Source organism: Ochotona curzoniae, unplaced genomic scaffold (assembly GCF_017591425.1).
Source record: "Ochotona curzoniae isolate NIBS_2020 unplaced genomic scaffold, NIBS_Ocur_1.0 contig_1, whole genome shotgun sequence".
NCBI lineage: Eukaryota > Metazoa > Chordata > Mammalia > Lagomorpha > Ochotonidae > Ochotona > Ochotona curzoniae.
In genome coordinates, this window is record NW_024464918.1 from 44,052,449 (window position 1) to 44,195,436 (window position 142,988).

Sequence of the window (142,988 nt, forward strand, 5' to 3'; positions counted from 1 at the left end):
AGCCAGTCATTGCTCCTGTCATGTCAGGGCAGTCTGGCCAATCAGAATCAATTCTCCCTGCCGAATGGCAACTGCTCCATCTGCTGCACTGTGCAAACACAAGGTGACCCAAATGCATGGGACCCCAGGAAGAGCACAGTCACTTTGGGCACCAGGCCTTGTAACCACACGGAGCCACAGTCCCAGGGATGAGAATTCAACATCTCCCCGAGTCACTGGAAGCCACAGTTGGTGTAGTCACTCCTGTCCTCACGCGCCACTCCCCAGACCTACACATCCCTCCCAGTAAGGCAACAGTACCCCAAAGTTCTGGAGGGCAGCACCCCACCCTCTCAGAGCACTTTCTCCCCAGAGTATTTGAGCCATGACTTAGTGTCACGACTGGGAGGGGTGAACTCAGCAATGCCCACTGTGATGCTCTTACTCCACAAACCAGGAACCCAACTTTGGAATTACTCCATTTTCCAAAGACCTGGCTCCACATGTGCACTGGTAAGTTCTTGGAAAGATGTTAACTTGTAAATACCCGCCACAGCCAGACAGGGAGACTGACAAAGGAAAATGGTCAGTTTTAATGTGGATGTGAAACAGAAGGTTGGGGCATCTGCAAGCAGCTTGTTCCACCAACGACGCTCTGGAACAGGACAAACCTCACCTGGCAACTAAAGGACTTGGTCGAAGCCTCTCTGCTTCCGTGTAAAAGGCCTTCCTGTGGGTTGTTCCAGCACCTGCAGCCCAGAGGGGCAAGGCAGCCTGTGTGCTGCCAGCTTGCCCCAGCCGAGCTCCCAGATCAGGATCACTACGCACAGAGAGCGCCAGCTGGGAGGGGTGCACTGCCGCCTCGACCACCGCAGGACACACACATGACCATCTGGCTCCTGGCTGCACCGACTCTGCCTCTGGGACTCCCGCTGACTCACGTGGGAGCCCTAGGAGAGCCTGGGAAGCTGCTCTTTGTGGAGACTCCAGCAGGGAGCCCTGCTTGGCAGCAGTCCCACCAAATCTCAGCAAGACACAGGCAAGCACAGCAAGCATTCATGACAGGCTAGGGCCCCATGTCCAAGAGGGGTCCACAACACCACCATGTGTCCAGCCCCTCAAAATGCTTGGTCATCCCTTTCCCCTAGTTTATGGCTTCCCAAGTAAGCTTTGTGGAAGGACGGGAGGCAGCACTTGAGCAGACACTAGCCATGCTGCTGATTGGTCCTTGCTCTCAAGGTCAGTTGGTCAGCCCTTCTGTAAGTGACCAACAGGTCTGAGTGCTGGTGACAGCCTAAGAGCTGCACTGAGCTCAGCCAGCAACATCCTCCTGCTCCTCTATTCTTTTTTTAACCTTTATTTATTTTTTAATTGGGAAGTGAGATCTACAGAAAGAAGAGACAAAAGATCTGTCTGCTGATTCACTCCCCAAGTGGCCACAATGGCCAGAGCTGAGCTGAACTGAAGCCAGGAGCCAGGAGCTTCTTCTGGGTCTCCCACACAGTCGCAGGGGCCCAAATCTTTGGGCTGTCCTTGACTGCTTTCCCAGGCCACAGGCAGGGAGTTGGATGGGAAGTGGGACAGCCAGGATTATAACTGGCACCCATATGGGATCCCAGCGCGTGCTCCAATAACGCGTGGAGGACTGGTCCTTCCCGAGGAGGTGAGCTCATCTGCACCGGCAAAGCATCTTCCTCCTCAGGGAGACCCCTAGATGTCCCCGTCGCACGTGCCAGGATCGCCGTTTTTCCATCAGACAGACCTTCTGGGCATCCACCAGAACTCTCCATTTCCCAGAGTCAGTTCTCAGCCTCCTGTCTGGTTGTCTCTGTCCTTCCGTTAGATATACTAAAGGCAGGAGGTCTCGGGCCTCTGTGGAAGCTGCACAGTTGTTGGCTCAAGTCTTGTCTTTTCTAGTCAAGTCTTGAGATCACGAGGCAACTCGCCAGTGTTTCTGTAAGCACAGTTCTATCCGCATTCTCCAACCACAGGCCTCCTCACTCGCTTGTAATGTCTTCCTCTGGTTTGAGTGCCATGGTTCACACAGACTGAAGTTTGGTGATATTTAGATTATCTACTTCTTCAGGTAATAACTACCAGTTTATTTCTGTTAACAGAATTAGTAATTTGATATTTGTAAAATACTGAAATGCACACATATCCTTCCCTAATATAAGAAGATAGCAAAGCAAAACAGAAGAGATGAAAGCAGGATGAACAAAACCCCACTAAGCATGCCAGCAGCGCGACCCCTTCTGCAACTCCCACTTCACTATTTCTTCTGTTTTGGACCACTCTGCCCCGCCCCTCGCCCCTACCCCCGCCATGCTGGCTCCTCCACACCTGAGAGGGAAAACGCAGAGGCACAAAGCTGTATTTCTCTCAGGCCCGAGGAGAGCTAGGATTATATTTTAAAAAAAAAAGTTTAAAAGTCAGTTTGGGGCCCGGCGCGGTGGCGCAAGTGGTTAAGGTCCTCGCCTAGCACGCCCGGGATCCCATATGGGCGCCGGTTCTAATCCCGGCAGCCCCGCTTCCCTTCCAGCTCCCTGCCTGTGGCCTGGGAAAGCAGTCGAGGACGGCCCAAAGCTTTGGGAACCTGCACCCGCGTGGGAGACCCGGAAGAGGCTCCTGGCTTCGGATCGGCAAAGTATCGGCCCGTTGCGCTCACTTGGGGAGTGAATCATCGGACGGAAGATCTTCCTCTCTGTCTCTCCTCTCTGTATATCCGCCTTTCCAATCAAAAAATAATAAAAATAAATCTTTAAAAAAAAAAAAAAAAAAAAAGTCAGTTTGGCACTATCACAGTGCTGCAGCAGGCCCATCCCCGCCCTGCCATGCCAGCTTCCCATATGGGCCCCAGTTCATGTCCCAACTGCTCCACTTCTGACCCAGCTCCCGGCCTATGACCTGGGAAAGCAACAGAGCATGGCTCAGTTGGTGGGCCCCTGAATCCACGTGGGAGACCTGGAGGACGCTCCTGGCTTTGGATCAGCTCAGCTCCATCTGGGGAGGGAACCAGAAGCGCTCTAGCACTCTCTCTTCTGTCTGTATTTTTGCCTTTCAGATAAAAATAAAAGTCTTCTGAAACAGAAGTGCCTGAAGTCCGGGCTGCGTGGCCAACCCTCCACCTTACTGCACCCCATGCAGCTGACACGCGCAGCACAAATGCCAGGGCGGGTCACAACCCCTGCTGGGTCCCTGTGCTGACTGGGTGGTCTCCACAAGCCCCTCAGACCCCCCGTGGTGGGGAGCTGAGGCTCTGGCCAGCGCATGCTTGGTAACTGCTCCAAGATAACTGTGCAGTCTCCTGGCCTGCAGCGCGTCCCCGAGGCTGCGGCTGCCCACTGAGTGCGTCCCTCACCAAGCGCTAACAGGCCCTTCCGTCACATGGGGTCCACAGGGAGTCGCTGCCTTTGTTTCTTCAGTTAATTCCAGGAAGAAGAGAATGACTTTCCTTTAACAGCAGTTTGCTGGGTATGAGGTTGCAAGGTCTGCCTGCTTATGAAGAACTGATTTGTGGATGGCCTATTTTTTCTTCCACATTTTTTCCATATTAGAAATACACACACTACGGAAACTGAGAAAACCAGAAGACATCTCCACGCTAGCATGAATCTCTATGAGCACTTCTGGGCCTTTCTTCTCAACTACTGCTTCTATCTGTCTATCTAACAACTGCAGTCAGCCACAGATACAATCACAGAACACACAAAATACAGAATCTTCTACTTCTTCATTTGCAAGTTGGAGTGAAAGAGAGAGCTCTTCCACTGACCAGGTGGCTGCAGCAGCCAGGGCTGAGCCAGCCTGCAGCCAGGCACCTGGAGCTTCACCAGCAGAAAGCTAGACCTGGGACTGGGAGGCAGTGGCAGGGCCAGCACTGGCCCAGCTGCTGCTTTCCCAGGTGCATCAGCAGGGAGCTGGGTCTGAAGCGGAGCAGCTGGGATGTGAACCAGCACTGCAGGTTGCAGCTCCACTTGCCACGCCATGATGCCAGCCCCCTAAAATCCTTTATTAACTCATGTCATAAGCATTCTTTCACGTAACTCTCCGTTTTACATAATAATTGTTTTATCTTAATATGTGTATAAATAGATTCTTAGTTTACTTAGCCATATCCCTACTACTGTACATGTAGACTATTTATAAATATTTCATAAGAAAAGGTTAAAGGTGTTGAATTGAGTGTACTCCTTGTTTCACAATTATGTTACTCCCTTAAGAGCAGAATTACAGAATATTAGAACATGGCTTACATCTCTGCTTCTAAATAAATCTCAATGAGCTGTCTTCCCATTGGGGTGAAATTCAAACTTCAACACCATGTAAGGACCCAGGCCAGTGAGAACAGACAGGGTCACCTAACATCCCTAATAACAATGACAAGTGCCGCTGACAGGGTGCTCCCTGGGGCACCCACACTCCACATCACAGGAGTGTCAGGGTTTCCAAATGGTTCCATTGCCGATGCCAGCTTTCTGCTGATGCCCGCCCCGGCCCAGGGAAGCAGAAGGTGATGGGTCATGGGGGCCCTGTAGCCCACATGACAGGGCTGGGCTCCTGGCTTTTGCCTGATCAAGTCCCATCTGTTGCAAACATTTGGAGGGTGTATCAGGGATAAAAGACTTCTCTCTGTGTGTCCTACCTGTAAAATAAATATTTTAAAGTTAAATAAATTCAAGTACAATAAATCCCTCTAGTTGAGAGCAGAAGAAAGCTGTCATTACTATTTTCGACTTTTGCTATTTTCATGTTTAATGTCCAACATTCCTAGTGGAGATGGAAAATGTATTCACAAGCATGGGATTCTTTGAAATCTCAGCTCTTCATTCCTTTCTCTGCACATTTCCTCATGGGACTCTTCCGGCATTATTTCCACATCAGACAGTGCTTACTGCACAGCAGTTCAGAGGGACAGACTGTCAAGTTAGCCAGCTGGGGTTTCCTTCCTCAGATCCTCTCTGTGAGCTAGCAGAGCTCTGTCTTCAAAGTGAGGATACTGAGAGGACACACCCCAAAGCGTTTACAAAGAGGATTAAGTAAGACAATCTGGTAAAAGTCATACCGTGATGTCACAGAAAATGCTAGCAACACTTGGTACCTGCATCAACTAGAGTGTGAACGCTAAGTTCTCCTACAGAGAGTAGGAGAGAAGCTGCAGGCTCCACAGCACTGGCTGGTAGCTGGGCCAACAACCCAGACCTTGGCAGCCAGAGAGACCGTGACGCCCATGCCACTTTGCTGTGCCAAACTCTCCCCCTCAGGCTGCAGCTTTGCCACAAGGAGCAAAGAGCAAGCCAACATCCTTTTCCCCTCCAAACTGTGAAGCCACCCAGGCACAGCTGTCTCTCGTAGGAAGGCCAGTGGCGGCCAGTCCTGTATGGAAATGGAATGGCTGGAGGGCCTGTGGGAAGAGCGTGCTCCGGGCCCATCAGCTTAGGGACCCAGACGCCTGAGAAAGCCTGAGCAGCCAGCCACCTCCTCTGCTTTCACTGGTGTTAAAATAGAATATACAAACACCATCCAAATCAGCACTTTTCACTGCTAGATCCCTTCAAAATGCAAAGTATGATTTATATAATAAACACAAAGGATTTTTTAATTTATGAATTAACTGCACATTTTCAACTTACATGTGGACCAACTAAAAATGCTCTCGTCTCAACATAGATTTTATGATAATACTCTCTTCTGGAAAAGAAGAGCTGACTGTAAATTGAAGTTATAAATGTTCTTTTTGGAAGATTAAATCATTGTAGCAGGAACAGAGATTTAAATTTATTTTGGCAAACGGGTAAAACAAGCAATCTTCAGAGAAGCAAGGCATGGCTTCCAGACGTTCGTATCAACTGACGCACAAGCTAAATGACTAGATAATACAGGGAACCAGAAGTTGGGACCACCTGCACAGACGCAGCCTCAGTATAATCCAATCCACAAAGCACAAGGCCAGGAGGACAACCTGCCTTGTGTTATCCATCACTTACAGCCAAAGCCTGGGCACCACTCAGCCTCCCTCCACCAGGAGGAGACCCGCTTGTTGAACAACTCATTCATTCTCAGCAATTTACACAACAAGCACCTTTTTAACCAGGCCCTGCTGACCTCAAACTCTAAACTGTGAAGAGGACAGACTGGCATAGCCTCCGCCACCATGAGGCCATGTCCACGGCATAGCGCTCCCCTGCGCCTCCCCTCCCCAACACTTCATCCCCCACCCTAGTAAGTAAATGTCAAACCTAATTTCTGCTCAACACCGCCACTCTGTCATCTGCTGAAAGCCTCCCCCTGACCCCCGACCCCCGACCCCTGTCCCTGTCCCCAGGGTCAGCAGATGAGCCACCCCTGCTGCTCTCCAGATCCTAAGGTCCTCCAGGAGTCCGTCCTCAGCCCTCCTGTCGCAGAGGCTTTGCAAGCGAAAGTCGCATTCCCAGGCTGCTGCTTCCGAGGTGTCGCTGCACACCACACACCAGGGAGGCCTGCCAGCACCTGCAGGGCCCTGACCCGACCGGCCTCCTCTCTTCCTTTCCTTGCAGTTACCCTCCTGCTGAAATAGCCACAGCTGGCCACATCTTTAAAAACCCTGATTTATTTCTTAATTTGAAATGCAGCAGGCCCTCTCCCATCCCTCTCCTCCAAACCCTCCACTGGCAATACTGAGGCGTGTGCTAGAACGCGAGCAGAGCTAAGGATCGGTGAGCGTTCGAGAAAAATACACAAGAGGAAGAACCTGGATGGCAAAGACGAATTCAGAGGAAACAACGTGCAAGAGGCAGATGTCATTTTTCGTAGTTTGAAGTGAATACTGCCAGTCAGACAAGAATATGATTTTGTGAATGAAAGCAAAAAACAAGAAAAAAATAGATAAGATAGTTAATGCAAAGATGCAGACACTGAAATTGAAGCAATTTCCGAAAAGAAACAAAATGTTAAGAGCTGGAAAATTGGAGATAAGAATTAGAAAGTGAGAATTTAGAAAACAAAGCAGAAAATTATTAATGAATTGACATGAATGCAGCTTGGAAAGGCCTACTGTTAGACCATTGTCACCTACCAGGAAACAACAGGAACTCTCAGGGCTGACCCCAGGGCCTCTCGCTGTGGACTTCAGAGTATCCAAGCCAGACGTGTTCCACAGGCTTGCAGGGAGAACCAAGGCAACACGACCAAGATGACCCCAGACTGCCTTTTTAGCAAGGTACAGTGGACACTCGGAAACAGATGGATACAGGCAATGAACTAGGAAGGCGCTTACTAATTAGGAGGAAGGAGAACTTTCCCCAGGACGGAACCCCAATTAACCCAGAAAACCCACCCCGGCAGCTCTATATAACTTTCCTGTGTTCTCCCAACCCCAACAAGGAGAAACGCCTCAAGAGCAAAGGCACCCCCAAAACAGACAGCATGGGTAGTGCGGACTCGGGAGTTGGGGCACAGCACGCGACATCGCACGTGAGTTCCGGTTCTAGCCCCACTTCCCAGCTCCCTGCCTGTGGCCTGGGAAAGCAGTCGAGGACGGCCCAGGGACTGCACCGGCGGATGCGGCCAGGGAAGAGGGTGGAGGACGTGTGCATGGAGTGCAGGTGGACGGCGCAGGACGGGAAGTGGCCACCGGCGCCCTGCCACGTGCCCCACAGTCCAGGTGCCTGCAAGGACGCCGGCTGTGCGGGGCGGCCGAGACACCGCAGACTGTTTCAGCGATTTGCTTACTCCTGTACGTTTCTCTGTACTTTACTTTCACAATTACACCAACATCTGTGGCAAACACTTGTTACCTTCTCACCCAGCGGACTCGGGAAGCAGCGCCATCTGTTTATTAGCAGAATATCACGGTCGCGGAGGAGGTGTCGAAACGGGGTGGGGCCAACAAGTCACGTGAAGTGGAGCCTGAGTGGTATTGGCTGGTGTCCCACGCTGGCCCAATCAGAGGCAGGCAAAGGCGGTCCTTCAGGAAGAGGCGGGTCCTCACTGCCGGAAGAGGCTCTGTTCGCGGCGGATGACGGCGTCTTTTCGTGGTCTCGGTGCCAACTCTCGCGAGGGCTGCGTGGAGGGCAGGGCGACTGCCCTCTGGAGGCCAGGTCTCCAAAGAGGTTGCTTTCAGACGGCTTTGGCCCTGGGAGCATTTTAGCTTCTTTTAAAAGATGTACCTGTTTATTGGAGAGACAAAGTTAACAGAGAAGAGTCAGAGAAAGATCCTCCACCCGCTGGTTCACACCCCAAGCGGCCGCCATGGCCGGAGCCTCCTCCGGGTCTCGCGGGGGCAGCATCCCAAACGCGACACGAATTGGCGCCCATGTGGGATCCTGATGCTTGCCAATCAGGATTAGCCTGCTGAGCCACAGCACTGGCCCCAGACATCTGTTGTTTAAAACATGAGGTGGGGGATAACTGGCTTTGAACCAGGGACCTCTTGATCTGCAGTCAAAGACCCAGCGCTTTGCTTAATCCCACAGCCCACTGACTCCCCCATCTGCTCCTCTACTACCTCCTTACATCCGTACCTGCAGAGAAAGCTGGCCCTGGCCCCCTGGCCTCCAGGGCTGGGCCTTGAGCTCCAACTCCCCTCCAGCCAGCGAGCTCAGAGTTCCGTGCGTTTCTGCGTCCACATTGCCCCCTTCACTTTTCACACTGTCCCAGTTGAAATCGTGACCGAACTCCTTCACGACCCTGGCACTGAGCTGACCTCCTCCTGCCGCCAGCCTCTGCCTGCCTTCCTCACCTCCGATGACTCTTCTGGCCCACCGACAGCACATCCTGCTCCAACACTGACTATGGGAGCTCCCCAGGGAGTGGTCTCCCCTGACCCAAGGACACGTCTAGCCTAGGCTCCAGCCTCACACCGGCATGCGCTCCGGGCCCTGCCCTGAGTCTCGCCCTCACCCCGTGCGCACCTATTCCTTGGTGCCTGTGCTGGCCTGCTGGCACTTCCCTGGCAGAATGCACTCTTTTCTCCTCGCTCTGCACCCTGCTGCTCCAGTGTTCCCCACCTTCGGATATGGCATCCCACTCCAGCCCGCAGTGACTCAAGCCTGGGTGTTGGCCTCGTTTCCTCCTGCTCGTTCATTGCTTATACAGAATCAATTGCCAAATTTCTATCAGTGTTGCCTCCAAAAGTTGTAATGAGCCTCCACCCCATCCCACACCAAGCCAGACCCATCCTGTCCTGGACAGAGTTGCAGCAACCTGCTGACCCTTGATGCGTGCTCATCTGCCAAGCCAGATAACTGCTGGTCCGCTGCTGGGTGCAGCACAGACCTAATAAATTGTTCGTGAAACTAACAAAGGAATGTACGCTTCCTAAATTCCAATCAACTACAGCACACCACACCAGGAAAGCAGTGAGGAAGCCAAAGGGTGGTGCAGCCGTGTTGCTGTGTCCTGTGCCTAGGGACCCGGGAGCTTTCCAAGGGGGCGGTTTGCGGGCAGGAGTCCTGCTAACTGCTTGCTCTGGCTCCATTCTGGCCCTTCTTTTCTCATGGCAGACAGGACCTGCTAAAGCACGGGTGCACGTAATGCTAGCCCCACCGTGTTAATGAATCTGTTAGAAAGCCTGGAGTTGTTGGTCAGCACGTACAAGTGGTGGCAGTAGGGCAGACACTGACACACCGACACACACACTGACCCCAGAGGTTTGGGGCAGAGCAGGGCAGAGGGACACAGCCCCGTACTCTCCTCATTCGGCTCCCGGGAGGTGCTGCCCTGTGATGCTGGGAGCAGTGAATGACGCAGCTCTCGGATCCTCACCGGGAGACAGCAGCCTGTGGCACCTGCTGCGAGAGACTAAAGATCTCCCTGACACACGGGAAGCTGCACACGGGAAGCACCCATCAGGCAGCACTCTGGGGGAACAGTGCCCCAGGAAGAGGAACAGCACCACCCAGAGGCCAGTGTGTGCCAGCTGGGCCTGTGGAACACAAGGAGGTGACTGGGGGTTGCAGTGAGACACAGAGAAATGGCGCTCAGGGTGGGAGTCCAGGTCCAAGGCAGGGAAGTGACATGCTCTGTGATGGAAGGCTGCGAGCAGAGGTCAGGAATCCTCTGGGTTCTGTGAAACAATCCCACAATCCCTTCCTCCCTCCCCTTTGGTGGAGCTCTCTGTAGACTGGAGGCAGCAAGGTGGAGGGTCAGCCTACAGAAGACACAAGCAGGGGTGGAGGGGAGGAGCCGGGACTGACCGAAGGTGTCCACCTGAGAGACCATTTACTAACAGATGGGGCTAGGTGGATGAAGATCCGTGTTTGATTTCTATGTGCCTGTTAGATATCAAATGGTGATGGTGAGTGGATTGTTTGAGTTTTAGGGGTGATCTAAGGATTGTATGTGTCAATTGCAGATTACCAAAAGTCAGGATGGCTTTGTGTCTGTGGCCATAGAACTGAAGATGTAACCACGAAGGTGTGTAGGTGAAGGCGTAGACGTGGAGAAGATGAGGCCTATTCCACCAAGAAACCCGAGGAGGGCAGTCCAGGGCAGTAAGAGGAAAGCCAGGGAGCTGTGGGCCCTGGGCCCGCACACTGGCAGGCTCTGAGGGAGGAGCGTGGGGGGTTGTGCTCCCCGGTGCTGAAGGAAGACAAGCATGTGTGTGAAGCTGCGGCAGATGCTGCCACGGCCCAGTGAGATCCCAGAAGTATAGGATTCTAAAAGAGCCTTAGAAGCCAGTCTTCCAGGTTTAAAACTGAGGGTGGGGGTCTATGCCGTGGTTTAGTGGGTTAAGCCTCCACCTGCAGCACCAGCATCCCATATGGGTGCCAGTTCATATCCCAGTTGCTCTACCTCTGATTCACCTCCCTGCTAATGTGCCTGTGAAAGCAGCAGGAGGTGCCTTAGGAACTTGGGCCCCAGGTGTCTTTCTCCCTTCTGCTGCTGCCATTGTGGCAGGGGAAGGCAACGAGCACACACAACGTGGGGTTCAGTCACGTACCTGCTCCCCCCTCCCCCCGCCTCTCCACAGGCTTGTGTCACACCCGGTGTAACGCGGAGCTGTCACTTAACAAACGTTGACCTTCGGCTGCAGAGCATTCTGGAATGGATGGGAGCACGACCGAGCAACAAGATTATCTGTTTTGGGGATGGGGAGCAGGGGCGCACACGGAACATGTGGTCCCATGATGACACCACTGTGTGTCTGGATCACATGTGGAGCAGTGCAGGAAAGGAGAGCAGGGAGGCCATGCCGGTGAGTCCGCATCGTGTGTGGGGCTCGGGGTGCGTCCGCGTCACTGCCCTGCCCAGTGTGAACTCCAAAGTGAACCACAGTCCTCGCCCCACCATGAAGTGTCACGGGGGTGCACCTGGGCCTCATGGTGGGTGCTGGCCGTGGGGAGTGGGGACGCTGCGTTGGGGAGCGAGGAGGATGCTGTGCCTAGTGCTCGCCTCTGCTTTGGCCCCAAAGCTGCCAGAGGATGAAGGATGCTGGGAAGCGATGGTCCGGGCTGATCCAGCGCTGTGGGGCCGGGGCGGCGCGCCCCCGTGTGGTTGTGTCATCCATGACCCAGCCTAGTTCACATCTGCTGCCCTGTGTCTCTTGACCAGGGAAGGAGTGTCCAGCAGGGGGCTTAAGTTCCAATTGTAAACATTTCCACTGCTGAGAGTGCCATCTGGGCACCAGTGGGTCAAGGTGAAGACCGCAGGACAGCGAGGGTGGGCCTCGGGGACACCACGGGGAAGCCAGGCTGGGATTTCCCTGACTCTTGGTTTAGAAAGTGGTGAGTGTTGGCTTGGTTTGTAATGAGCGTCATGAGATGGGAATTAAATCTGCTTAGCTTGGAAGAAGCCAGGAGTCAATTCTGAATTGTTGAAAGGAAAATATTTTCTACTGTTAATTGGAAGCAGCAAAGACTCCGCATGTGTGAAATCTGACCAGGTTTTTATCCCAGAGAAAAATTAAAATTTCATAAGGTCCAGTTAAAGGGATCATGTTGACGGATGAGCTGCAGGAGAAGCAATGAAAAATACATGACAGGTCCCTGTGGGGCATCGTGGGCTGACACAGAGCCAGGCAATGAGAGAGAACACGGACTCACATTTGTCTCATGGCACTTGGTATGTCTCTAAATCTCATCTTACTGCCATATATGGGATTCCAAAAAGCATATGGAAAACAGCATTGAAATGTCAATATGTTTTGGAGTGAGCATTTTTTAAACCCACGAGTGTGTGAAAACATTTTGAAGATTACTCCTGTGACTTGATGCATCCCTTCAGCAAGGAAAGGTGGGCTCTGAGTGGGAGCAGGAGGGTCAGAAGAAGAGAAAACCCAGGGCTCCAGGAACCTGGGGGACAGGATGAGATGCCTGGAGCCCAGGGGCACAGGCTGTCCCCTGGCACTCCCCATCTCACTGTGTTCAGACACATTGGGAGGTGATGGAGGTGGCACAGCAGCCCACAGCAGCCTCAGGCAGGAGTGCCACCTGTGACCTCTGCTCCCGGTCTGTGGGTCACAGCTATTCACTCACACGAATGTATCAACTGGGGAATGTTGAGAAGTCCGTGGGCAGTCAGGGAACCCCATTTCCGCCATGAGCACCCACTTACCTCGGCTGGTGCTTGAGCACCCTTTGGGTCTGCTTAGCCCAATTTCGACCTAACTAACTGAACAGAGTTCAGTGTTTGAGCTGCTCCTGACACTGCAGAAAGAGACCAGTTGGGGAAGAACGTGGAGGAGTTTCTGGGCCTGTCAGGGTTGGAGCCACATGGGCCAGCAGGCGCTTCCTCTGTGTGTCTGGACAGCGTCTGCACTGTCACAGGCTCAGGTGACCTGGAGACAGAGGAGGCTGTTCCAGCAGGTGCTCCTTGGTCCTCAGCGGCCGTTCCACGTCCCTTGGAGGATGCTGTGCTTTGTGGGCTGTGAGGACAGCAGCGAGACTCGAGGGGCAACGCCGTGAAAGGAAGCATGCAGGGATGCAGGAGCACGTGGACTCATCCTGTATGGGTCTCCTTCGTGGAGGGGATGGGCTACAGTGCTGCACGGGCTACGAGCCCCATGAGGCCGCCCCTCACTGGCCCGAGTTGTGAGGCGAGACCAGCAGGAAAAGCATTCTACCTCTGTCTGTCCTCCACCACTGCTCTCAGGTAGGTACAGCCTGGAAGCAGAGGCTGGGCCGCAAAAAGGGATGGGGCTGGTTGCTTCCCATCCGGGCTAGGGCTAAGTAACCCAGCCAGCAAGTGAGGGCTCAGGCTTCTAGTAGCCCCAAATGCAGAGCATGGGGCAGTCCATGGCTGCACCCCCCCCACGTGGATCAGTCCGTGGCTGCGTCCCCCACACGTGGGTCAGTCTGTGGCTACAACATCTGCACTGCTGATGGGGTGAGGTGGAGATAAGAAGTTAAATGGAACAATCAGAAGCTAGAGTCTCTGACTGCAAGAACAAATCTCGCTCCGTCTTGGTGCATGGGGAAGACACTGGTATCAGACAAATGCAGACAGGGGAAACCTCATGACCTGGCTCAAGTACAGGAAGTCAGTGCCACAAACAAGATCACCTGCCAGGTGAGGCAGAGGGCCCAGGCTTGTTCCAAACTTCAGCCATTCATTCAGCAAGCAGGCATTTAAGAGCGTGTACTCAATGCTGGACTGAGCAGTGTTGTGAGTAGTCAAGGTCAAGGGCAGCAGTCTAGTGGGCTGGTGATCTGTGGAAGGCTGCTGGGTCACACAGCTTCCTCCCCCTTGGGATCAGCTTCCTTGCAAGCGGACTCCTGGATCCTGCCCAGTCAGCTGACCCAGCACTCCCATTCTGTCCAAGCTGATGCCACCCAAAACCTGACCCTGGAATTTGTAACTGGTCTTGAATTTTTTTGCAGAATGGCAAGTGCCACACGTCCAGCAGTGTGAGGAGGCAGTGAGCAGCCCTTAGTGCCCGCAAGTATGTATCCCAGAACAAGGCTGCGGTGAGGCAGCTGGACAGTTCATCTGTGACCTGCAGGCCAACAGCAGGCAAAACAGAGCCGGTCCACTTCTCCCAGAAGACCGCCCGTGGGCACTACTGCCTCCAGCAGGGGACTGATCATTCATCTTCACTGCGGACTGGCCTGGGCAACCCCCACCCGCCGCCTCGCTCTCTGGACTGCACCGAGGGGGCATTAGCTCCTGCCCCAGGCTCTGCTCTTTGAGAACCCAGACTAACATGGTTGGTTTGTCAGGCCTGGGTGAAATGGCTGGTCCAGGACCTTAAGACTTTTGTTTCAGGAGCTGGTAGCTATAGTGTAGCGCGTTAAGCTATTGTTTGATGCTGGCATCCTATGTGGCTGCTTGTTCCCTTCTCAGCTGCTCCACTCTCAATCCAGCTCCCTGCTAATGCACCTGGGAAAGTGGTGGAACTCGGCCCAAACGCTTGGGCCTCTGCATCCAGGTGGCTCCGGCTTTGGTCTAGTCCAGCTCTCACTACCGAGGCTATTTGGGAAGTGAACCAGCAGATGGAAGAGTCTCTTTGCTTTGTTTTTTTTTTTTTTTAAGATTTTAAAATTTTTATTGGAAAGGTGGATATACAGAGAGAGAGGAGAGACAGAGAAGAAGATTTTCCGTCCGATGGTTCACTCCTCAAGTGGTCGCAATGGCTGGAGCTGTGCCAATCTGAAGCCAGGAGTCAGGAGCTCTTCCGAGTCTCCCACGCAGGTGCAGGGTCCCAAGGCTTTGGGCCGTTCTCGACTGCTTTCCCAGGCCACAAGCAGGGAGCTGGATGGGAAGCTGGGCCGCCGGGATTAGAACCGGTGCCCATATGGGATCTCAGCGCTTTCAAGGTGAGGACTTTAACCACTACGCTATCGTGTTGGGCCCAAGAGTCTCTTCATAATTCTTTCAAATTTATGTAAAGACTTGTGCTTTATGGAAGAAACTCCCTGCCCCAAACCCCTGCTCATCAAAGGGAAAATCAAGATTCTGATCTTGCCCCTCCATCCTTGCTTTTCCCTCTCACCAACAAACTCAAAGTAGGCAGTGGTAGGCCTTGTGTCACCATGGGTTGCCCGTGCCCCATGTCTGAGTACTTTGGGTTGGGTCCCACTTCCCATCTCTGCTAATGCACATGGAGGCAGCACATGATGGCTTGAGTTCCGTGGCAGAGCCAGGAAAGCTCCTGGCTCCTGGCTGCACACCCAGCCCTGGCCTTGTGGACACTTTCAGAGTGAACCAGCAGAGCTTTCTCTTTTGCTTTTCAGTAAATAAATAAAGCCTTCTTCTTCTTCTTCTTCTTCTTCTTCTTCTTCTTCTTCTTCTTCTTTTTTAATAAAAGGAACAAGTTCTGGCTTTGCCCTTCAACTCAGAATGCTGGGATCAAAGGGCACTTGTTTCTGGTTTTGGGTAGGGGGCCCAGAAGGCAGAAAGCTGGAAATGCTTTCACATCCTTTTCATCTGGCATGTTGTGTTCCGTGTGGAAACACGTGACAAGGGTGAGTCTGAGCATGTGAGGAGCAGCTGTGGGCCGCCTGGACCTGCAGCCTGTCCTGCTAGGTGGGCCGGCCAGCAGCCCCGGCAGATTACTCCAGACCAGTGTGCTGCCGGTGAGCCCACAGCAGCACAGCCCATTTTGAAGTGACACTCACGGCACAGCCTTTGCCTCACACCTAAATGCTGCCCACAGCTGGGCCCCTGCCTGGGAGCATTCTTTTTCTTCTGCTCCTGGCTGCAAGGTGTGGCAAGTACTGCATCTGAAGTGAGTGCTGGGGCACACAGGACAGGGCCCTGTTGTCTAGAGTGGGACCACTCCCAGAATTCTCATACAGACCCCCACAGGAAGAATGCCACATGGACTGTGGGCACAGATAGAGGCCAGGCAGCTACAAGCCAAGTTACATAAAAGATGGCTCATGAACCACCAGCACCTGCAAGAGACCTGGGACAGAGCCTTCCCTAAGTATCTGCAGCGAGAGCAAAAGCCAGCCAGCATCTTGACCTCTGACCCCCTCGCAGTCTCTGGAATGGTGTGGACAGTAACGTGTGTTGTGGTAGCAGCCCAGTTTGTAGTATGCTGTCATGGGAGCCCAAGAAACCTGAGACGGATGCCGAGGCATCTGGGGGTGCTAGGGCATGGCCAGGGTACAGAGAGTGAGCCTCTGCAAAGACGGGGCAGTGTCTACCAACAAGCAGGAAGCGCGTTTGTGTTGCTTGGTGAAGGTATGACTGTCATTGCATCCAAGCTGGCCACCAGGCCCAACTGGAAGCTCACGGGAATTCTGTACTTCCAAGGGAAGTACAAATAGAAGAGAGGGAAATATCTCTTCCTGAGATTTAAAGAATCCAGCTGCTTTAACAGAAAGCTGGTGGACAAGTTTGCAGTTGGGGCTATTGGAGTTGTATGAGCAGCTCAGAAACAGGCGTGCTGTGCACTGGACACTGACAGAGCAAACATGTCTGAGGCTGCAGCTGGTCTCCTGGCAGACAAGGCAGGGCTGCTTGGGAGAAAAGCCATGGCTTCATTCACTAGGATTCATATGCAGCCCTGGACTTGGTGTAAATCACACAAGCTTATGTTATGCTGATGAGCATTATTGTGATTTAAAGAGCCAGTTCAGAAATGAAACTTAAGTCAGAAAACCCATGGGTGGGGTGCTCTGCTGTGAGACAGGCACCTGCCCTGCTGCTCCCCACCCTAAGCCTCAGTGCCTGGCCGTGGGTGGGGGTGCTCTGCTGTGAGACAGGCACCCGTGAATTGCTCCCCACCCTGTTGCTCCCCACCCTTAGCTCAGTGCCTGGCCGTCATTCAGGAGTTTGAACCCAAGCACCTATCAGCTGTGAGTTGATTCTCCCTAAAAACGTGGGAACAGCCCCCGTGCTCTCCACAGATGAAGGCAACGGTCCTTTCCCAGCTTTCTCTAAGCCCCATCTCGGACATTTTAATTCACTTTCCATTTGGCTTTTCTAAATCCTTCCTGCTAGGGTGGCCAGTTTGTGATTCATAGACTTCCCCTCAAGCCTGTGGAGACTTTAGCGTTCCCAGGGCATGTGATGTGGGGCCAGGTCCACAGCTGTCAGCTGTGGCCCACCCATTTCTAGCAAAAGCCTGGGGGAATCCTGTGTGTAGATGGGGGCAATTCTGAGCTGATGGAAAGAGGGAGGGAAGGGGCAAGGTTAAAACAGAACCAGCACAGACAACCTGGAAATGGCAGCGTTTTGGGGGGACTCTGAGGGATTTGTGTGCTTTTACCCATGCTGTAGGGAGCCCAGCCTCCACAGGCCACTGCTGATGGCATCACAAATGAAGGGGGTTAGGGAGCAGGGACAAGCTGGTCCTCTTCCAGGGTTCAGTGGGACTCCTCAGGGATGAAGTGCAACAGCTCCTTCCAGGGAGGAGCCCCAGCACTGCTGCGCTTGCTGGGATCCCAGGAAGCCAGCTGGCCGGAGGGCTGCTCCCCAGCCCGAAGCATGGCATCTAAGAACCCTAGAGCAACTTCACAGCCCTCCCCGCTCATGAGTTGCTTCTGTCTTTGGACATTATCTTCTAGCTGAATCGTCTTCCTAGTGGCGGCCTTGAACTGTGACCACACCTTCAGAAGTGAGAAGGCAGAACAGCAGATTCTGGCTTCTCGCTCCTGAAAGACAAGTAACTTCAGAGCGCAGTGAGAACTAGGGACCAGGAGCAGACATCTGAATATCCCCTCGTTACTTAGAAACCTCGATTGTCTAGGTCTGTCTTACGGACGCTTGGACTCCATCTCCGTCTCCGCGAAGCTGCTGTTGGACGGTCCCTGGCTCGTGGAGCACTGACATGTAGATATCCACTACAGCTAGAGCACTTCTGTCCTGATTCTCCTGACGAGTCATCACCTTGACTTTGACACAGCTGCTTTTCATGGGATTCCTAGCCCCGCATTGGCCAGCTGGTGTCCAGCTCAGCCACCGGCCTGGGCAGCCTGCGACTGACCTGGGTGATGGCCTCCAGGAGTGCTGACGAGGTGTAGGCAGGCGCTCAGGTTCCGCGGCGAATGAGGGCTTCTCTGCACAGCCAACAGGGGAGTCGAGTTTAATCCTTAAAATGACTTCTGGAGGAGACACACCAGTCATCTGGGCTAATTGCACTCATGTGCTTACCACACAGCAGGAATCCACAGAATTGGGCCCCCCCCAAACAGATGCCAAGGTCCCCACTCCTTGTCTGCAGCCTGAAGAGGCTGTTCAGAGATGTGGCTTCCTTTTCTGCCAGCAGCTGTAAGAGAAACAAACTTTTTCTTCAACCATCATGGGCTCTTAGTTGGAACAGATCCCTGGAACAAAAAGCAAATTAACAATAGAAAAGAAAAAAGCAGCTTTGTTAACATGTCTGCTTCACCATGTACTTGGGGGATGGGATGGGTGGTTCTCAGGTGGCTTTGAATTCCAGCTCAGGTACCATCTTCAACAAGGAACAGGAAGCGTTATTGGTGACAAGACAAAGGAGGTGGACTTGAAATCTCCAGGGATGGTGACTTGGGGTCAGGTACGCAAATGCCAGAGGAAGGCTGGTTACAGTGGAGCTAATGCAGCTAGCTGCCCATGGGTCCGCGGCTGGGCCCCAAGGTGTGTAACCTGTGCTCTCCCCAGAGCCCAGGGCCCCAGGCAGCTTGTCCCTGTAAACCGTGCCCTGCTTTCAGAGGGCAGTGAGCCTCTTGGAGCTGCTCTCTGCTGCCTGCCTTCATCCACCCCACCCTCCTGTTTTGGGGTGGCTGATTCTGGTCCCCCAGAGGTGCAGAGAGATGAAGGGCAGTGACTCACCTCAAGTTCTGTCTTCTCACGAGCCCCTAACCAATCCTCTCACCCGAAGCAGAGCCCTCCTCGCACTCAGCATGTCCTTTGCTCTGGACAGTTGAACTTGCAGTCTATGGACTAACAGCTCAGTTGGGCTGCACTTGTACATCCACTGTAGCGCCCGGCTGCAAATGACTTGAGTTTCAGAGTGGCAGTCACACAACCCAGACCCGTGTGTGTGCATGCACGTTTGCACAGGAAAACAGCCAGGAGGCATGCTTTTTGCTTTTTGATTACGTAAAATTATATTCAAATGCACTGGTGGCTTTGTCCTGCATTTCTTTATAAATCCAGTCAGTATGTCAGCTCCTATTGTGACTAGAGTATTAACAGGACAAAAAGTTCTGGATGATTGGCATCTGTCAATTAAAAAAAAACTCGGTGATTTTAATACTCTGAAATGCCTCAAGTCTCAGAAATAATTCGAGCAGTTCAGAAAATTGGGACAGATCCCACTATTCAGAGCCGGCCACTCTTATACAAGTACAGACTGATTGACTTGAAAGTTACAGAGAGAGACCGTCATCCTCTGGTTCACTCCCCCAGAAGGTTGTAACAGCCAGCGCTGGGCCAGGCCAAAGCCAGGAGCTTGTTCTGGTATCGGGGGCCCAACACTTCGACCATCTTGTGCTGTTTTTTCCAGGCACTGGATTGGAAGAGGAGCGACTAGGACACGAGCCAGCACCCGCATTAAATGCCAGTGTTGCAGGCGGCAGCTTTGCTATGTCACAATGCCAGCCCCAGGTGAGTAGTTATTAAAACGTAGTGGGCATTTCTCCACAAATGGAGAGCAATGGATGGTTGGAGAGGACTTCTGTCTGCACGAACGACTGGGTAGAAAGCAGAAGTCATGAGAGTCACAACGTATATGTTTACAGGATTTTAAAAAATCATTGCAAAATACTGTTCAACAGTAGTTTTAGATTTACAGAACAAAGGTGGTAGCCAGTAAGCAGTTTCTCCTGTTACTTTCTCACAATAGTATAAAGAATTTGTCATAACGAATGAGTCATTGGTCCACCATTATTGGGATTCCCTGCGTTTTTTACCTGGTGTCTTTTCTGATCCTGCCAGGTTCTCACACGTGTCTTGCTTTGGTGTTGTGGCAGCTGAGAGCAGCTCAGGTCGAATGTACACATGGGCCCTCGGCAGGACAACCCGGGATCAGTTCTCTGCACACCGTCTCGGGGGTGCAGGAAGTCAGCACGGCTCTTCAGCAGTCGGCTGGCTGCTCCCCTCTCCCGGCCCAGCTCTTGTGGTCTGGGTCCTGGCTCCCCTGCATGTCAGCACTGACGGGAGAAGGAGCTGCACTTCACCAGTGTCAGGAGACTGTGGAGACCTCCATAGTTTGTACACCCTGCCTCAGCTCTGGAATCAGCCATTTCCCCAAGCAAACGCTTCCCTTTATTGGAGGATGACACTTAAAATGCAGGCCTGAGAGTTGGGCGCCCCTGTTGCCCTATCAGTGTGGCACGTTTCTCTTTCTGCTTGGCCCAGACCCTCTCAGACAGAAGTGGGTGCGTGCTTGCCAGTGCCTCTCTGCATGCATCGCTGATGTGTGTGTGTGTTGCTGTATCTACACCAGGCCATGTGCGCTTTCACACTGAACTCTGCAGCCCTAGCCTACTGAGGATGTTCTGCAACCGCTGCCGAGGGCAGCGTGAAGCCACCTTAATTTCCCCCATCTTCCCTGCAACTCACTTTTCTATCAGTTTTGCTATCTTAGAAATTCAGAAGCTCACCAGTGCGTTGGGGTTACTGTGTTTGTGTGTACATGTTGTTGTTGTCTAGCAGCCGTTGTGCCTTTTCATCCCGAGGATCTGTCTTGGTTGCCTCCTCTGTCTCCGGGGGACATCCTATCTTTAATACTTTGGGGTTGTGTTCAATCATGTGCTCAGGGACGCCTATTCTGCTTCTACCTTCCAGATCTGCCGTACCCTCCGGGCCAGCTGTGCTGCCCCAGCCTGAGCTGCACTGGCTTCGCCCACTGCTCTTTCTCTTCTCGTCCCACCGTCTTCCTTCCTTCTCAGTTCTCTCATGAGGCTCGGTGATTTCCCCTCACACATGTGAACCCTGTGTCCGTCCTTTGAGTTTTCCTCATGGTAAGCTGGCGTCCACGTCTGCAAGTGTGCAGAGCCCATGTCCGGTCCTGCGGTGGATTCCAGCGCCCTTCAGCGTGCGTGCACCTTTCCTGTCCACCCCTCAGGTACCCACAGCCACGTGCACACGCCACATTATTCCTGCATAATCATCAGACAGTTGATTGTAGTAACAAAAAAAAAAAAAAGAGGTGGGGAGGCAGACAGAACCGGGCTGCCTCTTTTTTTCAGATTGTGAACTCCTCAGCAGCTTACAGCTGGCACCATCGGGTCTGACAGGGCAGACGATGCCAAGGGCCTCTGGAGCTCTGATTTTCTCAGGGGGTCATTTTGCAACCTCGGGGGCACTGGGAGTGTCTGGAAATACTGCTGTCACAGCTAGGAGAGGGGCTGCTGCTGATCACTCTACAGCACACAAACCGCCCCCAACGGATCTGCTAGCCTCAGATGGCACCGACTGCAGACCCCTGCTCTGGCTGCTCCCTGCAGACACTGCATTCACTGTCAGTCGAGTCTCTTCTGGGGAGCCTCCCCCAGGCATGTCCTCTCCTCTCTGCCGCGGCCAGGACACAGGCCAGCGACCCACACGGGGACACCCACACGGGGACACCCACACGGGGACAAACTGCGTCTTACAGCTCTAGTTGCAGAGCAGATCTTGCCGCTCATCTGAAGTGCTGCTTCAGGCTGTCACACTTTACCACAACTGGATTTGAAATGCACTTGCTGACCACCTGAACAGGACGTGCGGCACTGGTCTGCTGGGAATGGAAAGGATTATGGCTTCTATACTACAGAGCTATTCAGGGGCTTTTTTTTTTCCTGTCAAAGTAATTTTACCAGTGTTTATGTGTTCCACTGTAGAGTTCTAGAAAGCAGCTTAGGAAAGTCAGTAATCAGCTTGTTATTTTTACAAACAGCTGGTATGAAATGCACCACATTCAGGAAATGACATCTACTTGGAGTCCAGACTGGACAGCTTTTCCAGGGAGCCCAAGCCTGCTGGCAGGGCTGTGTGCCGGGGTGGGGTGCAGTGGCACACACTGGCTAGTGTCCAGGGGACATATGGAAATCATCTGCTTCAGCCTTCAAGCTGTGTGTGTGTGTGTGTGTGTGTGTGTGAGAGAGAGTGTATGTGCGTGTGTGCGTGTGCGTGTGTGTGTGTGTGTGTGTGTGCGTGTGTGTGTGTGTAGGAAGATGGGAGTCTGGAGAAAAAAAAACACCTCACACACATTGCCAGTCATTCCAGAATAAACCATTCTGAGGTTTGGGCACTGATGTCTCTTCTAATCTCATAGGGAAATGAAAGCGCCAATAAAAACAAACTCCAGGAAGTGAAAAATAAACTACAAAGAAGGTGCTGAACATAATTAGAATTTCTGCTTACTGAAATTCAAATAGCTTTATTGTGGAAAATACTCCTACTTCAATTTATGTTTCCAACCCTGGGTAAGGTGGGAATGACAAGTGAGGAAAACCCAACCTCCTGAACAGGCACCTGAGAGGGAAGGTTCTAGAAGCACATGTTCCAAGCGCAAGAAGCCCTTGAAAGTCAAATACATCCTTTGCTGACCAGTCAGGCTTTGTCCATATCCACATTTCAGCGGATGCTGACACTAGGCAATCACAGGACTCCTAGCAGGGAGTCAGCATCGGCACGCCCCCCTGCGGTGAGAAAGCGGTGGGGCAGCACACGCAGCGGGGCAGGGAGCCCTGCCCTCTCTCCCCCTGGATGGGCTCCGGGGTGGGAAGCCCTGCCCTCTCTCCCCCTGGGTGGGCTCCGGGGTGGGGAGCCCTGCCCCCTCTCCCCCTGGATGGGCTCCGAGGCTGCTCTGGGCAGCGCTGTGGCATTGTTGGTTCAGCCCACGGGTCTGTCTACACCATGGCACCTACTCCACAGTGAGGTAGACTCATTGTTCCTTTGAGATGTTATGTGAGATACATGGAGGTTGACCAAACCCTTTCTAAATTCTGTTTAAATCCTTGAGCAAGGCAGAGGCCATGAAGTTGGAAAATACAAGGTCAGGGAGGACATTTATCTGTCCAAGGGGCTGCTTGTCCTCCTCACAGGAGCTGCTGCACTGGGGCCAGGCCGCGGTCTCCGTGGGGAGTAGATGGGTATCTGACAGAAGCAGGGGGCCTGGCCTAAGTGAGCCTGCCTCCCTGCTCCCACGGCTTGTGCTCAGGGTCCACTGTGTCAACAGCGGGGCAACCGACTCTTCGCCAAACTGCAGTCTGCTCCAGGAATGCCGGAGCTTGCTCTATGACGCTCTCTGTGGAGTCACAGACAGTGCAAACTTTGCCTGACTCCTCAGCCAAGCCATCTGCCACTGCCCAGGATTCCATATATTTAGAAATATTATTTGAAAGGCAAACATAGACACAATCTTTTTTTTTTATTTAAAAAGATATATTTATTTAAAATGCAGAGTTACAATGAGTTAGACATCTTCCATCTACTTGTGCTCAAACAGTCTCAAAAGTCAGACCTGGTCCAGACCAAAGCCAAAGCTGGGGAGTCCACTTGGGATCTTCCACTGCTGCGGGCAGTGGCCCAAGTGGACTATCCCCTGCTGCTTTCCCAGGTGCATTAGTAGGGAGCTGGATCCTAAGTGGAGCAGCCAGCATGCATGCCCGCATGGCAGGCGGTGGCTTCCCTTGCTCTGCCACAACACCAGCCCTTTTGTGTCTATTCTTACCTTGGACACTTCTACGCTCATGCCAGGAGTGGGCTCTGAGCTGTGCCGGGTGCTGGCACTCCTGTCCCCAGCAGTTGAGGGAAGGGTGCTTCTAAACAGTGCCGAAGGAAGTGAGTGTTTCTGAAAAGATGCTTTTGGCAACAGCGACATTTAAATGAGTTATCCAACCAGCTGAAGGTCCTGAAAGAACAACCATGCTGACACTGCCCACGCCCAGTCCCAGCAGGTCAGGGCTCCTTGGGCACGGCCTCTGGGCTGGATCCACCCCAGCGCAGGATCCCAGGGTTCAGCTTGCCCTCCTCAGGCACCTTACCCAAGACACTGTACTCCCAGTTGTGTTTCTCTGAAGAACCCTGGCTAACAGACTTTCTAGACACACTGCCCTGTGTTCTTAACCTGACAGTACATTCCAGGGACCTCTGTAATTCACAGGCAAGTTCTCTCATCCCTGTGGAGGACTCCACAGGATTCCAGTGTGGACTCGACAGAGCTTCATTCCTGTCTCCTGACAGACACGAGGTCCTCAGGGTCTCACTGTCACAACTCATGGGGAGATTACTAGTTATTGATCTAGTTTCATAACATCTCTAGCTTTATTTTTGTTTTATAAAAAGTACAATTATTTTTACAGAAAGGTATCAAAGTGTGCTGTATCAATATAAAGGCCCTCCCAAAAAGATCACAGGGAATGTATAATATGCACACTTTGATTTTCTGAAGTTTCTCAAAGGTTGGCGTTGTGGAGGTCTGCAACGCCAGCATCCCTTATGGGCACACCAGTTCCTGTCCCAGCTTGGCTGCAGGGCAGCACAGCGCCCCCTCGTGGCTCAGTGAGGGGCTAGGATGTCAGGACCTGCACAAAGTACCTTTCTCACCGCACACATCCTCCTGATGGCTCACTTCCTTCCAGCTTTGGCTCAGACACTCTTACAGCAGGTGCCTCCTCCCATCTCCTGCATGCCTCGCCCTAGCTGGCCACCCTGACATGTCAGAGATGATTGCCCACCCGCCCCCTGCTCTGGAAGTGGTGCTCTAACAGAAATTGGTTTGTTCCCTGCCCGTCCCAGCCCACAGAACACAGCCAAAGGCTCAGGAGGGACTCACTGAAGGGAAAGAGGATGAAGGTAACAGAGGAACACAGGAAAAGAGGAGGAACGGGCCGCTTTCTGGGCCACACCTTTACAGAAACGGCCATGGAATCTGTCTCACTGCTTCCTGAGCTTTCTCAAATTTTTAGCACATTCTAACTAAATTAATACTTAACTTTCCCACAATCCCCAGGCCCCCAACCAAGGGAAAAGGAAAAGACGAGAAAACCTGGACAGGCACTCTGCTCCAACCGTGTACAGCAGTACGTGCTGACCCAGCACAGTACACTTGGAGCAAACACTGAAACAACTAAAGACCAGGCACTTCCCCCGGCCCCTAAATGTCCAGCTTTATAAATGCCTTCCAGACTTCAACCATTTCTGAGCTGACAGAATTTTCTATGACCTTAATGGCTTAAAGGCTCAGCTGCATTGGTCTTACTTAGAAAATGCAATATGGATGGCCAACACAGTGGCATAGCAGTCCTCTGCCTGCAGTGCTAGCATGCCATATGGTGCCAGTTTGTGTTCTGGCTGCCCCACTTCTGATCCAGCTCACTGCTTATGGCCTGGAAAAGCCACAAGGATGGCGTGGGTCCTTGGGGCCCTGTACTCATGTGGTAGACCTGGCTCCTGGCTTCAGATTAGCTCAGCTCCTGCCATTTGATAAGTGAACCAGCCTTCTAACTACAATCTGCCTCCCCACAAAAACGAATCAATCAAAAAAGTGATGGTGGTGGGTAAGTAAAATGGGACCAGTGCCATGGAGCAGCAGGCTAACCCCCTACCTTCAAGTGTTGGGATCCCATATGAGTGCAGGTGTTTGTTGCTGCTCCACTTCCCATCCAGCTCTCTGCTAATGACCGCAGAAAGCAGTGGAGCATAGCTCAAGCGCTTGGGTCCCTGCACCCACGTGGGAGACTCGGAAGAATTCCAGGCTCCTAAATTTGACCCGCAGCCATTTGGGGGGTGAACTAGCAGATGAAGATGTCTTTCTCTTCTCTCTCGATAACTGTGCCTTCCAAATAGAATTAAGCAAATGTTTTTTCTTAAAAAAAAAAAAAAAAAAAAGAGAGAAAATATAAATTGACTTTTCTCACATCCCAGAGTTCTTAAAGAGTAAAATTCATAGATGCCACAAATCTAGGCAGTTTTTCAAAGAGAACATTTGAGGAAGGATTGGCCAATAAGCAATACTTGTTTTTAAGTGGAACAGGAACCCCCAGTTCACAAAGTGAGAGACCACACAAGAAAATGTGGGCCAATTCTGGGAAACTAAGAATTTGGGACCTGGGGCGGTTCTGACTTCAGAACAGGAAACTGACATGGCAACCCAATATTTTTGTGTTCAAAATTAACTAGTGTGTTTGTCTAGATATTTTTGTTAACTGGGCAAGAAGAGATCAGACATCTGAAACTTAAAGCTCCTTTGTGAAAAATGAAAAAAATATTTTATGCTGCCAACAGGTACTTAGAAAAGATTTCTCATCTTCCACACCAAGTCACTCCCTACAAAATAAATATGCAAAAACCACTCCTGATTTGTGAAATGCCTGAGTTTTAGGATACTTCAGGGTTTTTTGACTATTAAAACCTTGAGCATAAATTAAATAAATCAACATTAACAGCTACTTAACAGTGATAAAATATACTTTTATTTACTTTTTGATCAGAGGGTCATAAAAAAATTATTGCTAAAGTAGATATCAGACAAACAGAAAGAGGTGTTAGAAGTCCAGTTACCTTGGAGTTTATTTAAACTAAGAGGAAGAGATCATAATGTTTTCATGCAATACACACTTGGTTCTTTAAATAACAATGTGACAAAGAACAGAAAGAACTGAGCGATGCTGCACTTGTGCTCCCCACCAACGCTCCTGCCCGGACGGGTGGGCCATCCTGCAGGAGCCCCCAAGCACTGCTGGGCATGCTGCCACGGCGGCCAAGACGGAGGGCATGCCCCAGGTGGGTACAGGAATGCAGACCATAACACAAAGAAAATCACAGAGGAACTACTCGATTTCTTTAAAATCACTGAGCAAGAAAAGCAACACTGAATTCCGGGCGATCTTACACAGCTCTATCCAGTACCTTGACTCAGATCCAAGAGCGGCACGTAAGACTCTCCTCTGTTTTTGGTAAACAAATGCATGGTAAACTTGGATGACTTTCCCCCCTGGATTTTACCTGGGAGTGGTCTTTTAATTTTTTTATTTAAAAGAGGGCAGGTTTGGCACTTTTATACTGATGTCACCAATGTTAATATTTCTCGGGATCTCAGGAAGATTCATATTCTTCACAGCTGATACGGCACGGGCCGGGGCACCCGCCAAGCCAGCCTGCGCACAGAAGCAAATACAAGAAAAGGGAAATGTACAACTCAGGTGGAGCACATCAGAAAACACAATGGAAGACAATGACCAAATATTTCATATAATAAGCTCAAAAATCAGATGGCGGTTTGAATTGGAATGAAATGGTTACTCTGAAATACTAATCTATAAAGAGGAAATAGTTGACACATTACAAAAATACAGTGAACATGCAATGGTAACAATGTAGACTTAAATACAGATGGATGTGTCCACCCGGACACTACACAATGTCCACACGACACAGCGAGTCTTCACCTATAATAAGCACAATGCATAATTTACAACAGAATCTTCATCAAGTAGCTCTGTATTTTTCTTTTCAAAACGGTATTTATTGCGAGTATGTGTTATGAGACAGAAACTGAAAGTAATAGATTATGTTTAAGGTTCTTTCCTCAAGGCTAAACCCTTGAAACATTTCAAAACGGTAAAATTAGTTTTTCAAATTGTGTGGACTCTTCTCAACTTTCCTGAGAAAGTTTTGTTTGTTTGTTTTTTGGGCTTTTGTTTGTTTTTAAAAGCAGGCTTTAAGTGAAGCCTCAATCTAATAACTAGCTCCTCGTAAAGGTAAAACTGCAAGGAGAGATCATCCCAACCCTTTGATGTATTGAAAAAACACAATTAAAAATGCTTTGTCATATAACGTAGACTCAAAAACATTCATATATTCAAAACCCTATATACAGATTTAGATAAAAAATAGCATAAATGCAAGAGGTAGTACATGTAAGTAAATGAATCCAGTAAGGATTATCATGAGGAATACATAGCTTCGTTCTCACTTGAAAAGTTTACAATCTATGAGACAATTTTGAAAAAAAAAAAAAAAAGTTCTGAAAATAAAAGTGAGACACAACTGCCATTGTATTTACCACGGTTTAATTTATTTACCAATCAGATTTCTCATCTCTTCTCATCTAAGGCCCATGATAACACAGAGCCAAGAGGCACACCTTTGAGCAGTGGTATCATGCTGCACAAAAGAACAATTTAAGTCACAAAAGCACATTTTCTACTTTGTTCAGATTATGTGTCCATGAATTCACAGGCATCAGTGGTCAAGTTCCTTCTCATGATTTTTTTTTTCTCGTGTGAATCCTACCTCTTTTGTTCATTTAAATAATAATAATAAAGCTGTTACCCGAGAAAAATCTTGACCGATACAAAATAGGCCAGTGTAAGTTATTTGCTAAATCAAGGATAAAACATTGTTCAGCAATGAAAAAAAAGCCATGGATTATCAAATCAGCGTTGCAGAGGCAGGTGAGCCCTGCTCAGGGCAGCATTCTGTCCAAGGGGTCTTTGCTGTAATCCTGTTAAGGTAAAGGTCCTGCTACCGAGAGTGAGAATCATGCAGGATCTAAGAGGAACAATTAGCAGCTCTCTTACCAGGAAGTTTGCTGTCCGCCAAAAACGTGAAAAATATTACAAGATTGCAGACATCCTGAAACCAGCATCATTTTCCAAGTAGAAGGATTTTCTAATTTTCCACTATTTACTGTGGAATTTCCATAAGGGGTACAAATGATAAGTGGAATGCAGGAGACCATTGATCAAATATTTGAATACACATATTTTTCAAGTTATGAATTATTGGCTTCACAAAATTATTATTGCAAGAGAAAAACAGAATGTGTGTGTATATACACACTACTAGATGCCATGGTTTACGTGTTTTGACAGTAACCTGCTTTTCGGTATTAAATGTCATGAAACCTTACTTTCCATAATACCCTGTTTACCATGACCAGCTACTCAAACCTAAGAAAATGAGAATAAGAAAACACAGCCTATTAAATTTCATTACAATCAGCTGAGACCAAAGATGATTTAGACTGTTGGCTGTTAATGAGAATACATAGTCAACATAGCGATCAGTTCAGTAACACGTATGTGCCATGTTCTTTACGTGTAGCCAAGAAAAATCTACGTACAACTACAGTTCTTCTAAACATGAGCAGCAAGCCATAGACATGCAGAGGATGGGGACTATTCAAAACACCAGATGGATGAGGAGAATCAAATTATTTCTCAAGCATGTTCAATCCTTCTGTGTAGCCTGTCATTAATTAGGGTATAGAAAACCTTAAAAACTGTTATGTGTACTTAGCACTTCAGCAGTTGGGTTCTGCAGAATATAAAATGTGAAGGAAAGCAGGGGAAGGGCGACTGGCCAGTAGGTCTATGTGGGAGGGGCCACCCATGCTCATATGTGAAGCCGGGCTTACTCAGCAAGTCAACATCTGAACGGCCAGATTTCCACGGGAGTGAAGGCCGAAGCAACCTTCTTCAAACATAACACGTCAAAGAGGTCACCTGCCCCGGGAAATCAGTCAGTTGACACAGAAGTGCAAAGTTAACTTTCATCTCGTTTGTTGTTTTTAAAGTAAAACATACTCAAAGCAATAAGGTAGGTAAATTTTACTGCCATTTAACTTTTTCAGTACTAAAAGTTATAGAAATTTAAGTTTATTGTTCACAGAAAATATAACATAAACTGTAAAAATAAGGTATTCTTGACAATACAGCATAGTTCTTCAAGACTTAAATGTACACAACTGACACAAAGCAGAAATAAAAAGGAGAAAGTTCTACTAGAGAAATAACTTGTTTCCACCTGTTCTACGGGAGCACCGCCGTACCAAGGAGACTGCAGCAAGTGCACTAACCAAAGCAGTCGGGGTGTGGACTGGATGGAAGAATGGAGGACGGCATGTCTTCTCTCCCATGAGGTTAAACGAACAGAATTAAGAGAAAGAAAACAAAATGAAGTCTGCAAGTATACCAAAATGAGGCCAAACAGATAGAAGACTTATACAGACATACTCTTGGAAATTTCAAGCACTTGAATCACAAAGATAGTAATGGATGGATATGATTTGGTTTTTATTTGTTTTTAAATTGCCAGACCCAAAAATAAACAAAATATGTGCAAGCAAAACTGAAAAAGCAGCACTGCTCTATCTCAAAGAATCAAAGCTTTCCTTTTTTGTTTTCTCATGCAACAGCAATTAACTTACAGGGAAAAGGAAAGAAAGAATCTAGTTTTTTATTTCATCCAAGACATAAAACCCCACCCTACCATCTTACAATGCTTTTTTAAGTTTGAAAGACAGCATAATAAGATGGCAGCTGGGATCATCTCCAGCTACAAAGCCTTCCCCCATCTCTCCTGGAAGGTTCTCCACACAGGCCCTGACCTAACACCAAGGAAAGAACACCAACATTTATAAGCACATTAGTCAATGGTTTCAGACTCAAAATCATTAACAAAATGATGCAAGACTTTAACAGAATGTTTTTAGGCAAGGCAGAAGCTTGAAATCTGGGGGTTCACAGGCAGCCTGGTTTTGGTTTAGAAGGCAATGCTTCAACACCACAACAGATAAGACAGGCTGCTGCTGATGTTCTTGTGAGCAACAACTACAGAATTTTCAAATAATTTTAACAAAGAAATTTGAAAACTGTTATTTTATACAGATTATCATCAGCGATAATTTTAGTATCAAACACAGCCCTAGCCTGAATGACATTCTTGGCTTTCTCATAACTAGTTTTGACCGTGACAAGTGACCCAGAAGCCTGTATAAGTGGACCTGTCCAGGCAGCAGGAAGAACTCCCACTGGAAATGACCTGCAAACATTTCTCACTCTCTGTGATTCAAAAACAGGCATCTGATTGGGAGGGGCTGGTGGGGAGGCAGCGCCAGTTACTAGTGCTACTGACTAAAGAAGTAGTTTATGATTCTTCGCTAGAAACTGGCAGTTTAATTAATGTGAATAAGTAGTGGAACACAGGAGCTGGCAGTGAGTTCAGTCACTGGAAGCAGTGAGATCATTACACGTTTCCTGTTTGGGAGGCAGTGACAGGGACCGGAGAAGCAGCTCAGTCTTACGGCAGTGCACACTGCTCCTAGCACAGGCCACAAAGGCACACACGTTGCCAGGGGCTACAAACAGCATCGAATTCTAGAGGACATTTTTCTAATTTGCAAGATGGGCAATTTATCAAGTTCATTTTTTTTTTAACTCCATAAAGCTCAACAAATTTTCATTCTGAAATTTTAAATTGGAGGCTTATAAACAACCTCTAAAACCACACCAAAAAGGTGTCATACAAGCAAGTTGCTCATTGCCAGTTATGTGGAACTTTAAAAAGTATTGCATGTAATTTATGCCATGAAAAATATACAGGAAACACTCAAAGGAAAATTAAGATTCTAATTATGACATGTTTGGATGTCAGAAGGATTACTACAGAACTCTAGTGTATTTTAAGCAGTATATTTAACTGCATTTAACTCAAATTTTACATTTCTGATTTTATTTTCTGGTGGCCACTTTAATATGCACCTGCAGGTCAAAACTGTCAAAGCAATTCTGTTAAGACTTTGGAACTGAAAACCATTGCGGGAAAAGGAGCACCATTCAAAAGTCACCATCATACACTCTCATGCTTCCTCCTTTGTATGTAAAACTCTAAATGTTCAGCTTTGGGTTTTCAAACACAGCTTCCAAACCCAGCAGGCAATTTTGTTAGAATCCTATGTAGAGACAGAAAGTCAATCTGTGAGAATTCTGTAATTGGTTCTGCTGCATGGTGCTCGAAGTAAATCTGAGTTTTTATATACAAAATTAATTGTCATTTCTTCAAATGCAATTTGTCTGTTAAATGACAATGTTTTTTAAATAAATAAAAAAATTTAACTTTCCTTTTACAATGCAGGCAGACAGAACAGAACAAACATGACATCAATGATATACTAGTAAAATACACTAAATTCAATAAAAGATGCAGAAACTACAAGGAGAAACTAGGATGAAAAAGAGGCTACAGGGACTATATGGGTTCATTAACACAAAGAATTTTTGAGTCTGGCCTAAATAATCGATTGCCTTTGACATCATTTTGCTTTCCCTTTGTTCAAGTACATTTTTCTCAAAGTCAGCAATACCTTGTCTACCTGTCCTGTCTGGGAGACTGAAAGATAAAGGTCTGTAAGAGAGAAGAACGGAAAGAGCTAGAAAGATCAGGATACTCAGGAGTGACTTGTAAATAATGACAAATTCAGACCCATTTATCCACCTTACGAACAACACAAAATACAGAAACGCTAACCAGTCTTCCCAGCCCCACCCCCCTTACCTTCACCCGCAGGGAGCCTTTCTCCTTAGGCCAATTCTGGGTGCCCCACCACCTCCCACTGCACCCTCCATCTGCCACATCCCGGGGTCAGAGTGACCCGCAAAGGAGGAGGACCGCACAGTCAGGTACGCCTGGCAGGGACAGTGGTCTTCCCCCACCCCGCCAGGAGTGGGACTGAGGCCTCCATCACTGGATATGGAGTACATTCAAGTCAATCTAATAAAATCTGGTTTCTGACAAAGGCACTCGATAAATCCATGCTGCATTTTTAAAGCACTAGCTTAATTATATTTAGGTTAAGATAAACATTATTCCTAAAGTCCTGCAGAAATATTTAAAGTATGGTGGTTCTTTTCATGAAGCATGATGTTCTGGATTTTAATTCTTTCCTGTTACTGCTGCTTTATGATACCTTTAACCAAAATTTTCTAAGATTCAGATAAGTGGTAGGGCATGTATGGCACATAGGTCATAGAAAGCCCACCAAATCATCTGACCCAGCCCTGCCAGAGCAACTGCAGGTGGGACTTGACTCAGTGAGCCTACCAGGCTAACTTGGAAGCTGATAATTACAACGCTTCTCAGGGACGTCCTAAATATCCAAGTGGCCCTACGCAGGGAAAGGATTCTTGATTTAGATTAGTCAAACTTTATATTTTACTCTCAAATAATTTTCTGCAGAACTGTATCTCTGGCTGACCCTAGAGCTAACCAGTTGAATTAACCTGGTATTGTAAAGTCTAAAACAGCTTTCGACATTTCAGTGTCTGGAGTAAGGCTGGCAGCCTTCCAAACCAATTCCAAATACACAAAAACTGATGAAAATTTATATAAATTCAACATGATTTTCAGCATTATTTCTTAAAATGAGATCAGGACTAATTAGCTTTACTGGATTCAAAACTTTATTTAAAAAATAAAATATCTTGGTTCATGACTAAAATATTTGCAGTTATCACAATGTAGAAAAACATTTGGTAAATACAAAAATATGTGATTACTCCAGATGTGAAACATACTTCCTTGTCCAAGCCAAAAACGAAAATGAACTTTGTACCAGGTAACAGCTGACTTTACATACTTACCCGCATTCCAAGCTATTTTGAACAGTAGTACTCCTGTGAAAGGACTTTTTTTTTTTTTTTACTTTTATAAATATTGTATACAGGACACTAATAAGTGCAAGAAAAGCAAAGGGAGCACTGCCCTGGGAGGAGCACTGCCCTGGGGGGGGGGGGAGCACTGCCCTGGGGGGGGAGCACTGCCCTGGGGGGAGCACTGCCCTGGGGGGGGGAGCATTGTCCTGGGGGGGGAGCACTGCCCTGGGAGGGAGCACCCGGGGACACGGTGACTCCAGGTAAGGAGTTAAGTGTATTTTAACATGATTATCCAAAGCCACAATTATATATAGCCATTTCTTTTAGAGTGATAATAATGGATCATGTCACTGTTGTCCTTTGGCATTTAAAAATCTATAACCACATAGTTCCATAAAGCAATGCTTATCAAGTTACACTTGAAGCTATTTTAAGACTTTAAATTTAAAAGTTATAGTTCAGGGCTTAAAGAATCTTTTATTCTACTAGACAATAAATTTCAAAACAACTATAGTAAATAATATTCTTGCTCTTCTGTCCTTGTTCTAAAACAAAATTTCCTCTATTAATCCATGTGTGTTTTCACCTTTCAAAAACCAATACTTTTAAAACTTGGCCATAGAACACACAAATACATAGTCATTTAAGAGTCCCACGCTAAGGACTTCATTACCACCACATGCCCCCGTGTTGGGAATCCAACAGGGAGAGAAAAATGAGATGCAGAGAAATCAGCACGATTCTTAGTTTACAATGGAACATGAGAACATTTTCCTATAAAAGTTTCAAGTCTCTTAACTTCAGATTTCAGAAATATTCATCATTTTGTCCTTCTTTCAACTGAAATGAGCACAAAACTGCATCAAATGGATCCTTCAAAAAATGCCAACAACATTCAGAACTCACCTGTTGTAAATAAGTATCTTCTTTTCTTTATGGTAATATTTAAGTCAAACATACATATGAACAACTAAGTAGAATTTATCTCTGCAACTTCAGTTGCAGCTCTAATATCAAGTGCAGCCTGAATGGACTGTTGGAGGACTCCTCGTCTGTCTAGATTCTCTATGTAACAAGAAACCACCAAGCCATGGGAGAGCAAGAGGCTCTGGCTGGGGGGGACACAGTGCGCACCAAGTCTAAGTTGCATCGGACAGCACAAAGTGTAACAAGCCAGGTCTCTTACAGAACGTGACAGTAACCACGAGTACGTGTGTCAATGTACCAAACGTGTGACCTCACCCTCCTGTCACGGAAACTTGCTTAGAATCCAGAACTCACAGATTAAAGTACTGAATTTCTTTTTTCAAAGTGTGCTAAACTTGCGAAGTGCCAATTTTAACTTCAAACACTGTTTCCTTATGTAATTATACTTCCAGTCCCTTCTCTTTTCAGGAATAGTTTGTGTAACAATTAATTTATATATCCTTCAAGTGTCAGTACCAACATTTTACAAAGCACACATTGGATCTCACTATCCACACAGCTAATCCTTTCTAAAGGAATAAGAATTTGGAACTGCATTTACTGCTCAAGGCCACGATGGCTGTGGCCACAAGAAAAGTCTCAAACACTTAACACACTAAAATGTGCATATTCTTAAACGAATGCAGGAGATTGGGGAACCTAAAGGGTGATACTGAAGGGCAGACGTACAAGCTACAAACCACGCACAATTTTGTTGCACTGAGAACCCTCATTAATCGAAGAGCAGTTTCCATTCTTACCTCGGATTTCTCCAGTTTATTCTGTGCATCAATTTGCGTAACAATCTCATTCATGTTGGTCTCTAACACCATTCCCCCCATCACCATTTCTGCAAGAATATTGTGAACCTAAAAGAAAATATGATTAAGTAAATCCACCAATAATCTCATTTCCATACAAAAAAATCACTCTTACCACTCTGGGGATTCCCATCTTATAGGAGCTATTTTTCAGCAAATGAGAACTAAAATCAAATAGTCTTTAAATAGTGGTTACAGCACCCTCCACGGATAATAAAATCTGTAAACAGTGAAGTATTTGTTTATTATCTACATGATATGTTATACTTATATACCATCTATACACATATATCCATGTTATAAATCTGTTAATTATTTCTAATACTGAATGCAAAGCAAATGCTATATAAATAATTAATTATGATACTGTTATTTAAGAAACCACAAGAAAACCTGTCTACACGTGCTCAGTACAATGCGACTTCTCAGACATTTGAGATCTGCGGTCCGCTGAATTGAGGACTCAGCACTCACAGACAGGGAGATCTGACTATGCACACCTATTTCCTGCAAATCCTAACAGCCCAGCTCTGAGGTCAGATTCTCAGCGGAGAGGTACCGACTGTTACGGGGGAACTCACAGAGAGAAACATCATAACCAGCAGTCAATCTGCTCTCCTGTGACTAAGGACAGTCTCCAAAGACAGGGGAATGTGACAGGCCCTGTGACAGAATCCATGATTCAAGAATTTCTGCACTTTGAGCCCAGACATATCCCCATATTTTATATATTTTGTTTTAAACATATTTTTTATGGAAATAGAAGGGCTGCAACATACTTTTAACAATTTATTAAACTCCTTTGATGCTCACCTAAAATAATAGTTCAAAGAGTTTTTATCCTATTTCTTCAAACTTTTACAGGTACTCGTGTGTTTAAGAGAACAGCAAATATCACAACTGACAATGTATTTTATGGCTTTTCAAGCAGATGTCCTATATACTCAACTGCACAGCTTTTTCTGAGTAAAGATCCTACATTTAAGCTTTCGCTTTGTGATCGTACAAGCAGCAACATAGGGAAATGATTCTCAGTAGCCTCAGAGACACTGATGCAAGCACAGCACCGGCCCCACCATGCTTCCACACAGGGTTAGGCAACAAATACTCGGTAAACACGTTTTACAGGAAGCACCACCTTCTCTACTTGCAAAAGGAAACTGAATAGCAACTGAAAAAATAAAAACCACAAAGCAGAGCCATAAATTTGCTCTTAAAAACTACTAAAACAGAATAGTCAATAATGGTGAAACAACAACAAAAAAAACCTCTAAAATTATTTCCAATGGGATTAGAAAACTTGAAAAACAGAGTTGGTGGGGGCAAAAGAAAGACTGAGCTCCCATTCACTGGTTCACGTCCCAGGTGGAAGCCAGGAAAGCAAGTCTAGATACCCCACATGGGTGGCAGCAACACAAGCATTTGAGCAATTACCCACAGCCTCTCAAGGAGCTGGAATCAGAGCCGGATTCAAACCCAGGGTGAGCTACACTCAAGCCCAGGTACCTGGTATGGGATGGGGCCTCTGCACTGTTGAACCAAATACCCATCTCCAGTGATCTCTACAAACAGACATTAAAGAAACGTGTGTGTGTGTGTGCGCACATTTCCCAGTCTGGTTCATGTAGCATCTCTTACAACAAGCATACATACCAAGAACATCACTTGTAAACATTCTCCACTAAAAGGCACCAGGTTCCTTGGAGAAGTAGCTGACTCAATGGCTGAGACATGGAACAAATAAGGCCTTCTGTCTGCTGCTGCAAAGGCCCAGAACCAACAAGCGGCTGCACGACTACCAGCCCTACTGGAGTGCAGCTTTCATGTGCACTGACAGGCCCACGGCTCCAAGAGCTGGCCGAGAGGTGAGCGCAGTGAGTCCACCAGAACAGAGAGCAGCAGTCAGAGCCCACGGAGGACTGCTGTGGGCACCACCCAGGGGGTAGAGAAGACAACCCGAAGGGGTTAGCACAGACGGGCATCCCGCACATCTGCACTGCATTAAAACCAAACAAATACGCCAAAACTCTGTCATAAGGATTTTTGGTGGCTATCAGGAAACTGAACCATAATGAAAACCGGTAAAACATAAAGGGACATATACCAAAATTTTTTCCTATGTAAAATACCTTTTAAATTCCTAATCTGTTTTATTTATAATCTTAACATATCAAATATCTCTAATTTTAGCCACTGATTTCCTTCTTCCCAATTCATCTGATCAGCCTCTACTTACACAATTTTTTTCTGAGCGATCCTACACTTTCCATCAGTGACTGCTGCTTTTCCCTTTCTTAACCAAGCATGCTTTATTACTTACAAAACCACTGAGCCTTTTTTGATCACTGGGATACGTGTCTAATTGCTTCCTCTAATAATCCCCTCTCTTTCAGTTGGATAAGATCCTCAAAACACCATCACACCACCTGTTCAAAACACCAGCCTGCTATCTTCCCCTCAGGTGCTCTATCACCTTATCATTCGTTTCTAAGCCTCAAGATTACTTCCTGCACTTGTTTTTCCATGTGTAATTCAATCCTGACCACCCTTTCCTTTTAAATGTTTTACTTGAAAAACACACATTGCAGCCCAGAATGACTTTTCCACATCCCAGCACGCACAGGTCATCATTTTCCAAGGTGGAATGCCGCCCCGCCCTCAGGCAGCTCCTCCTGCTGAAGCATCCTTCCCGGCTGCTTTCCGGCTTCCAGGGACCTGGCAGCACTGCCCTGCACTGGTCTGTCACAGGAACCTGGCTCACAAGAAATGATTCCCACTCAGCCTCCTTCAGCTGATGACAGAGATGGGTGTCTCTCACACCAGGGCCTCTAGAAAAGGAGACACAGGGGCTGGCATCAGAGCTCAACTTGGATGCCCAGGCTAAGTCGGTGAAGGGATGTAGAGGACTGGGCCAAGAATACCCACAGCTGTCCACAACAAAGCCACACTTCCTCCATAGCAGCTCTACACAGATCTTAAGCTGCTCTTCTGACTCAAAGTTTTGCTGCTTTGTCCCAGGCAGGGCCACCCAGCCAGAGCTGCCTCCACTCAGAGCCACAGTCTTCAGGAACCCCAAGCAGGAAACAGCTGGGGAAACAAAGTATGCTGGACACACAGTGCAAAGAGTAAACCAAGCCACAACATAACTCAATCAGGACACTGAGCCCATTTCTGGTGTTTGAATCCTGATAGCTCTCCTGCCTCCCCAGCCTCCCTGCCTCTTCTGCCCATATGAAACCCCCTCAGCCCACAGAGCTGACACCAGTGGCTCTTCCCTGCTTTCAATGGAAAGGCCCAGCCCATGAGTAACAAAACCTTTCCTATCCTCTGGATGCAGCCTGTGTAGATGGGACCTGCAACTACTTCAGTTATATGACTGCTTCTGCAACTAGTACTTAAAGATTTACAGTGATAAACTGGTAAGAAACACAATGGAAAAAAAAAAAAGCAGGTGCTTTTGGCTTAGGGCTTGGGCAGCAGGTCATGCAAAAATGGTTGTCTCAAGGATAGAAAGTGCTTCATGTACACAGTGGCAACACACTGGGCAGAACTATCAACTGTGACATCCTGACACAGATGTCTAATGAAAAGCTTTCTCTCTGATTTGGAGACTAACAACGTTCACCTTTGCCAGAGTGAGAGCAGGCAAAATGTGATCAACACAGAGCACAGACGAGAAACACACCCTTGTATTTTTAATAACACTGATTTACTGGAGAGGCAGAGAGAAAGGGAAGCGGAAAGAGAACTCTTATATCCGCTGGCTCACTCCCCAGATGGTACAACTGCCCAAAGCGGGCTAGGCCACAGCCAGAAGCCCAGAACTCCGGCTGGCCTGAGGCCACTCTCCGTAGCTTTCTCAGGCACATCAGCAGGGAGCTGGATTGAAAGCAAAGCAGTTGGGAATTACAATTCCAAGTGGGAATGTAATCCACTGCACCACAAAGGCCCAGGCCTCCCCCGTTACCTTTCCCAGCTCCTTGCTACGGTCTTGAATGGCTCACTCTGACATACAGTCCAAGAGCTATTCACACCAGGTGTGGCGAGATGCAGTCTGAAGGCTGAGTGCAGAACTCTGCATCACCTTTCACAGCAGAAGACCTGAGACCCTCAGAAGACCCCTGCCAGTTAGAAGGCCACAGCACCTTCAAAGTTGAAACAAACCCAACTTTCATCAAAGGGCTAAAAGTCAGGTTAGCCTCACTTTGCACAAGGAATGTGGGGATGGGAAAGATCCATCTTACTGGTATCTGACTTGTTACCCACCCCACAAACTTGTGCTGCGTTACACTGAAAAAAATCAAGACAAGACTCCAGCCTAGAGACCGGTGCATTGCCACTGCACGAAAAGCTACTGTCTGTGGTGCCAGCATCCCATTTAGGCCACGGCTCACATGCCGGCTGCTCCACTTCTGATTAGACACCACTCCACCTGTCTCTCAGTACCAGCTCTCAATGGCCTCCTGCGGCCCTCTCTTCTCTGAGCCCTGTTGTGGTCTCAGTTCATTACTTTCTGAACCATTTCAATAGCCTCTTAATTGACTTCTCAACCTCCACATACAGGAAAAAAAAAGTACACATACATGCATAAAGCACCAATGATGCCGATAAACTGCTTTAGAATGCAGTCCCTAGCACAGCTCTTCAGAATGAGAACTGTGTCCACTAGCCCTTCCTCACCAGAGCCTGAACTCTGCCTTGCAGCAGGAGGGCTCCGAGCTGGCAGGTAACTGCCTGCATCCCCAGGCACCAGCTAGATACGGGGCTCCCAGACGGCTGGGGGCATCCCCTCCCTGCAGGGAAACTCATGCCGGGCAGGGTTCAAGTCTTGGCAACCAAGCACACCTGTTCACAGTCAAATGATTTATGAGTTGATTACAAATTAAAAGAATAAAAAAAAAATTCACTAAAGCCAATTTTATTGATTAATACAAATGAATGTTTTTCTTAAATAAGAATCTCAGAAGACTTGACAACATAGAAATAGTACCTTGTCTACATGGAAAATCAAATCCAGCTCACAGACATTTTCAAAACACTTGTCTAATGTTTCCACGAATACCTGTGGAAAAGAGAAGAAAAAAGTCTTATAGAACCACATAATTTCATTCAAATCTATTATCTACAAAGCAAACAATTCTTAATTGGGAACTAAAACTTTCAAAACTATATTATCAGATTTTCCTTTTCAAAGCAAAAAATTTTATTACTGCAAAATGAACGGGCTTCAGATAAAATACTTTTCAGTACATAAAACAAATTTTAAAACCAGCAAATCTGAACATTATTTACATAAATGTAAAGCATAAAATCTGGCTTCTTACCATCATGTAAAGAGAAATACATATGAGAGATGTGCGTGGTCTCAGTCCTTATCACATCTTAGCTAACCAATGAGAATCCAGCAGCACTACAAATTACTTATAGAAAAAGCAGACTTTGGAATCAGATTCTGGCTTGACTAAGCTGGATGATCCACATGGGAGTCATCTCACAGGCCCAGGTCCAAACTCTCCACCCCCCCCCCCCCCCCCCCGCCTGGCCTGCTTTCCTGACCAGCTCCTGAGAATAAAGCTCTGACCTTTGCAATGTTCTGAAGTAAATCTGCCTGCATGTCTGTGATCCTGGGTCACAGTGGACCAGTCTGAATGGATATTCTGTTATAATGTGGTTCATAGTAAATGCTATTTTTCCTGGAGTGTCTAGAGCTTACATAAACAATGTCAATCATACAGGAACTACACATCTATGCCACTCAGCCCTGAAAATCCTGGACCCCAGGTTTGGTTGGGTAAGTGTCCCTCAGTGAGAACAGTGTGTATGCATGCACATCCCATTCAGGATCCTGCGACTTCCGATCTCACGTCTTTGCTGAATTTATTACTTACCCTCTCACAGTAATAAACTGTAACAATTCCTGAGTGCTGTCACTCAGATGGTACGGTCACCAAGTGCGGTCACCAAGATGGCACTGGGGGTGCCTGAAACAAGCCTTTTAAAATTGATCCCTTCAACTCCACCTGGCATAAACTCCACTGACTGTTGTACTCGGTTCCTGCTCTCACCATATAATGTACTGGGACAGGATTAAGGATCAAAGGAAAGCGCTATTAACAATTGCATCATAGTGCTCGTTTCAGCAGCACATATTTTAACAATTACATTATAACAATCATATGCACTGTCACAGAAACAACAATAGCCTGGAACAACAAATGGAAAGCAGAGCTATCCCAGGAAGAGAGAAATGTGCGCACATCCTATTTGCACACGATCCTTTGGGGGAGGAGGTAAACCCACACGGCAGGCATCTAGCTAAGGAACCTCTCCAACGTCAGGCCAATCCACACAGCCCCACAGGTCAACGAACAATGGAAACCTGCAACTACCTGACTGTAATCAACAATGTCTTGAACTACAATAAAGGGCAAGCTAAAACGGCTTAGGCTTTGTGGGCCATACAGTGTAGCCCAAAGCAGCCAGACAAAAGGACTGTGCAGGATTTGACCACGCCATTGGGAGACACAAGAGGGCTACACTAAGCAAGCATGCATGCTGTATGTATGTACATGTGACACGTTATATTTTATACATAAAATACACATTTGAAATTACTTTTCTTTTTTTAAAGATTTTTTTTTTTTTAATTTTTATTGGAAAGGCGGATATACAGAGAGGAGAGGCAGAGAGGAAGAACTTCCATCCGATGATTCACTCCCCAAGTGAGCGCAATGGCCGGTGCTATGCCGATCTGAAGCCAGGAGCCTCTTCCAGGTCTCCCACGCGGGTGCAGGGTCCCAAAGCTTTGGGCTGTCCTCGACTGCTTTCCCAGGCCACAGGCAGGGAGCTGGATGGGAAGTAGGGCTGCCGGGATTAGAACCGGCGCCCATATGGGATCCCGGGAGTGCAAGGCGAGGACATTAACCACTGCACCATCGCGCCGGGCCCACTTGTAATTACTTTTATAGGGAGAGGGCAAATTAATCATTGGATGCAAAGGGGGTGGATATACATATTTTGTGAAACAGGTTTGATCTTCCTGTTTCCAGTCACATACCTCCTAGAATCCTTAGAATCTCCAAAGTGATGTGGGCTTTTGCATACTAACTGGATGGACGACTGATGGCTGGGGCCAGTGGTTGGCTTCAGGACCATCGTTAGGGTTGGGAATTGGCTGTAGTTAGAAGAGAGAGATTTCAGCCCAGTGCAGTAGCCTAGTGGCTAAAGTCCTCTCTGCATGCTCCAGGATCCTATATGGGTACTAGTTCCTGTCCCAGCTGCTCCATTTCCCATTTAACTCCCTGTCTCTGGTCTGGGAAAGCAGTCAAGGATGGCCCAAAGCCTTGGGATCCTGTATACGAGCGGGCGACCTGAAAGAAGCTCCTGGCTCCTGGCTTCAGATGGGCTCAGTTCTGGTCACTTGCAGAGTGAACCAGCAGATGGAAGGTCTCTCTCTTTATCTCCTTCTCTGTAAATCCGACTTCCCCAAAAATTAAATAAATATTAAGAAAAAAGAGGGGGGTTTTAGCTCCATTCCCCACCCTCCTTCAGGGGAGCGAGAAGACAGAAGTGGTGTAAGATCATCACCAGTGGTCAATGTTCTAATCCATGCGGCACCAGTGACCCACGGGCATGGCCAAGGCAGGGGCTGTCTGGCGGACACGATGGTAAGGTGGTGAGGACATGTGCTCGGGAACCAGCAGCCCTCGTCACTAACTACAGCCCTGCTGCTACCAGTTACCTGGCCTTCAGCATGTACGCAGCTCCTAATACAGAGCCGTACCATGGGGACAAGGCCACCCGCCTTTCTGTGGTACCGCAGAACCGGAGCAAAGCACTCAGAGCAGGGGACCCAGCACACAGCGAGTAAATGGCAGCCAGTATTAGTTCTACGGCTGTTCAAATTCTGATTGCACAATTAAAATACGGTGATGGGTACTGACAAGAAAGTGAGATAACCACAAAGCTGTCAACACCTGTGATTTTTTTGTTAACTCAGAAGGGAATCAAAACATTGTCCATATTTAAGCCTCAATGATACCATGTACGAAAAACATAAGACATACTCTGTAGCAAAGACATTATAACTACAAGTCCTGAATTTACCAAAAGAATTCTCATCATTTAAAGCATTCAGATACTGTCTAGTCAAAACAAAAATCAAAGACTTCCTTCAAAATACTTTCCACCAATTATTTTTTTGGTTTATCAGAGGTTAATTAATACAGTTAGAAATTCAAAACTCTCCAAGTAGATTTTTTTTTTAACATGAAGGAGGCAAGAGAAAACAGCCTAACTGAAGAAATGAAGAATAAATAGGTAAAAGGCCTTGGAAATTCTAACAGAAGAAACGCCAGCTCCCAAGTCCTTGAAGTACTGCTCAATAGCACCCTCTGGTGCTTCATTCTGAAAACTCAGGAAGTTTACACCCATTTCAACGTAACAGACATTTATCTACTAAACAGCTACTTGGGACAGGGATATCAAAATCAAAGAAGTAAAATCACTGACCTCAAGGAATTCAAATGATTATGAGAAGTAACTTAATTCATTGAATTAATTTGTCTTATTTAGTAATTATCAAGTATTCAAAAATACAAACACTCTACATTCATGGGAAAAATGCAGAAGGTAAAAATAAGATACCACAAAACGTCCTTCAGCAACACCGCTTCTTCGGCAGACTCCTTCAGGGCTTCTAGGTTAAAAAATGCTTTCTTTCTGCATTTATTAACTTTTGTTAAAATTCAGAAGGAACCGATCAAGCAGTTTTAAATCTAGAGTAATGTACCAAATACAAAAGGGGTAACTCATACACTATATGGAATAAAAGGCATAAACTCAGCAATACTACCATTGCAAGAAGCCTTTAGCAATATTTTTTCAGAATTACCAACAAGATGTACATTGTGGTTAGCTAAAGTCCAGAACAGTAATAATAAATGAACAAACAACCCTAGAAACACTGATGCAACAGCAGAACCAGCCGACAAAGGCTGTCAGGCCCCATGAACGACTTCTGACAGACATTTATGAACAGCCGAGGTACACTGTCCAAGCCGGGCTGCAGGCAGGTGCGTCAACAGCACAGCTCCGCTTCCGCCTGGACTCTGGACGGGACCCCCCACCCTGAGCTGCACCCTGCAGAGCCGGTCATGACAACGCTATTCAAACTCAGCACCTATCAAACAGTTGGTGTCAATAAGGAAACTTAAGTGCTGATCAAAGAACCATTTGTTTTCTGTATCAAATTGCAGTAATTTTGAAAGAGTTAATTAACACCATGACTTCTGTGTGATTTCTTTTTAAAAAGAAAGTTAATGATAATAATGGCATTCACGGAGTTCTACTCCACTGGCATTGCAACCACAATATTTTAAATAGATTATCTGATTTGACGCTTCAGACATCCCACACTGCAGGATGATCTGTCATTTGCACAAGAACAATCCAAAACAAGGTTAACTAACTGCTAACCTTTAAAAGCTCAAGGCAGAATCTGCATTCTTATTTACTATTTATACCCCTCCAGCAGCATTCAATTCTTTATATTTTTCTGGTGTCTTGCAATTCTCCTTTTATGTTTTTGTGGTTTAGGGAGAATCTTTTTTAGTATTTTATTTTTAATGCAGTAAAAAGTAAGTTAAAATTTTTGAATTTTGGCAAATACAATAAAAGCATAAAGCAAAGACTTAAATTGACTGCATCAGCACAAACACCCACTGTCCAAAGTTAAAATGCATTTCAGGTACAGAAAAGTAGCCATAAGTCATACTATTTACAGCGTTATTTAAATTATTTCTAGTCAGTCATCAATGGCTTCAGTGCTGTGACTGAAGGGATAGACAAAGCCAAGAGAGCTCCATCTTTCAATCCTTAACCACACTGGTCAGGTCTGAGGTGGGGTCGGGAGACAAAATTTCATCTGTCTGAATCACAACATAAAATTCAAAGACAAGAAAAGAATCAGTGAAGGATACAATGGGAAGTCTTCGTGTGTCTTTGGAACTAAGAGGAAGACACTTAAGTGTCTTAACAAATGAAGAGAAATAAAAACTACAACTGGGGTGCTAATGAGGGCTTCCGGCAGTAGCAGGAAGTCCACACACACTAATATTATTGGCACACTACCACCTACAGAGGCAGGCGGAGACAGCAGGCTCTGTCAGTGCACAGAGAGCCTGTAACTGAGTCAACATCAGGACCAGGCCAAGCCCTCTAAACTAACAGATAACCTCAAAAAACAGGAAGAACAATTGCCTCACTTTATTAAGTGGCTTGGTAACTAAAAAATATACAAGGTAGATTATGAAGTAAACCCACAGTAGCAATGTTCTCATGTGAAGCTTAGAAATAACCTATATAATTAGTATTTAAAATATATAAGCCTTACAAATTCTGACATCATAAAAATAGCTGACATCAAATGCTTATAAATCTAATTCTACATCAGTACTGGGTACCTGAGCCATGATTAAGATGTAAGATAAAGGGGAATTTAACTATACTGGTGAATGTGTTAGAATACTTAAGATAACTTAAGAACCACCATAATTCACAAACTTCTTAATTTGTCTTAGGAGATATCTTAAGTTACTACATTGGGCAAAATGATGACCTGGGTCTTGCAGACATGAGTTTTCATAACCCAGTACTGTGAAGCAAGAAGCGCTTCTTCAGTAGGAAAATCAATTATGTTGGAGCCTTTACATTTAAGGGATTTATTATTATTTATATGTTAAATTTAGAAACCTAAAGAAAGCTACAATCCTGAACCCATTGTAAATCATATACTCATTTTTAAAATGAAAATATCTCCGAATAATTTCTGTGCACAAAAGCTACTCACAAGAAAAAATTGTTTCATAAATTGTTAGAACTATATTTGAACTTCCAAGCAAAAACTAATTCCCAAAAAATTATTTCATAAACAGAGAGACCAAGAGTGACATATACTAAGCACTGACTGAAAATAAATGACTCACACCATGGATGGCAGAACAAACCAGACAGCTTTCCCAGCCAAGCTTCGACAGCAGTACCTGCACACGTGGAGACTCCAGGGTGGACAATGTCAGCCAGTGATCTTGGAAGGATTTCTAAATCAACAGCATTTCAGAACTATCAAAACCACTTAAGCAGTACCCTCAGAACATGCTCCACATCAGGGACCCTGGGATGACATCGGGTGGCCATTCTTCACTACTGGGTACTGATGTGCCTGCGCTGCTGGGAGTGGCCCTCTCCCCTTCTCTCCCCACAGACACAGGAGGACGAAGGAGATCGGAGGCAGCTGCCTCATCCACTTTCCTCCATTCCTCAACCTTCCCCACCCTAATCGGTGGTCCCCACAGGAATGCATGTAATCATCATCAAAAATTACATAAGTGTCATAACAAATGAAAATAATGAATAACACTACTAGAAAATTATTCCTTACCCTCAAATTCCAACAAGCAAATGCAGGAAGCAAACAGATCACCACTTGGTAAATATTATGAATAACTATTTCAGGCAAATGTCAATGAATTCAAAAATCCATAACAAATATTTGACTAGAAAAGGGATATTTATGCGGTCAAGACACTCCTCATAAGAAATGTTATAGCATAAAGGTATATGGAGCCTTGCAGAAGGTACCCCAGGTAGGTCTCACTCTCACCAGGTGGCTGGATTAGCTATCACACTAATGGAGCAAACTGACATTATGCACCTCCCTGAAAGCCAATTATACATATACGTGGAAATGACCAATTTGCCTTAAAAGAAAGTTAAACACCAACATTTTTTTGAATTGTTCTCACCTACACTTAGTTGCTAACAAATTTTAAATTGCTCAAGCTAAAAAATCCTGGCTTTAAATACTGGAGTTGCAAAAACACCTCCTTCACCAGTGTAAAGTAAACAACAACCACATATTTGCCAGGATCTAAGCCCAAGGCTGCTGCTTGTATCCATTAGCTCTAACTCATACCAGAACGCTAACAAACAATATAAAAATCAGCACTTACAGAGAAAAACACTAAGGAAGGATCTGTCCAAAGTTGGGTAATTGTAAGGCAACAGAGTGAAGAATCAAAGTCAAGCTACCAGCTCTGAACACCGATGAAACAGACATAATGGCACCTGCCAAGGGGCCCTCGCATCAGTACAACACACACACAAAGCAAGAACCAGGGGTACTGGTATGGTGGCATGAGAGGATAATCCTCCACCTGAAGCACACCACACCATGTGGGCGCCGGCTCCACCTCCGATCCACCACCCTGCTCACAGCCAGGGAAAGAGCAGAGGAAGGCCAAGGCATGCGAGACCCAGAGGTAGCTCTTGGTTTCCAGCTTTGTGTTGGCTCAGCTCTGGCTGTTGTGACCATGTGCAGAGTGAACCAGCAGATGGAAGATCATTCTCTGTGTCTTTCTGTCTTTGAAATTCAAGTCAAATAAATCTTTAAAGAAAGAAAGAAAGAAAGAAAGAAAGGAAGGAAGGAAGGAAGGAAGGAAGGAAGGAAGAAAGGAAGAAGAAAGGAAGGAAAGAAGAAAGAAAGAAAGAAAGAAAGAAAGAAAGAAAGAAAGAAAGAAAGAAAGAAAGAAAGAAAGAAAGAAAAGAAAAGAAAAGAGAGAGAGAAACAGAGAAAGAGAAAGGAAGAAAGGAAGGAAGAAATAAATAAATAAATAAAAGTAGGAACCATCTAATATGATACCATGATTTACCATAAATGAGTGGAAATACAAACAACTGAGAAATGACTTTTGTATTTCCAATTACTGGGAATCAGACTTCTTAACCATGAAAAGAGAAGAATTTTCGGCTTTTTAAATAACTCTCTGTCTGATTCAAATGTTTTTATAGAAACATTCTTCTGGTGTCTCATCAATATGGAAAACTTTACTATATTCCTGAGAGAGAGTATGGCAGAGGAAGCCGAAGTTTCAGAGACTGACCCAGGGTCTCCACGCTGGGCTGCCTGTCTGCAGCTGCAGCAGCAGGCGTGAGGAAGAACTAGACCAAAAACTCAGCTTCCTATGGGGGGCTGCAAAGTGTTCCCCCACATCGGAGCTGCAACTTCCCCCACCTACCTAGTCTGGGCAGCTGGTTCTCCCAGGCAGTTCTTAAAAACAGGAACCCAAATCTAAATCCAGATAATTCAAGACTGGCAGAGCTTATGTGTCAGCCCACTAACAAGGGTGCTTCCAAGCCTACACTTCCAAACCAGAGAACAGGAGGGCTGCTCCCACACTCCTTGTGCAGGCGATCAGCAACCCCTCCCACTGAACATCTGCTAGACAACAGGAGGACAGGGCAACCTTCTTTATCTGAGCACCCTTGGCTTACCAGGAGCCCTGATTAAGCCTGTTATCACCTCCATTACACAATGTACAACACAGATTCACAAATATTGCCAAGTTAGGATACAAGAACTTCTCTCACTGAGGTTGCATACTAGTAAAATGCTTTATATACCTTCCTTATGAACATATGCCTTAATGGAAATGTCAGCTAAAACCCACTGCTACATGTCAACTATTCAATCACAGGTTTCTTGCAGGCGATCTTTTTCTAGCATTCACACACCCAGCCAGTAGGTTGCTGTTATACCCCATTTGCAGCAAAGGAAAACCAGGGTCAACAAAGTTAAATTACTTGCCGAAATATAGCTATGATAGAGTGGAGCTGAGGGTTTCACATTGCAAGATAACAGCTGCCTTAACCCACTCATTTTCCTAGCCACCTCAGACCTCAGGTTGCAGGTGAAGCAAGTGCACTCTGTAGCAAACAAGATTCCAGGTCTGTAAAGATACACAACCTGCTAGAGATTACACTAAAACAGAGTTAGCACCCACAAGTAAAATATTTTAATTTTCACAAAAGGTGGAATAACCACTATAATTGGAATCCAGTTTAGACCTATATTCTAACACCATGGTCCAAAACTATTCTACATCTAAAGAAAAGGTTAGTTATTATTTCTTAATATTTTTTGAACTAACTGCAACTGGACAATGCTATGAAATCTGTCTCATGTGGTACAGAAAACTGTAACAGGGACTTGGAGCTATGCAATGGGTTTTCATGTCCCCACTGTCAGTCTGTCATAAAAACTCATTGAAGACAGTAAAACTGCTTATAAATAACTCAAACAACTTTGATATTAACATTCAATGAACTTCTATTCTCACTCTGTAAATATTTTAACACTTCCAATGAAGATAGGCTAAGGCTGAAAGAGCTCCTATAAAAATCCATTATCTCTGAAATTAACTTACATGGCAGTCAAGATCACACAAAAATAGAACACTCTAGGAACAACTTACAAGAAATTTAAGACAGAAACAAAAGCAAATGGAAGTTTGTCAACTGGGTGACATACTGGTATAAATTCCATATAATTTGCTAATAACAGCTTGTCCCCAAATTGCTATCAGACAGAAATGCAAGCCTCAGTTTATACGTTATAAACTGATGCTCAGCATAATATATCTACTCTCAATCCTCATCAAAATGGCAACATTTTAACACTTAAAATACTAAAATTACGTAAATTTGATAGTCACACAATTTTTCCAGGTGTGTTCTCTACAGAATATGCAAGATTAAAAGGAATTTTGATCTAAATTCTGTTGGTTTATGGCTTTCCACTTCTAATTTTCATGCAAAAGTGGCTTTTCTCAAAAAGAGGTTGAATAAATTACGAAAATTCATCCTAAAATGTACTGTGAATAGCACTGGATGAACGGGAGTTCAACCAAAAAGCCAACCAAAAGCCTCATTCAACCAAAGCCTGCCTGCCACTGGCTCAGAACTCCTCCTAAGAATCCAGCTGGCTGTGCCACATGAGAGGGTAGGACAAGCCCACAATTCCCACAAGGCCAGAGTGGGGAGAGACAGCATCAAGAGGCAAGGGACAGCATTTTTTTTTATGACACCGCAGATAAGCATGCTATCACTCAGCAAAATCTGCTAGAAAACAGCCTCAACCTCCTTTAAGACTTATTTTATTTTTATTTGAAAGCAGAGTTACAGAGAGAGAAGAGAGACACATCTTCCATCCACTGGTCCATTCCCCAAATGGCTGCAACAGTCAGAGCTGAGCCCATCCAAAACCAGGAGCCCCTCCAGGTCTCCCACATGGGGGCTTTGCAGATATTTCCCAGGCCATAAGCAGAGAGGTAAAGCTGCCCAGATTTGATTCAGCTGGCCTAGCTACCTCAATAACAAGACAATTACACAATTCTCTCCCAAATCTCTTTTTCTCTGCATTTTAACATGATACTAAGTGAACAACATTCAGATACTGATGGTTAAAACACTTTGCAAAACATAAGCGATGGTTTCCACTTTCCACAATCACTTCCCAGAATGCACATCGGATACAAAGCTGGGCACAGGGCACTGGTTCTATAGTGCACTGTAACAATTTAGATCAGCCGCAGCAGCAAGAAACCACCACAGGTCATGAAGCCATATCAGCACAAAAATAAAAACACTGCTGGCTGGACCTCTAGGAAAATTCAAATTGGTTTTACTCTTTCTTAATTGCCACATTTTTCTTCAGTAAAACAGACTAGCTGAAATGGAATACTGTAGGAGGACATTGTGACCCTATAAAGTCAGCTAGCACAGGATTACAGTTGATTGGATAATATTTGCGTGAGAACAATTGAATGGCTACCTTTCGTATAACTGATTGGATGGACAGTATGTGTGTGAGAACACTTGGTGGAATATACAAGACAAAAGGAGTTCCAAACAAAAGCATAGAAACTGTTACTGGGTTTTGTTGATGAGCTCAATACTTGCTCCCTTATCCCATATGACCCTCAGTGTATAAAGTTGGATGCCAGTAATAAACTTCGGCTTTGACCATCCGTCAGGGTCCACACGTGTTATCCATGCACCAAGTCCATCACTGCGGGACAGCGACAGTTCTTCCTCATAACACTACAAGTTGGATGGCTGAATAAAACTGGTGTCGTGGGATGCAGTGCGTACGTCTGCCACACTCCTCTCTCATGTTAATCCCAAGGAAAAAAACAGGAGCATGGTTCCAAAATTTTAAAAATTCAGTAAAAATACAGTTTCCTTGAAATAGAAACATAAGCAGTTACTCCCCAACAGCACAAATTGAGAAATGTAATGAGCACCAAAGCAGAAGGCAAGACCAACCCAGCTGCCAACAGGACAAGCAAGGTGTGCTCCCTGGACAAGCCTTTGGGGAGACAGAACAGCATCTCACAACACGTCTCAAGCAGTCTCCAAGAAAGGCTCTCAAACTCAGAATTTCTTTGAAGTCTCTTCCTAGCACTTTAAAAATGAAGAATCTGAATTTGGCCTTATAATATTCCTACACACATGTTTATCTTAAATGTGTCACTTCCTCACCACCATCAATTTTAGGACCATGCCATGTCGACACTGCTGTCCCCCATGCAGGGTCAACCCCACCTTCCTCAGCCAGCCTTCGCACCCCACCCTTCTCACCCAGTCCCTGCACCCTGCCCTCCTCAGCCAGCCTCTGTACCCCAGGCCTGCTCACCCAGCTTCCTCACTCCAGCCTCTGCACCCTGCCTCCATATCGCACGTCTCTGAGCCAGGGGCCATGGGGGCAGCTCTATCAGTTTCTGAGCCATTTTTTCTCCTTGATGTTATTAATAATTTTTAACATCTAAAATCTTAGTTCATTCATTCACATACTCTGTACTCAACATTTATTATTTTTTGTGTGCTAATTTCTTATTATTCTATTAAACTGGAACCCAAACCATCCAACCTTCCCATTGACCTATTGTTTTTTTATCCAGAAAAAGGAAACATTTCAGTATATTCCCTCATGATAATCTTAACCAATACCTGGAGTTATTAGTACATTTTTATTTGTATAAGTAGGAAAACCCTAGGTTTCTATAATTATTTAACTTTCATAAATTACACACCAATGTAACCAGCACTCAGATTAAAACAAAACCCTTTACTAGCATGCAAGAACTATTTTTTTTTTTACTTAGTATTTTCCTACCTAATCCTTCTAACTGACCTATGAACTTTGTTGCCAATTACTTTACAAAGAATGTCAAATAAGCATTAAAACGTTCATTCATTCAACACTTATATAAAGAGAACCTATCATCTGCTGGGTGTCATGTCAAATACTAGGGACAAATCAGCAAAATAAACAAAAATCCTGAGCTCTTAGAGGAGTAAACGACAGTAAGTAAGATAAAGGAAGTTAACCACGGAAAGAGAACAAGGCAGGAAAGGGAACAGAGCCACTAGTGGCAGAATGCTTAAGAACTGGCCAGAGAACACTGCGTGAAGGAAGGGCACTGAGGGTATAGAAGGATGGACACAGCTGCGAGGCACAGTGTGCTGGATATGGCTGTGTGATGGCAAGGAGGCTAAACAAAAGGGGAAGTAACGGACATGGCCAAGGACAATCCAGACCCTTGTGTAAGGAACTTCACTTTTACTCTGAGTGAACAGTGAAGCCACTGAAGAGTTCAGAACATAAGACGAGGCACAGTACAACTTTACTCCGGCCACTGTACTGACAGAGCCCGTGGAGAAGGAGCACTCAGGGAACTGGGGAACAATCCAGGATGGTGGCCATGGCTAGAAGCAGGATGGTGGCCATGGCTAGAAGCAGGATGGTGGCCATGGCTAGAAGCAGGATGGTGGCCATGGCTAGAAGCAGGATGGTGGTCATGGCTAGAAGCAGGAAGGGTTTGCCCTGCAGAGAAGACATGGGCATAGATACACATGGTGAGGGGGAGGCCTGCCTGTCTCTGGATGGCTTCACTACCCTGTGAACTAACAAGCAAGGTGCTCTAGGTGCTTGAGGATCAAGGAGACACGTGCGTCTCTGGAGAGCACGTGGACCAGGGAAGTGAGACTCCCAGCGCCCATGAAGGACCCAGGGCAGAGACCTTGGGTTCAAACTGAAAGCAGCAAGTATGGTGACCAGTTTCTCCACTAGGCATCCTGGTGTCTGGGGCAAAGGCAAGAAGATAAGCGTGTTAAGGCCACAATTCTAAATCACAAGTGACAATGGCAAGAAGACAAGCTGGAAAAGGAAAGTAAAGACACCAGGCACAGCGGGAGGAGGAGAAGGGGAGTCAGGAAAGACTCACTTCAAAAACTGGATCCCAACCAGTCCAAGAATCGTTGGAAGTAATAGAAAGAATACAAAAAAATAAAAAAAATGGTAGACAACAGTAGGAAAATGTGAAATGAAGATTCAGGATGGAATGTAGTTTGTATTAAAAACAAGATCTGGAAATGAGCAGTGGAATGGACCAGAGAGAATTCACTTCTGGAAGGGAGCTACAGGTTTGAAGACATCAGGACACTGACAATGAAATCACCCAGAATTTCTAACAGGAGACTGACTGTCAGCAAACTAAGAAGCAAGATCTGTTGGGAGAGAACTCTCATGATGGCACATTCCAACACGTGCTGTGAGCAGAGACCTGCGTACTCTCTGTTCAGGGATCCTGTTCTCCAGGACTTTGTGTTAGGAGTATTCCGACAAAGCATGGGACAGTCTCACCTCCAATGACAAAGGCAGGGTACTGTAGTGTAAATTTAAAATCCCTTATCTCAAAACCAAAGAAGGGAGGAGGAAGGGAGTGTGGGAAGGAGGGAGGAGACATCATAATATTACCAGAACTGTATCTATGAACTATACCAAATCTTTCAAAAACTAAAAATTTTTTAAAAGAAAATTTCTAAAAGTAAAGATGACCCTGCAAAAGATTTCAGTTCTCTTAAATCAGGGTCCCTCATTTGTAATATAACCCACAGTGTGTGCAGGGGTCAACTGCCTCTGTCCAATGCTGTTACTTTGGCTCACATGCTATTTGTTCGCAATAACTAATGCTTTTGTTGCTAATCATAAAGGACGATTTTTTACCTTACATGTTGTATAAAAGTTCTTGACAAAACCTCCAATGAATGGAAGGCAGAAAGAGACTGCAGGGGCCAGTGTGGTGGTGTACAAGCTATTCCTCCACCTGAAGTGCCAGGTCCTGCTCTCTGCTGATGGGAAAGCAACATACCATGGCCCACGTTCTTGGACTCCTTCCTGTACCCATGCAGGAGCCCAGAAGCTGCCAGTAGTGAAGTGAACCAGCAGATAAAACATCCCTGTCTCTCCACTCTTTGTAACTCTGCCTTCCAAATAAAAGCAAATAAAACTATTAAAATAGAACTTGAGAGGATTGAAAGTAGTGTAATGCAGGAAGCAACATTCAAGGCAGAGGAAAATAGGGACATAACACAAAGAGAAGCACCAATACACTGGGCACAGACCCCGAGTCCCAAAGACTGTCAGAACACGGGAAGGGCTGGGCTTGAAGGGTCAGACGGGGACACACGTGGTGGGATTCACAGACCTTGGGTTCTTTGTAATAACTGACATGAACACCAACAAAGGAGCACAATGAAATTAGTCATCATTCATCTAAGTCAGATTAGATGTGTTTACTTGTTCCACACGGCCTGTCCCTCTCTGAGCTACCTGGTATCTACTATGGACAGCTGACCAAACAGAACACCACTTCAGAAAATTTAGAAAACATAAGCTTTAAAAAATATGTGTCAAACTGTTATTTAAGACAGTAAGAAGCAAATGTTAACTTACTTGAATTAGATCTAAAATGCCAAGTTCACTTTCTGAAGAATCCACACAGAAGACAAAATACAATGTTGCATAATGTCTATAAATCAGTTTGTTGTCAGATCCTCCAATTAATCTAAATGACAAAACAAAACAAGCGGAATGTTATAGGGAGCAAAATACAAAACATTTTCATTAGCTCAAGCAAACTGATAATATCTGTAAAAATCTTTCATTAAACAAAGGTCATATTTAGTGGCAAAGCATTTAAGAGAACTTCAGACATGAAGCAAACTGTTTTCTTCAGAAACATCAAGTAAAAAAGCTTAATTTTAGTTCATTAAACTATTCACTGATTAATTCTACGTGCCAGTTACTGACAGTGGATACAGGGCAACAAACAAGAACATTATCAGAGTGGAAGGTGTTACAGAGAGAAGCAAGACAGACGAGGCCTGCTGAAGGGCTGGCCGCTTCACACGGAGATGAGCTAAGGGGCAGGGAATGGGAAAAGCCAGCCACAGAGAGACGCCAAGAGCATTTCAGGGTTAGGAAACCACTAACAAAAGGACCACAGAAGTGTGTTCAAGGGAAGAAAATGCAGGCCAGTGGACAAAAAAAAGATTAATCACCAGCGAGGTCGGAAGTGAGCAGGAATTAGATCAGAGGGCATTTGCAAGTGCTTACTAGATTTAACTCCATAGGTCACAGTAAGCTACACAGCTTAAGACTGATTATGAACTAGAAAAAAAAAAAGAATGAACATTCTTAAGTCCAGGGCAGATTTACCATCTAGAGTTCCTACAAAAATACATTCTGTTCTCAGATAAAAATGCAAGAGAGCTACACTAATACTCAGCTCTTTCATCAAATACTTTTATTTATATTAACCAGAATTTAAATATAGTTAAGCTACTTCATACTTCCAGGTTTCTAATGAGTTTTGCTTCTCAAAAGACCACCACAGTGGTCTCAAAAGTAAGGTTAAATGTTATCAAAGCTGACCAGTCAAGTAGACTACAGACAGTAGACACCCATTTCTGAGTACAAGTTCACATCAAACCCCACCTTCTCTGTCTGTGCTACACTGTGTCCTCCAATAGCAAAAGCAGAAATGACCTCCGACAACAACTCACAGTTGCTACTATGCTAGATACTTCTCTGGGAAAGGTATTTAATTTAAAAGTATACGTATGCACTCAGAATTTCTGAAATGGTATTTAAGGACTATAATTCAGCTGCTTCCTGAAAGAGACAAAAAGCACAGACAGCAATTCAGCAACTACCCTAAATGCTTGCTTCAAGATATTATCTGACTTCTGAAAACTGTTTCAAAGTAGCCATTAACGTTAGCAGAAGAAAGCAGGGATACATTTTCCTAACAGCCCACAGGTTGCTGCAGTCACAGCTAGTGACTAAATTAGGGATCTAGCTCCAGACCAGCCTAGCTACAGCCACTTAGAGACATTTGAAGAATAAACGGTTAATCTCTATCTCTCAATTCAAATTTTAAAAAATTCTTTTAGAATTTTCATTCTGAAATTATAGTACAGTACTATCATCAATTCCTAAAAATTTATTTGTTTATTTATTGAAAGGCAGATTTTATGGAGGGAGAGAGAGAGAAAAGTCTCCCACCCACTGGTTCACTACAGAAACAGCTACAACAGCCAGAGCTGAGCTGAGCTGAGCTGAGCTGAGGCTGGGAGTCAGAAACTTCTTCCAGGTCTCCCACGTGAGTGAAGGAACCCAAGACTTGGGCCATCCTCTACTGCTTTCCCAGGCCATCAGCAGGGGGCTGGATGGGAAGCAAAGCAGCCATAAGGGATGCTAACATTAGCCTGCTATGTTAATGCTCTGGCCCCATCACAAATTCTTACATGGAATATAATTCAATATACAAAACCATAAAATTTCAAATGTCCTAAACCCAAATATTCCACTTTAGAGGAGGAAATTGAGAAGTTCAAGAATTTAAGTGCCCTGATGAGCCACAAACTTCATGTTATGACATTGAGATAAATAAATTAACTTTTGCTTTTTAAGATTATTCTAAAGGTATTTTGTACGCAGAGAAGAAACAGAGGGAGAGGGAGAGAGAGAGATAGAAAGAGAATATCTTCCACCCGCAGTGACCCCAACGGCTGGGTCTGGGCCAGACTGAAGCCAGGAGCCTTGAGAACCTCCCAGATCTCCCATGCAGGAGGCAAGTACTTGAGCATTTTCTATTTTCCCAGGCACATTAGTAGGGAGGTGGCTCAAAGGAGGAGCAGCAGGGTCCAAACCAGTGCCCATATGTTGTTGCAGACAGAGGCTAAGCTCACCGCCCTGCAACACTGGCCCTATTTTCTAGTTCTGCCAAGGTCAGAAGGGCAGGTGTTGTGGCACAGCAGCCTGCATCTCACACTAGAGTGCCTCAGGGTCTTGGGTTCCTGCCACTGGAGTCCCAAGAGGCAGTTCCTGGCTCCTGGCTGTGTCCCGGCCAGACTGTTGAGGGTATGTGGGGGCAGTAAGTCAGCTGCTGGAGCAACCCCTCCTCTCCTTCCCTCAGTCATGCTGCCTTTCAAAAAACTAAAAACTAAAAACCAAAGATCTGTAAAAGCATAATCACAATTGCAAGCCACGATTGCTGGTTAGTCCTGCATGTCTACTGCATGCAACACAATGCACTGAGAGCTGTGCGTCCCAGGAGGCCAGAAACCCCAACGCTGGGCTGACAGAAAAAGACAAACATAGCAAACACAATGAACTGTGCAGACACATCAGAGAATCAGACACAAACAGAATACAGATCAGAAGCAAGTGGTAAAGTGGATATCTGTATTAACAACACAATTTCCAAACTTCATGTGTGAGTTATACATGTAAGTGCACCATGACATAGCAAAGTACACATGCTAAAAAACAACTTCAGAGATGAGAATGGATTCCATTATTGGAACTATTTTTCCTAACACGGGTCATACAAAACACAGAAAAGTACAGATTTCTCTAATACGAGACTATCGACAAATCTCAGCTATAGTTTAATTTTAAAAATATGTATAAGGAACTATCTTATTAAGTATATTAATTACATTAAATGGGAGAGAACACTTATGAAAACATTTGACAGTAAGTTAATTTCACAGAATCCATTAATTTAAAAATATTTATTTATAATACCTAGTTGGTCTTAGATACATTAACAGGCAAAATTTTTCAAAACACTAATTCAGGGGCAGGCTTTCGGCACAGTGGTTAGAAGCACCTGGCTCCCAGTATCCGCTATCAGAGCTCCTGGTTACATTCTCAGCTCCTCTCCCAGGCCCTCCTGCTGATGCACCCTGGCAGGTAGCAGACGCTGATCCCTGTCGCCCAGACAGGAGGCTCAGGTTGAATCCCTAGCTCCTGGCTTTGGCCTGCTCCAGCTCTGCCTGCTGCAGACATTTGGGGAGAGAATCATAAGATGGTAGATTTCTTTTTCTGCCTTTCAACCAAATAATCTTTTTTAAACTGAAACATATTAAATAAAAACAAGCAACATGCAAGTAAGCATATCGTTTGATCTCATAAATAAAACATTTTTAAGTATAGCCTTAAAAATGTTAGTGCATGCAACATTCCTTTTCACAGCAGGAAACATAAGAAATCAGGACACTGAACAATGGCCAGCCGTTAGGGGGACACTTCAACAAACATTTTACTCTTCCCTGTAACATCTGAACATTCTCCATATGAACAGATTACTTTTAAATTTAAAAAAGTCCTTGTACGACTTTTTAAAAAAACACTGAATAATTTTGAAAGAAAATTCTTTAAGCTTGATTAACAGCTACCATAGATATCAATTAATGAATCCAATTACTCAAAATTAGAAACTCTTTTTTTACCTTAAACAGATGAAACAGTATACATTTAAATTATACAGCCCCCAAGTTAGAAGTGTTCAGGAAATACTTTACTTACAATCCTCCTTCTAGGAAATTACAAACATTTTCATCTCTCTTAGATACCAAATGGAAAGTCTCCCTGATGATTTGCTGTTGTGTGTCTTCACTCTGAGAAAGAATAATTCATATACATTAGGATTGAATACAGGGTTAACAGTAATTTAAGAATTTAACAGATAAAGGAATAGCCTCTGCCTGAAAAATCTACCAAAAGAAAGAGAGGGTTCATCAGAGAAGTGGCTTAAATTACACCTAGCAGAAGCAAAAGCCAATATTGTTTCAACGGAAAAGAGGGAGAAAATGCTTGAAAGTTAACCACTATGATAAAGTCATTTATTGCCAAGTTGCAAAAAAAAAACCCAACTATATTTACTAGAAAAAGGGAAACTACACACTAACTAGTCAAAGCCCACTGTTTTCCAAGAGTAAGAGGTAAAGTTAGCAAATCACTCATGCAGCTAATTTATATTTCAATGGAAGAATGATTAAAAAGCACTGCTGGGTCTGCCTGAGTTTTAACCTTTATTATTAAAAGCAGACTGCAGTAAGAGACCATACATCTCATTCATCTTTATACAACCATAACTTAAACTAAGAATGGGTTCAATATAAGTATCTATTAAACATCAAGTAATTTATATGTCAACAACAATAACACAAAAAAAAGGTCAATTTTGCCAACAATGCAACAGAAAACTCAACAAAATATTCAATGAGAATTTCACAACCTGGGTAATATGATGGTCCACAAAAAATGAAAAGACACTGAACCTCAACAATGATGATGAAGAAACAATGAGACAGTTACACACACAGCACATCAGCCAATGGCAGTGTCAACTGTCGGCAGTGATGTGGTGCCAACACATCAGAAACACATATTCCAGGGTGGAGACACACAGATTCCACCACTCGGAACAAGAACTTTATCAACCGGCATTTTCCACTCTTAAACCATAAGGACCCAGGATTTTTGAAGGTTAAAAATAACTCAGTACTGAAATGACACACACATAGAGTAAGCAGTACACCTGAGCACCAGGCAACACCAAGGACAATATGCACAAAAGTACTGCTCTAGTGACAAAGCCACAAACAACCTGAAACTCCCCCAATCACAGCATGGTGGTAGGGATATGCTTCTTCTAAGAAGTTAATTACACCCTTAAATGTGAAAGATTATCAAAAAAGGAAATGTCCTACCTCAGGCCACCCTGAAAACGACCACAGATCAGGGATGGTTTAATTAACAGAAACCCATTTTCTCACACTCTGGGGGGTTAGGTGTCAGCATGGTCACTTCTGGTAAAAGTTTTTCTCCTCTCGCGGATGACTTCTTACAGTGCTCTGCCAGCACAGGGGCAAAAGCCAGCTTTCCACTCTCTGCTTAAAAGGGCGTTAATCCCTTGGGGACCAGCATGAGCTATAGCAGGCCAACTGACATCCCATATGGATCTGGTTCAAGTCCTGGCTGTTTCACTTCAATATAGCTTCATCTTGCTAATGACCTGAGAAAAGCAATGGAAAGATGGCTGATGTGCTGAGCCCCTGCCACCCACACTGGAGACCCAGATGAAGAGCCTGGCTCCCAGCTGCAGCCTGACCCAGCCCTCGTTTTTGTGCTCATCTGGGAAGTGAGCAGTAGATGGAAGATACATTCTCTTTCTCTCTTTCCCCCACCCATAACTCTTTCAAATAAATAAACTGTAAAAGAAAAGGACATTAATGCCTTCAAGAGGGCCAATCTTCACAGCCTCATCTAAATCTAGCTATTTCCCAAGGCTCCATTTCCAAACACTGACACTGGGGGGTGAGAACATCAACATATGACGCTGCATAGGGGTCTGGGTGAGACACACTTCAGTCCACAGAAGTAAGAAAAAAGTAAACATGAGAATGATGCATAATCATTTCATTTACATTTCAAAACAGACAAAGCGACTGGAGCTGTGGTGCAGCATGTTAAGCTCCCCAGCTACAGCACGGGAAGCCTAAGTGGGTGCCAAATCGCTGCTATGCACCCGTGAGAGCAGGGCAGGATGGCCCGAATCCTTGGAATCCCGCACCTAAGTGGGAGACCCAGATGGAGCTCCTGTCTTTGGCCTAGTCCAACCCTGGTTGCTGTGGCCATTTGGGGAGTTAACCAGTGGGTTTAAGATCTCTTCTCTCCCTTCCCTCCCTCTCCTTCTGTAATCCTACCCTTCAAATAAATAAATATCACTTATCAACACACAGATAGGTGATGAAACTTAAACTATACAGGAAATAAGAAGGGGGTTGAGGCTATGGCTTAGCATCCATGCAGTGCTGCTTCCCACGTGGGCTCCAGTTCATGTCCAGGCTGTTCTACTTCTGATCCAGGCCCCTACTAACATGCCTGTGAAAATGGAAGATGGCCCAAGTCCTTGGATCCCTGTGCCCATGTGAGAGACCTGGAAGAAGTTCCTGGCTCCTGGCCCAGCTTTGGCAATTGTAGCTGTTTAGGGAGTGAATCAATGATCTCCTCTTTCTGTAATTCTGCCTCTCAAATAAAAATACCATTTTTTAAAAAAAGCATATTATAAAACAAACAGGAATCTAAACTGGAAACAAAGAAAAACTACCTGTTTTCACATAAGGCATGTTATTCCTCAAAAACACTAAAGAATATATGCACACCCCCCCCCAATTAAAGCTAATGAAGAGATAGAAGAAAGTTGAAAGATACAAAATCGACAAGCAAATGTACTATATATCTCCACACAAGCAATAAGCAACTCTAAAAGAATCTCAACTACTAATATGAAGAACATGAAAAATAATAGCAATAAATCCAATCAAAAGGTGGAAGATTTCTATGAAAAAAACTTGAAATCATTTCTGAGAGAAATTAAAGATGATGACAAATTCATTTCATAAGGGAAATAAAACACACCAAAGCAAACAAGGCAGTATCAGAAATTAAAATTTTAAGCTCATGTCATTAATAAAAAAGACACAATTTCAAATATTTACAGATTTATTCAAAAGGGAAGAAGTGAGTGACACATGCAAGTCTCTGCCACAGCCAGAGAGAGAGGAGGAAAAAGGGAGAGAGAGGGAAGGAGGGAGAGACGGAAGGGAGGGAAGGAGAGAGAGAAAGATCACACATTATTGATTGACTTTCCAAAAGGCCACACTACTGGAGACAGGGCTGGGAATTCTTAGACACTCAGGTGATGGAGCCGCCACCTGCTGCCTCTCAGGGAGTGCACTAGTTGGAAGCTAGAATGGAGAGCAGGGCCAAGACCCAAGCCCAGGCATGTGGATATGGGGTACAGGCATTCCAAGCAGAGGTTTGACCACTGTACCAAATCCCACTCCCACAATTAATTTTTAAAAATTTAAAACATCATTGGGCCCAGCACAGTGGCCTAGCCACTAAAGCCCTCGCCTTGAACATGCCTGGATCCCTTATGGGCTCCGGTTCTAATCCCAGAAGCTCCACTTCCCATCCAGCCCCCTGCTGGTAGCCTGGGAAAGCAGTCGAGGACAGCCCAAAGCTTTGGGACCCTGCACCCGTGTGGGAGACCTGGAGGAAGTTCCTGGATCCCGGCTTTGGATCGGCATAGCACTGGCCGTTGCGGCTCACTTGGGGAGTGAATCATTGGACAGAAGATCTTCCTTTTTGTCTCTCCTCTCTGTATATCTGACTTTCCAATAAATAAATAAATCTTTAAAAAATACTATGTTCAAGGGCCTGGTGCCATGGCTCAGTGCCTTATCCTTCACCTTCAGGCACTAAGATGCCAAATGGGAACCAGCAGTTCATGTTCCAGCTGCTCCACTTCCCTTCCTGCTCCCTGCTTGTAGCCTGGGAAAGCAACAGATGATGGCCCAAAGTTTGGGACCCTACACGCACTGTGCAGACCTAACAGAAACTCCTGGCTTCAGATCGGCTCAGTTCTGGCCAATGCAGACATCTGGGGAGTGAACCAGTAGATGGAAAATATTTCTCTTTCTCCTTCTCTCTGTAAAATCTGCCTTTCCAATAAAAATATAACATGCAAATAGCAACAAACTGCTTAATGCCAAAAATCAAGCAGTGAAACAAAGTCAAGATGCTTTAAAAGCCTCAGATGAGACAGGTGTTTGACGCAGTGCTTAGACACCAGTTCAGAGCGTGCAGATCCTGCCACCCACGGGCTGAGACCTGAGCTGAATTCCCCACTCTGAGCTTCGGTTCAGCCCACGCCATCACAGGCATCTGGGAAGCAAGGAAGTTGACAAGGATAATCACCAATCCTGTTTCAGATAAGCACACGAAAAAATAACCTAAGATGATTGTTTTCTCTGGATAAAGAAGAGAGAAGGTACAAAAAGATTTCAAAGGTATTAGCAGTTTTCTTCAAAGGGAGTAGACAGACAGCAGTTTCATTATTATTTCCTGTACCTCATAAAACTTTAAGTCTTTTATCTACTCAGACTTTCAGAAAAACATTGAACAGCTCGGGGACAAAAAGACAGCCACCCTCTCCTCTCCTAAGCGAGGTGGTGGGGTCCACCTACCTCCCCGCAGTCTTCAGGTGGCACCCCCTGGACTGCAGGTACCACCCTGAGGACTTCAGCCTGTTCCCACCCCGGTCAGCACGTCCTCCTTCCTTCCTAGCGATTAGAAGCCGTCACTTTCTCAGCTCTAGTCATCTCCAAATGTATTCTTCAAAATTACATTAAAAATGTACAAGTTGAAGACTAAGAAAGCTGTATTTTTCCTAAAACCTATTCTTAAGGTATTTTAAATCATCATTCATGAGTCACTTCAGTGAAAACTCTTGATGACTCTTACTCCCATGTCCATTCAGTCATCAAGGCTTGTAGACTGCGTCACATAGATAAGGTTGGATTCAAAAACCACTGTCAGCAGTAGTTGTGGCTGAGTGGTTAAGGCGATGGACTAGAAAAACCACGGTCTCAATTCAGATCATTTCTAACTCATACTAGAAGAACCACCTAAACGCTCACCCTGCCACCTGACTGACACTGCCCAGCACATACCACCAGAATATTCTCTCTCTCTCACACACACACACACACACACACACATATCCCTATTAAATAGCTCCAGATTCTATCTGACCTGCAATACAAACTCCCTACCACGTCCAGACATCCTCTAAAATCAAATGCAGACTTTCCCCTCAAGTGTCTGAGTCACACTGAACCGGAGAACACTCGATCCCCTGGCAAGCCACTGCTTCCACTCCCTGCTCCCTTCCTCAGCACACCCCACTGGGTCCTCTAACCCAGCGCCACACAAGACCACATTAGAGGGCTCTGCTGTTCAGGCACAAACCACAAGGATGAGGGCAGTGAGTAGCAAAGGAAGACAAGGTAAGTGAAAGTTGTTAAGTGGCCAGAAGTTCAGGGAGTATTCAGTAGGCCTAGAAGGTTTCACCACAAACTGGACAGGAAGAAATCTAAGAACTCACTCAATGTCTTTCACCAAAAGCCACGGTCGCAGGAACTGGTGCTTTTGGGTGCTGCTGGAAGTGAGAGTAAAGAGGGGGGCTGAGAGTAAGGAGTCAAACATTACACAACAAAGTTTTCCCTTCCGGATGAGGGGTAGTACAATGGTCCACTGCACTGCATAGTGACCACAGTTAATACTAAGACAGCATTGTGTACCTCAGAAATTGCCGAAATAATGTTAATCTAACCAGTTGATGCTGTGGTATAGCCTGTTAAGCTGCTGTTTGCAAACACTGACATCCCACATGATCACTGGTTCAACCCACCTGCTCCGCTTCCAATCCAGCTCCCCATTACTGTACCAGGGAAACCAACACAGAGAGGTCGAAGCATCTGGACCCCAGCCACGCACGGGAAAGGCCTAAATGGCATTCCAGGCTCCTAGGTTCAACCCAGACTGGGCTATTGCAGTTACATGGGAAATAAAGCCATAGATGCAAGATTTATTCCTCAGTATCTCCCTTTCTCTCAGTCATCACTCAGCATTTCAAATAAATACTTGTTAAAAGGAGTGATTTTTAACATGCTTACCGCACAAAAAGTAAGTTAATGTATCAGATATGCTAATTACCATGATTGACTCTTTCCATAATGTATGCACAGATCAAAACTTCATAATGTACCCTAAAAGCATGTTATTTGTCAATTAAATTTCCAAAATCAATACAGGAAAGAAATGAATTCAGGCTTTAATAACAATCTAAGGTATGAGCTAAGATGAAGTAAACCAAATCTCTAATGACATAATTCCCCTTTAGTAATCATCTAACCTAAAGCTTCCACGGAGAAGCTGGAGGGCTGGCCTAACCAACGCTGATCAAACTTCCTAACGGAAGTCAAAGGATACAACTGTACAACACAGCAGTCTGAAGGTAACAAGAGTGACATAAAGGCAACAACCTGTAGTCTTTAAAATACTGCTTAATGGATTAAGGAAAAACAGAATAAACTTTATAAACTCAAATCTACTAACAGAAATCTCCCTTCCCATGTTCGTCAGCCATGCCATGAAAGGCAATGTTGTAAACAGTCAGGACACAGTTAGGTCCAAACCCCATAAGGAAATGCCTGGTTCGAGCCCCGGCGCCTCCTCTGAGATCCAGCTTCCTGACAACATTCCGGGAAGCAGGTGACGTTCCTTCCCACCGACATGGGAGAGCCAAGCAAACCGGAACAACCTGCTCATAACCAACAGAAGGGAGATCTCTGTGTTTTCCTCACTTTATTTTTGGTAGCTACAGATAAATAATAAAGATAAAATATTTCTCACAAAATAAAACTTTACTCTCTAACAGTAAATGTAGGGCCCAATGCAGTGGCTCAGTTAGCTAATCCTCCCCTCTTTCAGTGCCAGGATTCCACATGGGTGCCAGTTCATGTCCGTGCTGTTCCATTTCCCATCCACCTCCCTGATAATGGCCCGAGAAAGCAAGGGAGGATGGTCCAAAGCCTTGAGATTCTGCACCTGCATGAGAAATCTGGAAGAATCTTCTGGCTCCTGGCTTCCAATTGGCTCAGCTCCAGCCATTGCGGCCGCTTGGTGAGTGAACTAGCTGACGAAAGATGTTTCTCTCTGTCTCTCCATCCCTCCTTCTCTCTGTAAATTTGCCTTTCCAATAAAAATAAATAAATCCTTAAAAAAATGCAGAAATGAAGTTGCATAACATTAGGCAGAAGGGAAAACACGAGCAACAGCACAGAATCAGGAAAATAAGGGAGTAAAATGAAGTATTAGTTCATTGAATTAAATCCCTCAGAATCCTCCTCGTTTAGAAATTACATAAAAAAGAAGGCCTGAGCAAAGAAAACTACTGGTGAGTTTTGTTGACTGGCCTCTCTGAGGGGGAAGTCTGGCAGGAAAGCATCTACGTAGACAGCCTTCACATTAGCACTTGGGCTGAAATCCCAACCAAAAGACACCAAAGTGCCCACAACATAAACTTTATTAGAACTTGCCAGGAAATGTCATTAAACTTCTCAAGATAAGAACCCTCTGGTGTTTTTCCTTAAAATATATAAAAAGATTTAGCATAGAAAAGATAAGTGTTGGGCCTGGTAACATAGTTTGGTGGCTAAATCTTTGCCTTGCAATGCCAGGATCCCATATGGGCGCCGGTTCTAATCCGGCAGCTCCATTTCCCATCCAACTCCCTGCCTGTGGCCTGGGAAGGCAGCCGAGGACGGCCCAAAGCCTTGGCACCCTGAAGCTGTGTGGGATACCCGGAAAAAGTTCCTGGCTCCCAGCTTTGGATCGGCTCAGCACCGGCCACTGCAGCCACTTGAAGAGTAAACCAGTGGATGGAAGATCTCTCTCTATGTAATTCTACCTTTTCAACAAAAATAAATAAGTCTTTAAAAAAAAAAAACCTTCAAAATCAGGGCAGGGAGAGGAGAGTTGGAGCACACTAGAACAAAGTGAAGAAGCAACCCATAGAAGAGAGAAGATACATGAAGCCAAACGACTGACAAGGTTGACATTCAGGATAGAATAGCTGCTACAATGGAACAAGCAATGGTACTGAGAACTAAGCAGAGGGAGTGAACAGATGTTTCTCCAAAGTTACACGTGCTAAGCACCCAAGAGCATGTCCGACATCACTAGCCATGAAAGAAATTCAAAACAAAAGCAATGAGGGACCACTTCATATCCACCAGCATGATTATTGCCAAAGAAGCAGAAACAAGTGTTGGTAACGATGGGGAACCTGGAATCCTGGCATAGTGCCGGTGGGAATGGAAAGAGAAAACTACATGGTGAGGGCCAGTGCCATGGCTCAACAGTCTAAGCCTCCACTTACTTCAAGCACCACCATCCCATACGGGCACTGGTTCGTGTTCTGGCTAAATCCAGCTCCCGGCTGGTGGCCTGGGAAGGCAGCAGGGGTGTCCAAGAACCCATGTGAGAAACCCAGAAGCTGCTCCTGGCTTCCGATGAGCTCAGTTAGGGCCACTGAGACCAGCTGGGGAGTAAACTAACAATTAAAGACCATTCTCTGTCTCTCCTCTCAGCAAATTTGCCTTTCAAAGAAAAATAAATAAATCTTCTAAAACTATGGTAATTCCTAAAAAACATTAAAACAGTGGAAGATCCAGCAAGCCCATCTCTGAGTAAGTACGTAAGCAGAGGAAGGAGAGGCAGAGACCAGAACAGGTCTGTATGCTTGTGCTTGCGTTATTCACACAGCAGAAACGCCAAGAGGAGAGCAATCAGAGCGCCACAGACAAGATCAACAAACCTGGGGCTGCAGTGTGGCAGGTACAGCCTCCACCTGCGGTGTCAGCAGCCCATACAGGCACCAGTTTGAATCCAGGCTACTCTCCTTCAATCCAGCCACGTGCTAATGTGCCTCGAAAAGCCTCAAAAGATGGCCTAAGTCCTTGGGACCCTGCACCCACACGGAAAACCAGGAGAAATGTCTGCCTCCTGGCTTCAGACCAGCCCAGCTTTTGTAATTGCAGGTATTTGGGAAGTAAACCAGCAGATGAAAAATATTTCTCTAACTCTGCCTTTCAAATAAAAATGAACATATATATATATATTTTAAGCATGGTATGTAATAGCAACCAATTCAGGCATCCTGGGAGTGAATTAGCAGATGGGGGCTCACTCTTTCCCCATCTGTTTCTGTTTCAAATAAACAAATAAATGGTGTGCTACCTTAAAAAAAAAAAAAGAAATCTTGACACATGCTACAACATGGGTAAACCTAGAAACCATTATACTAAGTGAAATCAACTAGCCACAAAACAGGCCAATATTCTTTGATTTCTCACCCCTGAGAGCCCAGTCAGCTTAAGAGAGCAGCACGAGGGCTAGCAGGGTCAGGGGAGGGGCTAGCAGGGTCAGGGGAAGGGGCCGACAGCACTCAGTATGCACATACTTGGGGAGCAGACAAGTTCCAGAAACAAAGAGGGAAGGGAAGGTGGCAACCGTGGCACAACAAATGCTACTTCATGCCATAGTACACTTAAAAATGATTAAAACAGCATATTTATGCTATAAACATTTTGCTACAATAAAAATTATTTTATTACTATTTTATACCACCATAAGACAGGAAAAAGCAAGATGCTCTTATGGCAGGCAAATGGGCGAGGCTTTTATAAAGCACAAGGAATCAGAACCAGCCGAGGGGTGCTGGAACACTGACCAGGGCCTCTTCCAGGAGAGAGGAGACTGACAGCCAACAGCTACCGGTCCCCGTCAGGACCTCGGGCTCCATAATGGTGCTGCACCAATGGGCTTCCCGCAGGTTCCATCTGCAGACTGGGAGAGGTCTAGGAAAACAGGCTTTCTTCTTGGCAGGTGACAGGAAATGGCCCCAGCTGGATCACAAGACTAGCTGGAATCAGAAGGTGAATTCAGGAACGCTGCTCTCTGTATGGCCTAACAGTAACAGGTGCCACAGGAAGGACGTGGGCAGGGGGAGATGGCATCACTAGCCTTCCTGCAGAGGCACTGCTCACGTGAGCAAACACCAGGAGGATTCAAGGACAGGGATCTGCTTCTGCGGAGGGCGTGCTGCGGCTGACAGCATGGCCCTGAAGTGGCCCCATCTTGCTGACCTCATCTTCTGCCACACAGCTTGCTTCCTTGCTATTCCTGAACACATCCAGTGGTACCAAAAGGCGAAGGACTCCACCTCTGTGCGCACGAGGCATTCACTACTCTGGGCTCCCCTGATCCCCTCCCAGGCCACACCCAGCGCTCTTCTCCAATGCCTGCTGCTGGGAGCAGCTCTGCCTGCAGATCCCAGCTGTGCCGCCTTTCCTTGGCCCCTGGTTCCCGAGTGCTGCTGCCTTTCTCTGCACTCACAACAGCCTGCAGAACCCACTCATCGACGGTCTCTTATTAATACTCCTCACTACATTCCCAGTGCTTAGGACAGAGCTACACAAACTACAGTTACCCGCGGAAGGGACACGCCCAGGAAAACAGAGAACAGGTCAACATTGAGAAGGGCCATAAAGATCCATCAACTTAAGTTAGCCTGCTGCATCTCACTGCGTCTCAGGCTCTCTTGCATCTGCCTTAGCAGAGCCAGACACTCGCCAGTCTTGAAAGTGCTGCCTAAGGCCTCAGGTGAGACAGCGAGGCACCTGCAGTGTCGCCAAGAGGACCTGATGGGCGGTAAAGGCTGACGGAGCAGAGTGGCTGGGATGAAACATCTCCAACATTGCCTAACGTGAATGCTTCTCTAAAACTTTTTTTTTTTTTTGAGAGCAAGAAATAGCAACCAAAAGAGAGATACCTACCATTTCCTGGTTTATTCCCCAAATGCCTACAACTGCTAAGGCTAGATTGAGAGTCAGGAACCCAGCTACTGGAGCCACCACCCCTTCCTCCCAGGAATCCGGAGCCAGGAGCCGGAGTAGGAAGTCAAATCCAGGAAATTTTCATGGGGATGCAGGGTTTTTTTTGCTTTTTTTTTTTTTTTTAAGAATTTTATTTGAAGGGCAGATTTTACAGAGAGGTCTTCCATCTGCCATTTCACTCTCCAAATGACCCCAATGACCGGAACTGAGCTGATCTGAAGCCAGGAGCTGCTTCCAGGTCTCCCACTTGGGTGCAGGGTCTCACGGCCTTGGGCCATCCTCCCCTGCTTCCTCGCGGCAGCAGAGGGAGCTGGATGGGAAGTGGAGCAGCCCAGACAAAGAACCAGTGTCCATATGGAATGCAGGCGCTGCAGGATTTGCTTGTTGCACCACCAAGCCAGCCCCAGGATGCAGGGTTCTTAACTGCTAAACTAAAACAACTCCCCTAATTGAGAGTTTAACAAGAGGCTAGAAGCAGATGAGAAATTCAGATATACCTTGGATTGGAGGCATTAGCGAATAAACCTATGCTGCATAAGTACAAAGAAGATTCCAAGTGCTAAAGACCAAAGTGAACTCCTTAAGGCCTTGATACACTCAGATTACAACATCTGAGTTTAACTCTGCAAAAAAAAAAAAAAAAAAAAGACACGGAGTATAAATGCAAATTATTTATGTGCTACTAATACATTAATTTACGTGAAAATTAAAACAGAGCAGCCAAATATTAATTAATATATTTACCTTAAAGCCACAACGTTTCAAAAATTTGCTCTCTTGGGACTAGCACAGTGGCAGTTTCATCCCCAGCTGCGAGCGCCGGCTCTCCAACAGGCCTGGTCCCTGCCCCGGCTGCTCCTCTCCCCCCAGCTCCCTGCTCACTGCCTGGGAAGGCAGCAGAGGACGGCCCAAGGCCTTGCAACCCTATACCCACATGGGAGACCAGAAAGAGGTTCTTGGGCTGCTTCAAATCCGCGCAGCTCCAGCCGTGGCGGCCATCTGGGGAGTCAACCAGTGGGTGAGATCTCTGTCTCTCCTTTCTGAAAATATGCCTTTCAAATAAATCTTAAAACAAAATAAAACAAAATTCTCCACATTTACCACCAGCTTCAACACATTCATCTATTAGTGTAAAAATGTACTCTGCATCTGGGCGCTGGCGAGCACCAGCCTGACAGAGCAGCCCGTTGCTCATGACCCCAGCATGGCAGGGCAAGGGTGGCTTAGTGAGCTCAGCACCAACTTTCCAGACAACCACAAAAAACAGAAAACCTTTAAAATTTAAAACAATAAATATTTTAACAATCAATGATTCCGTTACAGAAACACAATACAGCCACCTTGCTCCAGGCCTCTGTCCTGTTTCGCAGGCCAGAGAGTGACCTAAAACAGCCCAAGTTACAGCGCTTCCCCAGGCAAACCAAACATTCTAGACATTTCTTCTCCTTTATGATTTTCAAATGGGTTTCACCTAATTTTTTTAAATAGCATTTCGAAAATATTCTCAAAAATTGTAACTATACTAGAATTCAATTTGTTAATGCACTTTTAGAATAAAGAGTACCTTGAACTAACACCTATTATGGCACATGTAAATCATATGCCACAAGGTTCATTCCTGATATTAATAGCCTTAGGAGCAATCTATAATCACAGAAGAAAAATCATCCATTGAAAGCAAACAGGAAGTAGGAGGGACTGTTGAAAGATCCATTAACTAACCTGTTACCCTTTACCACATATACATCCATCAAATAGCTGTACCTTAATAAAAACAAAATGTGGGCCCGGTGGCATGGCCTAGTGGCTAAAGTCCTCGCCTCGAACACCCGGGATCCTATATGGGCGCCAGTTCTAATCCCAGAAGCTCCACTTCCCATCCAGCTGCCTGCTGGTGGCCTGGGAAAGCAATCGAGGACGGTCCAAAGCTTTGGGACCCTGCACCCGTGTAGGAGACCCAGAGGAAATTCCTGGCTCCTGGCTTCTAATCGGCATAGCATCGGCCGTTGCGCACTTGGGGAGTGAATCATCGGACAGAAGATCTTCCTTTTTGTCTCTCCTCTCTGTACATCTGACTTTCCAATAAATAAATAAATCTTTATAAAAAATAAATAAATAAATAAAAACAAAATGTAAAAGAATTTACTACGAGGATACAGAGGGCCCTTGTTTGCCTACCCAACACCCACATTCCTCCCTCCCAGCTTTCCAACAGAGTGTCAGCTCTTTCCCCTCTGGCTCCAAGGTTGGATTCTGACTGCGATGAGCTACTTGTGCCCTGGGTGGATCTAACCCATTCTGGGGTTCTGGAGCCCATCGCCAGCCCTTTCTGGGCTGTACTGAAGGGAACCCAGCCTTTGGGCAGTAGTGATTTTGTGAAGGATGAAACAGTGACAGACGAAGCTGGGTCTTCCCCTAGTCACCGGACTGCTGAATGAAGCAACTCTGGAGCCTGTCTTCCACTCCGCACTTCCTGTTACACACAACTGTGCTTTCTTCGCAGTTGAGTTAGGCTACAAAGAACTCATTTTACGTAACAAGCAGCATTCCAACAAACACTGAAGAAAACCAAATCATTTGTAATTTTACTAACAACAACAACAAAAGCCAAAATACTAGGTGTATTTGCTAGCACCTTAATTCTCAGATCCCGAGATCATCATATTTTGACCACAGAAACAGGTTGTCTTAATAGTGACAGAAATAGGACATTATTACCAATAAATATGAACGTAGCTTTAAAAAATCATTTTAAGGGGGGAATAATGTTACATATGCTCTTAATATTTTCACGTCAAAAAATGCACTCAGAAAGGGAAATAACGTGGGGCTGGCACCACGGCACAGGTTAGACCATCACTTGCAGCGCTGGCATCTTGGCACAGTTCCTGTCCCAGCTGCTCCTCTTCCAAGCAGCTCCCTGCTGATGTAACTAGAACACAGCTGAGGCCAGCCCAACTGCTGGGGTCCCACACCCTATGGGAGACTCCGAAGACATTGTGGCTCCTGCTTTGACCTGGCCCAAGTCTGGCACTTCCAACAATTTGAGGAGTCAACCAGTAGACGGAAGAAATCTCTCACATTCTCTCTGTATTTCAAATAAATTTGAAAAAGAAAGAAAAAAGGAGTAACCTCAGAGATCTGTCTAGGGCTTGCATTTGGCCAACAAATAAACTGATACAGTTTATAAAACCAACGAGGCAACTTTTGTATGTTACAGTTTGGAATATTCCAGTTTACACTTCATGCATCCATGTCTGATACATGGGCACACACACCTACACCCAAAGTACTCCGTGGAGGATTCACATAAAAGCAACTCTTTCCTACTTTATTAGAGTGCATCACCAAGGCACAGCATGTCCACTAATAACAGAAACCATAACCAAAGGGTGTCTTGTTTTTGGCCCTGTTCAACAGCTAGATAAAAATACACAGTGTGTATGCAACACAAGGTCTATGCGTCACTTGCCATTTACAGTAATATTCAAGTATCTCCAAGCAAACAGTGATAAAAGACCAAAGGTCAACGCTGCCAGGCTGATGTGGCTAAGCATCAACTTAAAGAGACAAATCAAGAAAGGCATTTGAACTTCTGCAGCGATACAGTTCAAGGAGCAAGAAGGCAGAAACGGACATACAACTGAGTCTGCCTGGATTCCTTAGTGTCTGACTACAGCAGAAAGAGGCAAGGCTCAGCTGAGCAAAGCATGGGTGCAACCTCAGATGCCTCACACAGGACGGCAGGCTGCAAGTACCACCAAACCTAAACTTTCGTAGGGGAAATGGAAATTGATACTTTTTAAACATTTGTTTATTTTAATCCTTACCAAGGTAAGGGGTTGGGGATGGAGAGGTAGGAGATGTGTCTGTGGAGGGGGCTCCGACGCTCCTGGTTGTCAAACCACATTAACGGAGGAACGGGGCTAGTTCATTAACACTGCCCCAGAGACACTGGAGATGGGGAGAGCTGGTTGGGGTGGGATGTTACCTGAGTGGTCATTCTATTAGAGGACAATGGTCCTCATCTGAATTCAGCATTGGAAATTTGGAAACTGGAAAATTGGAAATACTATTCAAGGGTAGAGACAAACCTATATAAGGTGTTGATACATCACAAGTGGAAATAGAGACCAAAACATCTAATTAATAAGGAAGATTCGTTGACAAAAGACTAAACAATCTTTAAAGCTTTCAGTATTAAACAACTATTACTGGACTGAAAGCTCAGCATCCCGTCAGCGTACACAACTGTTGCCCCACTGCACTCCACATACCGCCTAATGAATTAAACAACCATCAGGCTTGGATATCTGCCTCTCAAGATCTCTTTCAAGGTAAGTAAGGCAGGAGGAGGTTTTGTCCTGGAGGTTGAGACAAGGGTTAGGGAGCCTGTGTACTGTAACAGAGTGCTAGGTTCCATGCCTGTTCTGCTCCCGTTCCTGCTTCTGGCTGAGGAAGCAACCGGAAGTAGATGCCCGCCACCCTCAAGGGAGACTTAGATCCACATCCCTGGCTTTCGGCTTCACCTGCATCTGAGGAGTGAATCGGCAAAAGCAGAGCTATTTCTTTTTTTCTAAATAAATTTGGGGAAAAAACTGAACTACAAAATCATTTGAAGAGCATGTATTTCACCACGACTTTTGTGTTATAGGCAAAGATTCTTAAAATTCCTGCTAACAAAGATCTAAAGTTTGAGATCTGCAACCAAATTTATAAAACCAATTTTAGGCCAAGCTAGGGATTGTAAATGATTGAATTTAAGAGTTTTGAATGTTCATGACTCAGAGACTGCAGCGAGTACGGCAAAATAGACTGAAAATCTAACACCTTCCTTAAGGAATTCTATGGAGCAGGTGCCCCAGCACGTAAACTAAAGCAGCATACTGTACCATAATAAAGGTTAAAAAAATATCTAAGAGTCAAATACTTGAGGGCGTGAGGCAGGCAGGTGCTGTGGTTCAGTGGATCAGCCGTCACCCGGGATGCCCACAGCAGTGTCAGAGTGTGAGCTTCATTCCTAATGTGCATCCTGGGACACTGCAAGTGACAGATCAAACACCTGAGTCCCCGACGGCCAAGGGACAGCCTGGATGATCAGCCGGCCAGCCCAGGCTTTTACGGACACCTGGGAAACGAATGAATGCATGGAATATGATTATTCTCTGTCTTTCAAATAAATAAAAATTAAAATATTTCAGGGACTGCTGAGGTGAAGTTTGAGCGGGATCTAGAACAAGGAAGGGGGGATGTGGCCATGTGGCCCCTGGGAAGGACACCGTGGGCATTCGGCACAGAGCGTGCCCTGATTTGGCAGCCATCCTTCCCCCTCACTGCCCGGACTCAGACTGCAGGTGCTTCCCTCGGCTGGGATGCTCTGCCCCATCATACTGCAAGGCTGTGTCACCACCACCAAGTCAGTTCTCAGCGGACTTCACCTGCCTACCCTATGTCAAAACGTTCATCGCACACACCCCAGCAACATTCCAGCTTTACTGTTTATTGCTGCCTGGTAGCTCAACAGATGGCCTCTCATTAGCTCTGTCCCTGCCCCACGGTTAGATTTTACAGCTGACAGAGAATAAGTGTGTGTGCACACTCACACGTGCTGCTTTCCTCCCCAAACGCCCACGATGGCCCTAACCAACTTGCGGCAAAGCCAGGAGTCAGGTGTGAACCCCAGTACCTGAGCTACCTCTAAGGATTCTGAGGGCTTGCAGCCGCAGGGAGCTGGAGTCAGCACCGGGGCGACTGAGAGCCAGGCCAGGGATGTAAGGTGCAGGTGTTTTAAGCACCAGGCCCGATGTTTGTCCCATCTCCAACACTTAAAACAGTGCCTGGCATCTGCTTACAAACTCACAAAATGAATGAATCAGAGACCTTCATCTGCAGACAGAATCCCACTTGCACGCGGCCAGTAACGACCCGACAGACTGCTTGCAATACTTTCTGATTTGCTGCTCCCTTCCCAGGAGCCATCCAAAATGCCAGCCAGGCTGCAGCGGCTGCCAGGTCTGCCTCTTCCCACACGAACTTCACAGCGACAATGTGGGCCAGGACGAAGTCACCCTCCCCGGCTGCATCCCTTCTTGTGAGAGCAGGCGGTGTGCCCTGCTGGAGTGGTTACAGTAACTACAACTACAGACTGCTTATCTGGCAGAAGAACAGAACGGTTAGGGGAAAGATTTCCTTAAATCAACACAGGCATTACCTATATTTTAAGTAAACAAGTAATAATTCAAACTTAATGGCTTCTTCCCCTCCCCCTCCCCGGAGGAGGAACTAGAATTTTATCTTGAACAAAAGAATGACGGTGAAATTCCTCAACAGAGGTTAGACTCAACTCTAACCGCTAAGGAGTGATGAAAAGTCCGCTTCGTTGGTAGCAAAAACCAAACAGCTGGAGCAAATGCAGCAGCCGCTCACGGCTTCTCACTTCACCTCACACCTCCACAGGCTGTGTCAGCCTTGTGAGCAAACTAACATTTCCACATTGAACGTTCAGTGGCAGGAACTGTTTCCATCTGGAACTTTCCCTGCCCGAAAGTGTTAGCCTTGGCACAATTTCGACCCTCAACAGCAGGGGGTGTTTCTGGCTACAAGCAACGTCGCCCCCAATTCAACACAATAGGTGTAGCTGTCAGTTCCACCGCGGGACCCAGCACATCACCACGGAGGCCTCCGGCGTTCATCAGCAAGGAGTCCGCACTGCGAGACGAGCTCTACGAGCAGCATGCCCACCGCCCAGGAAAAGCAGACATGAGGGCAGATTCCCTTCCGCACTAAGACGCTGCAGCCGGGACGCGCCGAGCTCCAATGGGCCGGGCACACGTCGCCCGTTACGCCGAGAGGAAATGAGCCGGAGCCCGCGGGGAGCGCCTGCCCGGGTCCTCGCCTCCCTCCTCCGGGCCGAGACCCTTGCCCACGCCCGGGAGGCCGCGCGGAGCCCGAGCCGGCCAGCCGGGGCACGACCGGGCGGCCCGGGGGCCCTGGCGCGGGGGGCAGCGGGCGCACCTGCCGCGGGGCGCGGGCCGGGGAGCCGCCCTGCCCGCGGGCAGCGCCACGTCGGCGGCCGGCCCACCCCGACCCCGGAGCCCGAGGCCCGCGGCGCGCCGGCCGGGGGTCGCCCGCCCCGAGGGCGATGCCCGCCGCCAACGACTGCCCCCCGCCGCCCGGCCCGCGGCCGCTGGGCACTCACGTAGGGCTGGTAGAACTTGGAGAGGCGCGGCTTGCCGTGGTTGTTGAAGATGAGGATCGCCTTGATCATGGCTGGGCCGGGCCGGGGCCGGGCCGACCCGGTGGGCGCTGGAGGCCGGGGCGGGGGCGGGCGCGCGAGCCGCGCCTCAGGATCGCGCCGGAGAACCTTCCCCACCCGCCCCCTGCCGCACGCGCACGCGCGCTCCCCGGCGGCGGGGCGGGGCCTGGGCGGGGCGGGGCCCGGACGAGGCGGGGCCGGCAACAGCACGCGCGAGCCGCGCCTCAGGGTCGCGCCGGAGAACCTTCCCCGCGCAGGCGCACGCGCACGTGCACGCCCGAGCCGCGGGGCGGGGCCTGGGCGGGGCGGGCCCCGAAGGAAGCGGAAACGCACACCGGCCGGGCCCACAGGTCTGAGGGGTATCTGCGCTCTGGGTGACGCACGAGGGCTTTACCCACGGTCCCTGCTCAGACGTTTTTGGCTCCGGAAGAAGCAGTCGCCCATGAACTAACGGTCGGAGTCAGCTACAGTTCGATTTAGGGGGATTTGCGGGCAGTTCCAGCGTCCAACGATGGGTCGGATTCCCCTGCGGCGGAGCCCTCTTGGTGACGCTCGCGACACCCAGACCGCCCACTGCACCTCCTCTGCCGCCACTTCCGGTGTGCTAACTTCCGGGCGCCATGGCGGAGGAGCAGGAAGCCGTGCTGCCGCTGCCCGCGCCGAACGCTGCGGCCGGCGAAGGACCCGCCGAGGTCTCCCCTGAGACGGCCACGCCGGAGCCCCCTTCCTCCGCCGCCGTCTCCCCGGGGACAGAGGAGCCTCCGGGTGACGCCAAGAAGAAAAGTAATTTGGGATGCTTGGTGGTGGGAGTGTCAGCCGCGTCCTGGAAGAGGGTGGGCTTCCTCGTTTGGTTTTGAAGGAGTGTCGAATCCCCAGGTTACAAGGCGTCGGTAGGCGCGTGTTTTTTTTTTTTTCCCACGCCGTGATTTTGCACCTGCTTCTCCTTCCGAGTTGAAAATCTGTTGGACATGGGGAATAGTCTTTCCCGATGCTGGGGCCCCTGGACGGCAGCGAACCTTGGCGGTTCTTTGAGAGGAGCCAGGGGCTGGGGACGTGTTCTGTCGGTCTTCAGTGATGCGCCGTGGGGTTCGCACGTGTTTGTTAGGTGGCTTTCCTCCTGTGTCCTCAGCAGGGGCGGACTCCGGAAGGATTTCTGTGGCTTTCAGGCCAGCTGTCTTAGTACTCATCCCCAGTGACAGCTTTCTGATTCTTCTTTTTTATTTATTTATATTTATATTTATTTTTACTGGCAAAGCCGACTTTGCAGAGAGGAGATACAGAAAGATCTTTTGCCTGCCGGTTCACTGCTAGTTCACGCCTCACAACAGCCAGAGCTGAGCTGATCCAAAGCCAGGAGCCAGGAGCTTCTTCCAGGTCTCCCACCCGGGTGCAGGGTCCCAAGGCTTTTTGGGCCGTCCTCCACTGCTTTCCCAGGCCACAGGCAGTGACCAGCTGGCACCTATGTATACGGTATCTGGGCAGATGCAAGGCGAGGATTCAGCCCCTGGCGTGCAGTTATGTAACTCGCTGATGCCGCCGAGAATGTGTTTCGGACTTGATTGCTCTTACTGTTGTTTGAGTTTGCTTCTGCTATTTACAATTTGGTTTCCAACTGCTCGGATCCTGTTGTGAGATCTTAGAGGACCATTTGATGAAAGCTAAGTAATTCACAGGATCAAGTTTTAAGCGACAGAAAAAAAAACTTCCTTTTAATGGAGAGGTCTTCCATCAGCTGGTTCATTCCACAGATAGCTTCAGTTGCTGGTCCTGTGCCTGCCAAGGCCCCAGGATTTCTTCAGTTTCTCCTGTGTGCATGCTGGGGTTCATGTACTTGGGGCGTCTTCCAGTGCTTTCCCAGCATGGCAGCAGGGAGCTGGATGGGACATAAAGCAGCTGGTTCGTGGGGGTGCTGGGCAGAGCAGGCAGCAGCAGACAGGACTAAACTTGGTCCCCGCAAAAAAAAAAACCAATTTTGTTAGGATAACCTGGGGGAGGTTTTGGACCCATCAGCTATAAGTGCTTCTGGTTTAAGTGACATGGACCCCTGCGTCCGCCCAAGAGTGGCTGTAATGATGATCGGAGCTGTTCTTCCTCTGATGTACAGCTCGTGCTGTGCCCTGGGGAGGCCTAACTGCAGCCAAGATGGTGATTGGTGGGAGCGTGGGAAGGCATGGAGGACTGGCTGACCAAAATGCTCACCGTTGTGTCTGTGTCCTTGTTCCAAGGTAACTAAAGCCAGGGTGATCAGGTTGTCCTTAGCTGAGAGGTAAGGTGCATGAAACCAGGTATGAGCTACGAAAGATTGATATAGACAAGATGAACTTAATAGGGACCCGGCACCAGACCAAGGAGTATTGGGGTAAGCCCCTGGCTGCTCTACTTCCCACCCAGCTTCCTGCTCATGATATGGAAGGCTGAGAATGGCCCTACTCCTGGCTCCTGGCTTCCCATCAGCTCAGCTCCGGCTGTTGAGGCCATTTGGGCAGTGAACCAGCAAATGAAAGATCTCTGTAACCTTGCCTTTCGCGTAAGAAGAAAATGGGTTTTTAAAAGGGTGTAATGAGATAGAGTTAACTTTAGGGGGCAGCAGCACATTTGAGTTCAGTGTGATTATGGATTTGTTATTTTTAATGTTATTTAAGTAAAATATGTGATGGGTTCATAGTTTTTCAGCTTGTGTTATCTCTCTTGGACCATTCAAACCTTGTGATTTCTCTTAGACTTATTTCTGACTCCTAATGGTATTTAATTTTCAGTAATATACTGAAAATTTTTTCTTCATTTGAAAGTTTATTGCAAAGACTTTTTAGAAAAAAATATAAGTGACACCAAATGTCTGCCTGCAGTGTCACTCAAGATGCATAGATTTGTAGTCATGAATTGCCTACTAGATGGAGTTCCCAGCACAAATTAACTCATTTAATCCTCATAATCAGCTATGAGGGAGGCCCTGTCACCCCATCTGTCAGACGGAGAGAGTATGGCCTTGAGAGACAGGACGGTTAGGCCAGTCATGCACGTATCGCAAGGGACACGGCCAGGATTTAAACTTGGGCTGTTTGAGGATTTGCTTATTTTACTTGAACGTCAGAGTTAGAGAAAAGAGACTAAGAGAGATGATCCACTGATTTACTCCCCAGAAGGCCTCAGTGGTGGAGCTGAGCTGATACAAAACCAGGAACCAGGAGCTTCCTTCATGTCTCCCATGTGGGTGCTGGGGCCCAAGAAGCTGAGCCATGCTTTGCTGCTTTTCCAGGCCTTAAGCAACAGCTGGATCAGAAGTGGAGCCACCAGGGCTCCCACTTACAATAGCCTAGTGGCTGAAGTCTGCCTTGCATGCGCCAGGATCCCATATAGGTGTCAGTTCCTGCCACAGCTGCTCCACTTCCTGTCCAGCTCCCTGCTTGTGGCCTGGGAAAGCAGTAAAGGATGACCCAAAGCCTTGGCCCCTGCACTCGCGTGGGAGACCCTGGCTTTGGATGGGCTTAACTCCGGTTGTTGCAGCCACTTGGGGAGCGAACCAGTGGATGGACTTTCTGTCTCTCCTTCTCTCTGTATATATGCCTTTCCAATAAATAAATCTTTTTAAAAAGAAGTGGAGCCACCGAGACTAGAACAGGTGCCTATATGGAATGCTGGCGCTGAAGGCAGAAGCTTAGTCTACGCCACAGCACCGGCCCCCTCAGTGAATCTTTGCGTGGCAGAGTGTGTGTTGCCATGCATGCTTTCCAGAAAGGGTGCAGAGTGAAGTGTTCTCAGGGCAGGGTGTGCTCTAAACTGCTGTGTGTGTTTTTACTAGTATGCTGCTTATAGGAACGAGGGGGGCAGTTGATGATACATAATGTTAAAATTTTCGATATCACATATATAAAACATAAATTTATAAATTTTCTGAAGTCTTTTTTATTATACTCTCCTTGGATGTTGCAGTGTAATTGTCAGTAAACTGTTTCCCTTCACAGTTGACATCTTGCTAAAGGCTGTTGGGGACACTCCTATTATGAAGACAAAGAAGTGGGCTGTGGAGCGAACACGAACCATCCAGGGACTCATCGACTTCATCAAAAAGTTCCTCAAGCTCATGGCCTCGGAGCAGTTGGTACGTGACGCGCAGGCATTGTTCTCCGGCCATCTGCGTGCGTTTCTAAACAGCAGGGCTGCGTGCTAACAGCCAGCAGGCGGGGGCCCTCAGGCCTTCGTGTTGCTGTGCCTTTTCAGCTGTTAGTGGTAGGGTTAATGTGCTTCCCTGAAAGGCTCTCTAGAGAGAGGCATTGCAGCATCGCTTTCCCCTCTTTCCTTGCTGTATATTATGAAGGAACTGTGAAATTAACTTATTTTGTATTGGACTTTACATTAAGCACTGGGCGGTGGCAGTTCTATTACATTTTCACTTAATGAATTTGGGAGGCTGGGAAACGGCCCGCTGTGTGCTGGTTCACACCCCACCTGCTTGCACAAGGCTAGACTTTCCGGAAGCCGGGACTCAGGTGGGGTCTCCCAAGTCCTGGCACCATCCCCCGCTGCCTCCCAGGACGCACATGCGCAGGAAGCTAGAATTAGCAGTGGATCTGGGACTGGAAGCCAGGTGTTCCTGCAGGAGGTGAAGGTGTGCCCTGCCACTAATTTTTGATTTGTTATTTTACTCCAAAAACGAAAATGTCTCCATGTCCTGTCATGTGTCACGTAGCAATGAGGACAAGTTCTAGGAAAAGCATGATTGAGCAGTTCTGTTATCACAAGAATATTGTATAGAATGTTCTTTAGGAAAGCAAGACAGCAGTAACAGCACCACCACCGGTCAGTGTTAGAGAGCCGCCTCCCACGGGAGTTCTTTGGAAGAGTTAAACTGTGTAGACAGGCAACAGATATACAGGACGTAGATAGCAGGTGAATGGCCAGCTAGTTGAAGAACATCTAAGTATTTTTAAATATAAATTAACTTGTGTACGATTGGAGGGGTATATTTACTTATGAGCACAGCGATACTGGACAAGGTGAGTAAACTAGGGACTCCTCCAGAAAGAAGGTGGGAGGGAAGGATTCTAAGTCCTGCCACACTGACTGTCATCCGGACAGGCTGTGCTGACGTGTGGGAAGTAGGGACTGGGATCCTGGGCTCTGTTTGAAGGAGTCTCTCCAAGAAGCGCCCCACTCGGTTGTGGCACTGGAAATCTCCCAAATAATTCTCTGTGTACACCGAGGGTAACTGCAGCTGCTTTGGAAGTGACAAAAGCTGCTTTCAGTTTGGTGGGGTTAATGAGGATGGTGGGCATGTTATAGGTGCAGAGCTTTATGGCGTGCAGCACAGGGCAGGCCGCAGCATGGGGGACAAAGAGAACCACTGGTTCCTCCCACAGTGCCACAGCCAGGTTTGGGCCAACCCAGGTCCAGGGTTGAGAATTTGTGAGTCCTCCATGTGGGTGCAGGGACCTAAGTCTCCTGAGCTTTGCACTAGCCAGTAGTGGAGCTGGCTACCAAGCCAAGCCCTCAGGCAGGGTGGGCAACACTTAGCTATGCCAACACTGCCTTCTCTTGCGAGAAGTGACTGCAGTCACTTTCAGTTGCTGATTGCTGTTCCAAAGCTGCACCGGGTCCTGTGACCTGGCCATCTGCTGTATAGCTTCCTCCTATGCCTGCAGAGTCCTGATAGCGCGCTCCTCCCAGGTTAGGAGCAGTTGTCCCCTCGGGAAGCCTTCCCTGAGTTGTCTGCTGGTCTCCACGGTGCCATGTCTGTGCCCTGTGCCCATGTTAATGCAGTCCCACACCCACGCTCTTACCTGTCTGTGGATGTCTGCCTCGAGCTGGGGGAAGGGGGGAGAGGTGTGCTAAGCCTGTCTCCCCACCATACCACAGGGGCTTGCCTGGTTGCGATGAAAAGCTGTTCTTATTGAAAAGGAAGCAAAAGAGTAACCCCTGTGTCCACTCACAGGCGACCTGCCCGTGACTACACACATCGTCTCACGAGAAGTCAGGTTGAGGTGTATTCTGCTGCTAATTTAGTTTTCACAACATTTATATTAGAACTTCACTCAGCCTTAACTGAGCCCAGGCCTGGTGGCTCTAAGCTGGGGGAAGGCCTTGCTAGGCCCTCCAGGGTGGGATGTGGGCTTCCTGTTGGCAGCTCTGCCCTCCCCACTACAGGGTCAGTCCTGCTTTGCATGTTTTAATTTCAGGATTTGCTTAAAGATAGAGAAGGGAAATTGAATGTGCTTCCTACAAATAAAACTGTGTTCCTAAACACAAATTGTGAGGACATTAGGTTTCGGTGTGTCCACGTCTTCTAATGCTGTAAGGTAATGGCTTAAGGGAGGGTTAATGCCACCTCATGATTGTCTAACAATCGTGGATGCCACACAACTGCCCAAGAAGGTGCTCGTCATCTTGAGTGGTTGTGTTGAATTTTTCCTTTTTTAGTAAGTTGCTTTCTTAAATAACTGCCTAAAAACACTTGAAAGTAAAAATTTGAAAGTTACAAGATATTGGGAAGGATTGTAGAAATAATTGCGTTGCTCTCCAAGAAAGAAGCTCCCTCAGATTCAGGAGCTGGGGGAGCTTGAACAGCTGGCTGGAACCAGAGCTGCAGCCGGGTCGGACAGCCTCACAATGGGTCTTCTTCTGTTTGCAGTTTATCTACGTGAACCAGTCCTTCGCTCCTTCGCCAGACCAGGAAGTTGGAACTCTGTACGAGGTAAAGATGCCTGGGTGTCTCGTGGGGACTGTGTGCAAGCAGAGCGGCTCCTGATGTCACGTCACGTCCCATCCGGAAGAGCTGGCGTGCCACTCTGCATGCCATGGAAGGCTAAAGGAGTGAATTACTCTTCCAAGTTGTATTTGCTAGAATTCTTAGAGACAGGATTTCCTTTTTCTCCATCTGGTTTCTTCGACATTGCTGTCATAACTCAAAGTCCATGTTTGCCTCCCAAAATACCAGAGAAATATGTAATAGTAACTTCATTTGGCATGTGAAACTTGATGGTAATCATCATTAACACAACTACTAGAAAACAGCTGAAAATATATACGTCAGTTTCAGAGGTTGAGGGAAGGGTTACAATGCAGCAGTATATGCACTCTGGGCCCGGCGTGGTGGCGCAGTGGTTAAGGTCCTCGCCTTGCATGCTGCCCGGGATCCCATGTGGGCGCCGGTTCTAATCCCGGCAGCCCCGCTTCCCATCCAGTTCCCTGCCTGTGGCCTGGGAAGCAGTCGAGGATGGTCCAAAGCTTTGGGACCCTGCACCTGCGTGGGAGACCCAGAAGAGGCTCCTGGCTTTGGATTGGCATAGCATTGGCCTTTGAGCTCACTTGGGGAGTGAATCATCGGACGGAAGATCTTCCTCTTTGTATATCCGCCTTTCTAATAAAAATAAAATAAATCTTTAAAAAAAAAAAAAAGCAGTATATGCACTCTGCAAGGAAAGTCCCCGTATTGCTCGTTATGCTAACTGTGCCTGCCTGACACGACCAGGCACCTGCCACAGGTAACATCCGTGTGCAGAGGTGCAGACTTAGGAAGTGGCTTTTCTTAGTCTAAGCTAATAGAAATTGAGCTTTGTTTGTTGACTTACTTTTGCCTTGTTTCCTTCTTGTAGTGTTTTGGCAGTGATGGCAAGCTGGTCCTGCATTACTGCAAATCCCAGGCGTGGGGGTGAAGCGCTGAGGAAGCAGCTTCCTACGTGAAAGGCTTGGGCTTTGTGGCAAGACTGAACAGTTGATCTCACACATTTGCTGTGGCGTTCGTTTATGCATCAAGATTCATCGAGTGAACAGACTCAGAATGACAGGATAAACGTTTATGCAGAGACCGTGACCAGGGCCTGGCCTGGCCCTCTGCTGTTAGCTGCTGAGAGTTCCTCATGCCCTCTCTCAAAGGACTGAAACTGTGCATGGGAAAGTGTTCTGCGGACTGTTTGCATAGTAAACGCTCATTTTCCAGGGGATTGCTTCACTCATTCTTCAGGAACCCTTGGTTGGGATGGGAGTTCTGATTTGCTATATATGTCCACTGTGTTACCCTGACTGGCCGGCAGAGTGCTTTGCATAGTCCAGTAGAGGGCAGCCCGAACAGGCACATGTGGCTTGAGAAGTGGCTTCACATCTTTGCCACATCTAACAGAGGAGGTGTGTCTTGATCATTTCTAGCTAACATTTGCTAGGCAAACAAGCATGTTGACATGCTGGAAAACTCTTAGGGACTATTCAAAGTTGAAATTTATTATATTTGGGAAATAGGAATTATAATGGTTCTTGAGTCCCTCTGCCATTTGTAGAGCCTCAGGAGCACAGGTAAGTCTGGCACAGCATTTCTGGAGGAGTGATTGCACCTTAGCTTTGGGCATGTCTCCTGCCGTCTTGCTGATGCTGGTACACTGATAACTTGCTTCAAGTAAGCTCACCTTTTCCTTCTTTGTGTAATGCCGTATTTCTTGTAAAGCATTCCAATAAATCGAATGGATTATGTGAACAGGATCTAAGTATGTGCTAGAATTCCCAGTGTCTGTAGGAATGGTAAGATCTTCCAGGGCACGCATGGCTGCTGCACAGTGGGAGGGCATGCTGAGTAGCAGATCCCTGTGCTGTTGAGTCCCCATCGGCCCCAGAATGTGCCTTCTCGGCTCCTTTGCTACCCAGGCCTCTAGTATGGTCAACAGCGGGACAATACTGACAGGCGGAAGTGTGCAGTTAAAAGCTTATCAAAGAAATTTCTGTAGATGTCAGAGGGAAAGCAAGAAAATGTATTTTCAGGTCAGGTAGGTTAGGTATAGCAGACATGTGTTCCTTACTTGTGTTGACTTAATTTACTGAAGGGGTGAGTTTATTATATGCATAATCATGTAAGGAAATACCAGACATATATTGAGTTTCAGTACTGTTTGCTGCTTATGTTGTCAAATGATAAAATATTTACTACTTAAACAACCAAAAATCTTAGTTTGAAATTTTAACATCAGTCCTTGTTTTTCACTAAAGTAAGTTGCCAGTTTACTAAAAGTAAGATTAGCCAGATGTGTATGCCTTGTTTTCTTCCCTAGTAACCTTAATATGCAAGTGTTGGCACTTTTTTCAGGCTACTGTTTATTGGTTTTTATGCGAAGAATTCATCACTACACTTATTGAGTATAGTCGAGCTTGGGCTAAGAGGAGTCAACTCAGGTAATATTTTTAAATTTCCATGTTGATGAAAAACTGCTGGCAGCAGTGAGATGCTTATCTTATTGAAAGGATGACCCACAGTGCAAAATATACGTGTGCATTAAGTCCTAAGCTTTCATCTTAAAGTCTACCAGAGACCTCACAATGAGTTCCCATTTTTAGTGCACAAGGTAAATTACAAATAATTTTATCTCTAAGCAAAATAAGACTGTATATATCCTAGGATCTCTGTTTCCTAGAAGTTTTAAACTTAAACCTTGAATAACATCACTTTCTGTGATCAAGTGAGAAAGCCAGAAGAGTATGATATTGCGCAGACTGTATGACATTTGACAGTCAGTGACACGTGACACAAAGTTGAGAAAGCTTTAGGTGTAAAAGGAACGTGGAAGGAGCCACCCTGTTCCTGGCTGCGTTTTCTGAGGATTGAAGTGGCACTTGGCAGCTGCCAGCCACTTGCTGGGAGATTCGGTGGCCCGTCAGCCCTGTAGTCTCCTTTATGACTGTGTGATACGTACCTTTGGGTACACATGCTATGGTAAATACATTGGCAGAGTATGATTCAACTTGGAGAGGCAACATGGAAAGGAACATTATATGGTTCTTATTTGAGAAGCATATAGAGTACCCATCTGCCCATTTCACTTAACTCCAGCACCTGGGCTGGGCCAGGCTAGGAACTGGGAAGGCGGTCTTGTTTTGCTGTCTGGATCTCCTGTGTGAGAGATGACTGTTGCCTCCCGGTGTACATCAGAGGCAGACTGAAACCAGGAGTAGAGCCACAACTTGGATCCAGATACTTTGGGGGGAAAAAAAATTTTCAGAGATCAACTGGCTAATCCTTAACCTCCAAACACCAACATGCCATATGGCCATTAGTTCATGTCCCAACTGCTCTGCTTCCCATCCAACTTCCTGCCTATGGCCTGGAAGAGCGGTGGAGAATTGCCCGGTCTTGGAATCCTGTCCCGGTGCAGGAGACCTGGAAGAAGCTGCCAAGAAGCTCCTGGCTTCGGATCAGCTCTGCTCTGGTCCTTGATGCCACTTGAGGAGTGATCCAAAAGATGGGAGATGGTTCTGCCTCCTCTCTAAACCTGCCTTTCCAATAAAAATTAATCTTAAAGGTTTCTTTTTACTGAAAGAGAAAGTTTGTAACTCCCCATATGGCCACTAGGCCAGAGCTGGGCTGGTCCAAAGCTGGGAACCAGTAACTTCTTAAGTACCTCCCATGTATGCCCTGGATTGTAAGGCCTTGGGCCATCTGCTTTTCCAGACCGTTAGCAGGGAACTAGATGAGCTGGGACTAGAACTGGTGCCTGTCTGGGATGTCATCCCATTTCTTCCCCCAAGACACTTAATAGGGAATGCAGGCATCCCAAATTACCTCAAACTGCTAGGTCGAACAGATGAGAGGTAATACAAAAAAATGCCTACAACATGACAAGTTTCTATAAAGGAAAAGTGGCCAAGAAAGCATGGAAAGCAGCATTAGTTATTAAAGTTGTAGAAACAGATGATTCATTCTGTTAGCTGTCTTCCTTTACATTGCAGTAAACCCTGCTTCCCTGGCACTTCCAACCATCTGTTCCCAATTACCTAGAGCTGCAAAAACTTGTCTGTTCACACTGGGTGGTGCCAGGTCCTCCCAGGTAATGGCAAATCCACACTTTGAGTTGATTAGACTGACAGTTTTACCTTCAGAATCCCAATCATTTTTCATCCTTTCTGCCACCCAGGCCAGAGCCCAGAAACCTGTGTATATATTGGCACATCTTTGTCTTTTTTTAAGATTTATTTTTTGTTGGAAAGACAGAGATACAGAGGGAAGGAGATATGTAGAAAGATCTTCCACCTGCTGGTTCACTCTGCCAGGTGGCCATAGTAACCAGAGCTGAGCTAATCCAAAGCCAGGAGCTTTGGTCTCCCATCTGGCTGGAGGGTCCCAAGTCTTTGGGCCATCCTTTGCTGCTTTCCCAGGACGCTGGTGCCCAAATTGGATCACAGGAGGTGCGAGGCGAAGATTTAGCCACTAGGCTCCCGTGCTGGGCTCCATTGTCCATTACTTGAAAGGCAGAGATGGTCCATCCATTGGTTCAGTTCACAAATGGCCTCAAGGACCAGGGTTACAATGTTAGACATTTCTAGGGTCTCCCGTGTGGGTGTGGGGACTCCCAGACACATGAGCAAGGAACTGGATTAGAAATGGAGCTGACAACATGTGAACTGGCTCGCATATGGGATGCTTTTGCTGCAGGCAGTGGTTTGACCCCCTGCACCATAAGGCCAACTCCCATACCAGCGTCTTGTACACATCAGCTGTTCCCTGAATGTTTGAGATCTACTTGGTGATAGAACCGGTAATGCCAATAGCTATAGTTTCAGTTCAGTTATGGTACACTGGGCAACTCAGAAGAGTTAAAACCTAAAAGGTGACTAATAAGTTGCCAATATGCCTCACCATTCCTGTGTGAACCCAAAGATCTCCTGAGCACCTGTGCTGCACAAATAAGGTGTCAACATGAAGCCCCAAGTGGGACCATCCCTAGAGGGTTTCCCTGTCCTGGGAAGAGTGATGGACACTCGGGCCCCGGGGTTATGCAGAGAAGACACCCACCACCTTGAAATGGCTTAGAATATAACAGACAACAGCCTTAGGTATGGAACAGGTCCGCACAAGAAGTAGTGCCTGGCTTAACTGATCTACTTGTAAAAGGTGAAAGGTCAAAAGAGCCGTGTTTTAGAACCAAAAGATGGGAAACGTAATGGCGGACAGGCCCTGTGAAGGGAATAGAATTTGACCAGGAAGCACCATCAGATCTGCTTCGGGGTAGCTAGTCCACTAAGCTGTGAATGCAGGGTTTACGCAGAGACAGCTGGAAACCAGCCAGAGCGCAACACACTGACAAAGGAGCAAGAACAGAAAGGGGGTGACTAACGGGCATGAGATGGCAAAGTTGGTAACTGGCTGACAGGGTTCTCTGGAGTGCCTGAAGGAGAGATGCAACGTTGGTTGGTATCTCATCCAGGTTTGTGGCCCTACCGAGGGGTCCTCTCAGCAGTCCCTGACCCTTCATGATTCTTGCGCTTCCCAGGAGGGGTCCCTTCCGTCCCTCATCTCTGCCCAGCCCTGGGTGCCCGGCCGCTGCGGGGGAAGGTAACACGGAGTGTGCCTGTTGGTGGGCGGACAGATGGGCTGGAGGCCTAAGGACACAGCGGGGCACTCGGCAATGTAGAGCGCGCGGGTTCCCGCCCTCCCCGCCTCCGCCGCCTCTCCCGGGCTGCTCCCACTTCGCTCCACCTCCCCTTCCCCCTGGCCGAGGGCCGTTGGTTCAGTCCCGGAGCTTAAAAAGGCTCCTGGAGGACGCACTCGTTGGAGTTGGTCTTTGCCCAGCTGCTTGAGGTTCGTCCCGGAGCCAGGGAGGCTGTGTGCGCGCCAGGGGTGACAGGCGTGTCTGTGTGTGCCGGTGCGCGCGTGGGCTCCCAACCCGCGGCCAGGCCCTGCACCTGCCCGGCAGCCAGCAGCCGCAGAGAGAGGCGTGCGCCGGCCTGCCCAGGAGATGGAGCCGACCGAGGTGCTGAAGCCGCGGAGCCTGACGGACCTCATCCGCATCCTGCACCAGCTCTTCGCTGGCGACGAGGTCAACGTGGAGGAGGTGCAGGCCGTCCTGGAGGCCTATGAGAGCGACCCGGCAGAATGGGCGCTCTATGCCAAGTTCGACCAGTACCGGTGAGCGCAGCGCGGGCCTGGGGCACTGGGGAGCCGAGCGTGCAAGGTGGACGACGCTAACGGGCCTCACAGGCCCAGCCAGAGGCGGATGGGCGGGGAGCAGAGCGGCCGCGACCGGCCGTGTGTCGGGAAGCGGTGGACGCAGGCAGAACTGTAGCCCGGCTGGCGCCTGCGGTGGATGCAAACCCTGCCCCACCGGCCTCGCGCCCTGGCTGCCCACCATTCTCTCGTTGCCATGGGGTTTTTAGAGTTTCAAGTTAAATGTGGCTTTTGCAGTCTGTGGTGACCAGTGCTGGCCACAGGCACGTTCCCGGCACCGCTGGGTGATCCCCAATTGGGCTAGGGAGTCCTCGCTATCCTGGAGGGTGGGCGGTCTCACGTGTCCCCAGGAGCTGATCAGGAAAGGGACACAACAGAAGGAAAAAAAGCTAAGTATCGGGTTTGTTTTCCTTGGAACTGCTTTTCTGTGAGTTGCAACTCTGTAACCAGTGGGGTGTTTTTGAGGGTTCTTGGGCATGCTGCTGTGTGCGGGGTTTGGGGATTTGCTGTAGTAGAGAAAGTACGGCCCATTAGGACTCCTCTGACTACCTGCAAGTCAGAGAGCCTGTGGGCTCCTTTCCACCGGGTTCATGAGTGAGGCTGCCATGGCGTCCAGGTTCTGCTTTTTGCCTGCCTTCTCTGCGGGTTGAGGAGGGCTTGGCATGGGCCGGGACTCCTCCGGGGATCGCAGAGAGGGGCGTCATCCCACCCTTGGGAGGGCGTAGGATGCTGGCAGACATGGAGGAGGCCCACTGCCTGGTCTCAGACTGCTTCTATCAGAGTTGGAAATAGCAAGGCTGTCCTGGCCTCCAGACGTGCCACACTGTAGCAATGTCGCTGCTGCACACAAAGGGACTTTACAAAGCTCCTGGGAAACAGTGGAATTAAAAGACTTTGATTTGTGTGCACAGAAAGTTAGACTTAAGGGTGGGCATTTAGCATACCTGTTGGGAGGCTCAAGTCCCACAGGGAACAGAATGCACGGGGGTTCGCGGGGGTTCATATGTAACCCAGGATCCAGCTTCCTGCTGGATCAGCCCACAGGGGAGTGGTGGACGCTGGACGTAGGTGGGTGGGCTTCTGCCTGTGGGGCTGACTTCTGGCTGCTGGCAGGGCCCAGCCCTGGCCTTCGCAGGCCTTCGGGGAGTGAACCAGCAAGTCAGAGTTCTCTCTCTCCCTCCACCCTCTCTCTTCGCTAAATAAAGACATTTAACTAGACTGGGTGGTACCAGCCCTTAATTTTTCGATCAAGGTCTCTTCCAGAGGCCTTGAATTAGTTCTTCCCCCTCCTCTTTTTGTTTTTTTCTTTTTTTAAAATACATTTTTGGGCAATTACATGAAAGGTGGAATTATTGAGCAAGGGAAAACAGGCGGAGCTGTCCTATCTTTTTGGTTCACAAATGACTATGATACCTGGGCTTTGGTCAGACTCCACTAGAATCTCCCACCTGGCTGGCAGGAGCCATCACTGGCCCCTCTCCCACTGTTTTCACAGATGCTTTTGCAGGGAGCTAGATCTAAACCAGGGACGCAAACAAGTGCTCACCCAGAATGCCACCTGAGAAGTGGCTTAACTTGCCAGCGCTGTCTGCCGCTCAGGCGTGGGGTGTGGTCCTGAGGGGGCAGTTCCAGGAGGCGAGGGCAGAGGGGCTCTGAGCTGTCTGCTAGGTTTCACACAGAATGCATGCCCAGCCCTGGCAGGATTCTTGGCCTGGACTGGGGAGGGCGAGGATTGCAGAAGACCAAGATGGAACATGTTTGCACTTGGGCCAGGCAGCACAGTGCTTCCACAAAGCTCAGGGGAGCAAGAGAGGTGAAGTGGGGACTTGGGGCGGGATCCCAGGTCCCCGGGGATTTGAAGCCTATGTGGAAAGCTCCTTGCCAGGATGTAAAAAGTTACCGAGTCAGGAACAAAAAATATCAGAATTAGCAAACATTGCTTCTGGAACGGTGGCAGGGGGATCCTCTGACCCACACAGATTGCAAAATTGGGTCTCCTCGTCTGGCAGTGTAGTTTGGAATTAATTTTTTTTCCCCAGTGTTTGGTTCCTCCTGGTTGTAAAAGGCTTAGGGCGCCTTGCTAGCCTATCCTACCTCCTTTGTCCCCGCCAGCCCCCACCCTGTTTGTGAAAGAGTGCTTTTGAACTTGGTTTGCATCTGAGCTTCATTAGAAAGAGCAATTCTAGAGTAGCCATTTACTGAAATCTTGTTTCTCCAGTCCCGGTTCCAGGTACAGGGAGGACAGGAGTGCAGCAGCCACATTCTTGCCTGGAGCAGTGTGCACGCGCACATACCTTCTGTGAGAGACTTTTATCAGTCGGAGACCGGGGTGGAGAAACATGGAATGTGTTTTTATTTCTCTTGTTACCTTTCCCATTCCACCCACCAAAGCAGACCAGCTGCCTCTGCACATGTGCTGACTCAAATACAGCAATGTGCAGAACGAACCCTAAAAAAGAGAGTGTGTGTGTGCTGAGGAGATTGCTCAGAGCTGTTAAGATGTGGAGTCCAGCATCTGTGGGCGGACAGGGCTTTGGGGGACACCTCTTCTTCCTGGGGGCTGGCTTCAGCATTGGAGTTTAAACCTCTGAATACATTGTTTTCTTTTAGATATACCCGAAATCTTGTGGATCAAGGAAATGGAAAATTTAATCTGATGATTCTGTGCTGGGGTGAGGGTCATGGCAGGTAAGATCACGGTTCTCCTAGCAGTGTCTCAGGGCAGCTGGCCCAGAACAAGCCAAGCACAGCCACTGCCGGGCCAGCCGGCAGCCCTGTGGAGACACATCTCACTTTATAATGACCTAATCCTAACAAAAATCCTCACGAGCTCACGCCACATACACTAAACCCAGTCCTCATCGGTGAAGAATGAGCCAAAGAGAAAAACGCTAACCGCTCGGTGAGCCTCTCGCCAGGCCATTGTTCTAGACCATCCTCTGGATCCTTGTAGAACTATTCCTCTGACGTACTTTCAAAATCAAATTCTGGCCCCAACCCCGTAATTTATTGTTGAAAGTTGGGCGGAAAGAAAAGGTGGCTGGTTTGTTGCTATCAAATTGCAATTACGACCAGGTTGACAGAGCAAACAAGCTCTGTTAGAGGCATGCATCTGGTGTGGGTGCTGTGTTATTCTGCCCCTTTTCCCTGGACTCCAGGCGGTGTGGGGCGATTTGGGAGCTGTGCAGCGCCCTGAGTCGATTGTGTCTGTGCCCCTGTAGCAGCATCCATGACCACACCGACTCCCACTGCTTCCTGAAGATGCTGCAGGGAAATCTCAAGGAGACCCTCTTTGCCTGGCCAGACCGAAAGTCCAACGAGATGACCAAGAAGTCCGAAAGAACCTTGAGGGAGAACCAGTGTGCCTACATCAACGGTAACCTGCTCCCCTTTCACCGTGAGGCCCTGGTCTCTGACACCCTGGTGGCGTCCTGGTCCTGGATCTTGAGGTGTGGGCTGAGAGTGCTTGGGGAGATGACCTCACTGCAGCTGGTTTTGTGTTTTAAAGCTTTGCCTCTGGTTGGGAGCACTATCAAAAACCTGTGCGTGCAGGGCCATGCCTGCCAAAATTTAGGCCCGTTAGGGTTGCCTGTCGAGTTACAGATCTTGGTCCTGGTGTTTAAGAAATGTGGTGGCATGTTCTGGAAGCCATTAACTACCTAGCCTTCCCTGGTTTTCCAACAGGCACACAGCATCCCTGTGGGAGTGTTCTCCAGGCAAACTAGGGGAAGCACCCAGTGGGGCAGTGATGTATGGATCTGTTACCAAGAACTCATTCTTTGTTGTAAATGGCTCGAAGGACTGCTAAGTGCTTTTCAGGAGAGACGGTGATGAACTTCTGTATTGCTTACAGGGTGGTAACTTTCCAGAAAGCTCATTAAAATGCCCACAGGAGGCTGCCTGCCAACACCTAGGAAGATTGAGCAACTTGTCCGGATCAGTCAGGAGTCAGATGTACCTGAGATTTGAATCCATGCCATCTGGTGTTTTGGCCCAATCTCTTGGTCAGGGTGCTGTGTGACTTATATAAGAATAAAGCACCAGAGATATATTTTTCTGTCAAAGCCAGTTCTTTCTTCCTATCTTCCAGTCCGTTCTTGGCCTTGATACTTGGCCTAAGGGTGTTAGGTCGTTAGTTTAGGACTGCAACTCCTTTACAAAGGTCAGATCACAGGGGAAGGATTTTCTCCTGCTCCCCTAGCACAAGGCTGCTGATTTCTGCTGTGGCATACAGCTGAGGGTTGCTGTGTGTAGACGACGGTGGAAATCCAAAGTTGGTTTGTGCCCTGGAATGTTGATAAGAATAGTTGGCTTCGGCTGCGGTCCGAGTCTGTGTCACACGTTAGATCTTGTAGGTATGCTCCGAGAGTTTACAGCACGTCTGTGAGCCACGCGGAGTGGGGCAGCAGCGGCCGGGCTGGCCTGATGTCTGTGAGCCACACGGAGTGGGGCAGCAGCGGCCGGGCTGGCCTGATGTCTGTGAGCCACGCGGAGTGGGGCAGCAGCGGCCGGGCTGGCCTGATGTCTGTGAGCCACGCGGAGTGGGGCAGCAGCGGCCGGGCTGGCCTGATGTCTGTGAGCCACGCGGAGTGGGGCAGCAGCGGCCGGGCTGGCCTGATGTCTGTGAGCCACGCGGAGTGGGGCAGCAGCGGCCGGGCTGGCCTGATGTCTGTGAGCCACACGGAGTGGGGCAGCAGTGGCTGGGCTGGCCTGATCTCCTTCTCTGATTTTTATGTGGAACTCTAGCCTCTCAGTGTTGAGTGGGATTTGCTAACTGTATCCCATAGTAAAGACTTGGCTTTGCTCAGAGGGCTGTTGTTGGGAGCATCTGTGTAGGTTGGCTAGCAGGGCAGCAGAGGGACCAGGACCAGGAAACCACAATGCTTGATACAGAATGCAGGAGGTCCATGGGGCCTGGACCTGACTGATCCAACCCCCACCCTCAAGTATCACCCCAAAAACCTCGGTGTTACTGTGGCAGAGGAGAGACCTTCTGGAAGCCAGAGGAAAAGGAGGTGAAGCTGGCTGTGGCACAGCCATGATGGTGTTGATGTGATTGGCAGCAGATGGTCCATGAATGGCGGGTGTCCTCTGAAGGAGGTGACTTGGTTTTGCAGGGTCTTAAGCATGCGCTGGAAGATGAGCACATGTGCAAAGGCAAGGAGTGCTGAGGGATGCTGTGTGCTGAGGAGGCTGCCTGAGCCCTTTGTCAGAGTGCCTGGGTGTGAGTCCCAGCACCATGCCTGAACCTAGCTCTCTGCAAGGCAGCACGTGGGGGCTCAGGGACCTGGGTTCCTGCCATCCACATGTGAGACTCCACTGAAGCTCCTGGCTTCAGCCTAGCCAAGTCCCCGCTGTTGTGGGTATCTGGGGAGTGAACCAACACATGAGGTCCGTGAAAATGATGTCTGTGGTCCGTGAAAACATTGTCTGCCTTTCAAATAAAAGTTTAACGACAACAAAAAAAAATGTACTTGAAGGCAGCCTGTTCCAAAAGCGACCAGCTCTAGGATGGAAGAGTTGGCGAGTATGAGAATGGCATCCATTTTGCGTTAGGGATTTGTTCATGGGGGACCTGGCTCGCCCCTCAAGCCAGGCATAGCCCCCACATCATCACTACTAGGCATCCTCCCTGGCAGGCTCTCGTGCACCTGCATCTTAATGTGTGTTTAATTTAATTGTTTTTATTGAAAAGCAGATTAACAGAGAGAAAGAGAGACAGAGTAACACCTTCCATCTGCTAGTTCTTGGATGCCCATGTTAATTACAGCAACTCCCCGCTGTAAATGCCCTCTCTGTGGGTGTTTGTGTTAAATGGAGTGTTTTGCCTTCTGTGTTGGTACAGGCGGGCTGATTCTGGGCAGTGCCTTGGGCTTCTCCCTTGTCCCAACTGACCCCTCTGTTCTCTCCTGCTTCTCCGCCCCCTGTGAGAAAGGCTCCCTGGAGGGTGCCAGTGTGAGACCTCCTGTGGGTGAACTCTGTGCAGCTCCTGGGTCTGGGTGGCCAGTGGTGCCGGCCTGCTGCCTGACTTGCTATGAAACTAGTCTTTCTTCTCTCCAGGAATATTGGGGATCTGACCCCAGGGTTCTGGTCGAGTTGGGTTTTGTGCTGGGTAGCAAATGGGATGTTTGACCCTGGACTCTGTGGCCTTCAATTTAAGAAACTCCTGTTGGTTCTGAGAATTTGGGAGATTCTGTTGCTGAAGCTCCTGGTTAGTCAGACCTCCCAGACTGGACCTGGTTGTTGCTTGCTTTCTTCTCTTCCCATCTTTGTTCCTTTGTTCTCTGAGTTCTCTTCAACTTTTTCTGCCAACCCTTTTATGAAGTGTTTTCTTTTTTTTATTTTAAGGTTTATTTATTTATTTGAAAGGCAAGGTTACAGAGAAAGAAAGGGAAATAAAATCTTCCATCCACTGATTCACCCCTCCCTCTGCCACACACACATGACTGCAGTAACCAGCCCTAAGCAGATTCAAAGTTAGGAACCAGGAACTTCTCCCAGTTTCCCATGTGGGTGCAGAGACCCAGGGACTTGGTCCACCCTCCACTGCATTCCCAAGTGATTTTCAGGGAGCTGGGCGGAAGTGGAGCCTCCGGAGGCCCTGCACAATAGCCTAATGACTAAATCCTTCCCTTGCATGCACCAGGGTCCCCCATGGGAGCCAGTTTGAGTCCAGATGCTCCACTTCCCATCCAGCTCCCTGCCTGTGGCCTGGAAAGCAGTGGAGGAGGCCCAAAGCCTTGGACCCTGTGTCCGTGTAGGAGACCCAGAAGAAGCTCCTGACTCCTGTCTTCGGATTGGCTCAGCTCCAGCCATTGTAGCCACTAGGGGAGTGAACCAGTGGATGGAATATCTTTCTATGCCTTCTTCTCTCTGTAAATGTGTCTTTTTCTAATAAAAATAAATCTTAAGAAAATCTGGACTCTAACCTGCTGATATCTCATAGTGGCTTCACCTCCTATGCCACAATGCTAGCCTCTAGGTTTTCCTTTCCAAAAGTTTTTTTCTTTTCAATTCCTTTTGTGGTGTTTTTCTTCCATCTTCCTGAGGACATTAACCCTGTGTGTTTTGAGTTCCCTCTCTTCTCTCTTCTTTCTTCTGTTCTCTCTCTCTCCCTCTCTCTCTCTCTCTCATGGTTCTGGCCTTCTTTGTGCTGGAACGTTCCTCAAGTGTCTGGCAGCCTTGGCTATGGGCTAATGTTTAAAAGCCAGGGACAGAACAAGTTAATTGGTAGCTCTGGGCAGGAGGTGGGGCTTGTCACTGGACGTCAGTGTTTGGCCATCTCTGGGTGGGAGTGTCCTAAGGGCTTTCTTTGGAACAGATCTGCTCACCTCTGTGTACTGCTTCTCACTGTGCCTGGAGAGGAGACTCGAACCAGTGCTGGATAGCAGGGACCAGTCCCAGCCACCAGTTAGCTTTGGCTGGGTTCTGCAGTGTTTGACTCTTCTCTTTCCTGCAAGCAGCTCCCTCCTCTCACCCTGGCTATGGAGGAGACAGGTGAAAGAAAATGAGTGAAACAGAGTTCTTAAGTGGTTTCCAACTAGTTCCTACATAAACTTATTGAAAAGTTCCATTTCACCATCATTTTTGGAAGCACCTGGCGCTCCCAAGCTCCCAATTCCTGAGCTGTTGAGGAGGTCAAACTAGGGATCAGGCTGTGGCTGGGCTTCCTGTGGTAGCTCAGGATTTGGCTTGCTTGCTGCTGCAAAGCCTTCAAGCTTTCCATCTCTTAAAATTAATTCTCTCTTCTCCTCCATCTTTTGCCTGTGTGTTCATATCTACCTTGCCACAGTAGGGGAGGGTCTCCTGGCAGAAGCTGAGATCTGCATGCTGCGTGCTGTCTCCCTGGGAGTGGAGTTGTCATTTCTGCCACTTCTCTGTGCATAGACACTGATTTGCTGCACTCAGTGATGGAGTCTTTTGCCCACAGCTGCCATCCCATCCCCTTCTGTTCTTTCCCTCCTGGTCCTTTCCAGATTCCATTGGCTTGCACCGGGTGGAGAACGTGAGCCACACGGAGCCTGCCGTGAGCCTGCACCTGTACAGCCCGCCCTTCGATACGTGCCACGCCTTTGACCAAAGAACAGGACACAAGAACAAGGTCACCATGACATTCCATAGCAAGTTTGGAATCAAGACTCCATTTGTAAGTACCGTTTCTCTCTCCATGCGTGACGCTGTATGCGTTGCTCTTGTTGGCCTAAGTGTTGTTAGGACATCTAAAGGTTCAGTTGTTCTTGGAAAATGAGGCAAGCCATAACCTGGGTGAAATGCTCCGTAGATCTTAAATATTCCTTAAGGTTTGGAGACTATTTGTGATTTATAAAGAAAGCCATTTCATCAATGCCAAGAAGTGTTCTTTAAGAAGCTATGCTCATTGCTATGCTCATTGCTAAGGAAAGCATTTTTATTTGAGGTTGAGAGGATCGTCAGCAGCGTTTGGTCCAGCCCCTGCCGCTATGATTGGCAGCTCACGGGTCCAATCTGCCAGCACGGTACAGGGTGCAGGGTTCAGTGGTTAACCTCGGCAGCACGAGGTGCCATCCCACCTATGGGTGCTGGTGGTCCTGCCTGCATTTTCTGTGGGTGGCAGTGCTACTTCAAGTACAGATAAATGAGTTCTGGAGCATTCCCTCCAGAGGAGCAGGCCTTTCCACCAAAATACAAGGCATCCAGCCCCAGCCCCGACACAGTCTGCCCTAGTTGGCATTCTTGACCTTGCTAACATTGATAGGCCTGCAGTGTCCTCCAGGAGTGCGAGGGAGCAAGACCACCAGCAGGCCTCCCCGTGACTCTGGGGAGAAGTAGGGACCTGGCCTCCTCCCTAACTCCGCTTTGAGTCCTGGGGGCCAGGCAGGGCGGACCCTCCGAGGTGACCAGAAGGGGCTCACGTCCAGAGAGCCAGGCAGGGCGGCCCCTCCGAGGTGACCGGAAGGGGCTCACACCGCTTCTCTTCCTCTTGCAGATGACCTCAGGTTCGCTGGAGAACAACTAAGGAGCAGCACAAGCCCTGCTCCCCTGCCCACTCTGTGCTGTGAGCTCCCACGAAGATGTGCCCAGCGGGAAAGCCTCCCACTTGGGTCTTCCGCAAAGCAGATGCCGTTAGCTATGTCTAAGATCCTGCAAAGGACATTTCTCCCTGAAGAAAGAAAAACGCAGTCTTGTGATTTAAAAGGCCAAATCAAACACTCTCCCTGTTCTTTCTGAGTCCATTGAAACTAAACTGGGAGTTTCAATGAGAGTTTGTGAGTTGTTTTTTTTTTTTTTTTTTTTTAGTTTTTTGAAACATTTTAGTCCTCCGAATCGTAATTAGCAATAACTAAACACAGAGCCCGCAGGCATCAAATGCCTGCCTTGTTAGTCGGAGGACCAAAGGCTGATGAACTTGGGATTTCTCAGTATTTGAAGAGATAGTTTTGAACCTGTGGGTTTTATTTTTTGAATCTTATTTTGCAAATTCCTTTCCTATGGGGGACAGGCACACAGCCGTTTGTTACTAAAAGAAGGGCAGTGGATGAATCCCAAACTCACAACAAAACCAGAAGTGTGAACTTGTTTCTTAGATCCCATGATCACACTCAAAGACTTTGTACTACTTTCAGAAGAGCCAAATGATTTTAATAAAGCTGGAATTTGAACAGTCTGAAGCTGCCCTTCTTTCTACCTTGGTGGAGATTTCGTCTGAGTCCCAGAAGACTGTTGCGTAGACTGCCGAGGAGAATGACCCCTGAGCCTCTCAGGGCTGCTTGCATGATCACGGATTGGCTGAGAGGCCACGCTGGGGGTCTCCATGCTGGTGTGGCTCCACAGTGTGACCACATTGCCTGAAAGCAGGGCGGTCAGTGGGTGTGCCTAGAGGGCAGTGCCCGGCAGTTTGGCTGCTGCCTGTGGGCTTACTTTGGTTGCTTTGTGCTGATTAGCTGGTCCTGATGGGTTCGTTTATTTCCTCCAAGCCACGGGTATACCCCATCCTTCTGCTATCTGTTCCCCCTTCCTTCCCTTCCCTGCTTTGAGGGCCTGGGGGAGTTGGATGGTGCCTCCGTCTCAAGCTTGCGCCCAGGTACATCTGTAGCATCTTTAGCCCTTTGGGTGCGCTCTTCCGAGGATGTGGGGGTGAGCATGTGGCTGCCTGTCTCTGTCCCTTCTCACACCTTGTGAGCTGTATGCAGTCCGCGTGCAGGGCAGATCCCCCTCCCAAGGTCCACAGTCTTGTCCCAACCGCACACCTCAAGCTCAGTGTTTACATTCACTGTGGGGCGCAATACCCCTGATATGCACTGGTAAGAAACTGGCCAGAAGTTAACTGGTCAGGGACGACCTGGAACTGAGAGGTGCAGCTGCCAGCAATCCTCCTGGACAACCTGCTCACTTTGTGTCCAGGCTTTTCAAAAAGCCTGTTGATCTGGCCATTTTGTGTAACCCATTATGTTCAAGTGTGATTATCATATGCTCATCTGCTTTATGCACGTGGAATCCTTTGGGTTTTTTTTTTTTTTGGTTTATTTTTACTCTTGTTCTCATAGTTGAGAGGGGGTCGCTCTTGCTGTCAACTACATCAGCAGCTGGGGATGGGGGTCAACGGTCCTTTGCTGATGCCCCAGAGACCACGAGGTGGGAGACTGTTCCACGAGTGTGACTGGAGTGCTTTGGATAGCCCCAAGACATTGTTGCTTCATTTCTCCAGAGTTGAGAACATCTTTCCAAGGTCTGTCAGTTGACAAAGTCTACGTTAGTGCATCCAGAGTCCCAGGAACACGCTGTAAAGCTTGGCCAGGGGAATTGTCCAACCTGTTCTGCTTTTCATCCTCTGACAAGGGAGTTGACATTCCCTGCTGGCCTAGATGAGCTGGCTAGTATGTTCCCTGTGTGTATCTGGGCATGCTGTCCACTGCACAGGCATCAGCAACTGAGGAGGCCCATTCCCAGTGTGTGCACTCCAAGGTCAGACCACACATCTTGTGACTTTTGCCTCTGGCCAGGGTTCTGAGTTAAGGAGTCCCATAAGAAACCTCGCCTGGGGGCCTGGCGCCATAGCCTATAAGTCCTCGCCTTGCACAGCCTTGCACAACCTTGCACACACTGGGATACCATTTGGGCGCCGGTTCTAATTTCAGCTGCCCCGCTTCCCATCCAGCTCCCTGCTTGTGCCCTGGGAAAGCTGTCAAGGACGGCCCAAAGCCTTGGGACCCTGCAACCCACATGGGAGACCTGGAAGAGGCTTCTGGCTCCTGACTTCAGATCAGCAGTGCAGCTCCAGTCATTGGGGCCTCTTGGGGGATGGAAGATCTTCCTCTCTGTCTCCCCTCCTCTCTGTATATCTGACTTTCCAATAAAAAAAATTTTTAAATCTTTAAAAAAGAAACCTCGTCTGGGATGACCTCAGACTTTTGTGTGTGCCAGCCAGTCAGGTTCAATCTGTCACCCAAACCAGCCAATGTACATACTGATGAATGCAGATGCAGGCTGGCACCAGATGCCAGTCTTCCAGCCTCCTGTCCTTAGCTTACATATGCTCCTTTATGACAGCTGATGAGCCACATACTAAAATTAAGATCCTGAATTGTGGGAGCTGTGCCAACTGGCCCTGAGAACTCTGCCATTCGTGACATTGCTGACATTAGTCGACCTGCAGGTAGTCGCTGCCATGTCCTCCAGCAGTGCAAGGGAGAAGAGACTGCAGACAGGCCTCCTCACGGCCCTGCAGAGAAGCAGGGGCTGTGTCTCCTTGCTGTGTCTTCCACTGGAATCCAGGGTTCATTAGTGTCTTCAGTAATGAACATGTCAGTGGTCCCCACTGTCTCCAGTGGTGTCATCTCAGGAAACTCCAGAGCCAGGGAAGGAAGTAACTTGCTCCCTGCATGCTCCATTTCAGCCCCATATTTCACATGCACCAATGGGTGCTGCAGCCCAGCCAGCCCGCCACAGATCCCGTCTACACACATACCAGCAGGTGCCACGACCTGCTTGGGGTGACCATAATAACCCCCACCAAGCCCACTCCTAACCCTGGTTTTTGTACGTGCCAGCCTCTGCTGCAGCCTGGCCTGGTCCAGCCCACACCCCATCTGGTGCTCATGCATACCCACAGGTACTACATCTTAGCTCAGCCTCACCCGTGCACAGACCTGATCCCCGTGTATGCTGGCAGGTGCTGTTACCTTGTCCAGCCTGGCCCACCCCTGCCATGGTTCTTGTGTTCACCAGCAACACAGAGACCCTAGCAGGAGTGTACCCACAGTTCCCCTGCCAGGCATGTTCCCAGTCCAGTGTCTTGCACCTGCCAGGAGGTACTGCAGTCCAGCCTGACATGACTCATGCCTAGTCCTGACACTGGCCTGCTGGTCTGGTGTTGCGGCCTCACTTGTCTGGCCCACAGCCATTCTGGCTCTTGTGCATAGCAGTGGGTGCAGCAGCCTACCCCAGTCTGACCCACCCCCAGTCCCAACTCCCATACTCAACAGCAGAAAAAACATCTGAGCAAGAACAAACATCTGAAGTTCTACAAGGCTTGCTCCCAGCCCCAGGTCTTGGATGTGCCAAGTGCTGTGGCTCAGTCTGAGATGGCCCACCCCCAGGCTTTGCAATTGCGAGCAACTGCTACAGCCTGGCTCAACCTGGGCCAGCTCCGATCCTGGCTCTTGTTGGTGGATACAGCAGCCTAGCCCCGCCCCACCCACTCCTAATCCTCATGTCAACTGGCAGGTATTACAGTTCAACCCAGCGTGGCCTGAACCATTTTCTGGCTGTCACTCGTGCCAGTATGTGCTATGGATTGATCCTGCCTGGCCCACCCCCAGACCCAGCTCACACATGTGCCACAGGATGCTACAGCCAAGCCTGATCTGGCCTGCTCCCTGCCCAGCTCTTGTTCTCAACCGTGGAAGCTATGCTTAGCAGGGTCATTTCCCAAATTTCCCTACTTGGTCTACTCCCAGCCCTGAATCACATATACTGGCAGGAGCTGCTGCCCTGACTGACATGGCTAGCCCCAAGTCCAAGCACTCACCCATGGGTACTGTGGCCTAACCCAATGGGCCCACACCCATTCTGGCTCTCACCAATAGGTGCTATAACCAATCTAGCTTGGCCCACTCTCAGACCCAGTTCTTTTGTTACCTGGCATATGCTACAGCCCACCCTGGTCTATCCTACACCCATTCTGGCTCTCACAAGCACCAAGCCTTCCAAGAAGCCTGTTGATCTGTTCTTTTACGTGTAACCCATTATATTAAACATCGTTACTGCATGCTTGTATGTTTTGTGCAATTGGCATCCTTAAATGCTTAATAAATAGCACCTTTATTACACAAGCGAGATAATATCTTCTGCATGCAATGGTCATGAGCAAATGAAAATTTGAGAGTTCCTGTGAAGGAGACACAGCCCAAAATGGGCACACGGGCATATCTCCAGGGAGGGCCATCACTGCTGTAAGAGCGTTTGGCCGGGCACTCCTGTCCAGCCCCATTGAGGCACTCGTCTGAGCAGTGCCAGTCTTCCTTCATTCCTTCATTGTAAATCTTGATGGCACACAGACCCCCTCAGGTGAGAGCCAGCATCCAGTGCTTGGCCATGGCTGGCACATGGCAGATGCTTGGGACCTATGAGGTGGAGACCCATTCTCCCACTCCACATCTGTGCTGTGGTTCAGGTGCCCCTAATGCTGTTCTGTGTGCCACCCATTCACATGAACCATTAGTGTTACTAAGCATGGTGATTTACAATGAAACAAATAGATCAGAAAGCAAACAAATGGCAATTCTGAGCATCACTTTTGTAAAGACTCACTGCTTGTTTTAAAACGAAAATTGCAGGGTTGGGGCAGGGGAGGAGGAAGGCAGGGACAGAAACTAATTTTCCATCCACTGGTCGTTCTCCAAGTGGTAGCAACAACTGGGCCAGGCCAAGCCAGGATCCCAAGACCCCATCTTGATCTCCCACCTGGATGGCAGGACCCAACTATTTGGGCCGTTTTCTGCCGCTTTCTTAGGTAGCTGGCATAGCGCTGATCCCAGGTGGAGCAACTGGGTCTTTTTTTGCTAATACATATATAGATTTTTTTTAATTGTAAAGGCAGATATACAGAGAGGAGAGACAAAAAGGAAGTTCTTACATCCAATGATTCACTCCCCAAGTGAGCATCCAGAACTGAGCTGATCTGAAGCCAGGAGCCAGAAGTTTCTTCCAGGTCTCCCATGTGAGTGCAGGGTCCCAAGGCTTTGGGCCCTCCTCAAATGCTTTCCCAGGCCACAAGCATGGAGCTGGATGGGAGATAGGGCAGCTGGGACATGAACCAGCATATGGGATCCCAGTAAGTGCAAGGTGAGGACTTTAGCCACTAGGCTACCATACCAGCCTGCAGCTGGGTTTTGAACCTGTGCCCATGTAAGCTACCTGAGTCACAAATGGCAGCTTAACCCACTGAATCACAATGCCAACCCTGAATTATTTTCTTAAGTCACAGACTTCTTTGTTAAGACCCATGTCTTTTGGTGTGAGTTTTTCCATCACGTACTTAGACAAGTTAGTCAGGATCTCAGAGAAGGGAACAGCATTAATTATCCTATTTAGAAATGGTGCTTGGCTGTTTGAGGGATAATGGGCCACTTGGAAAGTCTCTGAAATCTGAAGAACTCTCCGGAAGAGTGACACCCTCCCAAGGCCTCCAGGGCCCTGGTTAAAGTGTTGGCCATACCTAAGTCCAGGCCTGTGGGAGAAATGGGCTGTTTTCCCTCATTTTCTGAGCTTACAGGGCGTTAGTGTGTGGGACCCCTGGCTGACCTTGTAGAGATGAGAGCAGGGTCTCCAGGGAACGCCTGTGGCGTGCTCACACGGGTCACAAGCAGTGGTCTCTCTTCCTGCAGGTGCTTCCTCTTGCACCCGGTACGGAGATGTTTCTTCTAAAAGAGAATGGGGGAGTACGGAGTGAAACCAGATAGACACAGGGACACAGAAGGACAGACGAGGCGTGAGCCCAGGCAGAAAGCCAGGCAGTTGGACAGAGAGGTGCAGGGGCTGGGCTGGGCTGGGGGTCCGGGTGAGCAGTCATTCTGTCACAGGTGCAGAGCTGTTGGTGGGGATGGTGAGAACGTTTGGGGTGTGGATTGTGGTGAATGTATTCAAGATGGCTAAATTGTATGATTACAGATGATTCAAAAGGTTATGTGCATTTCTCACCATAAAATTATTTCTAAGAAGAGTGAATGGCGCCCAGGGTGGCGGGGCTGTGGAGGCAGTAGTGTGTGCATGCCCCGGTGAAAGGTAAGTGAATCTTCTGATGACACAAAGTTCCTCAGGCCAACTGCTGCACCCTTCCTTCTCCACCATACCGCTCTTTGTGTTTCCTCACTGGCTTTTCCCCCTCCCAGTTTTCAAACACCAGGCAGCAATTTGAAGTCTGTGTTGCGTGTTCCACATCTGAGGGCTGCCGATGCCTCCTGCGCAGCTGTGTCATGACTGAGTTCCCAGGTCTCTGCTGAAAGACTCTGCGTTGGTTCCAACCTTTCATTCCAACAGACAACTCAAGCATGAATGTACAGAGTGTCATGTCACAAGTTCCAGGAGACATATTTCTCAATGGCAAGGCGAGTGAAGTAACAGGTTCAGGAAGGGTCACGGCTGGTACAGAGCCTGATGGTTGGCACACACTTGCTCTGAGGGGCTGCAGTCCTGGCTCCACACTGGCTGAGCTCACTCTACTGTCGCTGCTGGGAGCTCACTGTCCCTTCCCAGGAGATGATGTCTCACAATCAGGAACAGCCCAGGAGGTCCATCCGCTTACCCGTCAGGAAAGTAGCCCCCAGTTACGGTCAGGTTACCAGTTGGCCCTGCTGCCCATGTTCTTGTTCCATATCATTGAGCCCTTTGTGTGGCGGAGATGCAAAAGCTTCCCGGGGCCCTTGGAAGATGTGCCAGACACGTTGCTCCCTGAGGGGCACCTGGCTTACTTATTCTTATGTGTACATATTTCCTGGAGAAGGGCTGGTGCAATGGCTTAACGGACTAAGCCTCCACCAGCAAGAGCCAGCAAACAATATGGGTACTGATTCATGTCCCTGTTACTCCGCTTCCCATTCAATTCCCTGCTTATAGCTTGGGAAAACAGTAAAAGATGACCCAAAGCCTTAGGACCCTGCACCTGAATGAGAGACCCCTGGAAGTAGCTCCTGGGTCCTGGCTTCAGATCAGCACAGACATTTGGGGAATGAACCAGCAGATGGAAGATCTTCCTGTCTCTTTTTCTCCTTGTAAAATCTGCCTTTCCAATAAAAAGAAATATTAAGAAGAAGTATATTCTGGAGAAGCAAAGACAAACAGACCGATCTCCCAGCTATTGTTCGCTCCCTGCAGTGCCTTCCACCACCCAGACTGAGCCGGTGCAAAGCCGAGCGCTGGGAACTTGACCCTGTACTTTTCAGGGGTGTGATCAGGACCCAGCTGCTGCATCGGTAAGGCTCCGCGTTAGCAGGAATGGACTCCAATGTAGGCTCAACAATATGGGATGTGAGCATCTCAGCCAGCATCCACTGGCCCCTGATTTGTATTCTGAGCAATTCACAAGCAATGACGCCCTACTGTTAGTCTGTGAGGGGCATTCTTTTACAAGCTCCAGGAAGTGACCGTTTTGCTTAAAAAACACCTGTAGCCGAGGAGCCCTGTGGCTATGTGTACAACAATACACTGTTGACCTAAGAACACCACCAAGACACTGCTTTGCATGTGAGAGGTGGAAATATTCCGGAACAACAGAGGAATCCCATGCAGTGAAGGATGCTAGGTGCTTGCCTCGGCATGGCCTAGCACTAGGGAGAATGTCCTCACAGCAGAGGCTCCCTGCGGCACCCCTTCCCGTGGGCACCAGGCAGACCCAGGATCTATCCGACACCTGGCTTTCAAGAAGCTCCCGCAGCCTTGGAGATGAAATGTGCTGCAGAGTGAGGTGCTCTAGGAAGCCAGGAAACAGCTGGGTGAGCATGTGTGGTGTCTCTGCATTGGTGACGGCTCACCAGCCCCCTGGCAGCCGATACTTGGGAACTTTGTGATCAAATTGGCAGGTTGAGACTGGCCATAACAGGAGTACCCAGGCCATGCAAACCCAACCCTATAGGTCCATGTGTCCTTCCTCTGCAGACAGCACTGGACAGCAAACCAGTTCAGAGTGAGGGCAGCACATCCCTGGACTGCTGAAGTATACGGGGTTTTTGTTTGGTTGGTTTATTTGTGTGTGTGTGATTTTTTTAGGTCTATATTTTATTTGAAAGGGTTACAAAGAGAGAGAGAGCGTCTCTCTGGTTCACTCCCCAAATAACTGCAACATCCAGAAATGAGTTGGTCCGAAGGGAGGAGCCAGGAGCTTCTTCTGAGTCTCCTATTCGGGTGCAGGGACCTGAGCATTTGGGCCATCCTCTGCTGCTTTCCCAGGTTCATTAACAGCAGCTGAAACACGCACTGGTGCCCATACAGGATGGTCGTGTCACAGGCGATGGCTTTGCCTGTCTCGCCACAGCACCGGCTGCTAGGGTACAGTTTACCCTTTCATTAGCTTTCTTGAGTTTGGAGTCTCTTTCACATTCCTACACAGGACTTATTGTGACTTCAGGGGAACGAAGTGACAATAACCTAAGATTAGACAAAGATGAGAACAGCCAGGCTTACATAAATGAAGCGTCTTACCCAAGGGCACAAGCTGAACCATGAAAAAAGCAACAGTGAACCTAGTGCTGCCCAGGACACCTGGCACATGTGCCAAAGAAGGAACACCAGGAAGCAGCCACACGACAGTGCAGTGGTGGCTCTGTGACTGTGCCCACTGATATCTCCCCGCTCATTGTTCACTGCCCACAGGGTTCTGAGGACAGCTGGACAGGCAGTACTTTGGTTACCACTGAGAGGTTGCCGCGGTTTCCGTGCCTGAGTAAAGCTGGGACAATGCTGGGCTCTGTTTCTGCTTACTGGACGGAGAACAGACCTTAGGACTCTGTCTGCGTCACCAGATCCAGGTTCCAGGTCATCTTAGTCAGGGCACTCAGCTACAAATGGCAACATGTGACCCAACCTGACCCGAACAAAACAAGCCTGTGTCATTGCAAAGTCCAGGGTGCTCTCAGGTCAAGGTGGACTGAGAGGGTCAGACCAGGGACCCTCCTGGGACCCTCTCTTGCTCTGGGCTGCCCTCATGGTGTAGAGCGAGTATCCGACAGCTCCTTGCTTACAACCCTGATTCTTAATTTCAGTTCTTGCTAGGTCATGCCTTCCAAGTCTTTCTTTGGGTGATGAGGAATTCAGTGGCACAGACTCTGGCCGCGTAACATGCTCATTCCTGACCTGTTGGCTGTGGGCAGCAGGGAGAGCTCCCTGACCAAGGGGACACTGGGGCCAAGGGGACACTGGCTCTATCAGATCAGTGGATGTGTGGTGGTGTTTAGGGTGTGTCGGGGAAAAACTATGCGTGGATTTCTTTGTGCCAAAACACCTTTTCATTCTGTTTTTCCATGAATGTTTCAAAGTGTCCTTGTATTTGTTAAGCGGACAAATAAAGAGATGACATGAAGGATGACGGAGACCAAGTGCCCTCTGTAACCCTGATGACACCCTTTTTAAAACCGCAAGGCCAGTTGTCTTTCATTTGTGTGTGTTTGTGTGTGTGTGCGTGTGTTTAATATTTATTTAGGGGTTGGCATGGTACAACAGGCTAATTCTCTGCCTGCCAGCACTGGCATCCCAATATGGGCATGGATGCATGTCCTGGCTGCTCCATTCCGTGATCCAGCTCTCTGCTTGTGGCCTGGGAAGGCAGCAGAGGATTGCTCAAGTGTTTGGGATCCTACAGACATGTGGGAGACCCTGAGGAAGCTCCTGGCTCCCAACTCTGGCTGTCACAGCCATATGGGATGTGAACCAGTGGATAAAGGCCTTCTCTCTCTGTTTCTCCTTTTCTCTGACTTTCCAAGTGAAATAAATAAACCTTTAAAAAATAAAAATTTTCTTCTGTGAAAGGTAGAGTACAAAACACAGAGAGAGAGAAAGAGAGAGAGAGAGAGAGAGATCGTCCATCTTTATTAATGGCTGTGACTGCCAGGGCTGGATCAGGCCGAGGGCAGGAGGAGCCAGGAGCTCCACTTGGGTCTCTTGTGTGGGTGGGAGGAGCCAAAACACTTGGGCCAGCTTCCACTCTCCCAGGGGCATAAACAAGGAGCTGATTTGGAAGAGGAGCAGCCAGGGCTTGAATGTGTGCTGTAATGTGGGATGCTAGTGCCACAAGAAGATGCTTAGCTGATTGTGTCATTACAGCTGCTGCATACTTCCTCTTATTTATAAAATGCACAAAACGCCCTTACCACCCATAGGCAGTGACATGGGTATAAGAATCACAGGTGTGCAGTGCTGTGATCTAAGCCCCTCCCTGTAGCCCAGCCCCAGCAGAAATTCTGTTCCCCACAGTGACATCTCTGGGTAGACCAGATGCTGGTGTTCAGAGGCAGGGTATCTGCAGAGATGTTCGCAGGAAACTGCATGGGACGGCAGCTGAGTAGGAAAGCACGCAAGCCCTATCATAGGACCTGTGCCCTGGGAGTGAGAGAAGAGTGGGAAACCCAACAAAAATGCAAACCGAGTTTCTTCGCATCGCTCTGGGAAGATGTTGATTAGGAGCACACAGTAATTTGATTTGCAGACTATAAAATCATGCTGCCTCCAGTGCTGGGTGAGATGCTGGCTGTTGCAAGCTGAATCCAGATTCATGGACCAGCACCACTGCACCAAGGCAAGAACCAGCCGAGAACCCAGGGCTCCTGACTAGGAGATGTTCAGATTCCCAGCCAGCGAGCACGGGCAGACAAGAAAGAGAACCCAGGTGGCCGAGAGATGCAGCCTGGCCTTGATCTGAACGCACGCTTGCAGCAGGGCAGGTTACGGCAATCACCATGCTCACCTCCCTGGCAGGCGACAGGCCAAGATCCACCATTCAAGCCATGAGCAACAAATACTGGCACAATACTTAGGGGCTGCCTTGAATTTGTCTTAATCATAGAAGCTGTCAAGATTTGGCCATGGAAGACATGGGTAAGCATTAAAGGATTCTCTGGTCTTCCTGGAAATCATGATGACAATGTTTAAACACTGGTGGGGAGCAGGGGCAGGGGAGATGTGAATTAGAACCTGAAAACACCCTCCAAGTTAACTTCCAGAAAAGACTGTGTCTTTGTTCTTCTAGTTTTTTTTTTTCAGGAAGTTTTGTTTGTTTGTTTGTTTTTAATAGCAGAAACACAGCAGAGGAAGGCAGAAGCCCTTCTCCTTTTGGGATTGATGCAGATGCTGGGATCCACGAGCCGAGGGCGGGGTGTGGCTTGAACACAGTGTCTCTGCTGGCTTGTTGTCTTCCAGAATGAATGGGGCTTTTCTCCTGCGTGACTGTGTGTACCCACGGAGGGCCCCAGAGAGACACAGGTGGCCTGGCGGTGACCTCGCTCTGCAAAATAGGCGCTGAAAAAGCTTGGACCACTGCCTTCTGCGCGTGGTATTGCCCAAGCTCAAATCAGTCTGACCACAAGGTAGCATTGATGTTGACTGTTTTCTTGTTTCTTGTTTTCCTGCTGAACACAGCAGACCCAATCATGTGCCAGGAGTGACTGAGATAGGATGTGGGACAGCATAGCAGGTGAGCGATAGCCTTAAAGAAAAAAAAAAAAAAACCTTCTGCTCTCTGCCAGGAGAAGGGAGTAAGTTGTGTGCAGAGTCTGAGCATTTTTGAAAAAAAAATGTGCTTATTTGCTTGAAAGATACAAACAGAAAGAGAGAGAGTTCATATACTGGCTCACTCCCCAAATGGCCACAACGGCCAGGGCTGCTGGGGAGGGGCTCATGCACTGGAGCCATCTTCAACTGCCTTTCCAGGCACATCAGTAGGAAGCTAGATCAGCAGCAGAACAGTCCCCAACTTGATCCAGCTGTATTGGATGCCCGCATTACAAGCAGTGGTATAATCCCCTGTGCCACAGAGCACCTCTGGAGAGGACAGTGCTGTTCCATACCGTGCAGAGATGGAGGCTGGCAGAAGGCTGGAGTCCCAGAGAAGCCAGTCTGGTCTGAGTGTCTCATGCTGTGATTCACTGTTTACATACATTCCATTGTGCCTGTCACTGGGGATCTCTGTGAGGTTGTGGGAGACCAAGGGGAGACTTGTGTGGGGCACACAAGACCGGGGTCTCTGCTGTCTGTGGCCAGCACTGGGGATACCCAAGGTCCAGTCGTGTCCAAGAGCCCTGGGCAGCAGACTTAGGTTGAACAAGGAACAGAAAGGGGTTTGCCGTGCACAGCTGGGTGGCGCGTTCTCAACACTTGTTTGGACATTGCTTTGCAAGAACGAGGGTCTAGAAAGGTTTGCAGCTGGCCTGCTAAGGATACCAATGGAAGAGGGAGGTGCTAAGGCGGCTGTCACTGGCTGCTGGGTTTTTTCGGGCTGGTTACTTGGGTAGTATCAGCAAGTGAGCAGCTGTCCTGGCCAAGCAGTTCAGTTCCTGTGCCCTGAGCCCCAGGATTCAGGGGAGACTCCCCAGCCAGCTCCATGTGACTGTCACCCAGCCTGGCCCCAGGAAACAGCACCCTGATTACACTGTCCAAACACTATGAGCATGCTGTCACCTCAGCAGTGAAAAAGATGAACTCATACTAAAGCAGATGGATTTAAATGATCAACAGTCCTTGAGTACTAGGATATACGCTAACTTGTTATGGAATGCAGATAGTATTTCTCATAATAAAATGTTGGCAAGACCTCATTGCAAAGACAGCTGCTTAGGCCCCGTCAGCAGGCAGATGCAGCTCCTGCAGGACCAGGGCCACCTCCAGTCATATACCTGGACTCAGTGTACACGCTCCAGCCGACCTGGGCCAGGAGCCCCTTGCCCTCTGCCCTCAGCAGCCGAGCCCTGATTCTGTCTATCACTCAGTGGCCTCCTTCTCATTAGCGTCCTGAAGGACAGACTTTCTTCAGACTGGGTCCACAGTCGCAGTGGACCCTCAGGGGACTGGTTGCAGAGACCCAGGTAGAACACATCTCCCAACAGCAGTCAGAAAAGTGATGGAGAGGACGATGTCTCCTGTGTCCTCGGGGCTGATTGTCAAAAAACAGCTGCAGTTCGAGGTTATGTCAAGACATTCATAGAAAAAGTGGAATTTAAAGGTGAGTTTGGGGCCCAGCGGCGTGGCCTAGAGGCTAAAGTCCTTGCCTTGAATGCACCGCGATCCAATATGGCCGCCGGTTCTAATCCTGGCAGCTCCACTTCCCGTCCAGCTCCCTGCTGGTGGCCTGGGAAAGCAGTCGAGGACAGCCCAAACCTTTGGGACCCTGCACCCATGTGGGATACCTGGAAGAAATTCCTGGATCCTGGCTTTGGATCGGCATAGCATCGGCCGTTGTACTCACTTGGGGAGTGAACCATCGGACGGAAGATCTTCCTCTCTGTCTTTCCTCCTCTCTGTATATCTGACTTTCCAATAAACAAATAAATAAATCTTAAAAAAAAAGATCGATTTACTGTGGTGCAAAAATTAGTGAAATCTGTGTATAGTTTTCTCACAATATGCATTTGCCATAAATTTTAAGATTCCACATGTTGCATGAATTTAAAAAAATTAATAAGCCAAAGATCCTTTGTTTTCTGGCAAAGAGAGAAAAAGACATACAGACATAGAAAGACAAGGCTCCTGTCTTTAGTTCACGCTCCAATGCCCACACTGGCTGGGGTGAGAGCCAGGAGCTGAGCACCCAGTCTCGGTTTCCCCTGTGAGCACCAGGGACCCAGTCTCTTGAGTTGCCCTGTTGCCTCCCAGGGTGCACATTAACATTGCACTTGAGATGGGAGCAGAGCCAGCTGTGAAACCCAGGTGTTCCTGCGGAGGACATGCATGAGCTCATTGCTAGGTCAAAAGGACTGCACAAGACTTCCTCGGGGTTTTGCACCAGAACCTAGTCCCATCTCCCTTGGCCCTGAACTTGTGTGGGGCTTTGAATGCTTCTGGGACAAATGGATTTGTGATTTCCAAAGCTGGGTCTCTCTTTCTCTCTCTCTTTTTCCCTCTCCCTCTCCGCATTCCTGGGAACCCAGCCTTCAGGCTGTGAGGTGACCCAGACTTCCCCATGCAGAAGGACCACAGAGAGACCCACGCCAATAAGAACTGAGGCTCGACCCGGCAGTCACCAGGATTCAGTGTCTGCCTGCCTGCAATAGAATGTCGTGGTCACTCCACACGTCACGAGCAGAACAGCATCTTCAGCAGGACAGATCCCCAGACCAGGGCATCCCTGGCACTGGCCTCCCTGGCTGTGTTTGACCTGTTGGATAGGCTGTCACCTCTCTGTGGGAACCAGAACACTCCAGGAGATGAAGGCACAGATAGCGGCGGATTCGGATTCCAAGGTTACCGTCTTCCCAGATCTTTGGTTCTGGGATTCGCTGCATAGCCGCCTGTGCCCCAGACTCAGTGAGCTGAGTTTGCAGGCAGCTGGAGAGATGCTGTCGGGAGCCAGACAGGGGACTGAAATGGCCATGCCTTGACTGGGCAACAGGTTTGCCTATCTCTGCCTGGCCCCGGGCACCTGCCCAGTGGATCACTGCAGGCCCCTGGGTGTCCTCCTGGCTCAGCTACAGGGCAGGGAACACCAGGAGGGGTTAAGTGAGCATGGCTGCCTCTTGCTTCCACACTCAACCCCTGCTCCCCAGCAGAAACTGGTGGGATTTACATGGAGCGGCGTGTCCAGGCACTTGTGACTCCTTCCAGTCTTGTTGTTAAACCTGTACCAGCTTTCTGGCATGTTCTCTACTTGGGCCCCTAGGCAAACATCCCTTTGAAACCCTTGGTTTGCTAATTATATGTCCCCCTCCCCCAGTAGGTTTAAGTGCTCAAGGATTTTACACTGTTTGTTTGTAAACCTCTTAAGAGAATTTCTTATTGCCTCTGAGTAAAGGCAAACAGGAGATGTGAAAATTGACATTCACTTAGAAATCCAGAGACTATTACACTTCACCATTTTTTTTTCAGTAACCCATGCTGTAAGTAGCATGTTTGTGCATACACAGGCATGCTGTAGCAGTTAAGACGCTTGTGCACCGTGCCAGCTTCCATTCCTGCTTCCAGCGGTGCAGACCCAGAGGGGCCATTGGGAATTGGGGCTGTGATCTTGGCTGGCTTTGGCCTGGCCCAGTCCTTGCCATTGTACGCATCTGGGGAGTAAACCAATGGATGAGCGCTCTCTCTCTCTCTCTCTCTCTCTCTGGCTCTCACTCTCAAAACAGATGAACACTTTTTCAAAAGAAGCAGTTGACGTTGCCGCTTAGAGTAGCTGCAGCACTGTGGCAGTCACTGAGGGTGTCTGTGCCTGGTGACCCTTAACCTGTGGGCTCTCCCAGCTGCTGCCACTGGAGGCTTTGTTGAAGTTTCTTGTTTGCTTGATACTGCAGCCCAAGGGAGCCATCTTTGAAAATGGGGACCATGGGGCCTCTCCCCACCATCTTTTATAGGTTAGAACCCTGAGGGGTGGCAGCCATGAGGCAGTGGGGGCACAAGAACACTGCTGGGATTCAGACCATGGTCATTGCCAGAAGTCCACTGGGGCTCCCAGGCCCTACCCCAGAGAGAACCTACTCCTGCCAGCCTGTGCTGACACCTTCCCCGGCCTACTGGGCACACTTGAAGGAACACCACTCCCATTGCTGTGGTCAGGGGCCTGCCGGGTGTCAGCCTGCCTCCCCAGTGGGCCAGAGCCCCAGCCGCTCGCTCACTACTCTGCTGCAGGAAGAGTGGGAAGACCCAGCCATGAGCCGGAGCTCGGCCTGCTCAGGCACTGCCTGGCGCTGTGGCCCTGGGCTCCCAATCCCTGGGCCCCCGTTTCCTCCTTATTCAGTGGAAGGAATTTTAAAAACCCGAGTCCCATGGAATCCTGGAATTCCTGGATTGGCCACAGGCACAACATCGACTGCCTGCCAGGTAAATTAGCAGGGAAGTGGATCAGAAACAGAGTCGCTGGCTTTCCCAAGTGGCGGCCTCACAGGCTGTCGCACAACGCCTACTCTGCGGGCTTTGAATTCTCTCAGCTCAGCATGTGGGCTGCAGGGATGCAGGGGAACAAGGGGGAGGAGCCAGGCGTAGCCAGGAGAGGTGGCTGGTGCCACACAGGGACAGGCTGTTCTGTGGGGATCGCTGGATTCGCTTGGGTAAACATGCCTCCGTGAAGCAAATACAGCAAAGCTCCCAGGAACACAGTGGGGAGAACCGACACCTGTTTCTCGCAGAGAAAAATAACTGTGCAGTCTCTCTAGGAGCCGTAAATAACAAGCAAAAGGAAATTTGGAAACAATGATCTCACCCACTTTCCCCTCATCCTAAATCCTTGCCGCCCTTGTCAACTATGGAAACATCATCAAAAAGAAAATTAAAAAAAAATTAAATAGACATAAACAAAAACAACAATAAATGTGAAAATCAGCCTAGTCATATCCTCACACGGTGCTTTCTACTGGGCGTCACCAGAGCTGTGCGTGCGTGTGCGTGTGTAAAGACTTACATATTTATTTGAAAGAAAGAGAAAGGGCTTCTCCACCCCCTGGTTCACTTCCAAATGACTGCAACACCCATGGTTGAGCCATGCTATAGCTGGAAGCTTCATCTTGGTCTCCCACATGGGTGCAGGGCGCTGGCACCTGGCCAGCTTCCACTGCCTTCCTAGGTGCGTTGGTAGGGAGCCCCATCTGAAGCAGTGGCCAAGGGACTCACACCAACATTCTTTTAGGGATGTTGATGTCATAGCTAGTGGGTTCACATACTGTTGTGATGCTGGCCCTAGGCTCATGTCTCCACTGCTCATCCCACAGGTAAGAAGCTCACAGGCCCAGAGCACACTGCAAGGGACAGGCTGCCAACTGGCACCAAGAGCTGCCATTGGCAGATCTGCTCCCGGGTTCTGTTCCTCCGCTCCTCCAGCTCTGTTGCTTTCCTCAGCTCCCCTTCTCTTCCAAGCATTTAGGGACGTCCTCTGGCACGTTGACTTCTAAATCAGTATTTGACTTTTCTCTTGCCATATGTCTGTCATTTTGAGGCTATTCCCTGACAAGTTGGAAATTCCTCATCTCTCTGCCGCCTTCATCACACCAGCTGTGTCTCGCATGCTTCCCTGTCCGCTGCTTGATTCTCCTGAGCTCCCCTTTGCCTGGAATCACTTTTCTCAGTACCTGCCCCCAAGCTGGGATGCACAGGGGACAGACCGCCCTAACCACCGACCCATCTGAAGTTCTCGTCTTCTTTGGGCAGGGTGGGTCTTGGCTGGGAGCGTGTGTCTCCGACGGCCTCCCTCCCTTCCTTCCAGCATCCAGTAGATGCTATTCCACCTTCCTCCTGCCCTCCATCATTCAGGCGCCACTTCTTGTGTCTAGAAGCACTGAAATGTTCAGAAAACACAGCTGGACCGATCTAGCCATTGATTATTAGTCTTTCTCATCCTGCCCAGGACTCAGTGAATTCGTTCGAGGCGAAGACTTCAGGCTTCAAGGTGGACTTTTATTCTTTTTAATCGCACGCTATTAACTTGATTCTCAATGGCTTCTTCGCCTCTTTCCATTTTCTCCCACTGAAGGATTTCACTTGAAAGTCATCTTTCTTTGTCATGGAAATTCCTTTTAAGGCTATTGTACAATTTCCTTATTTATTAATTGGTTCCTTATTTTAAAGGGACGTCAAGAAATCTTTCACAGGTCTCTGAATAGACATCAAACACCACCTGTAAATGTGCTTCTGGTATGATGTCTCTGAGTTTTCTGGGATAATTCTTGTTTAAAGAAATCTATTCTAAGTAACTCTGTGAAACCTGTAGTTTCTGTGTAGGAAATGACTGTAGCTCAGAAACCTATAATTGCAATCGGCAGACACAGGGGAACAGAGCAGGCCACTGTGCCAATGGGGGATCCTGCGCCCAGCAGCAGCGCTGGCAGCCTCTCGTCCTTGCTCGCTCACACTGAGCAGGTAGCGACGGCTCTAGGGATTCCCCAGGTCCACAGAGCAGCTCTCCACACAGCCCACTGCCCAGGGTCTCTGAGAGCCTCCCTGTGGCCACAAGACCCTGCCATCCCCACAAGCCCTGGGGCAAGCTGTAATCAAGAGCAGCCGGGGCACAGCCCTCGGATGTGCCAAGAAGAGCACACAGCCCAGTCACTGCCCCTGGAGGACTTGGAGAAAGACAGGGAGCTCAACACACGAAAACACCAGCGCTAGGAAAAACTGACGAGAATAAACAGCAAAGACTGCAAAAATAAGAGGTACTCAGTGTGTCGGAAATGGAACCTCAGGATATACCTACATATAACAAAGTAGCAGATGAGAAAAGTCAACATAGACAATGTGCCCGTTTATTTCTCGATGTTTGTCTCTCTGCACTTAGCAAATAAATCTACTCCAAAAATAGACAAAATTGAAGATTAAATATTAAGTATAAAATCGAAATGAGAAAATGTCTTCATATTCCAGGGCAATCCAGAAGTTCTAATGTCCGCCTTGGAGGGGGCGGGGAGATCAGAGCAACAGGGCTGGGGGAAGGCAGGGGGATTCCTCTTCCCTGCGGGAGGACAGGAGCTTTCAGGCAAGGGTGCCGGGAAGCTGTTTGAAGTGTGTATTCTGCACACCCAGCTGGCAGCCAGCATCCAGAGGCTAAGGGGATCCTGAAGGCATCGGGGCACCTGCGAGGAAGCAGATCAGAGCCGCTGCACGTGGCGGGGGGAGGGAATCCTTGCGATTCCGGGCAATGCGGCTGAGTCTAGCCTTTTGTGCAAAGGGAGGTTAGTATGAACTTCATCATGTGTGTAAAATGGAAACATTTTTGCTTTGAAGGCATTCAGAAATTCACCACAGTTTTAAAAAAAAAAACAAAAAACCTCTCAAGGATATTACTAACAAAACAGAAAATGAACCCAAAGAAATAGTAATGAGCCAAGAAATTGTTACAGCATGAAGTTATGTCTGAATATTAGTCCTTACATAAGGGACAAAAGCTCACAGTAAGGAACCAAAATTACAAATAAATGAACCTCTGAGACATCCAGCAGAAACTGAACAACATGCTGAGTATTGGCTTTGTTTGGGAAAGTGGAAAAATCCAGATTATATCTAGACACAGCAGGGCAAACACAATTCTAAGTGTTACAATTTTCAGGGTTAAAAAAAAAAAGAAAAAAATTAAAAGAAAAACTTCAGGGTAGCCAAAAGAAATGAATCAGATGTCAGATTAATAACTTCCAACGACTGCTGGAATAGTGGGGCAAAAAAAAAAAAAAGTAATCAGTGCGACAAGCCGAAGGGTGAAAACAAGACATTTTGATCAAAGAAAACCTAAGCAGCAAGTCTAGAAAGTATAAAGTCAGACAATTTGTCAGCTAAGGGTCTGGCGCAGTAGCCTAGAGGCTAAATCATTGCCTTGCAAGTGCCAGGATCCCATATGGACTCCAGTTCATGTCCTGGAAGCCCTGCTTCCCATCCAGCTCCCTGCCTGTGGCCTGGGAAAGCAGTCGAGGACTGCCCAAAGCCTTGGGACCATGCACCCGTGTGGGAGACACAGAAGAAGCTCCTTGCTTCTGGTTTCAGATCAGCTCAGCTCCAGCTACTCCAGCCACTTGGGGAATGAATCAGTGGACACATCTTCCTCTCTGTCTCTCCTCCTCTCTGTATCTCTGACTTTCCAATAAAAACAAATAATTCTTAAAAAAAAAATAACTGGTTTACTGTTTACATTTCTCCCATTCTGCCCAGTAGGAAAAACCCTAGCCACTTGCCATTTTGTGGGAGGTTAAAGAGAAAAAGAATCTTGAGGAAATGTTCATCAGATAGGCGATCTATATAATGCGAATTACTCATTGTCAAATTATTTCAATCAGACAAATTATTTCAGATTGATGAATGATAAAATAGACCAAAATGAAAACACAGTGTGTTCAATTCGCTGACCACCCACGAAGGAACAAATCAGCCGAGTATAGAAAAAATATAGATGACCTTTATTCAAAGAAGTGCCCGTTCACGGCTTTTCTCCCTTGCAGGGGAGGGCAGGGTGGAGACGGGGTTAGAAGGAATCAAAAGAAAGGCAAGGAAGGGGTGTGCACGGCACGGAAGCTGAAGCAGGGTGGCCTCGGGCCTTATTTGCTGTTGGCTGTTGGCTGGTGTCACTCATTGGTCACAGAGTTCTGCAGCCTCGGGGAGGGCCAGATTTCTGCCGCCCCTTCTGTTTCAACCTGAGGTCAGACTGGCATAGTGGACCTGAAGCAAGCTCCACCCTTCTCTGGTAAGTGCGGCAGCCATCTCTGTGTAGCTTCAAAATAAATGAGAAAAAAATCTGACCGGAAAGAGAAAATATGACAAGCCCAAAGTGTTAATAAGAGATTTTAATGCTCTTCTCTTAGACCACAGCAAAAAAAAAAAAAAAAAAAAGTAGTGAAGATACTAAAAAAGTATAAGTTTGAGCAAAGGGCATATGCCTTCTTTTTATATTTACTTATTTTTAAAAGATTTGCTTTTGTATTTCTTTGAAAGGCACAATTTTAGAGAGGAAGAGAGAGATCTTCCACTGGTTGACCATGCTCCCCACCCCCAAACTGCTGCATCCAACAGGGCTGGGCCATGCCAAAGATGGGTGCTTTGTCGGATCTCCTAGGGGCACAATCTGGGTCTAGGGGCAGAAGCACTTGGGCCATCGGCTGCCTTCCCAGGGGTATTAGTAAAAGGCCAGATTTGAAATGGCGCAGCAGGACACCATTATGGGATGTTGTCAACTCCTTAAGACACTACACAGACCCCTGCACACTCTTTTCTAAAGATGTATTTATTTTCATACAGAGAGGAAGATCTTCTGTCCACTGATTCACTCCCCAAATAGCTGCAAAGGCCAGAGCTGCACCGATCCAAAGCCAGGAATCTCCTCTAGGTCTCCCACGTGGTTGCAGGGTCCCAAGGCTTTGGGCTGTCCTCAACTGCTTTCCCAGGCCACAAGCAGGAAGCTGGATGGGAAGTGGGGCCACCGGGATTAGAACCAGAGCCCATATGGGATCCTGGTGTGTGCAAGGTGGGAACTTGAGCAGATAGGCTACCACAGCACCTCCCCCGAGCCCGCACACTTTTTTAGGACATGTGAGCCATTAACGAAAACTAACTATGAGGTAAGACTTGAGAGAAAAATCTCCAGTTCTTTAACCACAGTTCAAAAGAAGTTAGTAAAAACAAACAAAACTGGTCCAGCACAGTAGCCTAGTGGCTAAAATCCTCGCCTTGAATACAGTGGGATCCCATATGGGCCTGGAGGCCCTGCTTCCCATCCAGCTCCCTCCTTATGGCCTGGGAAAGCAGTCAAGGACGATCCAAAGCCTTGGGACCCTGCACCTGCGTGGGAGACTCGCTAAGGGGCCCATTCTTCCGGCTGGCTGCGCCCTGCCCACCTGCCCTTTATGGCTGAGGGGCCCATGTTCTTGCGGGCTGCGCCCTGCTGGGCATGTGGGCAAGGCTGTAAAACAAAGAAAAATGAACTACGCATAAACTAAGGAAAAGTTTAGGACAGGATTCTTAAATATAAATTAGAGAGGTAGCAGATCTTTAGTTCGTATTAGTATATTTTATACAAACTGTTCGTAGACATTATTGCAACACAGTGTATTTTTCTTAGGGAAGACGAACAAGTGAGCCCAGATGCATGAGGGAGTGATAAAAAGGACCCATAAAGCAGGTCCTTTAGATAGCATAAGGAGCCGCAGACGGTGGCCAGACACTGGAGTCAGAGCATGCTAAGGAAACGCCTTGTGAGGGTGGGCTGCGGGAGACCACGGGGAATGACAGGAATGCATTGCGGACACCTAGCAGGGCCTCCAGGACCCACAGAGGAGTCTGTCCACGCTGGGCCTTGCTTGTGGTGTGCGGCTGCTCGTGCTGGCTGAGTCCCAGCACGTTCCCCCCGCCCGCGAGGTCTCTTCACCTGCGTGACGGAGTGCCTCACTTCTGTCTCACAGTCTGCCCGCCTTGCTGCTGGCAGTCCAACCCCATCTCCGCCACACTGAGAACATGTTCGGAAGTGGTGTGATCCTTGTACATCAGCCTTCTAACCTGCAGTTACAAGTTCCCAGGCATGGTTCAACTGTCACAGAAGACGCTTGCACATTTACTGAATAAAATGGACAGATAAAGTCAGATCGAGTTATTTTGGGGAAAAAAGAGAGCTAAGGTTTTGTTTGTTTTCTTTTTGCTCATTAACTGAGGCAGAGAGAGGGGGGAAATGCTAAAGAATCCAACTCCGAAAATCTGTTGAAGATAGAAGGAACAGAATTAGGGAGGGGTCTCAGCTGTGTGTGACTCGGACGTCACACATAACGAGGACATTATGTGTGATCTCGACAAGCACGGTTCATCAGTAATGTGGAGACAACTTCAAATTAGAAAAGATACCAGTGCAGTTCACAGCAGCACGTGGTCATAAAGTTATAATTCTGAGATGAGACAGCTGTCACAAAGTCTAGAAACCATGAAGGTTTAAAAAGCAATCCAATTTAAACTGGACACATTTCAAACCATTATAGGACAACAACAGTAGCTTAAACACCCAGAGAAAAGTTAACATATTTTTTTAAAAATCTGACACATAGGATTAATATTGCAAACATTAAGGTCAATTATTTTGTCCTGAAATTGGATGGAGAGCTGTACAGAAAAAAGGGATTTGAATTCGCAATTCACAGAAGACATTCAAATCATAAAAGCAAACACAAAGATGCAGAGCTTCATGAATCATCAGCAGAATAAATGTTGGAACGGACAGGTTTTTACCGCCAAGACTCGGAGGAGAGGGCCGTGCGGGAGGCGGAGAGAGAAGCAGAGTTCCTCCACCTGCTGGCTCACTCCTTAAAGGGCCACAACGGCCAGGCCACAGCCAGGAGCCAGCACGCCATGCTGTCCCCCGTGGTGGCCGGGACCCAGGCCTTCCCAGGTGTGAGAGCCAAAGCGAGTCGCTCTAAGCCCCTGTGGGACACGGGGTTCCAAGCTGCGCCCCACACAGCGCCCGCTTGAACCAGATTGTTGATTTTTGAAACAGTGGGGCTGAATGTGCTAACGTGGTTAATGTGGGTCTCTCAGAAGCTCCCAGCCCCACTGACAGAATCTCCCTGAAGGATTCTAACCACTCAGACTAGTCGCCAAGATACAGTCGGCGAGGAAATGGTCTGTCATACCCAGACCAGTAGGCCGAGGGGACAACACAGCGGACCCCGGAGGGCGGGTCCGGCTCCTCGGGTAAGCCCACCCATTGGCCACCACCTGGCTCAGCCGTGCGCACGTGACCGAAGTTAACCAATAAGGGGTGAGCAAGCTTTCTGGAGGGTGTGCCTCCTTCTCGAAGAGCTGTGGGAAGAGAGGATTTCTCTCCTTCCTGTGCAAATGGGGGTACACGTCTCCCTCGTCACTGCGGTCTGTTATTTTGTGGCCTGGAGAGGAACGGCTGCTGGGTACCCCGGGCCGACGCCTCTCGCCGGGAGTCTCCAGCCCCAAGGCCGCTGGTCTCTGGAGTTCCAGTCAGTGAGCTGGGCCTGAGGCACAGCGTGTGGAGCGTGAATGTCTGACTTTGAACCCGAATCATCCTTGCAGAGCCAGGTACACTGCCATCCAGCCACCTAGGAGCAGGGAGTGGGGATGGAAAGGAGAGATTACATATATTTAATTCTATTCTTCATAAGTATATATTTCTTTACTATTTTACAATGTAAATGAAGCCGCATATTAATTTTGTTTAAAGGAAATAGGCAGTTAGTCATATGACACAGAGCTGCCAGATGGAACCTATAATTTTATTCTTTTCAATAGCTTTTCAAGAAGATTTATTTGTTTGTTGGAAAAGTAGAGTTACAGACAGAGATCCTCCATCTGCTGGTCCACTCCCCAAATGGCCACTATGGCCAGGGCTGTGCCAAGCCAAAACCAGGAGCCTGGAGATTCTTTTGGGGTTCCCATGTGAGTGCAGGGGCCAAGGAACTGGGCCTCTTTTGCAGCTTTTCCAGGCTATAAACAAGGAGCTGAGTCGGAAGTGGAGTCATTGCTCCTGCTAAGCTGTTTTCTCCATGAAAGCACCGATGCTTTATTAATTCCTTCATTCCTTCATTTATTTATCTAAAAAATAGTTACCGCATGTTGTAATGTTTTGTTTTATGGTTCAACCTGGCCAGGCTGTGGTACCCAGCTGATCCATCAAAACAAATCTACTTGTTTCTGTGCGTGTATTTTGTAGGTGTGCCCAACACTTACAGTCAGTTGACCTTCAACTGGGGGATTGTCCTCTGTAGTCATGACGAGTCTCATCCAACCATTGGAAAGACTCTAAGAGTAAAAGTCAGATTTGCTTGAGGAAAAAGAAATTCTGTGTGTGGATAGAAATCACCTGCTTGAGTATTTCCAGTGTCCTGGCTTACTTGATGGACTTCACACTTTGTGTGTAACCCACACAAGCCTGTAACACAGTTCCTTGGCAAACTGCCCTCCCCTTTCACTCTGTAGATATATAAAATCGTCTGACATTTTTGTCCGTTGTGGGAGGGGCAGTAAATATTCAGTGCTCAACAAAGCAAGAGTAGGGTAGAATTGACAGTTTAATATTGGAAGGATTTGTAAGTTGTGGTATGTGCCAAGAAGGAATATGACGTATGTTGTTAGTAACAATAAGTTTTAGGGTTGGGTTGTCAGGGTGTAAAAAGGCCCAGCTTTTTTTTTTTTTTTAATGTAAGGACAAGGTGTCAGCGCAAAACCTGGCATAGGGAGAGGTTCTGAAGGAAGAGCTTGTGAAACTCCTCTGTTGGAACACAGCCCCTACAGGTGAGTGCAAGAACCACGATAGGGAGCAACCCAGACCAGGTGAGAGGAAGATACCCACCATCATACATATGGCATAGGTGGGGGGCAGACCAGGCTGAACCTGTTCACATCAACCGCGGGCGAATCCAAGCACCAGCATAGAGTGGGTCAGGCCAATTTTGGTAACAACACATACCAGTGCACATTAAGGAATGCCAAGGTGAGGTGAGCCATACCAGATGGTGGCAGCACCCAATAGGCACACATGAGAACTGGGGGGAGGAGGCAAAGCTGGCAAGGAATGTGGGCTCCCTTGCTGGACGACCACTCCCACTAGAGGGTGTGGGTTGGGATGCGGGCAGACCAGACCAGGCAGGGCTGCAACACCTGTGGGCTTCATGTGAGCTAGATTGGGGAAGGGCCAGGTTGGGCTGACTGTTCCAATTGGTGCAAGCAAAAATTAGAGTGGGTAAGGGTTGATTGGGTTTTGCCACATCATCAGATGGCGGAGGCTGGCACTAGGGGCCAATTCTGTTAAGTTAAATGCCAGAACCACCTGGAGAGCGCATAATCCAGAAGTTGGAGTGGCCTAGTAGGGAGATAGTGGGTGCCTCCCTCGTGGGTAACCACTCCCACTGGAGAGCATGAAAACCAGGAGAGAAGCAGAGGGGTCTAGACAAGAAAGGCACCTGCCAGTATATGTGTGGGATGGATAATAGGTTGGTTGGGTTGAGCTAGGCTTCAATGTCCATTGACAAGTACCAGAGCTAAATGGGATGTGGGACAGACTGAACAAGCCTGCGGTACGTATTGGCATGCATGGGAACCAGGGTAGGGAGCAGGCCTGGTGGGGGTTGTGGGGAGTCACCCAAAACTGGGCTGCAGCTCCCACTGGTTTGCGTGAGGACCGAGTATGAAGTGGGTGGGATCGAGCTGGACTACAACACCCATTGGTTCAAGTGGAAGACAGGGCTGGAAACAAAACTGACCCAGCAATTGCAACGACCAGCATGTGTGTAAGCTGATTGGGGCTACGCACTGTGCCAGACCCTGTACTGGCAAATTCACACAAGAACCAGGTTTGGGATCATCTCAGATGAAGTTTCTTTGGAGATCCCGCCAACTGAACTGCTGATCTCAGAACCCCAACCATGAAGAGACTATGTCAGCCAGTGGATTCTGAGTAGGTTTCATCACTATTGGAACAACAAGATTGGCAGCAATCCAGAACTGTTGAACTATCAAAACTGCTTGAGCAGGACCCTTAGAGCACACCTCACATCAGGGACCTGGGATGGGTGGGAGGCTGGGTGGGGCTTTTCCCTTTGTTTCTCCCCTGACCCCAGATACAGGGAAAAAAAATATTAGTGTGGAAACAATGGTATTACCCACTTTCCTGTAGCCCTTGACCCTTTGTACCTTAATCAACTAAGTAAGATCATTTTAAAAAAAAATAATAATAATCAAAAAGGACAGGGTGTCAACTAGAAGGAATGGTAGTCAAAATTCCTGGGACCACAATAATGAGACATTCCTGGGATTTCCACAAGAGTGAAATACTCAGAGCAGGTCATCGCGCGTGTTCCCTGAACCCGATTCCTATGCACAGTTGCCTATTGGATGTAAATGCATGTATTCATGTTGCGATTGTCCATTGTCTCTTGCTCTGTCTTCAGAGAATTGAGAAGGTTCTGGCCCTTAGCAGGTGCTCCTAAGAGGTGAATGAATGAAGGCAGGCATAAATGGATGAAGTTAGAGTTGAAAACAACAGAAAAGCTGCAGGAGCACAGGCACAGCTTGAGCAGCGAAGGGAGTGGACAGAGGGCAGCAGGTATGCAGTATGGCTTGGAATTTACCACTGGCTTAGGGTAAGAAGAGTGATATGGGGAGGAGGGGGGCAAATTTAGAGTGACTCGGATTTCCAGCTTGAACGAGCAAGCCAACAAAGGTGCTACTGATAGAAGTGGGAAAGCCCAAGGGGTTAGTAGGATTGACCTTTCCAGGACTTGGTGCATGACTTCATGGCTTTCTGATAAATGAATGAAACAGTGAACTTCACTGGCATCACTGGGCTTGGGCAGAAAGTGCTATGCTAAAGAGGTTTTGTCTTAATGATATCTTCAGCTTCTTCTAAGGGAAAAACTGCTGTTCTTTTACTGTCCTAGCATAAAGCAAGTGTCTTACTAGGTTAAGGACCTTGTGTGGGTGACCGTGGGAGGCCTGTGGTTGTGATGGAAGCTTGGGGACACGGTGATCCCACCAGCCGCCTTGTAGATGCACTTAGAACAGCAGCCCTGAAGGGTGTCTGCGCAGTGGCTCACCTTCCTTGTGGTCTTGCCCTGTTGAACTCTGATATTTTACCACTTAAAGTTGTACAGTTTCACCTTACTACAAGGTTTCAGCTTTGTAAAATATTCAAGCTTTTTTATTTGCATGAGAACAAATGCTCTTGGATAATTCCTCATAGATTGTTGTTACCTAGGGGTGGAGGCCCTGGAGCAGGGACTGGAAAGCTCAGATTCTCACCATTGCCCGATGAACTGAATTAGCAGCTTCGCAGACACTATACAAGTGAGTTATTTGAATATATCTCTTTAGCATTTCTCATACACTAAAAGTTGAGAGTGCTGTCATGAGAGTATGAAAATTCGTATATTTTTACAATAAAATCTCAAAATTTTATTTCTTTTTTTGCTTTGTTTATCACATAAGTTTATGATCTCAAATCTAGCAGTACTCAAAGTATAAATGTCCCCAAGTCCTTTTCATGGAACAAAGTCAAAATTGCTTTTGTAACAACATTCACTTTCCTGTACTTATCCCTCATGAGTGGGCAGTGGAGCTTTCTGGAAGCAAAGTGACAACAAGTGATGTCTTGACAAACCAAATGAAGAAGCAGATAGGAAGATCCAACTTTTTTCCAAGACGTGAGACATTAAAGAGTTTCTTGGAAAGGCCATTTGACTTCACTGTTAAAGTGTCATTTCTAAGTACCTTGATTCAATTTCCAAGTATAACACCCATTTCCAGCTTCCGGCCAGTGCAGACCCTGGGCAGCAGGAGGTGATGGCTAAAGTAGTTGGGTCCTTACCGTTGATGTAGGAGACCCGGATTGAGCTTTGTTCTTCAGCTTGCTCCAGTCCTGTCTGTTAAGAGGCATGTGTGGGGTGAATCAGTGGGTAGAAGGAGGGAGATTCTGTAAAACAATGACAACCTTTCATTTTAACTATTTTGAAAAACAGTTATTTTTCAGAAAAATATAAGGAATCATTTTTAAATAAATTAGTAATTTCAAAGTACGTAGTTTTGATGTCTAATACAGGAAATAGTGATGGCTGTCTGCCACGTGAACAAAAGCTCTTTGTGGTATTCAGTGGCTTCCAAAGGGTAGTGCTGTCTCCAACCACACACATGGAGAACTGTTGTCCCAACTCCGTCTTTGCTCACAGAAAGAACCCTAGGGATGTGTGTGGGACGCCTTGCTGGTCCTCGGGCAGCTGAGCGCTGTGGGCCCTGGGGGTCGGGGCCTTGCAGCTGCTTGGCCAGGTGAGCAGGGGCATGTTGGTGAAGCCCCTCGTGTGCTCCAGAATCAACAGCGGTCGCTTTTGTGAAGACCAAGCAAAAACTAGAAAAACAAGCTCTCAGAATTCCATGCAAGTAGCCAAGTCTGGTCCACAATGACACAGAAACAGATGGGCCATTATTGAAACAAAGATGTTTTAGGCATGCATAAGCCAACACAGTAAAAACAGCATTGTCCCGAAGCAAGCAGTTTTGGAGTCAAGATGGTATTTTTTGCTGTTTTATCTTGGGCAAATCAAACCCTCTGGGTGTCAGCTTTCTCATCTGAGATTTACACTGGAATGTAATGGTTGGTCAATCATTCATGAATGATTTATTCTTGTTTTTATTCAATGAATATTTATTACACATTACCTTAACTTTATATGTATATATATATATATATATATGTCTGCTGATTCACTCCCCAAGTGACCGCAATGGCTGGAGCTGAACCATTCACAAGCCAGGAGCCAGGAGGTCTTCTTCGTCTCCCACGTGGTTGCAGGGTCCCAAGGCTTTGGGCTGTCCTCAACTGCTTTCCCAGGCCACAAGGAGGGAACTGGATGGGAAGCAGGGCCGCCGGAACTAAAAACTGGCAACCATATGGGATCCTACTGCATTCAAGGAGAGGACTTCAACCACTACGCTATCTCGCCAGGCCCATACATATTATTAAGAACCAAAAAACATGGGCTGGCGCAAAAACATAGCAGCTAAAGCAAAAACATAGCAGCTAAAGTCCTCACCTTGAAGACGCCAAGATCCCATATGGACACCAGTTCTAATCCTGGAGGCCCCGCTTCCCATCCAGCTCCCTGCTTGTGGCCTGGAAAAGCAGTCAAGGACGACCCAAAACCTTGGGTCTCTGCATCTGTGTGGAAGATCCAGAAGAAGCTCCTGGCTTCTGGCTTCAGGTTGGCTCAGCTCCAGCCATTGCAGCAGCTTGGGGAGTGAATCAGTAAACAGAAGATCTTCCTCTCTGTCTCTCCTCCTCTTTGTGCATCTGCCTTTCCAATAAAAATAGATAAATCTTTTTTAAAAAAAGAACTGAAACATTAAATTATTTAGTTACTGTATGTATATGAAGGCTTGTTTATTTGAAAGCCAGAATGATAGAGGAGAGACAAGGAGATTTTCCGTCTGCTGGTTCACCCCCCAAAAGGCTACCACCCAGATCCAGCCCAGACCGAAGCCAGGAATTCATTCAGTTCTCCCACAGTGTCTCAGGGGTCCAAGTCCATTAGCAACTCAGGAGCATTCACAGGAAGCTGGATCAGAAGCCTAGTAGATGAACTTAAACTGGTACTTCAGTATGAGAGGCGGGTGTCACAAACATTGGCTTAACCCATTGTGCCGCAGGATCAAGCCCATAATGCCCCAATGCTGACCCTGAGAATTCTGTCTATCTAGAGTTAAACTGATACGTATTTAAATATATTTAAAATTTTTAAGTTAACCTGATTTTTTAAAAAATAACCATCTACCTTGGGCCTAGCGGTGTGGCCTAGCGGCTAAAGTCCTCACCTTGAACGCCCCGGGATCCCATATGGGCGCCAGTTCTAATTCCGGCAGCTCCACTTCCCATCTAGCTCCCTGCTTGTGGCCTGGGAAAGCAGTCGAGGACAGCCCAAAGCTTTGGGACCCTGCACCCGCATGGGAGACCTGGAGGAGGTTCCTGGTTCCCAGCTTCGGATCAGCGCAGTACCAGCTGTTGCAGTCACTTGGGGAGTGAATCATCAGACGGAAGATCTTCCTTTCTGTCTCTCCTCCTCTCTGTATATCTGACTTTGTAATAAAAATGAATAAATCTTTAAAAAAAAAAACCATCTACCTTTACAACTTCTTCTGTCTTTCCCCAGCTGACTATTTCCCATATAATTATTTATTTGGAATCAGACTGTTTATTACCTCATTAAATGATCATTTCTAGGGGGCCAGGGACTTTGTCCTCTCAACCTAACTTTTCCTGGCACATGGTTGACACTCAGTAAGTATTTGTTGAATGAGTGAAAGAAAGAAGACTGAAAAAAGAAAGGGATACATATATATATAAAGGAAAGAAATGACAAAGACAGAAAGGAAGTGCGCAGGGAAGCAGCTGATGCATTTGTTGAGTGAAGCAGGCAGGGTTGAGGGAGAGGTCAGTCCTGAGCAGATGAGAAGGCAGTCCAGGCCGAAGGGAGCGTGGAGAAGGCATTGACAGGTGGAAGAGGGGACAGGAAGCTGCTCAGGCACAGAGGGTTCATGTGTAGGCAGGGTAACATTCTGTGCCTTCTGCAAAGCCGTGGGCACATAGGAACAAGCAGCGAGTGCTTCCTCAGCAGTGTGACGTCTGGGGGAGCTGTCTGCTGACCAGTCCCCATGTGGAAGGCTTCAAGCTGCCGTCTAACACGGTGGTGATAGAATTGCTGTGGTTTTCGTTAATGGATACTGAGTTCTTACTAAGTGGCCAACACTTAACATGTCTCGTCACATCTGCAAACCACAGCAAACCAAAACCAGGTGGACACTTTCACTGAGTCCCCTTGTATGGAAGAGGGCCCTGGTGGCCATCTGGGCCCGTGAGACTTTCCCAAAATAGGTGTCAGGGCTAGACTGTGGCAGCCAATTCCGAGGAGACTCCCTCACTGACCTCTGCCCCTGGCTTCCCTCCCCACAAATAACCTTTCCCAGAGTGACTTCAGGCTGGCCTGTGTCTGTGAAACACAGAGTACAGGATGGGATGTGACTCTGGAGGCTGTGACATAAAAGGGATCGCAAATCCAACCTTGACCTTTTTGGTTGCACACCTGAGGTGGCGCCAGCTGCCAGGCTGTGACTCAAGCAGCCCTGTGGAGGGTCTGTGCGCAGGGGACTGAGTTTTCTTGCAGAGAACCAGCGCTGACCCTGTGAGTCACCTCTGAAATGGACTCTCCACCCCAGCGAAGCTTCTGGAGGACATCTGACGGTGACTCAGGGGGAGCCTCAAGTCCAGACCACCCTTCAGTCATGGCTCAGTTTGTGACCTGTGGAGCTGTACATGAGCATAAGTAAGGATTTAGTTAGGCCACTAAAGCTGAGGGAAATTTGATATGCAACAGGAGATAATATAAGCAGAAATTCAGAATTTTTTTACTTAAAAACCACATTTCTTTTTTGAAAAGATTTGTTATTTTTTTTTTTAACTGGAACAGCAGATATACAAAGAGAAGGAGAGACAGAGAGGAAGATTCTCTGTCCGATGATTCACTCCCCAAGTGACTGCATTGGCTGGAGTTGCATCAATCTGAAGCCAGGAGCCTGGAGCCTTTTCCAGGTCTCCCAGGTGATTGCAGAGTCCCAAGGCTTTGGGCTGTCCTTGACTGCTTTTCCAGGCCACAAGCAGAGAGCTGGATGGGAAGAGGAGCTGCCGGGATTAAAACTGGTCCCCATATGGGATCCTGGCACATGCAAGGCGAGGACTTTAGCTACTAGGCTACCACAGCAGGCTCCCAAAAAAACACATTTCTTAATTTCTTTCTTGCTAACTCTGAAAAGTGGCTAATCTCACTGAGTGGCACTCAAACAGTGGCCCCAGGAGGCAGGCATGGCCTCTCTAGGGCAAGATTCCATAGTTATTCAATATGCCAAGAAAGATAGCAACTCCAAATAAAACAGTGTTCTAATTGTCCATTGAGATTAATTTTAAGAAGGTTTAAGGGCATTTAAAAAGACAAACTTTCACTGAAATAGCTCAATCTTTAAATGCTCACAAAATTTCATTGTACCTATTTAAAATGTAATGGTTTATAAAGGAATTTACTAACATAGAGGTGTTATTTCCTGACTCTCCAACATCAATATTCCACTTTATTCGTACTCTCCATGTGCAAGTTCTGGATCCTTGCTGTATACATCCTTACATCAGTGGCATTAACATGTACTGGGTTGTCAGAAAAGCAGAATTTCAGAATCTCAAGCTTCACTGAGTCACGACGTGTTCATGTGTTTGAAAAATAACCCCCAAATTTGCTTGTAGTGGCCTTTGCTGAATCTTTCAGGTCAGGTGAGGTCATGAGGTTGGGGTCCTGGTGATGTATCAGAGGCTTTGCCAGAAGAGGGAGAGGAAGCTGAGCTTGCAGCCTTCTCTGGCTCAGCATGTGACGCACTGCAGGCTGAGTGTTCCTTTACTCTGTAAATATTCAGCCTGTGGTGTTCTGTTATGGCACCGAAAACCAGCTAACTGCATTTCCATCCAATGCTCAAATGAATGGCATGCATGTTGTAGTTTGAAAAGCTCTGATCATCTAGTACTTGGTATCTGTTCTCCAGGATGCATAATCTACTCAAGCAGGCTGCATCCTGGAGAACAGTCCTTTGCAGCTAGGACTGGGCACGTAGCACTGTTCAGGTCAGCTCTGAGCTTGGGGAGGTTCTTCCTAGCACAGCTCCCAGCTGCATCTGCCGTCTTGATTTCTGTCTTCTGGTGCTGACCCTTTATTCAGCCTAGAAAATAGATACAAGACTGACACGATGAGGATGGCGGAAGGCAAAGTGAAAAGATTGTGTTCTTAGTGGGGCATTGAAGGGTTTGGAAAGGAGAGGGGCTGTGTAGTGTCAGCATCTGGTGGATGTCCATATAGACTTGTGGAATGTGAAAATGCTCATTTGATCTCTGTGTCAGTGAAAACAAAACTTATCCAGAATGTAGGTGAGCAGTGCTCATCCCACACCAGATTGCTGTGGCTGAGGCTCTGTGGCTGCAGGAAGCAGAGGCTGGGGAGCACCTGCGGCTGAGCCCTGAGCTTCCTCATGATCTCCACCTGCTGCCGCCTTGCAACGGCCTCCCCAAAGGTTCCCCCATCTGGCCAGAGTGGCCCCAGAGGCCAGCTACGGCAGCACCTGCACCTCCTGTGCTGGTCACTGGGTGTGACACCTGCAAGGGAGCGGTGGCAGGAGTTCATCTCACCCTCAGTGGCTTCACAAGGTAGGAACAGGCCTTGTCCTTACCTCGCCTGACTGGTACGCCTGTTCAGCAGCAGCACTGGTGCCCTGAACAGTTAACGTGTGTAGTCTGACAGCCCTTATCCTTGGATATTGTCTCCCAATTCTTTCTCTAGATTAGGGAAATTTTCCCTTATTATTTCATTAAATACATTTGTAAACCCAGCTTCTCTTTCTGTACCTTCTGTGACTCCCACAATTCTTATGTTTGATCTTTTAATAGTATTTCTTAATTCTTGAATACTTTTTTTCAGCTTGACCCATCTCTGCTTCCAGCTGTTTGTTTGTTTCTTCCTGGTAACAGGAAATCTCTTCTGAGATTCTTCTGCTTCCTTCATTCTATTTTGGAGACTTCCCACTGTACTTTTAATTTGCTCTGCTGTATTCTTCATTTCTGATATACCGGTTTTCATTTGATTCATTTCCTGTGTGATATATTTCTTAAATTCCTTGAACTCCTGTATTACATGCTTTTTGTTGTTGATAAGAAGCTTTATAACATGTGTTTTGAATTTTGTATCCCCCACTTTCTCGTCTTCCTAAGTTAACTCTGATGTTGGCAAAGGCTTTTGCTCCTTTGCAGGGGAGATTCAGTAATATTCATTGTGCTTCTGTCTCTTCTTTTGCTGTTGGTCATTTTACTTCTGGTTATCAGATTCTTCTCCTTGGGGCAGGTTTCTAAGCTGTGTTACCCACAGGTCTACAATTTGATTTTACTGATTGAGTTTGGTACCCAGTTTTTTGTTTGAGTCACATGTGCCACTCCCTCCAGCAAGTTCCAGGTCTGGGTTCTTATGCTAGACTTCCACTATGGTCTCCGTAGTTCCACCTTCTGGCTTACCACTCCACCTCCTGTGATATCGTGCTATGGCTGCACCATTGTCTGTACAACCTTTCTCCTACTTCTGGTTCAAGCAGTTCCCAGGATTAGGAAGACACAAGGGGTGGTTGGCAGTGCTGATCTTACCAGAATATGCTGGCTATTAGGTCTGAGGGCCACCTGGGCCTATTTTGGGTGGGACCCATAAGATGCCAAAGTCAGTATTATTTTCCCTGTGGGACCAGTGCAATGTCCTGAGCTGGAAGTGAGTGGTACTGGTATAGTTCTAGATTTGCTGGCTGTTAGGTCTGGGGGATGCCATGGCAGTACTGTTTTCCTCTTGGATCCAGTGCAATAGACTGAGCTGGAAGTGAGTGGTACTGGTATAGTTCTAGATTTGCTGGCTGTTAGATCTGGGGGATGCCATGGCAGAACTGTTTTCCTCTTGGATCCAGTGCAATAGACTGAGCTGGAAGTGAGTTTGCTCCTAGCATGCTGCATGTGCAGCTTGCTCTTGTTCTTTCAGTCCCACAGCCTTTGCCTCATTACACACAATGGTACCTGAAGTGGCATTGGGGGGATATAGACTGTGAAGTCCACACTGTTGCTGCACCCCCTGCTTGGGATCTGCTGATCTGACTCTGCTCCTGGTCAGATCAAACCAATCAGTAGGATGTGCGGTTCTTTGCTTGGGTTTACCTCCTGAGCTCCCAGTGAACTACTCTTCCCACTCGACTGCCAGTGGAGCTCTGGCCACCAGTGGATCTCAGACCACCAATTGCTGACTGCTGCTGGAATATCTGGTAACTGTAACACCATTCTGTAGTCTCTGCTGCTGCCCTGTATCCACAGGTCTCCAGGTACCCCACTGCTTCACCCAGGCTAATGATTCTCCATCTGTTTACACGTATCCTTATCCTATTCCACCATCCTAATTGTCTAGACTTACCTTTTAATCCCACTTTTTAAATGAATTTTATTGAAGTTCCACCCCCCCACACACACACACAGAGACACCTATGTGAAATAGAGATGCTGTATCTTATAGCCATGGTGGTATGTGGATGGGGAAGTGGTGACTTCTCACTTGGGCTTCCTTCCAGTGAAGGGGCCCCTTAGTCCTAGTGTTTTGGCCTGAACTGCAGAAGCCTCTCCCTGGGGAGTATGGCTGAATCCAGGCCACAGGGGCCCAGCCCTCCCTTGCCTGGTTCTCTTGGGGCTGAGCCATCTACATGAACCCTCACTCCCCTTGGCCCTGCACTGCAGGGAGTGGGTATAACAGAGAGTGATCTCTAGGCCTTTATGGTTTCTGCAGCCAACCCACAGAAAGGGATGATTGGAATTAATTTGGGTAACCCATGACCACTTAGATGGAAACTTTGGTGAAGCTGGGTCCCCCCAGACTTTTGAGCCTGATGGTTCATCCAATCTCAATAAAGGCTGTCCCTACTATAACCTATCCCTTGGGCCATGGAGAATTTGATTGTTGCTGGGGTCTGCTGTTGCTGAAGGGTTTTTCCACAGGGGAATGGCTGACCTGGACAGACCTACCAAAGGCATGAAGTTCACCCTGACTTCAGGGGCTAGCAAACAAGCAGACCCTGGCCTGTTGGCCTCACCAAGATCCTGACACCCCCACCCCCCACAGGCAGCTTTACCTGGATTTCCTGGGTGTTGACCAGGGTAAAAATCAACCCCGTCTGGAACAGGAAAAGTTCTGTTTTGTTGGGGCTGATCAGCATTTCAGTTTGGGAAAACACAGGTTTCAGTAGTCTTGAAATTGTGTTCCTCTGAGATTTTGCAAAATGGGGGCCTGCACTGGGCCCAAACCAAAGCTTACCACTGCAAAGCAGGGTGGTGGTTACATTATCTACTCACCCAGCATTGTGAGAAAGGGGCTGGGGTATTGTCTTGGTCTTTAGGTGATGAAGGGGAGCCTGGGGGTGTTTACTAATAGCTAACAGAAGCCTTGGCGTGTCCAGGACAAAGGTCAGCTTACAAACCAGTGCCAGAGCTCAGGTAGCCTAGGTCAAATGTTCAGCTGCAGATGTGTTTGAAATTTAGTTGAATGTGGTCTCTGGCCCCGTTTCAAGTCCTGGAACCAGCGCTGCTCCATTTTGACTTTGATCCTTGACACAGGCTTGCTCTGGTCTCCCAGGCTTCTCTGAAGACACTGGGGTGGGGTTAGGGGCTCTGAGAGCTGAGTGGCTGGACAGGTGGGGCAGCAAGCCAAGCTGAGGGCAGAGCAGGTCCTTGCCTATTCTTTTGCAGCAGTGCAACTTTGCTGCTTTTACATAGCAGTGCAAGAAACGGGATGTATTCTGTGGAATTTGGGAGCACTGGAGGCTCAGATGTGCTCTGTATCCAGGGCCAGGGAATGGACTGGAAGGATTAACTTTGGAAGCACAGGCTTGCACACAGATTCAGGAAGCACTCTCCATGGTGTGAGCTCAACACTGCCTGAAGATTAGACCTGGTTCTCAAGATGAGGGACTTGACAGCTAGAGGTTGAAAAAGTAGAAAGAGGAAGTATGCCCTAGTGGAAACCTGGTTCCCATGTTGTGCCTGCTTGAGCCCAAACCCTTGTGTCCCCAGGCTCTGGGGTTCTGTGAGCTGTATGACACCTCTCGACACTGGAAAGCACTGGTCAGGCTAGTCATCCGTGCCTACAGATGTGGAAATGTATTCCTTCTGGTGGGCCAACCGCCCCTTCTACCCCCTGTCTTTCCACCATCCTACCCTGTGCAAGGAATAGCATCATTTACTCATTGATGCCTATGTCCCTTATTCCTAAAAATGGCTTCTGTGAGCTAGCTGCCTGGTTGTTCCACTTAATAAGTTAAAGGACATCTTGAATATGTGCTTATTTTACACCTGTATTAGAATCAAGATTCTGCTTTTCTTGAAGCTACCTGTTCACACCAGAAGCATAGGGAAGTGGAGGTTTTAAGTACGCGGGATGGGATGAACTGTTCCTGAACTGGCAATGGTAGTGCCACCAGGCTGGATCTCTGATGTGTTGCTGAGAGCAGCAGTATCTTAAATGTCCTCTGTGGAGAAGAGCCTGTATATGTGGAGTGGAGGGGTTGTATTCAGTCTAGAAACTTCATGATCCCCAAAATAAACTCTTTCCAAGAGATATTTCCCAATGACTTTGATTTTCCCAGGTCATGGCCACTAAAGAGCTGGCATGAGCTCTAGTTGCTGGCACAACTCAGCCAGAACGTCTTTCGGTGCCACTGGATCTCACCATGGTCTGTGCCAGGTCTTGTTGGTTTCACTAAATGCTGACTTCTGGGAATGATTTGGGCTGGCTTCCCCTGGCACTGGGGATGGAGTGATTTTTTTCTATATTTGGTAGATGTGGCGCCAGTGCTGAGATAATCTGCTCTGTCCCAGTGGCATACAGTGCTTTGAACTATGTTTGAAGGTGGTTCATACAGGCTTCAGCATAAGCCCTGTGCTGTCTTATTCACCAACAGATTCCAGAAAGGACAGCATAAGCTGCAGCTGCTGGAGGAATGCTAGTGTCCCTCACTATGCAGAATCCCTGCACCAATCAGAACAGCGTAAGGACTTGGGAAGGGTAAATTTGGAACTGTTGTGTCTTTGAACTTGAAACTGAAGGGCAAAGAAGTAGATTCTGGGCTTTAATTCCTTTGGGTCACAATTGGCGGAGATCTCTCCAATCCACTGTTAGTCAGGCTGCTTGGGATGTGGGATCAGAAACCGAATTGGCAGTCAACTTTCAGAGCTGGTTAGAAAGCGGTCCTGTGCTTCATTTATTTGCTGTGCTGTTTTGCTGCACGTAGGAACTTTCTGGGGGCAACTCAAACTTCCACCAGTCCCAGGATGTTGGCCACAGAGAAGAGGAGGCCCTCGTGAGGTGGGCAGGTGGAAAGACTTTTCGGACACTGCCATGGCATGAAGGCCGTGTAGAGGTAATGCCTCTTTGACCTCCTCCGTTGTCAAATGTGTGAGTTTGGAAGCAGGAAAATGGGCCTGCTGGCATGGACTCTGTGTTTTCCTCCCAGAATGGGCCTCCCAGAACAGAATATGTGCCTGTGGCACTGGGCACTGGGCAGTGCCCAGCTGTGCCTACAGGTGCAGCCTCCTCCAGTGTCAGTTTCAGTAGCAGTGGAGCTGATTTTCCATTTCACCACTGACAGTTTGATCTTACCACAGGATGCGAGGAGAAAGAGGGATTCTGAGATCCAGCGTGGTGCATTATTACTGCTTTGATTTTTAAGGAGGAAGGAGAAAGGGGACGCGAGGGGACAGGATGAGAGAGAACATGGGAGTGTGCTCCCATCTGCCAGTCTACTTCACAGATGTCCGTGTCTGGGGCTTGGCTGAAGTCAGCCAGCAATTCAGTTGGGGCTCCCATGTGGATGGGGGACCTCAGCACCTGTGCCCTCCCTCACCTGTTGCCTCATAGGGTCTGGCACTGAAGCCAGGTGTTGAACCCATGCACCCCAGGTTGGGACAGGAACACCTTTTTTTGAAGACCCCTTAACCACTAAGCTAAATGCCTGTCCCATTAATTACTGTTTCTTGTTGTACATTGTTATTTTACTTAAAATGATCTATCCATTCAGATCAGGCACATCCTAAACCAATCGCATGGACCTAAAGTAGTCACAGTGCCAGTGCGCACATATGTGGACACAGGAAATCCTGAAAATTTGTGGGAAAATGGTATTTGTTTTAGTCACACACACACACACACACACACACACACACATCTTCCATCTGCTGGTTCACTCCCTTACTGGCCACAACAGCTAAGTGGATCTGAAGCCAGGAGTTAGGAGCCAAGAATTTCCTACAGGTTTCCCACATGGAGCCCCCAAATTGGAGCCATCTTCTGCTGTTTCCCAGACCATAGGCAGGGAGCTGGATTGGAAGTTGAGTGGCCAGGACTCGAACTGGTGCCTGTATAGGATGCCTATTTGGCCTTGGTGCCAGCCTTCCTCCTTGGACTTTTTGAAGACTCCTCATATGTACACAAATACCATGCACTCTTATATTTTCAATGTTGGAAGGAGAGCTAATTTACCTACAGATATTTTAATAATTTATTCAAGATCAATAACAGCTTTGTAATTAAAAAAAATGTTTTTGAAGGACACAAGGGTTCCTGAAGAGAATTTTAGCCAAAATTCATCTACATTAAAAAATTTTTGGAAACTTAGTCCCCATAAACATCCTTGATCAAAAAGCTTCCCCTGTAACTGGGATAAAAAGCATAACATGTGCACAAAGTGATACACATGTATGTGCAGAAAAATTTCACATTTACAGAACACTGTCCGTTCTTGCAGCCCTCCTACCCCTGTGCTTTCTGTTTATTTCAGTTATTTCCTCCACCTTTATCCTTCTTGATTTCCTCACATCCCTGAAGGGCTACAGATATGTACATATGTACGTTATGACCATCCCTGCCCTGGCGCCTGAATGCCACTGTGGGATTTCTGATCCTTGCCGCTCCAGGGCTTTGCTGTGCTGTGTACACGCGGTGTCTCCAGCTCCTGTCTGTTGTGTGTGTAGTAGAACTCTGCTCTCAACCCTCTTGCCCACATCTGCAAGGGAGTAATGAGAGCCATAATTTTAATCAATGACTCTCATCCACTCATTCTGAGTCTGCTCTTCTGGCACCTCCTCTGGCTAATGCCTCCCTTTCCTTAGGGAATTCCTTCTCGAGGATCCCTGCAGTCCCTCCTCATCCTCACTGGGGTCTCTTGACTGGGAGTCCCAGACCAGGCGCAGCTTGGATTTCAGCCAAGGTCTTCATTACATCCTCAGATTGGCCAAGTCTCAATAGAGCCTTTGAAAAACAAAGTCAAATTAAAAATATTTGGAGTAGAAGTGCAGTAAGACTATGTAGTGTAGACACAAGTCACAAGTCAGCTCTTCCTTGATAACTCAAGGTCATTGCAATGCCCTGCTGTGACATAACATGGCTACTCCCTGCTGGTGACTGATGTGGTCATTTGTTGCCACTCCCATGTGGCTGTACAAGCACTACAGGGGAACCATCTGTCACTTATTGACAGTTGCTCCGCTGGTGTAGTGGTATCATGCAAGATTCCCATTTATCAATGGTCATATTGTTCTCTTGTAATCAGTGTCCTTGTGAATCAGAAACTGGGCAAGAAGAGTTGTTAAGTTTGGTGTAAAAGAATAAACGGGTTCTGGTCGTAGGGCTTGTGTCACGTCCAACTTTGCTCCATGATGCTCTCACTGGTGTGGCCCAGAAGCTGGCGAGGCCCATGTTCTGTGGAATCTGCAACCCCCAGCCTCATTGGCATCCAGGGCCCGGACTATGACCTTGTCGCCTTTGGCCAGGTGATTGTCAGCAGTATTGTCCAGATGAAGGTTCATCATGACAAGATGTTTCAGATGAGTGAAAAACTATTACTCCTGTGTTGGAGAAGCTGGAGACACTGTACAATTTGCAGAATGTATTCATGAAAATGTGCAACTTTATAAGATGCAAAATGGCTGTGAACTGTCTCGCACAGCAGTGGCAAATTTCACACGCAGAAACCTGGCTGACTGTCTTCGGAGTCAGACCCTGTGTCTCATGAACCTCCTCCTGGCTGGCTATGGTGACACGAGGGGCCAGTGCTCTATTACATGGACCACTGACAAGGTCCCTTTTATAGCCCATGCTATGGTGCCTTCCTGACTTTCATTATCCCGGGCCAACACTATGCACCCACCATCCCACACGACAAGGAACTCCCGAGGAAGTTTCTGGAGGAGCTCCAAAAGGGCTTCGTCCTGACTCTGCCAACCTTCACTGTTCAAAAATGGCACCCATGACCTGGACCACATTTCCTTCCCTAAGCAGGACTCCTAATGCCAGGCCCTGTTCCCACACATCAGGGAACTATTTGATGTGTGCCTTTATCAATTTTTTTTTCTACTCTTTGGCTGTTACACTCTTAATAGATGGTCAATTCAGAATAAAATTGAATATGAATTTTAAAAAAGAACAAGCAGGTTTTGCTGAGAGCTACTGGAATTTCCCTATAGATAAAACACGCAGACGTATGGTGGATTTGGGGCTCTTTCTTTGGCTGCTCTGTTGTATCTGTGACTTGGCTCCTGAGTCAAGAGCACAATCTCTAATCTGTGATTTGTTCCTGGCTTATCCATGACAGTCCTGGTGTCCTGGAATAATATATTAATAATGCTCTCTCTTACCCTCAGAAGTGTTCTGGAGCATCTGGCCTAGCAGGAAAGTTGTTGGCACAGTGCCTAGGTTCGACAGCCCCCTCTGGCTCCTGACTCCACCCACCTGCCAGTACAGGCAGCAGAGGATTGGCCAGAGCAGTTGTGATTCTGCTATCCTTGTAGAAGACCTTCAGCCATGTGAGTCTAGAGGAATGACTCAACAGGTGGAGATCTTTCTCTGCCTCTCAAACAAATATTGTTTTAAAGCATTGGGTTAGTGCCATTGCATAGAAGACTAACTCTTAGCATATGGTACTGGCTTTCCACATGGGTGCCAGTTCGTGACCTGTCTGCTGCACTTTCCATCCAGCTCTTTGCTTATAGCCTAAGAAAGCATCAGGAGACGGCCCAAAGCCTTGGGACCTGCGCCTGCAGGGGAGACCTAGAAGAAGCTCCAGGCTCCTGGCTTCAGATCAGCACAGCTCCAGTCCACTTGGGGAGTGGCCACTTGGGGAGTGAATCAATGGATGGAATATCTTCCTCTCTGTATATCTGACTTTCCAATAGAAATAAATAAATATTTTTTTTAAATAACATGAAATTATACAGAAGATCTCTCTCCTAAGCATTTCTAGATTAATCTGTCTAACAGAAGCTGAGATGAGAGGAAGAAAACCAATATTAAGTATCTGGTGCTGATCTTGAACTGAGCTAGACACAATTTCATTTGTTAAATTTGTTCAATCCTCAAGATGGATGAAACCCCCTTCCATGTAAAAGGAAGTCCCCTAAAAGTAACTCACAAGCCTCAAGGCTGGCAGAAATGGGGACAAGAGAGGGTTGTGACCATAGCAGCATTTACGACTGTTTGGTTGAACTTCATCGAGTGGCGTCTGTCGGCACCATCACCTGAGGCACCTCTTCCCAAGCTTGTAGGGTAGAAGAAAAGACATAACTTAATTCTGGGATATTTGGAAAGTTCCAACTTGAAGGAAGCAGCGGATATTATCAGAGTCTCAGCTAGCTGGACAGCTTACCTGAATGGTTACTGCTTTGGTTTCCAAAGTCTGTGTTTTGAAGAACATTTTTCAAGCATGTAATGAGTCAATGGAAAGGCAACTCATGAAGGGAAAATGGGGCTTAGCCATACTGGGTGCGTCTGACTTTGCAAGCCTTCATATAAACAAATTCTGGAGAAAGCAGGATGGAATCCAGCCCATTCATGATCATTGAAAAACCAGTGGTATGTTAGGGCTTACGGCTGCCGTGTGATTTGTGCTGTCTTTTCCCTCTATATTTTTATTTCTCAGTTTTCTTTTTCTTGCCTTCCTGTATGTTACATGAACATTTCCTGGAATATTTCAGTGTGTGTCTCATTAATCTGTTACCCCTGCATTGACCTCTGAAGCTTGCTGGGATCAACATTCTGCCACACTGTTAGGTGAACTTTGTAAAAAGTACCGTTACCACTCCTTCTGATGAAATGATGGTCCCAGTGCTTCTTCTGGGTTCATTGAGAGCTGTTTTGGATGGAATCACAATTTCTGCTTGAATCACCAGGCAGGGTTTAGGAACTCAAGGGGGAACAGTCTATCCTGTTTACCCATGTTTTTATTCTTTATTTTTCCTTCCTAAGAGTGCGGCATCATTTCCCTGTGGCTGTTCTCAGGAGTCCCCTGGTTTTCATGGGCTTAATGATACTGCACCTTGGTGGGGATTTGAGTTTATCCTATTTGAACCTCATCTTCTTGAATTCACAGATGTATATATCATGCCAAATTAGGGTATTTTACAACCACTGCTTCCTCGGTAACTCTTTTATTCATACTCTGTCCTCTTCTTCCTGCACTCCAGAAATGCAGATGCCAGCTCCTTCATTTGGGTCTATTGGTAACTTGGAATCTGTTAAATTTTTAAAGTTTTTTCTCTCTGTATTGCTTACTTTAAATAGCTCTATTGTTCTATCTTCTTTTAAAAATATTTTTTTAGGCCCTGGAGCGCTGGCCTAGCGGCTATAAGTCCTCTCCTTGAACACACTGGGATCCCATATGGGTGCTGGTTCTAATCCCTGCTTCCCATCCAGCTCCCTGCTTGTGGCCTGGGAAAGCCCAAAGCCTTGGGACCCTGCACCTGCTTGGGAGACCTAGCAGACCTGGCTCCTGGCTTCAGATTGGCTCAGCTCTGGCCATTGCAGCAGCTTGGGGAGTGAATCATTGGACAGAAGATCTTCCTCTCTGTCTCTCCTCCTCTCTGTATATCTGACTTTGCAATAAAAATAAATAAGTCTTTAAAAATATATATTTCTTTATTTAAAAGACAGGGTAACACGGGGAGAGAAAGATAGATTTTCCATCTGCTGAGCCATTCACCAAAACTCAATAACAGCTGGAGCTAAGCCAGGCTATAGGCAGAAAACCGACGTCATCTGAATCTCCCACACATGTGGCAAGGGATCGTGTGCTTGGGTCATTGTCTTCCCAGGTTCTTTAGCAGGAAGTTGGACTGGAAGCCAGCTGCCAGGACATGAACTGGTAGCCCGTGTAATGTGGCCAGTACAACCTACTGAGCTGTTGTTCTTTCATCAAGGTCATTAGCACTTCCCTCTTCTTAACTGTGCTGTTGAACCATCCATGTAAATTTTAATTTTTCTTACTGTACTTTATATATAATTTGTATTTGGTTCTTTATCACACCTGCTTTTCTCTTTCCCATGAGCTTTTTCCATTTTTTCATTTGCTTCCAATGTGGGTATAAAGCTTGTTGAGACAATATTTGGACAGTTGTTTTAAAAAAAATCTTACAGTGGGGCTGGTGTGGGATAGCAGGTTAGGCTGTTGCCCACAACCCTGGCGTCCCGTATGAATGCTAGTTCAAGTCTCACCATTTTACTTCCAATCCAGTTCCCGCTAACACACCTGCAGTGGAAAGTAGTGGAAGATGGCCCTAGACCCTGGGTCCCTCCCCTAAGTAAAGCTCCTGGCTTCAATCTGGCCCAGATCTCCACTATTGTGGCCATTTAGGAAGTGAATCAGTGGAGGAAATATTTTTTGTGTCTCTCCCACCTCTCTCTCTACCTTTCAAATAAATCAAACAACTCTTTTTTTTTTTT

The 142,988-nt window shown here is 47.7% G+C and overlaps 3 protein-coding genes and 1 pseudogene across 12 annotated transcripts; 3 read left to right on the forward strand and 1 right to left on the reverse strand.

Moving 5' to 3' along the window:
• Positions 1-26,306: 26,306 nt before the first annotated feature.
• On the reverse strand, positions 26,307-76,745 carry AP3S1 (adaptor related protein complex 3 subunit sigma 1). Of its 9 annotated transcripts, XM_040973075.1 has the most exons (7): positions 76,530-76,698; positions 58,545-58,636; positions 54,621-54,732; positions 39,975-40,046; positions 34,925-35,032; positions 28,096-28,143; positions 26,307-26,918 (listed from the first exon to the last, which is right to left on the reverse strand). In XM_040973075.1, the coding sequence occupies exons 1-7, from the start codon at positions 76,596-76,598 to the stop codon at positions 26,790-26,792; spliced, it is 630 nt and encodes a 209-aa protein (XP_040829009.1). In that variant the 5' UTR covers positions 76,599-76,698; the 3' UTR covers positions 26,307-26,789. The 9 variants fall into 9 exon arrangements, 8 of the variants coding, with proteins under 8 accessions (XP_040829009.1, XP_040829023.1, XP_040829032.1 ...); XR_005883182.1 differs by lacking the exon at positions 28,096-28,143 and having other exon boundaries at positions 34,104-35,032; positions 76,530-76,745; XM_040973089.1 differs by lacking the exon at positions 28,096-28,143 and having other exon boundaries at positions 76,530-76,709.
• A 258-nt stretch (positions 76,746-77,003) lies between these two features.
• ATG12 (autophagy related 12) lies at positions 77,004-85,514 on the forward strand. Its single transcript, XM_040973161.1, has 4 exons — positions 77,004-77,369; positions 80,549-80,685; positions 83,212-83,274; positions 84,176-85,514. The coding sequence occupies exons 1-4, from the start codon at positions 77,207-77,209 to the stop codon at positions 84,233-84,235; spliced, it is 423 nt and encodes a 140-aa protein (XP_040829095.1). The 5' UTR covers positions 77,004-77,206; the 3' UTR covers positions 84,236-85,514.
• Positions 85,515-89,123: 3,609 nt separating this feature from the next.
• Positions 89,124-99,144, forward strand: CDO1 (cysteine dioxygenase type 1). Of its 2 annotated transcripts, none has more exons than XM_040977090.1 (5): positions 89,124-89,463; positions 92,113-92,190; positions 92,724-92,878; positions 97,479-97,648; positions 98,468-99,144. In XM_040977090.1, exons 1-5 carry the CDS (start codon positions 89,294-89,296, stop codon positions 98,495-98,497), a joined length of 603 nt encoding a protein of 200 aa, XP_040833024.1. In that variant the 5' UTR covers positions 89,124-89,293; the 3' UTR covers positions 98,498-99,144. The 2 variants fall into 2 exon arrangements, with proteins under 2 accessions (XP_040833024.1, XP_040833034.1); XM_040977100.1 differs by having other exon boundaries at positions 92,727-92,878.
• Positions 99,145-138,928: 39,784 nt separating this feature from the next.
• Positions 138,929-139,562, forward strand: LOC121152577 (annotated as a pseudogene).
• The last annotated feature ends 3,426 nt before the right edge of the window (positions 139,563-142,988 follow it).

Coding starts and splice junctions, on each gene's coding strand:
- AP3S1 (XM_040973075.1), bottom strand. CDS start 76,598: ATGATCAAGGCGATCCTCATCTTCAACAACCACGGCAAGCCGCGCCTC. Junction 40,047..54,620: donor GCATTTTAGATCTAATTCAA/GTAAGTTAACAT, acceptor TCTTTTCCACAG/GTATTCGTGGAAACATTAGA. Junction 35,033..39,974: donor TGATTTTCCATGTAGACAAG/GTACTATTTCTA, acceptor ATTTTCTTTTAG/GTTCACAATATTCTTGCAGA.
- ATG12 (XM_040973161.1), top strand. CDS start 77,207: ATGGCGGAGGAGCAGGAAGCCGTGCTGCCGCTGCCCGCGCCGAACGCT. Junction 77,370..80,548: donor GGGTGACGCCAAGAAGAAAA/GTAATTTGGGAT, acceptor TTCCCTTCACAG/TTGACATCTTGCTAAAGGCT. Junction 80,686..83,211: donor TCATGGCCTCGGAGCAGTTG/GTACGTGACGCG, acceptor TTCTGTTTGCAG/TTTATCTACGTGAACCAGTC.
- CDO1 (XM_040977090.1), top strand. CDS start 89,294: ATGGAGCCGACCGAGGTGCTGAAGCCGCGGAGCCTGACGGACCTCATC. Junction 89,464..92,112: donor GCCAAGTTCGACCAGTACCG/GTGAGCGCAGCG, acceptor GTTTTCTTTTAG/ATATACCCGAAATCTTGTGG. Junction 92,191..92,723: donor TGGGGTGAGGGTCATGGCAG/GTAAGATCACGG, acceptor GTGCCCCTGTAG/CAGCATCCATGACCACACCG.